The sequence below is a fragment of the Amblyomma americanum genome, chromosome 2 (genome assembly GCF_052857255.1).
Source record: "Amblyomma americanum isolate KBUSLIRL-KWMA chromosome 2, ASM5285725v1, whole genome shotgun sequence".
Taxonomy (NCBI): Eukaryota; Metazoa; Arthropoda; class Arachnida; order Ixodida; family Ixodidae; genus Amblyomma; species Amblyomma americanum.
The window spans coordinates 231288214-231432392 of record NC_135498.1 but is presented as its reverse complement, the minus strand read 5'-3'; the positions used below and the strand labels follow the sequence as shown (position 1 = coordinate 231432392).

The window sequence follows — 144179 nt, the reverse complement described above, 5'->3', positions numbered from 1 at the left end:
TAGGCCTGCAAAGGCAAATTTCAACGGCTCCAGCAAGCTCCAGGAATCCCCACCGGCCGGAGCTCTAAGGAGCCCCCAGCAACACGTCCTTCCCATTTGCCGGGCACCGTGGAAGGAGGCGCTTCCGGCGGCAAGGCTGGTGGCGCGGCTAACCATAGCACGCCGCCGTGCGGCGTCACCAAGAGCGCGCCAGCCAATTCGAAGACGCGACCTCCGCCCCTCAAGTCACCGAAGACGTTACCGAAGGCGTCACATGACCAGGGCGCTCCCGCTCTCCAGGCCGGGGACTTGCCGGAGGTCGGAGGCCGTTGCCCATCAACGGCTTTGCTGGGCTAGGGTCGCCTCCCTCGTGTCTCAGTCCCCTTCCTCCTTATCCCCCTAAATCGTAGAGATGCGCCGCGAAATCACGGTGCTTCGTGCGCCGGTAGCTCAGCTAGCTGCTGAAAAAAATTTTACGCTCTGCACGCGCAAATCCACCTTCACCGCCATCGTCGCCGACGGGCCCAGTGGTGCGTCCTGAGAAACCCCAGCCTATTTGCGAGGGTCCTAAGAAAAACACGATGGATAACCGCATAACGACTGTAGGAAACACCCTACCCGATTTTTAGGCCAGATTTCCAGCTTTGGTCAGACCCTGAAAGCACTCAGAACGTGACCATTGCGGTCACCAGTAACATTAAAATAGGGATGAAGGAGTATGGCCCACGCCTCGGCCGCAGGCCTAGTCCGCCAAACGACGTCAACCGTCCATCAAAATTTACACGAAATGCTGACCTGAGCGTAGTCGCCGATGATTCCGCGTGGCTCCTCCCACTTCAGGGCCTGGGAGCCGTAGCTTTGGAGTCTAGCCCAACTCAACTGAAAATTCAACATGGCGGTGGGAACTAGGCCGTTCAACCGCCCCGACCACCCCCCCCCCCCAAAAAAAAAAAAACATCAAGCTTTCTGTCTCATACAATGGAACTGCCCCGGTTTCAGAACGACAAAAAAAGAGCTAACTTGAGGTGATATCTCGACACTTCTCATCACCCGTCAGCATTTGTCGCACTCCAGGAACTTGGGGCTGCGTTGAGGCTGCCGGTTTTAACACTTTCCGACGGGACTCGTCTACCTGCCTTGTCCGCAAACGCTTTACTGCGCATGAGGTTAATCTCAAACTTAATCTATCCTCTTCGTACATCATGGTGACAGCCCTACCCTTGCATAGCGCTGACCCACCTGTACAGTTCTTAAATATATACTCCGCCCCCCTATACTTTTTTTTTATTCGAGAACTGTGCCATGAGGCATAAGTTGAAAAAAAAGGAAGGGGGCGGAGTATATATTTAAGAAGGGTACAGGTGGGTTAGTGCTATGCAGGGGTACTTGTGAACAGTATGTTCTCGGACATCTTTAGCAAGGCGCTAAACATAGCAGGTCGCGACCCCATTCTTATTGTGGGTGATTTCAAAGCCTCCACTCGGTTGTGGGGCTATCGCAAGAAAGAGTCGCGTAGCAGAAATCTTGCGGAACTAATCTCCACGCCGGGCATTACTCTTCATACTTACCCCGTCCATTCAACGCGTGTGGGTAACACGGTAACTCGGGATACCTGTTCCAGCCCTTAGCGAAAATTAATACGTTTGGAACATACTTCGGGATATTTGTAGTGTATATTAAACACAATTTGTATTCATGAATGCAATAAAAATATGCCGGAAGTAGGTTGGTGAAATTTTCTGCTTGGTATTCAAAAATTATGAATGCGGTTTCAGCATCTTGTCCATATATTAAACGTGTACTTTCGTAAATATTAAATTAATTCTTCTGTAGTATACGTCACGTAAAGCATGTTTCGAGTAGGTTTCAAACACGTAAAAAAATAAGTATGCGGTTTTGGCATCTTGTCAATGCATTAAAAGTGTACTTTCGTAAATAAGAAATTAGTTCGTCTCAAGTATGGTTCAATTTTAACAAATGGGCGGTCCTTGTAAACATATTTGAAGCACACTTTTAGCTGCCATAGATCATTATTGTGCTCGAAATCGCGTTTCAGCAAAAGGCCTTTGCATGTTGGCAATGTTTTGAACGTGGACGTCCGCAAATATGACATTAATTCGTAAAAAGTACACTTCAATTCTAGCGAATGGGCTGTCCGTGTAAACGTGTTTGCAGCACACCTCAAGTTGCCGTTGAACAGATAGTCCTCGAAATCACGTTTCGGGAAATGACATGTTGGCAATGCATTTAAAGTGTACTTTTGTAAATAAGACATTAATTCGTGCGTAGTACACTTCAATTGTCACAAATGGATAGTCCGCGTCAGCATATTTGCAGCACACTTCAAATTGCCGTGGAAGAACCTAGTGCTCGAAATCACGTTTCCGGGAACAGTGAAAACTCTCCTTTTTCTGTCGTCCTTTCATTTATGTTAACTTCTAGCAGGAAGGCAATCACCACTTAATTAAATTACCTATGGACAGCGTGATAGCGTTCTACCGGAAATGACGCCATGCGCGCCTCCGGGCCCGAACATGCCAACGAAAAGGACCCCGACTGGCAAGGCCCACCGGCTCCCATAGACGCCCATGTATTTGTTGGTTGACAGTTCGACTCTTTAGCGATGCCTCACGCAAGTTATGACTAACAAGTCGCTTCTAGGAAGACCGCAGATTCCAACGCGACCAGTTGGACGCTTGTGCGACAATTTGGGGGACCACAATATTTGCGCAAAAAGCGGCTCACCGGGCAAGATAATGTCTCCTCTAGGGGGGTGCATATAAGCCAAGTCAAGCATCACGCTTGTCGGAGCAGTTCCTGCTCTCGGACGTCACTTTCCGTCGGTATTTCCTGCGTGGCGACATCTTTCCCGTTAGGTCCCGTCACGTGACCTTGCATTGGCATAGACTTCTTGATGATAACGCGTTTTCTATTGGATCGTCTGTCTCCTGATGCTTATAACCGGTTCAGCCGTAACTTCTGCTGTTGACATCACTAATCAGTATTATCCGGTGAATCCGATTAGCACACTGTTTGCAAGCCGAGCCAGAGTGAGCAGCTTTTAAATGTGTTAATTGTATATTCTTAGTGTATTTTGAATGTAGTGTAATGTATTTAATGGACATTTTTAGTATACTTTTAATGTCTTTAATGCATATTTTTAGCGTATTTTCAATGTATTCATTGTATATTTTTAGTGTATTTCTAAAATATTTAATGGATATTTTAGTATATTTTTAACGTATAACAAATATACTAAGCGGACAGAAAATGCATTTTTGATGCATTTGAAAGAATGTGGAAAATAGTACTCCTAGCATGCATAGAAAGCATTCGTATGACAATATAATCATAGGAACCAAACATCAAAATTAATACTAAATTAATACAATGTCAATACCATTTGTTGGGCGAGTTGGTGCTTACGATGATTCATAACAACGCGACAGACGGGACAAAGAAGAGAGGACACAACACAGAGCGCTGTGTTGTGTCCTCTCTTCTCTGTCCCATCTGTCGCGCTGTTATGGATCATTGTAATAAAATGTATTCGAAATGCAGTTTTAGCACAGCCTTTTTGCGCTAATAAGATCTTACCCTCACCCGCAACATAAGACACGCAGTCGGGATCAACACCGAGGATGCCCTTGGTCGTGACCACTGCATAACCAACACTAACATTTACACTTGTCCCCCTACACCGCCCCATAGCGCAGACCCGCCTGCCAGAATGGGCGGTTTTCCGTGAATCTCTGCACCCTACAGACTGCTCGAAAACAACTATTCTTCCTGAGCACACACCATTCTCCAAACACTACACAAACATGACAAGCAAATACAACTCACAGATAAGGTGACGGATGTGGACAACTATCTCATTTGTCTTTGGGATGTGCGGCGCAGCCTAAGAGGTGAACCGTCAGAAATACAATTAGAAACTGCGCCTGCGGATACAGGACCCCGCCCAAAAGGCGGCTGAGTATGCGGCCCAGCTTACCGGCTCTAACTGGGTGGACCGCTGTAACTGGGCTGTTATAATGCCTAGTAGCAATACTTGGAGGCTATTCCGCAGCCGCATTGATCCAACTCATACCTCCACAGAAGCACAGTGTTGGAGATAGAGCTTTCAACCCAACCGGTGCCCCCTGAGTTGGAGACGGAGGGGCCCTTTAGTAGGCTTACTCGTTCAGCACCGCAGGTCCCAGCTCCGAAGGACGTTGTCGGACTCCTTTAAGAAGGAAATTGTAAAGTAGGTTAATTTACATTTTTACAAGCGTTAAGATCAGAAGGAAGGATCTATTCGAAGGTACTCGCTGTCGAGTTTTATAGTGTTCATCTTCCCTAGATTACCCAGGTTGAGGACGCCATCGCCAGGGTGGGAGCGGCCTGAAACTTTCACTTGTTCGCACATATGGACAAGCCCCCGTCACATGTTGAGCCTGGGAGAGAGTAGAATGCCGTCAGAGTAATCTCCTGTGGCCAGCTGAAGATTCCCACGCGTTGCCTACACCTGTTCTTCATGAGATGACAGCCGACGCGGAAGGCCGGAACGCAAGGTCGCGAAAAGGGGCCGAAAGCGTCCTTAGAGATGCTGGCGATGGTTAGGGACGATGACCGCCAGCCCAGCGCGGTGCTCGGCACGCCTAAAAGCCACCGGAAACGCTTCTCTGAAACCTGCGTCTATTCCACGTGGTCTTTGATGGCAGGCCTGGGAGCGATCACCATCGAGTTGCTCGGAGCCCGCCAGTAGGAACAGAAGCGTTGCCTGTCAACATGCGAGACTTGCTGTCGCCGTTCTTAACAATAGAAACATCTGCAACCAGCAATTCATAACTTCAAGGGTAATACGGACCAGCTTGCACAACCTCTACGGGATCAGTATCTGTGTCAAGTCCAAGGCCCCCGTGGACAGGAATATCTGTACACAGGCAGACAGTGATGCGAGAAACCTCTAAGCTTCCATAAAGGGTGTTGCAACGAAAACTTCATAAAAACTTAAACAGAGACTTTTAGAGAAAAAATAAATGTTCTAGCTGTGAGCTGTGGCTGACGTCAGTAATTATAAAAAGAGTAATAAGTATCTGGCTATGTAACTAAATGTTAGTATTTAAATTCGAATTAACGAAGTTTCCTGGTAACTCCAAACGACCAAGGAGACAAAGCCATATCAGTATTGCCTAGAAACACGGGGCGATACATATAAAACATATCTAGATACCGCTTTTTAAAAGGCTTCTAAAACGTGCTATATTATCATAACTTAATTAAATGCCACCTGCCCTAGTAGGACGTACCAGTTTTCAGCAGCTTCGCATACTAACAGTATCACGGGCGTATAAAATGAAGATAGCTGAAATAGTCAATACCATAATAAGATCTAACAATAATCCCCTGCCCCTTAGCTTATTTAGATGACCAATGGAACAAAAAAGAGCTTCAACTAACAATCCATTTAATTTAAACCTTGCCATAATGTGTAAGGCCAGAGACTTCTACAGTGTAACTGAGTTCATGTGTGGAATGAATTCTGAAATGAAGGAAAGGAAAAACTGACTTTTCGGCATCTTTAGAAGATGGTTTCCCAATTTCCATGGAAATGTAACAATGAACAAGTTTCTGTGGTTTAATTTAAAAAAAATTAATTAAAGTTCACTGTGTTGATCTAATCGCCTATACTAAATAGTTATTCTACAGCTCTCCAACTTTTTTGTTCACTGCTGAACTGTGCAAAGATTGCCTTGTCGTAATAAGGTCGGCCAGTATTAATGCGGTTGTTTAGCATTTGCACCCATTACTAGCCCTAAATCTATCGGTCCAATCAAATGGTGCAATCAACTGGTTTTGAAAAATAATCATAAAAATTCGAAGCAAAAGTCATTTACTAAACCCTGCAGCACGAGAAAATCTAGGGTTTTCTTGCCGCAGCAAGCCGAAACTCGGTGCATGAAGGGCTCTGGAAGACTAGTGTAAAGGCAAAGTCCACTAGGGACGACTTTCAATGACGACGGAAGTCAATTCGAAATTGATGTGCAACTTTCCCTGTCTAGCATGCCATGACGCTGAGCTTTGACAGCGGCCGGTGTTATTTTTTAATGAGAAATCTTTGCATGACTCATATCAGCAACGAAACCCGGCGTTGTCGTTGTTGAACACAACAGTAGCCACAAAAAATCTGAGGTATCAAAGAGGTAAACTATATGCCGCCGCGGTGGCTTAGTGGTTATGGCGATTGGCTGCCCATAAACCATAATGAACAAAGAACAATATAAATTATTCTGAAGGTGCGGGGAACTGAATCAATTACTTACGAGGCGAGCACGCAACCCATGGGCCACAAAACAGCGTTATTTGTCGGCGAGCAAAGGTGGACCTAGTGTATGCATTGCTTGAAGAATATGCTAATGGGCAGGCGGGTCATTACAAAGGAAGAGAAAAAACTCGGCGGACTCGTGAGGAAGCAGACGCATCTCATTTTCTGCAAGAGGTGGCAGCCAATAATCAGGAATTTTCGACCACAAGTTTACAGTAGTTACGAGTCGTGGAAAGCAATGGAAAAACAAAATTTGAATATTTCAATGTTTCGCAAGGTGTGTATCTGGGTGAGTTGTTTGAGCTACATTCTGAGAAAAACAGCGCTCGTTGACAATGGACGAGAACAACTGCGCAGTTGTGTCTTTCTTGTTCCTGCCATTGTCTGCGAGTGCTGTTTTTCTCAGAATGCTCATTGTTTCGCTTGGTTGCAGCCCGATTCGGGCACTGCCCCGCGAACACACAACAAAAAAAAATTTCATCATGCGCGGAAATTCCTTCTCTATTGCGATGCACAGAAGAAGGCCATCTTCGATGACGTCAAAGTTAGTAAAAGCATCTGTGTGGGAATGTTTTCAAGTGATATTCTCATCAGTTGCTTCGATCTTGGAGGCTGGCTGGTTGCTTGTCGAAGACCTCTATTTTAACATATCTCCAGAGGAAGATATCAAAAAAACGTCTTGCTGGACAAGTTGGTACATCTTTGGATTACAGGCGCGAAAACAGACAGACCACAAGGTAGATAAACGGTCTGTCTGTTCAGGAGGACACAGGGGCGCAACAAAAACACACGGACATAGAAGTAGACAGGGACGAGCGTTCGTCCCTGTCTACTTCTATGTCCGTGTGTTTTTGTTGCGCCCCTGTGTCCTCCTGAAAAGATATGAACCAACACGCCCAAATACAAGTACTTCGGGGCTGTCTGTTTTCGCGCCTGTAATCCGAAGATATCAAACGATGATAAATCGAACAACCTAGGAGGCCAGGCTGCGGTTCCCACCGCGCCCAGTCGATTTTTTTTTTGTGGAAAGAACTCGTTCCTGAATTTGCCAGCCGATAAACAAAAATGTGTGGGGGGGGGGGAGGAGGGGGAGGAAGGAGGGGGCTGCGTCGTGCTGGAACCGCACTTCTTTTCTACACAACCAGTGGCAAATGTGAGGCAAATTCAGAGAGTCGTCTTTTAGAACACAGTCTGTATACTTCTTTCCAGTAATGTTTCTGTTAATGAAGTAACGAACAACAATACGCCAGTTATAAACAACACATGTAAACTTTGCTATCTTACCTGGTGCGTATGCTCATGCAGCCAGTGTGGGTTCTGGTGACCCCAATTATGGGCGTTGCGCAAACTGACATTCGAATCTCTGCAAAATTAGGCCTCGTCATTTCAAAGCAGCCGGGAGTATTTCATCCGCGTCGCACTGAATCAGACACCAGTTGCACAAATCGAGCTGTTCCTGAAAGTCTCAGCTCATGGCGATGACACACATCATATGGGCGCTAGCTTGAAAGCGACCTCCAAACTGAAGCTAAGCTCGCTCCATATGCGGCGATAATTTTTCTGAACATTACTTCCTGCCTGACGAAGCTGTGCGCCAGGATACCGATGTCAAAATTATCGGCAGCACTGACTCGTCTCTTCCATTTATCAATAAATAATTGTAGTATTAAGTGGTTGATTAAAATAATAATAAAAAAGAAGGAAAAGATCTTTGCTAGCCCCCGCTACTGCCATGGACACTGAAGCACATGAGCTGGAGCAGCAAAAATAAAGGATAGCAGGCAGAATGGAGAATTGAACTGAAAGTGGTGAGGGGACAGGAAGAGAGGATAGGGGGAGAGGTAATATACATAAAAACTATTTACAAAATAATAAATATGTACAGGATGCGCGCGTGATTAGATCATAATGAAGCGTTATGAACAAGAACTCATACAGTAGTTTTAAATAGATTAAATAGCGAAACAAATGTGGAACGAGTCAGCACAGGACTGCCCGAATGTTGGACAGCATGCGGTCTTTAAGGGTTTTCTGGCGGGCCAGTTGGTGCTTCTCGTTCATGATTAAACTGCGCGAAAGAAAAAGGAACAAAGGCAAGGACAAACTGAGCTCTGTGTGTGTACGTGTTTTCTTGCCTTTGTCCCTGTTTCTTTCGCGCAGTTTAATCATGAATGCGATCCAGATGCGTCCATTTACGTGCTCAAATAGCGATCACAATGTGCAACTTATCGGCAAAAAGAGTATTGCAGCAGTGCTGGCGCGGCTATTCTCGCCATATTCGCATTGCGACTTTGTCGTTTTGGTGTTTGCATGGGCAAGGTGACAGACCGGGACACAGCAATGAACGCGTCGCCCGCGCACAATGAAAGCAAGCACCTCAAATACAAAGTACAATCGTTTTTCTGAAACTGGCGCTAAAAACCACAAGATAAACTGCCTATTGGCCTACAGCCACTGCCTAACAAACTCTACTTGCTTCGCGGATAAAACTTTTCTTTTTATGATGCACCCCCTAACACGCAGTGATAATGCACGAAGAGTTAGTAAACCTGTTGACTAAAGGAACAGATGATGCGCCCCACATCTATCCCGCCTGATCGTCACATTAAATGTGACAGCGGCAAAGAAACTGCAGGCTGCGCATATCAGGACTACCAAAATCAACGGCCGCTTGATTGACGATTAATAGACAATTTCTTTCGCCGAGCGACTAAGAAAAAGATAACTCCACCCGCACTGCAATTGATGTGTCACAATGTAATGGGATACACTTTGAGGCTTGAACGTTCCTTGTTTGATGCAAACGTACTGCTGTGTTTGCAATCTCACAAGGCTCAGTTCCTCTCAAGCAAATCAGATTGGGCTTCTTTGCACCATTTCGCACAGGGCGTTTGGAAGCGGATAAAAGTTGACGAAGATGACGATACGCGATCACAGTGGAAGAGGCACGCATGAAGGTTTCATGAAGGCATTGCGCCTTTTTTACACATCGTGCTTGCAAGCGGATGGAAGTTTCGATGCCGCCTTCGGCATCGAAACTTCCCGGGCTAATGTTCCAGTGAGGTTTGTATGCCAGTGCACAAAAACAGCCACATGTCACCGGTGGGATCCGAACCGGTCACCTCCACATGCGGTGCTCTACCAACCGAGCTATGACAGCGGCTGTCCAACATTCTACCTTCGGGCGGTTTCATCATCATCATCATCAGCCTTACTACACCCACTGCAGGGCAAAGGCCTCTCCCATGTCTCTCCAATTAACCCTATCCTTTGCCAGCTGCATCCACCCTTTGCCTGCAAACTTCTTAATCTCATCCGCCCACCTAACCTTCTGCCGCCCCCTGCTACGCTTACTTTCTCTTGGAACCCACTCCGTTACCCTTAAGGACCAGCGGTTATCTTGCCTTCACATTACATGCCCTGCCCAAGCCCATTTCTTTCTCTTGATTTCGACTAGGATGTCATTAACCCGTGTTTGTTCCCTCACCCACTCTGCCCGCTTCCGATCTCTTAACGTTACACCTATCATTTTTCTTTCCATGGCTCGCTGCGTTGTCCTTAACCTAAGCTGAACTCTTTTCGTTAGCCTCCCCGTTTCTGCCCCGTAGGTGAGTACCGGTAAGATTATGCTGTTGTACACTTTCCTCTTAAGGGAAATTGGTAAACTGCCACTCATGATCTGCGAGAATTTGCCATATGCGCTCCAGCCCATTCTTATCCTTCTAGTTATCTCCCTCTCATGATCTGGATCAGCTATCACTACCTGCCCTAAGTAGACGTATTCCGGCACAATTTCTAGGCTCTCGCTGCCAATTGTGAACTGTTGTTCCCTTGCTAGGCTGTTGAACATTACCTTGGTTTTCTGCATGTTAATTTTTAGACCCATCGATCTGCTCTGCCTGTCTAACTCGATGATCTAGGTTACATGCAACATAAACCGCCCGTCATCAACGGGCGGTTTATGTTGCATGTAACCTAGATTTTTTGTTATAGCGCTGGTGCTACATAGGATGCATCTAACCATGAAAGGGCGGCTGTGTATGCAACCTCTAATGCTTCCTATGGCCCGAGGACTGCCAGAACCGAGGGCCTTGCTGGCGAGATGCAGAGACAGTGTGTTCGGGTCCAACTGCGGCTTCTGGTTATTTGTTTTTACTTTATTTTGAATTACTTTCCAGATAGAAAATGGATACAGCAGTTAATTTCCGTTGATCAACACCACCAATATCAAAGGCAATGAAAGAATGGAAGCTTTCCTCTTAGATTTCTTCGATGACAGGCTTTTTCCTTATGTGTCTTCACGAGCCCCTCAATTCCCGATCACAGACACATACAAGGTGATATGTCTGCGGAATACAAATTATAAAGAAATGTTCTATTCTTTTCCGCTCCAGAGTTGCGGTGGGATCGCGGTTTTGTTGGAAAACCATGGATCACTACAGCTATTAAAGCTAAAAGCTTAGTTTAATCACGCCTCCACATAAAATTACTACTTACTACACAAACGGAGCCTCAAATTGGAAACTAACAGACGAATATGTGTAATCTGGCACGAGGTACTTATTTTGACGACAGCGCACCGACCCCTTGCAAAAAGTGGTCGAAAACCATCCCGTTTCCCTCGCACCCGACGTCGGACCTCCAAACTGCAGACCTATACACCACGCCGTTCTGCAGTACGGAGAACCGTCCTACAGCACCTGAGAAATTACCTACTCTCCCGGTTCACTATCTCGCATTCTTATGGCGACTCTGGTGTTTCAGAATTGGTGCATGACCGACCCTGCGGCACTGTACCAGCGCCATCCTTACCGTGCTCCGACGAATATGACAGGTTGTCCTCGGACGGTGCGGCTCATTTGAATTCAACTGATCTCATTCCAGCGTAAACACGGTAGGAACTGTTCGGAAAAAAGCTGCTCGAGGGAGCTTGATAGGGTCCAAGAGACTACATCAGTTGGCAGTTTCAATATGGGAACACCAGAGAAAAAATAAGTAGAGAAACTAAACTTGCTGGTTCATACAAGTGGATATATTATATAAAACGCGTACAGTCTTGGTCAAAAGTCTTAAGTCCGAAGCGTTCAGCTGGAGCGAAATGAATGATCCGCTACGTGGAGCATTCAATACAAAAGCAAATAACGAAGTTTCTCTACCAAAAGAAGAAACCTTCTGCTGGCATTTCAAGGTCATTCGGTTCTTAATAGTGCCTTAACGGCTCTGTTATGCGGCTGAAGCAAACAGCCTTTGGCCTTAATAGGTTTGACCAAGATTATACATTAATAAAGTATTAGGACTGCAGCAATGTAATCAGTAAGCATCATGGAATGGGTTGTTAAGTACACATTAGAAATCCATAAAAAATAGACACTCCATAGAAATATAATAGCTAGTAATGCACGTTCTAAAGTAGCATATCCATGAAAAATACTGCACGTATAACTGAAAGCTAAAAAAAGGGAGTATTTGAGGAGGAACTCACGCATCCCCGCGCCCAATGCTTGCGCTTTGAGCCAGGACAACACGCAACTCCCGCCTCACCGAAGAGTTCATGCCTTACATTCAGGATAATATTGGCTGCATCCTTTCAAGATACTTGCGGGGGAGGGTCCGCGATACTCGCTGCCATGAATTCTATCAGCGTCCACAAATTTATACTACTCTCACCAAATTATTTAAAGCACAGAATGCACAGGATTGGCCAAAAATCCTCAGGCCTGTGTCTTTCTTTATCTCTTTATCTCTATAGGGGCATTATAATACACCTAAAACCCTTCCCCCCCCCCCCCCCCCCGGTCAAAATAAAAGTCAGTGAATATTGAGGAGGAGTCTCATCTCGAGCTTGGTGGGCATTGGGTTCTCTGTGGGCGTTGTAAATACTTGAGTGCACCTCTCAAAAAGAGACTCGGCAGCCTGCGCACGGTTGACCATTGTTGCATATACGTTCCTGTTCGTACCATGCATTTACGAGATAGCGCTAACCCCAGAGAAATCTCGCTGCGTTGTCACGTTTATGCAGTCTTTTTCGTCACATATAGGTTGATTTGTGTGCCCAGCACGATAGATTAAACTGTTCGATCACAACTTTGTCGCAGAAAACGACTATGTTATGAAGCCACCGTACTCGGGCTAACCAGTGTCGAACGTTGATATTTCCGCAGTTCTTTGATAACATATTAGCCAGAAGCAGAAACGCCATGTCCACACTTGCCCTCGGCGGTTAACTCAAAGCAGAGTTAAAAATTCAAACTTCTTTAGGACCACAGGTATTGCCCTATATAACAGAGAAATAGATGCAACCACTGCACGTGTAAAAGTACTTTGCTCCGAATGCAATTGACTGGACACTTGGTTACTTTGGTAGGAACTCTTTATGAACCATCTGCGCGATGTTTTCTGTGAAATAAACATTGCACCTCCACTCGCACAGTTAGACGCCAGAGTAGCGCAGTGTGGTTTGTTTAGGGGTCACGCTGCCCGTGCTCACCTGAATCGAGGGCGGCGAACGTGCCCAGGAGCAGGAATATCAGCAGGACCAGCAGCACGGCGATGAGCGCATACCGTCGGGTCTTTCCTTACTCCTGGTTGCTATAGGAAAGACATGGCGTCATTCGGCCTACGCCAGAGGCTGGGCGCCCTTGCCGTATCACACAAGTGCCGTGCGAACTGCTTGGGTCCAGAGTACATACACTACGCCTGCACGCAAAATGAGGGACTTGCTGCTGCTGTAGATGCCGAGGCAAACATCGCGCGCAGCTCCCCAAATTTCGCACTCTCATAAGCGCCAACACTTGTTTAGCCAGCAGAGCCGCGCTGGTGAGCACTGAATCGGGCGGAAAGCCGTTTCACGATATAGGACGCCGATTAACAAGACATCAAGCAGCGGTACATCGCTGGCACGACCATTTGGATGCTGCCAGAATGTGGAGGCCACATTCGACGGAAAGCGCGAGAATTTTCGCTCGTTTAAATAGGAATTAAATAAATATGATCCGAGTTAATCAGACTGCGCTTAAGTTTATTTCTGTTCCTTCCAGACAATGATCTTAAACTGCACACTGTAAAAGGCTAGTTATTCACAAACCTTCACTTTTTTACAGAATCGTCTCTCAATATCGAGTCCGCAAAAAAAAGAAGTCCATTTTATGTCTGTCTGTAAGTGTTAGCTTTCGGCTTTTCCTGCCGAGGATGTTCGCGCGTCAGCCAGTTTGACTGCCGTTCCTGGACATGGGTTAGCGCTCAGACTTCGCAGTTTGTCGATGTACTGTAGTAAATAAAATATTATTAAACACAGTGCAACGAACAACGTCTACTCGCTTGTCCTTTGTTCGTTTCGCTGTTTAAGAAGTTGCACCAATTAGCCTAACTCTCCATGCTGCTGTAGTAAATAAAATAAAATCGAAATTTATTCATCTTGGATAGATGCATGAAATTTCTCGATGTACCACAATCTTAAACTGTACACTGAAAATGCCAAGTTATTCGCAAACCTTCACTATTTTAAACAATGGTCTCTCAATGTCGGGACAGCAAGAAAATGCGCGTTGGTGTGTTGGAGGTCCAGGTAGTGTGGTCAACCCCCAAATGCGTACAAAACGTAAAAAAATAAGCTGAAAAGACAAAGCAGATGACTCGTGACAAAAAAGAAGATGGCCCTGTGCTTCAGCCGTATTGCTATCGCCACAAATGCCTGTGCCGAACCTTCTGCCCTCGGACGGTTTTCGCCGCTGCTCCCGTCGTCCCAGCTCCTTTCAATAAACCCCCGCCTTACATTTGGTGGAGGTGCCGGGTGACAGCCCTGGAATTGCGCAACCGTACCCTCCTGCCACCTGCGATGCCTACGACGTTCAACATCAAGCCGTGCAAGTGGGCCCAGCTGTTACCTGCGCCGGCTCCCTTTGCCAACTGGACCCCGCCGTCTTCAGCGGAACACATGAGCAGGATTTCGGAGATTCGCTCAAGTATTACGAGAAGGTGCGCCTTTACAACAAATGGAACGATGCGACAAAACTTAATAACGCAATTTTTTATCTCGCCGGTGTGGCTAACCTGTGGTATCGGAACCACCAGGTGGATGTCCGAACTTGGTCTGCTTTCAAGACAACCTTCTCCGAAGCATTCGGTCGTCCTGCTGTCCGGAAACTTCGCGCCAAACAACGCTTGTGCGAACGGTCTCACCAGGTCGGCGAAAGCTTCCCCAGTTACATCGAAGATGTCTTTGACCTGTGCAAGCGTGTCAACCTCAACATGTTGGAAGCTGACGAAAATAAACAAATTTTGAAGGGTGTTGATGACGACGCTTTTCTGATGCTGTTACTCGCGACTTGCGCACCGTTGCTGAAGTCGTCACCTTCTGCCATAGCTTCAAGAAGCTGCGGAAGGAGAGGCTCCAGACTCGTCAGCACCCCCGACAGGCTGAGTCGCTTGCTGCTCTGACGCCAGCACCTCGCTGCTCTGACGCCAGCACCTCGCTGCTCTGACGCCAGCACCTCGCTGCTGCAACAAATCAGACTTTGTTCGGGAAAAGTGGCGCGTCAGCTCTCTCTTATGCCGAGCTCTACAGAGCAAGCAGCGTACATGGCTCCGGCTCTTCGACACGCCATCCAAGAGCAGTTTGCCGAGGCTCTTCCATCCGCCCATCCGCCACCACCTGTCGCCGCTCCGCTGACATACGCGGACGACGTTGCCAGGCCTCGATCGCCTACCTATCTTTTGCCTCCAATACCGGCGCGAGCGGTGGCTCCTCTTCGGCTGGCTCCGCGAGTGAGCAATCCCTGGCGCACCATCGACAACCGGTCAATCTGCTGCAATTGCATATCGGCTTGCCTGCCGATATGGCGCGGCTTTGCCGTCCCCGTCCCCCTGTCTACGCGCCACCTATTCAAGCTCCCGAGTACTGGCCTTCCACGAGTCCTTTTTCTTCTGACCGTTTGACCATTTCTGGACACTGTTCACCCTCGCTAACGCGCTACTCCGTTTCTCCTCTGCGACGTCGCCCCAATGCCACTCAGGACAAAAACTAAGTGCCGCCGTTCCTGAGGCGAGAACTGCGTCCTCGTAGAACTTTCCAATGCCTCGCATATCCCCTGCTAATCTGATCGAAGTTTCTGTAGAGGGCATATCTGTCTTAGCCCTTGTGGACACCGGTGCTGCGATTTCTGTTATGAACGAAAACCTTTGTAGTTCGTTAAAGAAGGTAAAGACGTGTACTAGGGGGCGGGGGGCGGGGGAGGGGGTACTGGTCTATAACTGCGTTCGGCCAGCGCTGTGCACATCAAGCAATCCGCAGATTGTACCGCTCGAGTTGTTTCAGGACGCCCTCTACCCGATAGAATTCGTCGTGGTGCCTTCCTGTTCCCATCCTGTTATCTTGGCTGGGATTTCCTTTGCCGCCATGAAGCCACCATCGACTGGGGTCGAGCGGAAGTCGGGTTGTCTTCTCTGCCCAAATTTTTGCTCGACGCTACTACTTCTGGGGCCGTATTCCGAGTTTGTGTCATAATAAGTGCCATAATCTGCCACAGCAGCCACACCTGCCTGGTCGAAACGCCGGAAGCGAATGTGGTGGTTGCGATGCAGCGAAAAGGGTCGACAAAACCGGACGGTCACGTCAAACACAGCGCACGCAGCAGATTCTCGACAGCCATCATGGCGGCGCGCTCTGATGTGGAGCCTCTCGCTTCGAAGTGAACTCGTCGATTTTACTGCGTTTTTCGGCCCGTGAACTAGCTATAAGCTTGGTACGGAACTTTCGCTTAATCTTGTCCTGCCTATAACAAATTGGGTGGACGATAAATTCGGCCTGTTTTTTATTTCGTTGAACGATTCGCTAGCTCCTTGGCCTAACAAGCACCGATTTGTTGCAGAAATTGTTCTCTTCATTCAAACTGGATGGCGCCACTATCGCCAAGTTATCTCGTCTGCTTATGTTAAATGATGTAACATAAAGCAGAATGACCCGCAAAATACTGGCGTTCACTGCGCGCAAACGTGCATTTCCTTTTCTAGAGCTCTCTATTACCTGTTGAAGCGTCATGTATCATGATCGTCTGTAACGTCTGCCAGCGCGGAACCGCTCACGTGCACGGATGGTCAGTCGCCAGTGACGTGCTGCTACACCGAAGCGTTTGACATGCCAGAGGCGGTTTTTTGGTGTCCCTTACGGTTCTCGATGGCCGCGGTAGTGTTGCTCTGCATCATCAAGCTCGTGAGTTAGCTTGCAAGTTAGTTTTAAGGCGTCAGTGGGCATGCATGCGCTTCGTACCATGGCGAACCTATGAAAACTTCGTCTGCGAAGTCTCCTAACGCATATGTCAAGAGAAACACTGAAGATTAAAGTAAGAAGATTTTTTAGATCATCCATTTTATCTATTTGCAGTGCCTTTATAAAACGAATGAAAAAACTTAAATTACCGTGTGCACAACCGTCCGATCACCGCGCCAAATTGCATTCAGCGATGTTGCAGACGGAAAGTCGTCTCGGCGTCATGGTTCAACACGGCACGGAGCGCGCATTGTGCAGCGAGTGAGTGCATGCTACAATTTTTTGCTCTCCGTTCCCTTTTCCCCAAGAGAAATGTAAAACGCCATGTTGTGCGAACAAGACAGCTGCCTTGTACGTACCATCGGCGATTGCCGGCTGTATAGAGGCCGACTTCTGCCACTGAAAAGCCATGCGTGGTTGCGTACAATATTTTCTTCTTTAAGTACACCTCCGGCATTTAGGGTGCAGAAAAAAGCGCCTGAACAATTCTTTTTATTTGTTGAAGCAGATTTGATATTACCCATTTACAGTGGAATAGATGCGGAACCACACTTGTGGCTGAATGTTTCTTCTGTCGCATTGGTCGCGTTCTTTTTCTCGGCAAAGAGCGAAAGCGCCGCTGGACGTTTCGCTGCGGAAACCGCAACGCACTGTCATGCTACCGCCGCTCGCAGTCTCAACAGAACGGATATCCGCTTCCGGTTTTTTTTTACCAATCAGGTGTGGGTGCTACGGCAGATTATGATGCTTTTTATCATGACACAAACTCGGAATACGGCCCCTGTTCCCTGCATTAAAGCCCTCGCCGCCAAAGACATCGACATTCCTCCCTGCTCTTTCTTCTTGTTCACATGCCTTGCGACTCTCTCGGTGACGACACTACCCTCTTTACTCGAGGCAATATTTTTCTGCATCGCAAGTGTCTCCCTCTGCCATGCCCCATACTACCATAAACCCCCCGCTTATGGTAGGTTTCTTGATAAATTTAAAGTGCTTTACACCGAACATTTTCAGTACAAGGCGCACGTAGCACCTCGAAAAGGCGCAAGGAGTGGATGACGTCACAATTGCTAAAAGAGGTACAATCTAAAAGAAAAATGTACCAAGATACAAAGTTTTCAGAAATAAGCTAAAAAGTTAAGGAGCTCTAGGGATTCGTATTGCTACGGAAAATTCTGATCATGCGACGGTGATTCCCGAATGGTATGGAACCAGATTAACAACCTTGTTTTACGTACCCCGCAGCCTAGCTGTCCTCAAGAAGTGCTTATTCAAGGACGAAGTGTAAAGGGGCAGGAACTAGCAGAGGCGTTCAATCAATATTTCGTTACCCGAGAATACCAAACTTCGTCAAACAAGTTATATTTTCACGGCTTGGTTGACGTAGAGGCCGGCGGCGAGCACAGGTGGTGATAGCAGGAGCACAAGAACACAGGAACAGGCAGGTCCGCCAGCAGCAGCGTCGTCGTCGGCACGCGGCAATCGTGCTTCAACATTCTCTTCGCTACACCACCTCCCCTTATAAAGGATCATCGTCCCGATGCTAACCCGAGAGCAAAAAACGCTTGGTGGAAAACCACACAGGGGAACACAAATCTTCCCGGCCGATGTAGAAGGCAGTGGCAAATGCAGGCGATTATTGCGCGTAATACGGCTTAAGCCGGACAACGTGCACAATTTCAGGGCGGTGGGAACCACAAGATGACGGTCGCATTCCTTCGGGCCGCACCTCGTAGTTCAGGTCACCGATGCGGCGAAGAACCGTATACGGGCCAAAGTAGCGCTTCATGAGTTTCTCGGAGACACCTCGACGCCGTACCGGCGTCCACACCCAGACCTTGTATCCAGGGTAAAAACGGACGTCACGTCGACGGAGATTGTACCGACGAGCGTCTGTATGCTGTTGGTGCTGCAGGCGGAGTCGAGCGAGTTGCCGAGCTTCCTCCGCGCGCTCGCAGACTAGACGGGCATCAGCGACAACGTCGACAGACGGCTCGTGTGGCAACATAGCGTCAAGCATCGTGGTGACCTGTCTGCCATGCACCAGTTGGAAAGGGGACATACCTGTAGTCTCCTGGACCGCGGTATTATACGCGAATTTACCGTAGGGCAGTACTTCGCCCGAACTGCGATGGGCGACGTCCACATAGCCGATTGATTTGCGGGTGGTACACCGTAGTTCGGCGGTGGCTGGTGCAACTGAGACGGAGGATCTCCTGTGTGAGTTGTGCCACAAACGCGGTGCTCTGGTCAGTGATCAAAAGGGCAGCGGCACCATGACGGAACGCATTACACTCAATAAAAAACTGAGCTGCCTAAGCAGCCATCGCTGACGGTAGTGCTCGGGACTCGGCGTATCTGGTTAGGTAGTCGGTGGCTATGATAATGTATCTGTTACCCGACTTCGACGTTGGAAATGGGCCGAGAAAATCCATTCCGATTGTGTGGAACGGAGCATGCGTTGGGTCGAGCGGCTGGCGAAGTCTAGCAGGTCGTGTAGAAGGCCTCTTCCGCCTTTGGCACTCTCGACAAGTTTTTACGTAGTTACGGTCGTACTTAGGAAGTTGCGGCCAATAATACTTTTCTCGAATACGTGCAAGTGTTCGGCTGTATCCAAGGTTGCCAGCTGTAGGATCATCGTGACAAGCTTCGGCCACCTCGGCGCGCAAGTCTTCTGGCACAACAAGGAGCCCTGACTTCTGGCTGCTGTCGAAGGACTGCTTGTACAATACGGCGTGCAGAATTCGGAACGTCGGCAGAATACGCAGGAAGACGCGGGGCGCCACGTCTTCGTGGCCTTCCAGGTGTGCCATCAGCTGACGAATCTGAGGATCATTGCGTTGCCGAGTAGCCATCTCTGTCGTGTCCAATGCCCCAAGGAAGCGTTCCTCGTCGTCATTATCGCCCCCTGGCGCCGGATTCACGGGGGCTCGAGACAGACAGCATCATGATGTTTGCGGCCGGATTTGTAGATGATGGGGACGTCGTACTCCTGTAGCCGCAGACTCCACCGAGCAAGGAGGCCTGCGGGATCCTTGAGATTGGCGAGCCAGCACAGCGAATGGTGGCCGGTAACGACGCGAAAAGGGCGACCGTACAGATAGGGCCGGAATTTGGTGATCGCCCAGATGACAGCGAGACACTCTTTTTCAGTTGTCGAGTAATTGCCCTCCGCCTTCGAAAGAGCTCGGCCGGCGTAGGCAATAACCCGATCGGCGCCGTCCTGGAATTTCACAAGCACTGCCCCTAGTCCTTGGTTGCTGGCGTCCGTGTGGAGTTCAGTGTGGGCGTTTTGATAGAAATGGCCTAGTACGGGAGGCGCTGCAAAGGCGTGCTTTATATGGCGGAATGCTGATTGCTGCTCCTCAGTCCTCTATCTTTCTTAAGGCGGGAAAGTGGCGCTGCGATCTGGGCGAAGTTGCGAACGAAACGTCTGAAGTACGCGCAGAGGCCGAGAAAGCTGCGGACTGTCTTCTTGTCGGATGGTGGAGGGAAGGACTCTACAGCAGCCGTTTTCTCTGGATCTGGCTTCACACCAATTTGGCTGACGACATGACATAGGAACTTCAGCTCACTGTATGCGAAGCGGAACTTCGAAGGCTTGAGCGTGAGTCCGGTGGTCAGAAGTACTTGAAGAACCGCTTCAAGGCGCACAAGATGGTCAGCAAAAGTGCTGGAGAAGGTGACAACGTCATCCAGATACACGAGACACGTCTGCCACTTCAGTGCGGCGAGCACAGTATCCATGACTCGTTGAAATGTCGCGGGTGCTGTACACAGGCCAAATGGCATGACCTTTTAACTCGTAGAGCCCATCCGGTGTTATAAATGCGGTCTTCTCGCGGTCGCGCTCATCCACTTCAATCTGTCAGTATCCACTCTTCGAGTCGATGGACGAAAAATAGCGGGCATGACGGAGACGGTCGAGAGTGTCGTCGATGCGAGGTAGTGGATACAAGTCCTTCTTAGTCACCTTATTGAGTCGCCTGTAGCCGACGCAAAATCAAAGGGTCCCATCTTTTTTCTTTGCCAGTACTACAGGGCGGCCCACGGACTGCTGAATGGCTGGATGACGTCGTCGTTAATCATTTCGCGCACTTTCTCTTGTATGGCTTCCCTCTCCTTCAAGGAAACCCGGTACGGTGGTTGGCGAATCGGGGGCGTCGCGGTATCGACAATAATTCTATGCTTGGCGATGGGCGTCTGGCGAACTCGGGATGTCGTCGCAAAACAGTTGTGGTACCGATGCAAAAGAGAGAGCAGTTCGCGTGTGTGGGTAGGCTCAAGCTCGGGATCGATGTCCAGGGACAACGTTTTAGGGTACCATGACCCGGGCGGGGCCTCCTCCTCAGGCAGCGCAATAGGTTCACGACCGTCGCTAAGTTCTTCCATTTGGGCTATAACTACCCCTTTCGTCAGGTGCTGCGGCTCGTTCCTGTAGTTGGTCACTAAAATTTTTGCGTGCCCACGTTCAACATTGGCGACCCCCGGGCTACACCAATGCCCCGTGTAAGCAGCATCTGGACACTTCCTTCGAGAACGCCTTCACCACATGCGGTTGTATCGGCTCGGACCGGAAGAAAAACTGTCGACAACGGCGGCAAGTGAATATGGTCGGCATCAACTTTCATTGCAGCGCGAGGGGCCCGAGGCGATATTGGCGATGAGGAATGCACGCGGAGGGTCAACTTGTTCCTCCCTACGTCGATTACAGCGCCATACTTATGGAGAAAGTCCTTGCCAAGAATAACATCTTTGGAGCAATTCTCCAAGATCACAAATGTGGCTGGGCACGTCTAACCGTGAATCTCAACGCGGGCAGTGCACTTGCCAACAGGGTTTACGAGGTGACCTTCCGCGATACGTATGGGCGGGCCGTCCCACTGAGTGGTAACCTTGCGAAGACACCAAGAAAAGTTGCCGCTGAAGACCGAGTAATCGGCACCGGTGTCGACAAGTGTCATTACTTCACGACCGTCGATTAAAACATGTACATTGCTAGAGGCCACAGAACAGCCTTCGCTTCCAAGGGTGCCATCAGTCGAGCGGGGACATTCCACCGCAGGCGGAGGTTTTTTACTGCGTGCAACACCAGCAAAGCCCCCTCCAGACGTCACCGTACTTCGTTTTCCCGAAGCGGTGAAAGGCTCTCACGACGAGATCCGCGAGAAGGGGGTGATGATCGGCGAGGCGGCGGCGACAGAGAGGTGCGATTTGGAGCTGACACTGGCGATGGAGAGCGTCGAAGGTAGTCCTGCATTTCGCGGGGCTGTTCACCGTGGCGGGGGCGCGGATCTGCTCGGTTGAAACCTCGAAGGCCGAGTTCATGGTACGGACAGTAGCGGTACATGTGGTCAGGCTCACCGCAGTGGAAACACAGCGGCCTCCGGTCTGCAGTCCTCCAGATGTCGGTTTTCCTGCGGCCCAGCGGTTCCAGACATGCATCAGGCTGGGGCACGAACTCGTGGCGTCGAGAGCCGGAATCGGCAGCGGTCTGGTACTGTCGATGTACGGGAGGTGGACGACGGACGGCGGCGGCGTAGCTCAGAGATGGTTGGTTGGCTGCAGCTACAATGGGTACGTCTTCGGACGCCAGCGCATGTCGCAGTTCGTCCCGAACAGCCGCCGCGATGGAGACAGATGCAGGCTGTTCAGGCACTGGGAACAGCCTTGTCAGCTCCTCTCGGACGACGTCACGGATAATTTCGCGAACATCGGCGAGGCCAACACCGCTCAGGCCAGACGAAGCAAGACTTGAAACGACAGGAAGGGCGCTCAGTCGCTGGAAGTGACTGGTTCTTGTCGCCAATGCGTGCTCGATGTTGGTAGCTCAAGCGACGAATTCGGGCACTGTAGTAGGAGGGTTTCGGATGAGGCCTCCAAAGATGTCATTCCTCCAAAGATGTCATTCCGGACACCCCTCATCAAGACCCGCACCTTCTCCTCAGTAGCCCGAGGGTCAGCGCGGGCACTCAGACGCAATACGTCTTCGATGAAACTTCTCACACTCTCGGTGGGAGCCTGGATACGAGCGTGGAGCAGATCTTCAGCATGCTCTCGCCGGTGTTGGTTTGCGAATGTGCGTATCATTTCGCTCTTGCACGTCTTCCATGATGTTAGCGAAGGCTCGTAATTCTTGAACCAGTATTTCGCTTTGGCATTTAAGGAGAAGTATAGGTTCTGTAGACATTGGTCGGGTGTCTACCCATTATGTCGAGCTACCCGTTCATAGCGCTGGACCCAGTCTTCAACATCATCAAGTCCATCGCCACGGAACGGGCGACAGATCTTGGGGTGACAGGCACGTAGACGATCCTCGGCGCAATCGCGGGGTCGGCTTGTTGTGACTGGGACGGCATGGTGGCGTTGGTCCTAGATGTCCTCGATCCCTGGGGCAACAGTCCGAATTCCGGCGCTTGGCCTTACTGGCGTCGGCTAGCGCTAGCGTGTTTCTCCCGAGGGCTCCAGGAAAACCCGACGGCCAGGACTTAGTACGGGCTCAAATTGGGAGGCGGGGTGCGTTGCATGAGATGCGTTACCCAGCACCTGCACCAAATGTCACGGCTTGCTTGACGTAGGCTATTATATTCAAACACAAAAAACATTATTCTACCATCCGATCTTAAGCTAGGTCTGGAAACGTTAGAAATTGTACACAATATTAAGATATTAGGGGTACATTTCAACAGCCAGCTAAGCTGGGATAATCATGTTAACGCTGTCATCAGTAAGCTTTCTCGTGCCACAGGTATCATTAACCGGCACCGTTACTTACTTCCATGCAAAGTTAAACTTCTCCTGTATAATTCGCTCTTTATGTCCCAAATAAACTATGCGAGCTTATTTTGGGGAACAACTAAAGGTACCAATAAAAATAATATTTACGTTTCACAGAAGAAAGCTCTACGTGCAATACTCAACGTCGGTGAAGATATAAACACATGCTACTTATTCCGCCAGTTCAATGGCGTAAAAATATCAGAATTGTATATTTTTAGGCTGGCTGAAAGATATAAGAAGGACCTAAGACAAAATATGAATTAGTTGCGTGACATGGCCCACCTTTCGCTAAATGTACAAGTTTACCCTAGCAGACACAGCGAACTGCGGCATATTCCAACATGCCGCACAATATATGGTACATATAGCCTAGCAAACATGCTGTCCCGTCTTTTAAATAAGTTTCATGCTGCAAAAGTTGATGTATCACGAGAATGCCGCAGAAATATGCAGGATATATGTGTTACTTTTTAGGTTTGACCATGCTTTCACTGCTTCCATATCTCTTGCGTTCCATAAAGTGTTGACCAATTTGAATTACTAATGACATGTTTTTGTGTGAAGTACATGTTTCTTTTGCTTGTTTTATCATTTTTTGTGTACGCTTCTTTTCCTCAATGTCTTTTCTAATTATTTTTGTGTATGTATGTTGCCTGCTGCCCAGCAATGTAGGGGCCGAGGGGCATGTCAAGCCACAATTTCTGGCTTTTTTCCCTCGACCCTCACCATGTATACATGGGAAATAAATTGAATTGAATTGATGTTTTAGCTGTAGGAAAACGTCCGGTGTGGAAAGCCCAGGACGAAATCCAAACATGCCAGTGGGAATGAGATTGTTGCCTTCTAGGTATTGGCAAAACCTTGTCTGGAGTATATGCTCCATGAGCTTGCCAACAGAAGATATGAGGGAGATTGGTCGGATGTTAGAGGTGAGCAGAGGTTTGCCAGGCTTAGGTATGAAGACGACTTTAACCTCTTTCCATTGCGGTGGGAGGGTGCCCATTTTCTATCACTCGTTAAAGTATTGGATAAGTGCTGAAATAGATTGTGCGTCGGGATTCCCGAGTGCCTTGTTATGTATTCCGTCTGGGCCCGGGACTGAGGACGTGTTAAGTCCCTGGAGTTCAGCCTGAACCTCTGCTTCTGTAATGGGTTGGTCAAGGTGGTCGTTCGGGAGGCCTTTATAGTCAGGGTGTGCTACAGGAGGATGCGGGGAAGTATTGGTTGCGAAGTTCTTGGAGGAGCTTCGGTGGATGTGCACCGCAAGTATGTATGAGTTGGGTGAGGTTGTGTCCTTGGGTAGTCTTACAGCGAGTGGAGTCTATTAGGTGCCTAAAGAGGTTCCAGATCTGGGGTATACTGATATTGCCATCTAGCTTGTTGCATAGTAATTCCCTGTTTTGGCGTGAAAGAGTCGCTGCGTGCGTCTCTATCTCTTTGTTAAGACGGGCGAGGCGGCGCTTAAGTGTCCGGTTCCAACGCTGCCTTTGCCAGCGTCGCTCTAGGTCTGCTTTAGCTCCCCATAAATGTAGGAGGCGGGAGCAAATTGTGTCGCTTGGGCATTCCTCTGGTAGGGGGCGAGTTACGGATCGGAGATCACTTCGTAGTTGCTTGGACCATTCGGTGATGTCCGTGATGGGGGCGAAAGTGCGGACTGCTCTACATGAGCGGAAAGAGTCCCACTTTGTGAAAGTGGTGCCTCTGGGAGGCCTGCGATGTAGTTGAATGTTTAAGAGAATCTCGATAATGCAGTGATCGGTACCTAGATTCTCTTGTGCGCTGCACCATGTGGCGTGAGGAAGGCGATGTGCGAACGTGAGGTCTGGTGTAGTGTCTTTACAGACACTGTTACCCGTGCGTGTACGAAAGGTAGGCTCAATGAGCAGGGAGAGACCGACTTGTTGCGTGGCTAACCAAACCCGACGTTCTTTCGGTGTGTCGTGCGTGTAACCCCTGGCCGTATGTGGGGCGTTAAAATCTCCTCCGACGAGTAAATGGCACTAATTGGCTATGCGCTTCGCAAGTGTAAAGAGGCGTTCGAAGTTACATTGTAGGCGCTTAGGGTGGCTGTATACATTTAGGATGAAGAGATTGTTCCCTCCAGCGTCTTGCGGCACAAGCTAAATTAAAAGGTGATAAATATATCCAATTATATGGAATTGGATATGGTGGTGATTGAGCGACGAACTAGAACTGCTACCCGAGAGGCTGTGGGGGATGTGGGCAGAACAGAAGTACAACCGGTTAAGGTAAGCGTGTTTGAGGGTTCCTGCAGGTCAAGGATGTCGAGTCCCGTAGTACAGGACAGCATTTGGTGGACCACGTGACGCTTCTGGCCAAAGCCCCGGCAGTTCCACTGCCAGAATGTAAGGTTACAGTTTGAAACTGCCATCATGAGAGTCTTTAGGGGAGGGAGATGTAACGAGGGCGGGGGGGTCCTGAGATATGGCAGGGATAGGGTTGTCCTGTCCTACCGGTGCTTTGGGCTTCATGCGTCTGTTTGGGGGGGGGGGGGGGCGGGTTTCGTAAGTGCTGAGCCGGGATTAAAGATTGTTATAGCGGTCAGAGAAACCTTAGTTTAGTACGTCTAATTGGTTGTTAATAATAGCATTATCTTGTGTTATGCTGGTTACGGCGTCTTTGAGGCGGAGCTCAGGCGCTTCAGGTCTCGATAGTAAATGACGCGGCTAGCCCTAATTTTTCTTTTCACTGCTATTTTAATAATAAATATCCACAACTATTGGCGAAGAGTTTTCAATCTGCTGGGGGGGGGGGGGGGGAGGCTTGGGCTTAGTTAGGACCCTCTCTTTTTCATTCGCGCCCTACGCCTCCTACGGGCATGGTCGTTGGCAAGAGATATTTATTTTACTCTCAGGATACAGAGTAAAATACAGAGGGGGAACAGCAGTTCACAACAATAAAGAAGATAAAAAAGGTAAGGGGCCAAGTACTGAACCTTGAGGAATCCTAGGACCAAGCGGTAAAGTGGAGGAATCAGTCAATAATGCCAACAAATTAAACACTAGAAGAAGGATATCCACGAATACAGTTAAAAACTTTAGCTAAGCCAAGAAATATGCAGTCAAATGAAAAAGCGGAGTCCAAATAGAAGTGCAAGTCATAAGTGGAGGTAAGTAGTTGAATGTCGCAAGAGAAAAACATACGGAAGCAATGCTCTTTTAGAGCGAAGAAATTCTCATCCCCCAGAAAATTAACAAGACGTGTACTTATATGTAGCATTTTTTTGCATCGGATAGATGTTAAAAATATGGGACAATAGATGGATTCTGTTTATGTTCGGCTTTATATACTAGTATGAGCACAGCATTCTTCAAATCTTCAGTAGTACACCGTGATGATACGATTGTGAGAATATGCTTTCCTTCATAAAAGAAGTATTCTCTTTAGCATTCCGCATAAATTTGCCTTTTATATAATCAATTTCACTAGATGTTAGTTTCCAACTGAAAATCGGTATGATGTCTTGCAAGTCGAACATGAAGGGATCCATCGCGAAACGATCGCACTGTTGGAGATCGGGGCGTTCGATAACATTGGATGAAGAAGGAGACGACTTAACGAAAGTATCATCAACGAAAGTATCATTTGAAGAAGTCTGTCCCGGCTAAGGTGGCTGCACATCGCTCTTCAGAAAAACCTCGCCATCTACGTAAATACGCGCCCTGTTTGAAGAGAAGTGCATCCTCGCCTTCTGAAGAAGCTCCAGACGGGTTTTGAGGCGGGCTAGTTGATGGATTTCGTTCATGATTGAACTGCGCGAAAGAAACGGGGACCAAGAAGAAACACGTACACACACACAGCGCACCTGCGCTGTGTGTGTGTACGGGTTTCTTCTTGGTCCCCGTTTCTTTCGCGCAGTTCAATCATGAACGAAGCTCCAGACGCCCTCTCACCGTCTGAGGCCTCCTGGGAACCATGCATGCTTGCAGCTGAGCTGGGCACTGACGCTAGGATTAGTGCCTACGCTGCCACGCTGGCGGCGGTAGCTCTGCGGGCATCTCTCGTGGCAGCACCTGCCGCGAAGTCGACACCTGATCCGCGGCGCCAGGTCCAGCTTTGTGCCCCCCGTTCATCAGCAGATGCACCCCTCCTGCCTTCCCGAAATGCCGAACTGCTCGTAAGTGGTCTGCCCCAGGGGGCCATCAACTCTACACTTCCGGATGGACCTCAAACCGCACAGCATGATGAACAGGGCATTCCAATGGACTTATCGGCACCTCTACCCGTGCAAACGTGTCCTCGTGCAACGCACAAGCGTCCCTCAAACGACAGCCAACCGATTCCATCTTCGGCAAGTGATGACTCCCAAGGCAAGCGCACTTTTCTTACGAACGAGAACTCGATGGAGCCTACACCTGGACTGTCTTCTTACAACGTGACCATTAAATCACTGGCCAACAAAAGCCTCACGGATATACCAAACAATATTTTACAAGCTAACTTAATCTCGTGCCTCGGACCCAAAGGTTTTCGGGGCTTCACAGCCAGGACAAAGTCCAAGACCACTGCAGTGTGGCTTCCGACTCTGACTGCCGTAGAACGGCTGCAAACGCTCACCAGTATTTCACTAACAAGCGAAATCTCAGTGCCAGAACAAGTGTATTTAGTTGAAGGCTCCGACTTGCAGCGCTGCGTCGTCTACAACGTCGATATCACTGAGGATCGAGGATCAAACTGCACTCCAGCGTGAGCTGTACTGTCCCACGCACCGTGTCATCCAGGCCCGACGCATGGGAAAGGCGCGCTCTTGCATACTGACCTTTAAAGGCCCTCTAACACTACCAGCGCGTCTGTACTATTATGGCTGTATTTTACGGCCTCGGCCATATAAACTGAGCGCGGTATATTGCTATAACTGCTTCCGTACTGGGCATATGCGCAAATCATGCCCCTTTGCTGCTGCCGGTGAAGGTGTCTCGGAAGGGAAAGTGGCTTATTGATGTGGCCTTTGCAAATCAGACGACCACGAGATAACATCTCCAAGCTGTCCGACAAAACAAAAGGTAACACAAAAGGTTCGACGCCGAATGACTAAGCATTGGCCAATACATGACAGTATAACTTCATTGCAGACATCCAATCGGTTCGTAGCTCTCCAGTGGGATGACGACGAGTGGCCGGATCTTCGTGAGCACACCTCGCTTGATGCTTCAGCTCAACAGCCTTCTAACGATACAGTGCGAAAAGAACGCCTCCGAAAACAGCCAACAAAGCATCGCAGTGTGCCTGAACTAGCGCAGGGCGATATGGCCGCAGTCGACGAACAAATCGCACGTCTCTTAGCGGAGGTCACCAAGCTCCGGCAACACCATGAACTGTTCGCTCGACGTAGACGGGCAGCAGAATCATCCGCCACATCTATCAATGGCACAGCTACATCGCCTTCCTACCGCCCACCACTGTCATTTCCTGCCGCTTCTTCCCAGATTACCGCCATGCCACTGGACAACTGTGCGCCTTCTTTACTCCGGTTTATGCTCAACCAGTTGTCCAACCTGACATCCGTGATAATACAGCGCTTGGGATAGTAAGTAGAAATGACAAGTTCCAGTAGTGCTGGCGTGCTGTAGTGGAACTGCAGAGGTATTTCCACGAAGGTGGGAGAGCTCGAGACCCGACTGCGAATTCACAATCTCCAGGTATGGGCCATGTTGCTACAGGAAACAAACGCCTTGCCATCGATTCCAGGCTTCAGTGCCTACATGTCTCCTTCAATGACAGACCGTCGTGTACAAACTGCCGCTCCCCCGGGAAAGGCAGCGCTGTATGTGGACTCACGTTTTCCGCATGTTCGCCTTGCTCTCCAAAACTGGCGCACGTCGTATCAAGAGGTAGTGGCAGTGGCTGCGAAATTTAAGAAGGAAACCGTTGTGGTCGTTTCATTTTACGTTAGGCCAGCCGGTGGCGCTTCCTCCCATATTAATCTGGGATGGTTAAGCGTCCGTCGGCAGTATCCCGGGTGTCTGATTTTAGTACGAAGCGACTTTAACGCCTATCACCAGGATTGGGAGTACCCCACTTCGAGCCATCGTGGCAGGCGTGTGCGGGGCGCCTTTACGGATGCCCAGTTTGTGCTGCTCAACCATCCCGGGACAGCAACACGGCCAGTGTGTCAAACTCGCAGTGCTTCTTATGCTCCAGACTTGACGTGGTGGTCGGTTCTGGGTACTCCCTGCTGGCACATGGAGCCAGACTGCTGGGGAAGTGATCATTACCATATCATCATCGGTCTTCACATCTCACATTTCCGACCGTTACGCTACAAATGTTCTGTGATCAACTGGGACAGTTTTCGCTCCTGTCTGGAAAATCTCTCTTCAGATTGTTCGCCAATCCTTGTTGAGCGCATACAAACAGCGCTCAACAGTGCAACAACTACCACCTGGACTGATGTTGGTCGACCGGCACCAGACCTTGGTCTTCTTAACTTGAAGGCGACACGCCGTCAAGCCGAGCTGGCTGCTACGCGAGACCCTCCTTCGTCGCAGCCACTTACGCGATTGCACTATCTTACAACTAAGACACGCAAATGTGAGCGCGACCTCTCTCGACGGCAGTGGTATGTGTGGTGCGAACAACTTTCAGCAAAATCTTCGCATGCTTCTCTCTGGTGAACATTCCGTACCATGGAACGCGGTCGCCGTTCGACTGACACAGCAGCAACCGCATGCTTTGCGGCTAACTTGTCGCCAGATGATTTTGCCAAAGAAGTAGCGCGAAAGTTTTTTCTAAAATACGATGCTGTGTCTTCTTCAGCCGCTAATTTAAATATGGAAGGCATCCCAGCGCATGTATATCAAATGCCGTCTTATGTCGACGCAGATGGAATTGCGTGTAGTCATCATCAACATCATCAACATCATTTTCATCATCATAATTTATTTTCCCTTAAAGACCCCAATTAGGCATTACATAATGGGGGGGGAGAACAAATGGTAATAACGGGTCGCAAAGAGGTAGAACAGAAATATAAATGCAAGCACAAATAAACACAGTAAACGCATTGAAATTTAAGAAGGCAATAAATAGGTAAATAAAAAGGTTTTTACAGGAATTGAGGAGAGAAATAAGCAATCTATAAGTTTTTAAATTTTACTAAGTTGGCTTCATTGACAATACTGGCAGGGGGTGCTACCATGAATACGCAGAACACTGTTGCAATTAAACAAAAGTCAGAAGGATCTCAAGGGGGCAGGATAAGGCTCTCACATAATTGCTAGAAATGATAATAAAGTTCGTGAAATAGACAGTCTTGCTGTCTTACGCCGTGATGATAGGGGAGTTAGACCAATGTAAGATTTGATATTCGTAACACTCAGCCGAGAATCATATTTAGATGTTATGAAACGAGCAGCTCGGTTTCGGATTGCCTCTAACATCTGGATTAGGTATTCTTGATGCGGGTTCCAAACAGTCCATGCATATTCAAGTTCGGTACGGATGAATGTTTCATATGCAATTAGTCTGACCGTGGGCGGAGAAAATGTGAGAGATCGTCTGATGAAACCTAGTGATTTGGAAACGCGTGCAGCAAGTGACTTGATGTGCTTTGACCAGTTCAGATTACTTGTTATTTCTACGCCAAGATACCTGTAAGATTCAACTTGCGACAGCGCGGTCGTGTTAAGCGGATATGAGTTGAGCTAGTTAGATCGTTTCCGGGACACGTGCATAAACTTAAATTTAGTCGCATTCAACTTCATGAGCCAGGTAGAGCACCAGATTTGAATTAAGTTTAAGTCGTCCTGCAGCAGAGACTGATCACTCTTATTACAAATACGACGGTAGAGAACAGAATCGTGTGGGAACAGACGAATGGATGACAAAATTTCCGCAGGAATGTTATTAATAAAGATTAAAAACAGAAGCGGGCCAAGAACTGATCCCTGAGGGACTCCAGAGATAACATTTGTTGCGGCGGAAGGATGACTATCAATGACGGTGTATTGCGAACGATTAGTACGAAAACAGTGAATCCATGATAATACTAGTGGGTCCAGAGACAGGCAGGAAAGTTTGGTCATGAGGCGTTGGTTGGAGAACGCTTAGAAAAATTGAGGTAAATTACGTCTGTTTGAAATGATGAGTCTGGGTTTGAGTGGCGGTCAGTCGTGAATTCGAAAAGCTGAGTTTCACATGAATAACCACAACAGAATCCGAGATCGTTTGAGAAGAAAAATGCATTATTATCTAGGTACGTTGCAAAGCGAGAGTAAATTATATGTTCGATGAGCTTGCATGCAATGCACGTTAGAGAGATAGGTCGATAATTGGACGGATCGGAGCGGTTACCTGCCTTAAAGGTGGGCACAACTCTACTTAACTTCCACTCGGACGGGATTTGGCCACTGGAGATAGACTGCGTGAAAATAATTTTTAGGATACGACTGGATACTAACTTCATACCTTTAAGAATTTTGGCAGATATGTTCTCGGGCTCAGGGGCACTGGATACCTTTAGGGTATCTATTAATTCACATATTCAGTCAACTGAGATATCAACTGGTGGAATGTGAGAGAAATTCAAGCTGGGCGCTATAGGAATGTTTGTAACCGGTTCCTGTTTGAAAACAGACGAGAAGTATTCGTTCATTACGTCTGAGCGGAGCTCCTTTAGAACGTGAGAGCCATCGGCATCTAATAAAGTGATATTATGCGATCCGCTACGGTTGGGAGTTTGTAAAAAAGACCAAACTTTTTGGTGTTATTTTCGAGGATGTCAAGTAGGTCCTTGTTGTAAAATTTATGTTCGGTGATCTTCAGCAACCTGGTGTTATTATGCAGACAGCTGAAGTACTTTTCCCATTTAAGACCTGAGTTAGAGTCCGTAGCTGCCCTGAGTAACCGTTTTTTCTTGTTACATAATTTTCGTATTGAATAGTTAAACCATGGTTGGCCGGCATAGCCACAAATTCAGACGAGGGGTGCATATGAATCAATTAGAGAGATAATTTTTTCTTTATACGAACGCCAGTTTTCATCAACAGACCTATTAGGAGCGGAATCTGCAAAGCGAAGAAGAAATTCAGCCAGTTCATCATTGATTTTGGAAAAATCGGCTTTGCTTGAATCACGAATGTATTTCACTGAACGTTGTCGTGGAGGGATTAGAATTGATAGGTTGAACAGCACTATGTTATGATCGCTAAGACCATCGGAGGATGACAATGACTGGATTAAATCTGGATTTGAGACAAGAGCAAGATCTAGGGCGTTACTACCACGAGTTGGAAAACTAACTGTTTGAGAGAGGTTAAACGAGAAAATAAGATCCAAAACATCTCTTGATTGGCGTGAATCTGCACTTAGGTTCACCCAGTCGAAGTCTGGGAAGCTAAAATCACCACAAACTGTAAGGTTTCCAGGGGGCAAAAAGGTTTTTCATCTGAAATAGAACGGTACCTAAGTCTTCAATGAAGGAGTGATCAGAATCATGAGCTCGGTAGCAGGCGATGATAATGTTAGTGCGATGAGCAAGTGAAATTTTCACACAAAGGGTTTCGTTATTGCTAGTGATTTCAACGGCAGAAGAAAGCAGGATACGCTTAACGAGGACCATCACGCCGCCTCCCCTGCGCCCATGTCTATCTCGCCGGAAAAAATCGAAAGATTGCTTATCTTGCAATAGCTCTTTATTCTCTATATCAGGCGCAAGCAATGTTTCGGTAAAGATCGCGATATCGATGCTGTTGTCATCCAATATAGCTTCAACGGCGTCTTTCTTTGGAAAGTAGCTTCGTATATTGGTTAGTAAAACTGATGCTGATTTATCTCTTGGGCTGCAATAGATGATGCGAAACGGGAAACAGCGCCTGGCGCGGACAGTATTCAGTACGAGGTGTACAAGAACCGTAGTAGGGCTGCACTCCCTCATCTGCTAGCCACCATAAACAAAGTATGGTTGGATGGCGCCGTCCCCGAGAGCTGGAAATCTGTGGTCGGGATTCCTATCCCGAAACCAGCAAAGCCTCCGACGGACGTTGAAAACTTACGACCTATCTCCTTAACTCCTACGCTGTTCAAGCTGGCGGAGAAAATACTACCGACACGATTGTCATGGTGACTAGAGCAGCATGGTTTTTATCACCCAGCACAAATCGGCTTTCGTCAATATATTGGTACAGACGACGGGTTGGCTGTATTGGCATCGGCAGTTTTGTCATCGACCTGCTGCCGCAATGTGCGTACCGTTTTAGCAATGGACGTTGAAAAGGCACATGACAACATCAGTCATGCAGCCATTCTGAACTCCATTGACATGCTTCATCTCCCTCTGATAGTGCGTAGTTTTGTCGAATCATTTTTGGAAGGCAGAAAATTTGCAATAGGCCTCAGCTGCGAAGCGGTCGGATCATTTGTTCTTCTCTGCGGCGTGCCCCAGGGATCAGTATTTTCACCGACGTTATTTAATATTGCATTCATCCCTCTGGCTTGGCGCTTACATGACACCCGTGACATAAAATATCTTCGGCACGCTGCTGACATCATGGTGTGGAGTACACACCAAGATATCCGTACTCAGGAGGCTGCCCTTCAATCTGCTCTGGATGTTACCTCTAATTACGCATCATCGATCGGACGTCAGCTATCCGTGCATAAAACAACATACACGTCGGTCGCCAACCGCTAGGGGCGCCGTAACCTTGCTGCAAGTCCAATCCGTCTTTGTCTATCAGGCACCCCACTACAGGAAAGTACGAGTGTAAAAATCCTTGACTTAATGATTCAACAATCAGGATCAGGGTCTGCATGGCTTTCTCAAGCATAAAGGCAAGCTATTCAGACTTTGGGATTGATTAGAAGAATTTCTCCTAAAACGGGTGGCGCAGGCTCGTTCATTGCACGGCAGTTGATGAGGGCAGTTCTGCAGCCACGTATTGCTTATCAAGCCCAGTTTCAACATCTTACAAGAGCCCAATGGATCGCCTTGAAGCTGTGAACCGAGAGGCTATGAGGCCCATTACGTGTCTTCCATGCATCACAATGGTCATAGCTTTACAAGATAATGCGCAGCTCAATACCATTGGTGAGCAGGTGCAGCAGCGCCGTGAAGCAAGCAGCCTTAAGGCCAGTATATCGCACTCCACTCATGCACTGAGGACTTATGCAACGTCACACTCCATTCTTCAGCTGCCAACGCCAGTTCTTCCGCCATGGAAGTTTGTGCAGCTCAGTGACAACAAGCCAACAGATAATCGCCGACTAACATCTGCTAATTCGGCATCGTTGCTTCGCCAGAAATTTGAGGAACAAGATGCTTGCCTGCCTGAAGGATCCATTGTTTACGTAGACGCAAGCATACAAGCCTGCGAAGCAACAACAGCAATATACTGCCCGTGCAGACCTGCCCTGAATCAAACCTCTTGGTTACAGCTTACGGACCCTCTTCGTTCTTTTGTGCTGAGCTCCTTGCAGTTCAAGAAGCACTCTGCTCCGTGGCCGCCATAACTATGGTCCATGCGGCCCGCGTTGTCCTCCGAACTTAGGCCCTTCAAGTTTTCCGGTTCCTATACTGCGTGGTAGCCGCTGTCAGGACATCCACCGGCTCGCGGCACGCATCCCGCAGCCAGTACGTATTGAGTGGGTCCCACGGGATCTGCCGACCCCACAAAGCCAGACAGATTTAGCTACCCGCCTTGCAAATCCAGACTCATCACTGCCTCAGCTTCTTCATTTCGACAACTTAACCCTCCTTTCAGCAAGAAAGGAACGCCTCTGGCGCCGCACACGTGCTCTCATCCCTCTGGGTGGGGTAACCCACCCCCGCGGTCTTACCCGTGCAGAGAAGGTTGCGCTTAGGAGGATCCGGGTAGGGGTTGCCCTCACGCCAGTCGTCACTCGGAAGTGGCCTCAGTGCCGATATTAGTTTCCTCGGCCAGTGTGTCCGATATGTAAACATGAGGACATTGAAGCCGACATTCATCACTTACTGTGGGACTGCCCAGCTCTCAAGACTACAAGGATCCGGCGCCGGAAGGTAGCGGGTCTTTCACCAAGCAACCCTGCTTAGTAGTTTGCCTGGACGCAGGGACCGTACCATCGTTTCTGCTGGACTTCTTTAAATCAGCTAGCCTTTTTTCATTCATTTAATCACTTCTACATCTTTCATCACACCTTCACCCATCATTGATGTTCTGCGGCAATAAATTTCGCCTAAAAAAGTATCATTTAGTACAGTAGCACAGAGGCGGTCGGAATTAAGTTCGCCGGTGGGCGCAATAACGACACGTTATTGTGTTTCTAGGTTTTGTTATATTCTTGAAGTCTTTTTAATTAGTATTCATAATTTTTACGTGGTCTACATTAAATAAGGTGGACCTAGTAGACCTCAGTGCTCGTTTATATCCTGAAGAAGCTGTCTTGTATGCTGTCCAATGGACAGGTTTTGTGAATACTTAGCAGTTCGAAAAAGTCCATTCTTGTTGTTCGAAAATCTTTCTGAATACCTGTTATACCATACAGCATGGCTCTTGGAGTACACACGCCAAAGAGGGATAAGGCGATGAATCAGTTAAGACAACTTTTTTCGGTACATGCACCAAATTCTTTCTGCTGAGCGCTCAATGCAACCTGGTAAGAAGGTATCTAAAGAGGAGCCCAGTTATTAAGAGCTACAAATTGAGCTTTTTTGTAGTCGCTAAAGGTGTTGGCGAGTTTTGACTATGGTGCATGCGATAAATAGAGCCTGAAATGTAAAATAACGGGATCGCTCAAGCCGGGCAGATGTCTTACGTGTGACATGCTTTCTTCAGATGATGTTAGTACAAGATGTAGACAGGTGGAGATGATGTATATTTCAGGCCCCGCCTTCTAAAGGACGGGTCCGCGAGCCATGGTCTCACCCGACGGGTGAGAAATCCTGTCTTTTGAAAACACCGGTTTATTTCGGATACATAAAAAGCACTTTGCAAGCACACAACATTGGACGACATCATTACAATTTCCATATGAACTATTTTAAACTCTTAGTGTCTAAGAAACAATGTACCATACAAACATTCTGACAAGCTCAAATTTAAAATTTGAAGAAAGAATGCGAAATCTTCATGCATATTTCAAAAATGAAAACGAGGGCACAAACAGCAGCAAGAGAGCAGAACTTGTAACGGCGAAGCGGCAACACAGGGAACGGAAGGCCGTTTTATGGCAGGGGCTAATTTGAGCTCATGGACACAGCCACATCGCTCTCGGCGACCCCGTAGCCCGAATGAATGTGCCAGTCCCCCATCGGTCAGACTCCGGGAGCGGGGGAGGGTTCAAACCCTACAACCCCCTGCCCCTCCTCGCAGTCAGCGCTTATATTAACACCAGCAACGGAGATGCACAACGGCCGATTCAGAGAGCAGCGTCACTGCGCCCAGTTCGTTGCCACTCCGAGCGGTGGATGTCCTGTTTTGAGAGGCCTCCTAGAGACTGGGCGATTTTCCCAACGGGCAAGACGTCGCGCCGAGCGGGCGATGGTGTTCCGTGGAATCCTTGGCAGCGATGCAACACGCTGTCGCGTTCCACGCTTGAAGGCGAAGCGTAAGGGTACTACCATTTTTCATCCAACTGCTTTTACGCCACCAAGTCTTCGATCCATGAGACAAGAAGCGCGGACAACAATACGACTGACGAAGACAGAATAAACAGCACTAGCGCTAACTTCCGACTAAAGGAAAAACACAGGACCGTGTCGACCGGGACCTGAGCCTAACGACTGAGCGCATGCGCCAAAGCTGGGAAGCCGAAGAAATGAAAGGAAAAAAAATAGGCATAAGAGAATAAAGGCGATTATTACCTAGGAATGTCAATTCTCGTTTCGACAAGAATATAGAAGGCTCGCTGACACTCATCTCACGCAAAGTAGCTATCTGCGTTGATTCAATGATTTCTCTTGTCAGTTTATCTCTGATTTTGGCAACGACAGAGCATTTATTCAGAAATGGCACACAGCCGCAATCCTTGCGATTCACGGCCAGATTGCTGCCCGTTAACGACTTCACACGATGCCCTCTGTGCATTTAACAAATCATTTCCGGTGGCAATGTTACACTGCGTATTTTGGGGACATTGTTCGGCGGGCAGCGTTCTTCTGCACATGGCGCTTAGTTTATCTGGGGCTGAAAAAAACACCTGAACATTTGCCTTCTTTCCTATGTTTCTTTGTTCCTGGTCAGGCAGAATAGTAATGGAGCCGAGACAATCGAAGGATCTGAACGAAAAACTCGCTGTCCCAATTCCCATCCCAAGTCCCATAACTCTTTTTTTCCTCCCATTCCGCTACTTCCCAGGGGAGATCAGGGGAGTCCCCCCGGGCCCGCTACCCCGGCTGTGGGTCGCTATGGTAGCATTCCCTTATTGATTTATTTCCACAATCGGGTGGCAAAATTATTATTGCCTTAGGGCCACATCTTTGGTATTATAATTGGGATTACACCCGTGATACAGTAGTGGTATGGGAGAGGCTACTATTTTTCATTCATTCTTATTGCCTCGATTCACTTCAAGTTCAAATGGTTCAGGTGGATGCCCACCTAGAGGAGTAACCTGCTGTTCAAATGCTTATCCTTTGTTAAATATTGCAAGGAATGGTGCGCACTCTGAATGATAAATAACGTCCCGTACAAGAATATGTGGCATTTCTCAACAGCCCAGACTATCGTCAAACACTTGCGTTCAATCGCTGAGTAGCGAGATTCTCGAGGCAACAACTGTCGACTCACACATGATACTCGGTGGAGAACGCCATCATGCTGCTGCAGGAGAACGGCGCCTATGCTGACCTCGGAAGTGTCTGTGCGAAGCATGAACTGCTTATTGAGAATTGGAGCTCTTAATACGGGCCTGGAAGTTAACGCGTAGTTGAGCTCGTCAAAAGCGGCTTGCCGCTGTGGTGTCCAAGAGACAAGGTCACCTCGAGAACCCCAGCTTGATTGCAGCAGTGGTTGCAGTCATCGAACTCACCGCTAAGCATCGTTACATGTTCACCCAGGTTGGTGCCTTTAATCTTTTGCAGTTTTGACTACCTTGACTGCAACCACTGCTGCTGCCAATTTTGCTTGCTTCGCAGTGCTAATTGTCTTCGCTTTTCTCATGATGTCGACTAATGTCGAGCTGGCTAAAAAAATTGGGAGTTTGGAGGCGATGTTTGAGGCCAAGATGAATGATTTAGTTAATCAACTTGTCACAAAAGTAACTATCAAGCTTCAAGAATCTGGTCTAGACGTAGGTGGACTGGCTAGGGAAGTGTCTGACATGGATGCTAGTCTAACGCTCTTGAATGACATAGTCGAAAAAGTTCAGAGTAGTCAAGCGGATCTCTTGGGCGCAAACAAAGCGCTTAAATTCGAGAATTAAATGCTAAAAATCAAATCGCCAATCAGGATCAATATTCCAGAATAAATAATGTTGAAATTAAAGGTGTTCCTTGCACACAGGGTGAGCACTGTGCTGCAATTGTGGCGTCGATTGGAGAGAAAATAAGCTGCCCTGTTGATACTGCCGACCTTGACATTGCTCATCGGGTGCCCGCTCATACAGGGCAGAAAATCACTGCTCGCTTCAATTCCCGCGCTAATGGAAACGACTTCTTGGATAAAGCTCCTAAGTCACGGCTTGACACCGGTACGTTGGGTTTCCCAAATGCAGCAAAGAAGCCAGTTTATTTAAATGACCACCGTACTGTGGAAAACAATTAACTTTTCAGTAAGGCACGAACACACAAGAAAGAAAAGGGGCGGCTGTTTCTCTGGATGAAAAACTGCCGAATTTTGGCACGTAAGACAGAGACCAGTCATGTTTTCCGCATTAAATCTGAATCCGACCTTTCCATTTTCACTTGAGATTCTGCATTTTTCTTCTAATCTCTTCCAGCAGTATGACCTAATACTTCACGCCTTCTAATCTAAAATCTTATCTTTCCCCTTCTTGCAGATTTTTTATTCATTTCAATGCGCGAAGTCTACGAAAACATTCGCTCGACTTTACTAACCTATTATCAGCCACTAATCAGCCGCCTATTATCAGCCACTATTATCAGCCGTAATCTGCGTGAGCGAAACTTGGTTGTCGGATGCCGAGAAGAACCTGTACACGTTGCCTTCATATAGCACTGAATACTGCCATCGTAGCGAAAGCGCGCACGGTGGCACAGCGATCTTTATTTCTTCTTGCTATCACTATCATCGCCGACTTGATCTATCGCTAAAAGTGGGAAGTTGTGAATCTGTATGGATCGAATTAGACGAATCTTCCTTTTCACTACATACAAAAAATATAGTCATTGGCTGCATATACCGATTGCCCTCGTCTCATGTTAAAGATTTCTGCTCAGCTCTGCACTCAGTCTTAGGGGCATTGTCAATGGAACGCAAAAATGTTATAATAATGGGTGACATCAATATTAACACATTATATTTCGACTGCTCCTCATGTGCAGATTATATGGAAGTTTTAAATATTCATGGCTTCGAAAATCTTATCAACATTCCCACACGCATTTCCGCTACTGGTTCAAGCTCCCTCATAGATCACGCTTTATCAAACCTAATGTCCGCCCCTGATGCAGGTGTCATAAAAGCCGATATAACAGATCACTATCGCATTTTCATACAGTTGGATAACGGTGTAATTATGTTAGGCATACTCCGTTTATTAAAAAAAAACATTGGACTGCATTATTCCTTGAACGGGTTGCTATTATTGACTGGTCGGTGGTCAAGGCTCTTGATGACGCCGATAGTGCATTCAATCAGTTTTCTTATTATCTCTAATACTATCGATGCGTGTTCTACTATATATAATTGCAATAAGAAGTTTTTAACTCCGAATAATCCCTGGATTACTTCTGGCCTTTTAAGCAGTTTGAGAAAGAAAGATAACCTATATAGAAAATGCAAAAAGTAACCATTCAACTTAAGGCTTTTAGCGCGTTATAAGAAATATTCTAATGAATTAGGTTTGCTCCTTAGAACAGCGAAGAGAAATTTATTTTATTTCCACAATACTGCAGACCCTCATTTGAGTCCAGGTAGGGAGGGCAGAAAAATAAATTCACACAACACAAAAACAGTTACATCGTAAAACACAGAGCAATAAAATTGTGTAATGTAGTACATATATTTAAAACAGCTCACAGAGGGCCTTGTCAAAATCAACAGCCGATATCACCTGTAGAGCCAGGCCGTTCCATTCGTCGATCGTTTGTGGACAAAAAGAAAATTTAAAAGTGTTAGTATGCGCGAAGTATGGTGCTAAGGTGTAATCATGATGACGACGAGTTCTACGCGTTTCTGAAAACTGCACATAGGGGACTGGAGAAATGCCTAGTTTTCCATGGATTAGCTGGTGAAGGAAGGATAGGCAGGCTATATTGCGTCTGATGTAGAGTGGTTTAATATAATTTGCTGCCATTAACGAAGATGGGTAATCAGTTCTCTTGTATCTATTAAATATGAAACGTACTGCGCGTCTGTATTTTTTCTAATTCTGCTATGTCTTTTTCTGCATGGTTGTTTGCATGGGGGTTTGCATTTTTGCAGAAATAAATCACGCTGGAAATAAAGTTCATAAGCAATGGAAAGTTATTAATTCCTTCGTAAACAGAAACAACTTGAAAGCTCCCATATCAACAATTACTTCCGGTAAGGTAACATTTACCAATCCCTCAGACATTGCTGAAGCCTTTAGTGATTCATTTGCTCTAGCCTCAGGAGTATTAAATACTGCCGCTAATCAAACATTACAACGATCTCCTCATAGCATTTTCCTTTTCCCTGTCTCCCCTGATGAAATCAGCAAAATAATACGCGACCTGAAAGACACCAGTCCAGGTCCCGATAATATTCAATCATCCCATATTAAGTTAATTGCGCATCTCATTTGCGATGTCTTCGCCCATATTGTCAATCTGGTCTTGAAATCGGGCACTTTCCCTACTGCATTGAAAAAGGCAAAGCTAATTCCAGTCTTCAAAAAGGGAGATAAACAAATCATTTCTAATTACCGCCCAATCACTATTTTATCGTTTTTTCAGTAAAATAATTGAAAAAAGCCATCGTTATCCTAATAAACAATTACTTAACAAAATTTGATATTCTCTCACTTAACCAGTTCGGTTTCAGAATGGGATTTTCCACCGAATTAGCTGTGATCGCTCTCACCGATAAAATTAAATCCTACATCGACGCAGGTAACTTTGCAGGTGCATTATTTTTTGACCTTTCCAAAGCTTTTGATTCCCTCAACCATGCTATTTTATTCAATAAGCTTGACGCTGGCGGCATAACTGGGCCTGCACTTTCGCTAATCAGAAGCTATTTATTCAATAGAAAACAAGCCGTGTTCATCTCGGGAACATACTCAAAATTCAAGACTACTAATGTTGGAGTTCCGCAAGGTTCCCTTCTTTGCCCTCTTCTATTTTATTATATATCAATGACCTCCATGGGTGGCTTTATAATTCCAACTGCTTTCTTTATGCTGACGACACAACAATCTTAACCTCAGATTCAGATATAAATAAAGTGGTCGATAAACTTAACATTGATGCGCAGAATGTATTCAATTGGTGCAGAAATAATATGCTGTTCATTAATGCATCCAAATCCAGCTTTATAGTTTTTAGGTCACCTCAAAAAATTCTTTGGGAAAACCCGTCTGTTAGCATAGGCTCAAACTCAATCCTTTCAGCTGATCACGTATCCTTTTTAGGCGTAGTACTGGACAAACATCTTAAATTTCAGACCCACATTTCATCTATTTCCCGAAAAATGGCGTATGGTATTATCGTAATAATTAAAGTTCGCCTGTATTTCCTTGTTTCCATTCTCATTTCCCTCTATCACTCGTTCATTCACTCCTATATTCAGTATTGCATTTCATCTTGGGGAAACACGTATCATTCGCACTTTTCTCTGCAAACTATTCAAAATCAAGCAAATCGAATTATCACTTATTGTCACAACTCTGCAAATGCCCCTCGTCTGCTCCTATCATACAATATTTTATCAGTGCCCAAGGTAATCGACTACAAACTATGTACCCTTATGTACAAATCTGTTAGAAATCTACTTCCTTTTTTGTTAACTAGCATTGGTTAAAATCCGCGTCGCAACGACACGCGTTTTGCTAACAACTAACTTTTTACTCCCTAAACCTAGCACTAATTATGGTAAGTAAACAGTTAGTTTCACTGCCACCACATTATGCAACTCATTACCAGTTAGCATTAAGCAATCACCTAATATCTGTGCCTTTAAATCCGCTCTCCGTCAGTTTTTACAATCCCCCTAATAGAGAGAGAGAGAAAGGGAATTTTAATGAAAGAAAGGCGGAGAGGTCGGCCGGTGGTAACAGGGCCCTGGCCTGCTACTCCACACAGGGGAAAGGGAAGAGGAGGAAAAGGAAAGTGTGAATGAAGGCTGATGATGGCATAATACAATGAGTTTCACGGGTGATGTCTATGCACACGCACACACACACACACACACACAACACTGGCTGGCGCTCGCATCGCGGTTACTGGACACACATAAAACTCAAAACTGGTGTCTGCAACACAACACCGACACATGTCATTAACCATGCAGGTTGTGCACAGGCGGTCACAAACGAGTATCCAGGCCTGTTTCACACAAAAAGTTGAGCAGGGCTTTTGTCACACGCCACCAATCAGAACGTCTCGTCCTTGCGCCCAGAAGAGTTTCCTCAGAGAGAGGGCGAGAGTCCAGGTTTTTCACGGTCGCCTCCAATATTGTTCTTTCAGAAGTATACTTCGGGCACACGCAAAGGAGGTGTCCAATAGTCTCTGGTGTGTTGCACTGTGCGCAATTTGGGTTACTTTCGCTAATAGTATTTTACTTGGTATATGGTACTAGTTTTGTCATTTATATTATTCAATGAGTTGTCTTTTGTATTGGTCTGTATGATATTAGGTGTGTAATCATTTTTCATTCAAAAAAGGGTTTGCATTATTTCTCGTATTTCACTCACTGCTCATTTATGATGCCAAAACCTTTAAATTTTTTTTTGCATCTGCTGTCTGTAATTCATTTTTACAATTGTTCTGACAGGAGGTCCCGTCCACAGTCTCTGACTTTGGGACCTCCTTCTGTATTCCAATGTTTTTCTCTAACCTTGTACCATAAACATGTAATAAAGGAACCTTGAACCTTGAAATCGTGGTAGTATCCTGCAAGCCGTAAGATGGAACGCGCTTGCTTCTTCGTCTTTGCAAGCGGTACGTTAACAAGCTTTTCCGCCACCCTTTCAAACGGTCGAATTTTTCGAATTTTTCCTTCTCCAAGCTGGTGTCCAAGAAAAGAGATGTTAGTGGCTCCGACTGCACTCTTCTGCGGCTTGATCGTTCGGACCGCCTCGAGCACACTGCTAAATAGCCGATCTAAAGTCCAAAGATGTTATTCCCAGGTAGAGGTCGCTACGAGAACATTGTCGATGTAATCAACGACATTGGCGATGCCTTGTAATAGAAAACGCATCAGGCGCGTAAAGAAAGCCGATGCTGCCTTAATGCCGAAGTGCATATCGACGAACTGATAGCGACCGGATTGGGTACAGAATAATAAAACGTCTTGCTGAGCAAGTTGGTAACTGTACATCTTTGGTTACAGGCGCGAAAAACAGACACAACACAAGACAGGAAGACGGGATGTAGCGCCACTCACATATCATAGCGAACGAGTTAACAACTTGTTCTCAGCCTTTTACAAAAATATGGACGTGTCACTACTTCACATGCTTCCTTCTTTTGGAATAAAAAAAGCTTCGATTAATTCTCTGGGTTTTGTGTCTGCTTTTCGATAGTATTTGCGCACCGGAAAAACGGCTCACAAGAGCCTGACGGGCAGGACCTTATATGGTAGGCATATTTGGGCCTTCCTAATCTTGCTCAACGTTTCTTTCATGTCCTCTGATTCGCTCAGTGAAGAGATTAGCTTCCCAAATCTCTGAACAACAATGGGTGTGCGGGTTAGACTAGCTGCTGAAGGAACGAAGCCCGAAGAATTGTGGGGGAGGTTTAGTGGTGGTGGGGGACATTCATCTGCCTGAGGAAAAGTCATCAGTTGTTCAGAACGGACATAAATATAGACTAGAACCACAAGTGCCACCGCAACAACTGATAGACATCAATCGCCGAATAGCCAGTACGGCCAATTCAGAGGACCATGAATAATGTCTACTTGAGGGCTTAGATTACCTTCTCAAATCCTGCCACCGGGTACCTGTTCGTCATAAGGGCGCTTCACCCCAAGCCACTGTGTCTTTCTTTAAGAAAAATAACCCAAGGCTTTTGCAAGCAGATAAGGAAGGCGGATTTGTAGTTTTATCCGAAAATTTCTCGGAAAGAGCAGCCCGGGCAATTTAAAGGAATTTTTCACCTACAGGTCAAAGTGAAAGCTACAAAAGTTAAAAACAGAGCTCTTGAAATGTGTGAGCGGCTAGGTTTAGTTCGTATTTAGTTTGCCAAATGAAAGAATAATGCAGTGAAAGTGTTCTTTTCAGTAAAAATGCACAAGCAAGGAATGCCCTTTAGAACTATACTTACTGAAAAGGGGTCATGGCAGGGACCGCCTAGCCGGTTCTTGTTGGAAAATTTGGGTAAGCTTGATGTAGAAAACCCACTTCTTGCCCAAAAATCTGACGAAGTTTGTGAATTCTTAGAATCTCATCGTGATGTTGGACGCGCCTTTTCAGTAGATGTTGAGGATTTATTTTATTCTGTTCCCAACGAAGCCTTGTTCACTGCACTCAGAGAGTGCATTGAAAGTTAAGACATTATCTATTCAAAATTCTGCGGGTGTATCCACCGAGGGTTTTTTAACCCTTTTAAAGTTTTATTTACAATCTACCTTCGTAACATTTGATGAGCAGTGTTTTCTGCAGAAAGCTGGCATATGTATAGGCTGCTGTGTTGCACTGTGTTGTGTATTATTTTTCTTTCGCAAGTGGATCAAGTTTTGCATCAGGTTCTACCAGCTAACAACGTTTTTAAAGTGTTCAGATATGTGGATGACTTTTAAGGTATTTTTACTAAGGACAGAAGGTTGAACGTCTAAGGAAGTGTGCGCGATGTTTTATCCTCATTTAGACAACATGGTAATGGCTTACGTTTTACTTGTGAAGTACCAGAATGTAAAGTTTTACAGTTTCTACATCTTAGCATAGAGTTTGGTGAGAAACAGGCTTGTTGGGCGTATGCTCCGCGCGCAAAAAAGGGGCATCTTCCATATGACTCTGCTCATTCCAAGCTAATCAAAAGGGGAATTGCTTCAGTTTGCCTCGAATCCGCGCTCAGAAAATCATGCTCTGACATTATGCAACTAAGTTTTCAAAACCAATTGACCAGGCAGTCTTCAGCTGGGTTGCCTGGTGCGCTCGTAACGACGGTCGCTGAACGCCTGCTACAGAAGATGAAGAGAAAGGCTGTGAGAGATGGGGAAGATGTCCCTCGAGAAGAGGTGGTGAGACCTGTGGTGGGGCACTACGTGCACAAGTTAGGCCACAACTTGAAGAAGGTCGCGAGCAGGCATGGTGTGCAGCCTGTTTTTTCAGCCCCAGATAATCTCGGAAGCCTTTACACTTGTATTGAAAGAGAACGAAGAGAAGAAAGAGGATGCGGCACCAAACATGGGCGATCGTTCATGAAGTGCGCCGAACATGTTGTCTAGCAAATTCCTCTCTCGTGCGGCCGCTCCTATATAGGGCAAACTGGGCGCTGCGTTAACGAGCGAATCAGGGAACATAAAAAAAACGTCGAGCAAGGTAACGAAGGACCAAATATGCCTAACCATATAAGGTCCTGCCCGTCACGCTCTTGTGAGCCATGTTTTTCTCGTGTCGCATTCTATCAAAAAGCAAAGATACAAAAGCCAGAGAATTAATCTAAGCTTTCTTTATTGCAAAGAAAGGAACCATGTGCATTAGCGACACGTCCATATCTTTGCATAAGGCTTAGAATAATTTTTTCACTCGTTCGCTATCATATCAATTTTGAAGAGGATAGCATTCCTTGATGGTAAGATGGTATATATTTGTCCCTGTTGCCTTCAAATGAATCAGTTGTGAGTGGCCCTCCGTCCCGTCTTTCCTCCTTGTGTTGTGTCTGTTTTTCGAGCCTGTAAAGAAAGATGGGTATGGAACGCTAGATTTCGGTCTCGAAGCTTCCATCAAGGGTAGTTACCAGTAGCGTTTAGGAATGTCAAATTTTGAAAACTACACCTTGGTTCCAAACTCGGTAAATATTACATCTCTCCTTGGAATGGGATCTGCATCACACACAAGAACATCATTGAGTCGCCGAAAGTCGATGCAAATCCGGGAGGTGTCTTTCTTTCTAATCAGAACGAGAGAGGAGTTGTATGGAGGTTTGGAACGCTCAATGACCCCTAATTTGATCATCTCGTCTATCTATTTCTCGACCACGCCCTCCATGGCAAAAGGCAACGGGTATTGCGGGGTGTTCAGAACTTCAGAAGTCGAGAGCCTGAGTTAACACTCCACTAGACTAGTCTTCCCGGGAATCCCAGAAAAGATGTCTCCATACGGGCCAAGTAAGCTCCGAATGTCCTGCTATTTGTCGTCATCGAGCTGCGTGGAGATCTGCACAGCTTCACTTCCTTTACCGTAGTCCGCGCTAAGGGTTGTCAGTTGTTCTATTGAGTCACCTTCTTCGATTACGAAAAAAGGTGACACCTGCACGGTCTCTTGGGACGCACGCTCTTCATACCTTTTGAGCATATTGACGTGGAAGAGCTTCTTAGTGTGGTCCAAGCCGATCCAATAATCCACCTCGTTCTTTTTGCCAAAACCACGAATGAACCTTTCAACTGCATCAGGACTTCATTGTGGCTACTCGGCAAAAGAATGAGGGCATGATCTCCAACCCTTAACTTCCGTTTATTGCTGTTCCAGTCAGAGCATCTCTTCTGAGACGGTTGGACACGCAGCAGAGTTTGATGTGCCGCTCTCACACTTTGCTCGAGACGTTCCCTTAGATCGAGAACGTAACCATATGTCCTCTACGTGTCTTCTCCCAGCCGTTTCCTCGTCCAAAGCTTTATGAGGACTACCAGTGGTCCTCGCACATGTCGACCAAATATCAGCTCAAACGGAGAAAACCCCAGACTTGCCTGCGGCACCTCTCTGTATGCGAACAGAAGCGGAGCGATATAATTATCCCAAGTTTTCGGCTGCTCCTGACTGAGCTTCGCCAGCATGTGCTTTAGTGTGCCGTTAAATTTCTCCACCATCCCATTGCACATTGGATGGTAAGGGTCCGTGCTAAAATGTTTCACTGCCAAAAGATCATTGAGCTCTCTCATCATTTCGGAAGTGAAACAGGAGCCCTGGTCACAAAAGACCTCCCTGGGAAAACCTATTCGTGATAATATCTCCACTAAAGCTTCTGCCATAGTTGCTGAATTCATCCTTGGCAGAGCTACGGCGTCATGATACTGCGCGGCAAAATCGACGAGAATGTGAATATGTCAATTCCCTTTCACCGCTGTGGGCAACAGCGCACCGACAATATCGACAGCGACCCTATCAAATAGACTGTCGATCAGGGGAATGCCTCCCAATAGAGCCCTCCTTACTTTGCCTTTCGGGCACGTCCTTTGGCAGGTGTCGCACTACCTGACACCTCGTATTCTCCTCACGCATTCACGGCTAGTAGAATTCGCCCAGAACTCGATCTGTAGACTTCTTAATGCCCTGATGCCCCGCCAAAGAGAGATCGTGGGCAAGGCTTAACAGCTGTGATCTACAAGACTTTGGAAGTACTACCTGTCGAACCTCTCTGCAGGGAGCAAGATAATAGAGGCGGTACAGCAAACCCTTTTCAACAAAATACGAGTGCGAAGTGCCGTGCTTGCATTAGAACACGTTTCCTACTTTCACCCAACACGCCTTCAATGACTCATCGTCTCGTTGCTCTGCTTCTAGCATTTCCTTGGTGAACCTAATGGGACCAATCCTTAAAGCAGTACCTTCCCTCTTTCGTCCAAAGAATTCGTTTTCCGCCAGCCCCATTTTTGGGCGCTCGCCCTCACCATTTTCACTGGTGCAATCGTCATTAAATATTTCAGGACATAATTTAGCAACGTCCTCCGATTTCTTACAATTATTATCTGGAATTGACGGCTCACGGGCCTCTGGTATATTTCCAATTGTGACATCGTACAAAGGTGTCTTCATCCATTTTACTACGGCCTTGCCAGTGAAATGAGGGAAAGCGATATACACTTCTGCCTCGAGAACTTCCACACTACTGCCATCAGCAAGTAACACCGTAGATCACAAACCGGTATGAGCTGAGTCAGGAACTAGCGCTCTCCGCACAACCACCGTATTGCTCCCCGTGTCCCATGCATTCGTGTGTCTCGTGTGATCAGCGCCTTCGTGTGTCTCGTCTCGTCCTCTGTGTGTGTTTTTTAGCGCTAGTTCTTAATGCTATGGATCGCAACCAACTCGCCCAATTTTCAGTTATTCTACCGTAAAACACGTACGGGTAGGCCCCTGAGCTCTCCTTTTAGTACAGGCATGTGTTGGGCGTCTAGAGCCTTTTTAAGCACAACTCCGACCACCATCTTATAATCAACTGGTTCAAGCCATTTTTCTGTTGTGGACACCGTGTTAGGCGCAACACACTCTGGCTGAACACAGCAGAACGATTGCTTCTACTTTTAATGCTTTCTTGAGCAGGAACTTATATCATGCCCTGTTTTCCGACAATAAACACAATAAAGCTGTTTTGGCTGAGAGCGACAGTCGGCAGCCTTATGTCCCGGTCGGTTACAAATGAGGCACCTTCCTGACTGTCTACTCGATGGTACATCCTTCTTTCTTGGAATGACCACCTCGAACGATTCTTTGAACGAAGACAAGTTTCTTTGCCGCTGGGCCTCTAGAAAGTTGTCTGCTGCCTCAGCCATTTTGTCCAGTGTCTTGCACCCTCTTTCTCGAAGAAAAATCGCCAGACGACTACGACAATTCCTCAAGAACTGTTCGGCCACCAAAAAGTCACGTAAATCATTGTACGTTGCGGCCGTTCCCGACATCTCGAACCATCGATGGAAAAGACTGAGCAAAAGTGCAGCGTATTGCTTGCCTGTTTTTTTAACGAGCGGCTTACTTTCGCGAAACCTTTCGCGATAACCTTCTGCCACAAACCGAAAATGTTGGAGCAAGGCTAGTTTAGTCTTATCATAATCCAACTGAATCTGCTGGGGAAAGTCGACCGAACACACGGAGAGCTTCCCCAGTCAAAGACATACTAAATGCCGTAGCCCATTTTTCCTTGGACCAGCTGTGCCCTTCCGCGATACGCTCAAAATGTTTGAGGTATGCATCGAAGTCATCCTTGCGATCGTCGAAAGGCGGGATCAATTTGTGTGGGCTAACCGCTTCTGAGGGTCCCGGTGCGGGCTCTCGATTACCCCCCCCCCCTCCCCCAGATTCCGCGCGCCTTAATTGGAGCTGCGGTCTACGCTCTTCAGCCTTTGAAAGCGTATTTGCATGCTCGTGTTCGGCTTCTGCTTTACGCTCTTCAGCCTCTGCCTGCGCCATTGCATGCTCGCGTTCGGATTCTGCGTGGGCATTGGCATGCTCGCGTTCGGCTGCACGTGCTCCGCGTTCTTTCTCTTGTTCGGCGGCAACCCACGAACGCATCTCGGCGTCTTTCAACCCCAACTCTACCTTTGGTCGAGTTGAGTGTACGAATGGGGCTGAGAGATGTCGAGCTTGGTTCATGGGTTGCCGCTGAGCAGGAGAAGGAACTAGTTGCACGTGCAGGTGAACGCGAGCACGCCAAGACGCTAGCAGAGGCTGAGGAGCGCAAAGCACAAGCCGAATGCGAGCATGGAAAGTCGTTAGCAGAAGCAGAACCCAAACATACAAACTGCTTAGCAGAAGCCGAAAGCAAGCATGCAATGTCGCTAGCAGATGCTGAAGAGCGTAGACTGCGTCTCCAATTAAGGCTCGCAGAAGCTTGTGGGTAATCGAGAACCCACGCCGGGGTCCTCAGTAGCGATAAGCCCACACAAATTGATCCCGCCTTTCGACGATAGGAGAATTGTCTTGGATGCATACCTCAAACGTTTTTAAGCTTATCGCAGAAGGGCACAGCTGGCCCGGTCTCTCCCACCCCTGCAGCCTCAGGCCATCAAGGCCCAGCAGCAGCAGCAACAGAAAAAGAAGGACCCCAACGGCGGCACGAAAGTGAGCTTGGAAGCCGGCCCTCCCAATTCCTTGTTTGCGCACTCGGGTAAAAATCAGAACAATAGAGAGAAACAGCTGGAAGAAAAAAACAGGGCACTCAGGCGAGAGCTAGAAATTAGCCGTAGAGCGCGCGATGAGCAGGATGCAAAAATAAAAACTTATGCAGTAAGTACAGGACCTCAGGTCGGACAGGCCTCCCGGATCGCCACCATCATCCCCGCAAAGCCAACCAACCGAAATGACTCAGGCTATCTTTGCCAAGTTTATGGCAGAAATGCAGCAAGCTGTGCAAATAATGGAACAACAGATAGCCGTGCAGGGAACAAAAATCCGCACCCTGCGAAAACAGAAAATTACCGAAGCCGTTAAAGACACTCAATCAGAGACGCCCGGCGTTAGAAAACTACAGTACGAGAGACGACTCCCAAATTTAAACATGAACAGTGCAACCAAAACAACAGAGAAAGAAGAAAAATTAGAAATATGGCCGTGGAACTGCAGAGGATATAGGAGAAAACAGGGACTACTACAACAGTACATCAACACACAATTAACTCCACCAGACGTAAGCGCTCTACAAGAAACAGGGATCACACTAACACTCCAGGGCTACACGTGCTACGAGAATCCGGAGGAAGGCAGCAGAACGGCAATCGTAGTCAGCAAAGCCCTCATCGCCATAAGCCATGGAAGGGTGGCCCACGCGGACGTGAAGCACGTAATAGTCGTGATCATAACAAAGAAGAAGAGGAAGGGAGGAAGCATATTCATCGTAAATATATACAGCCCCCTGAGACAAATCAGAGATAATTTCGACCCGCTGTTTAAAGGAGCAAACAAGCTAGCTAAAGAAAATGCACGAGTCATACTGGGAGATTTTAACGCCAAGAAAGAGAGCTGGGGATACACGAGAACGGATCTGAAGGGAAGAGCAGTAACCGAGGCAGCCGACACTATCGAATGTGAGCTTGTCACGGAAGCCGGTACCCCTAAGAGAATTGGGAACAGCGCGAACAAAGACACCTATCCCGATCTCACGTTCGTTAAAACAACAAAGCAAGTGGAGCGGGACTACCTAATGGAAAATCTAGGTAGTGATCATTATAACCTAAAGACGCAAATCACAACAGCGGATAAAATCAGACGTCAGATAGGGAAAGCAAACACAACGTACTGAAAAGCCTTCAGAGAAGCATGTGGCGATACGATAGGGAGCATCAAATCTAACAGATTGGGCGAACATGCTCAATGAAAAACAACGCAGATTCACTAAAGAAATTGAGCGACCGCAGCAAACGCCGGACGTGAACTCTAGACTTCTCAAGCTATGGGAAGCTAGAAGGGGGCTTACAAAGATGTGGAAAAGAAAGAAATACAACAGAAAGTTCAAGCTAAATATCACGAAAATCACGAGAAAGGCGGTAGAGTACGTAACGCTGCTAGCGCGGCAAAATTGGCAACAATATAGCGGCTCTCTAAACGGAACCCTGAGCACTGCAAAAATCTGGCGCATACTCAAGACACTCCTAGATCCGGCAAAAACAAAGACCGAAAACAACAAAGCCACACATCGACTGATGCACCAATACGAAGGAACAGATTCGGAATTATTGGACAAAAGTACGCGAAAAGTGGTACGGCGACGGCGACCCAGCAGCCTGCACAGAGCTCTACAAAGGAGAAGGAAACGAAAAGCTGGACAGCCCGATCACTCAGGAAGAGGTGTACGTGGGGATGGCGATAAGAATCGCAACAAAGAACATGGCCGCAGGCGCGGACAAGATCAGCAACGCGCTCATCCGCAACCTCGGCGACGAGCTAGTCGAAAAGCTAACTGACTACCTCAATAGGCACTGGCAAGCGGGAACTGTTCCTGAAGAATGCAAACCCGCGGAAGTCATCATGATCCTAAAACCAGGAAAGAAACTTCAAGTGGAAAACCTCAGACCAATTTCCCTTACAACGTGCCTAGGCAAGATCTATGAGAGAGTGGTTACGAGGAGGCTACAAAATGATATGAATGAAAACGAGCTGTACCCATACAGCATGTTTGGCTTCAGAGCCAGGCTTCCGACTCAAGATGTGCTCCTGCAAATTAGAGAAGAGGTGCTAAGCAATATCTCGCTCAACGTAGATCACACATGATGGCACTGGACGTCAAAGGCGTCTTTGACAACGTAAGTCACGAAACCATCATGACAGGGCCAGACAAAACTGCGCATGAAAATACACAGCTACGTCAAGACATTTTTGTCCAAGCGAACAGCGACAATCGGCCTGGGCCAGCTGAGATCCGAAAACTTCATCACACCGAACAAAGGCACACAGCAAGGATTGGTCATCTCACCCATCCTCTTCAATGTCGCTATGATCGGACTGGCGAAGCAAAGAACAAATCGACGGCATACGTCCCGCCATGTATGCCGACATCACTGTGCGGGTAGCCAAAGGCTCACTCGGGAAAAAGGAAGATAGATTGCAAGAAGCTGCGACATGCGTGGAATAATATGTGAAGGCAAGAGGTCTAGCCTGCTCGACGGAGAAATCCGAGCTCCTAAGAGTATGGCGGGACGTGAAGAATCGCACCATCCCCGAGGAAGAAAACCTGAAGTTGAACGTCTACCTCTAGGGAGAGCGAATCCCAGAGAAGACACTCGTCAGGATATTAGGAATGTTGATACACCCTAACACTACTTAAAACTGCAGCCAACCAAGAGGCCCGCATGATAACGCGGGCCTCGCGGAAAAGACACGGCATGAAAGAGACATACACGCTTACAATGATCAGGAGCCTGGTGGTCTGTAGAGTGACGTACAGCTTCCGGAGGAAAGCCCTCAAGACAGCGCTTCTCCTACCGCAGTCAACATCGACCAACAAACTCCGGGCCTTGGGACTACACAACAGTCTCGAAGAGCTCCATGAAGCGCATATAATTGCGCAAACTCAAAGACTACAACTATTGGCAACGGGCAGAAGACTCCTGAGCAGATACGGCAGTGAAGCTACCATAAAAGAGACACAAAGCACGGAGACGATACCGGAAGAATACAGAGACGCCATCAGGGTAGCTCCGCTACTCAAAAACATGGACCCGAATCTACACATGGCGCGCAGAGAAGCAAGAGCCGAATACGTGCAAATAACGTTGGCAACCTGAAACGACACTGCACGTGGACGCCGCTACGTACGAGGACGGAATAATTTGCAAGAAAAGCAAAGTGGCAACGGTGATCAACTCAGACCTAAAGGAAGTCAGCAGCGCGTCAATCCGGAATTCTACGGTAGTCGAGGCCGAAGAGGCAGCCGTGGCTCTAGCGGCAGGAGAGGGCTATTGATCCAACAGGTCTTTAACCATACTCACAGATTCACAAGCAGCACGCCGAAACTATCTAAATGGCAGAATCAGCCACAATGCGCTCTGCATCCTCCGCTCGTGTGGCAAATTCAGACACAACCAAGCCAAACACACGATAGTTTGGGTACCGGGTCATACCTACATTACAGCAAATCAGGAGGATAGAGCGAATGCCCGAGGTGGGGAGATAAACCAACCCTATACCATATCACATGGGCTTGTCGGAAGGTCGACGACCTAACTATAATAGAAAACCCGAGTGCGGAGCAGTGCGAGAGGATGCTTTGAAGCGACGTCCTGAAAGTCCAGCATGGACTAGTAAGGCGTGCTCGGAAGCTAACCTCAGCGGAGCCCTGGACTAGGGGAACCGACCGTGAGATGAAAATGGAAGACTCCATCTGAAACCGCAAAACTATTGTAAAATAAAGCAAAATAAACGTTTTTCATCATCATCATGGCCCAAGGAAAAATGGGCTACAGCACAGTATGTCTTTGACTGGTGAGTTTGACCGTGTGTTCGGTCGAATGTGTCCAACTGATTCAATGAATTACGATAAGGCAAAACTAGCCCTGCTAAAACATTTTCGGTTTACAGCAGCGTTATCGAGAAAGGTTTCGTGAAAGTAAGCCACTAGATAAACAGGCAAGCAATACGCAGCATGCTTGCTCAGTCTTTTCGATCGATGGGTCGATATGTCGAGAACGGCCACAACGTACATTGATTTACGTGACTTGGTGGTCGTCGAACAGTTCATGAGTAACTCTCATAGTCGCCTTGCGATTTTCCTTCGAGAAATAGAGTGCAAGACGCTGGACAAAATGGCTTAGGCAGCCGATAACTTTCTAGAGGCCCAGCGGCAAAGGAACTTGTCTTCGTTCAAAGCATCGTTCGAGGTGGGCACCTGTGAGGGTCACAATACATATGCGGGGATTTTTTAACGCAGTACGTACGCGATTTTCGACCGTGGCGGCGGACCAACGCGTTGGATCCCGAAAATTTTGGACTTGACAGGACCAGCAAGTCAGCCGGCACGCAGGGAGACCACTCCAAACCCGGTGGGCCGATTTGTTGACCTTTTTGAGCGTTTTTCCTCCCATCCACCATAGCGCCGCGACGCAGCTTCAAGGCTGAACGCCGGCGTTCGGCGGCGGGGAGGCCGCTCCAGGCCAACATGGCAAGCGCAAACCAGCAACGCGGCTACGACCCGGAAGGCATGGCATGGTCAACTGTGCCGCAGACCAGTCGGGACCAAGCCTGCAACGCTAATGTGATCCGGGCTTTTGAAAAAAGAGCCCAGAAACTCCAAGCCTGCGCGCAAGGGAAGGCGACGTCAGCCCACGGAGGCCACCATGCGCAACCCGACAAGGCATCCGATGAGCGCGCAGCCGGAGGCCCAAGGCAAGTCAAAGCTGCATGGAAACCCAAGTTTCTCTGCAGATTTAGACCAGACGATGCAGTGCTAATCATCAAACCATTGACGGCGACAAGCTTGAAGAACTTACAACACGGTGAGCTAGGCCTAGCCCTACGACAACGAGTCGGGGAGGCCGAAGCGGACAACTTTTACTTCACAATATCTCCGGACCAAAACCTGATCATCGTGGGCACGTCGAGCATCCACGCGGCAGACAAACTGGTCGGGGACTTTGCGATAAAAATCCAAGAAGGAGCACACCTCCACTTGCACGGGCACGTAAAACAGAGCGAAGACAACGTGGTTCACGGAGTCATCACAGTGGCCAATCTGGAAACCACCGAGTCCCTGCGAGGGAAGGTGAAAAGCTTTCACGGAGAAAGCACCATCCTGGCGATCCGAAAGTTCGGAACTTCGAACAAAGCCAGAATCACCTTCGAAGGCAAGTACAAGCCCAGAGCTGTATTGTACAACGCGCAAGTCATACCGGTAGCAACGTACCGCCGCACCATACCAGCGTGTAACTTGTGCGGCACGGTGGGACATAGGCCAGATACCTGCCCGACACCGAGACAAGAAAACTGTGGACTCTGCGGAACGCTAGCCCCGTTTGTGGAGGGGGTGCGGTCCCCTCACGTGTGCAAACCAAAATGTGCGGTGTGTGGCGGCGAACACGCCACGAACTCCAGAGACTGCACGGCGAAATTCCGCACGAACGCGCAGCAACAACCCAGCAATCAGGAGAAAAAGAGGAAGAAAAAGAAGAAAAAAAAACAAGAAGAAGGAGGGAGGAAGCGGGAATCTCCCGCCCCCTCCACCTAGCAGGGAGTCGACTTCTGATCAACCCAAGCAAAAGAGGACCTGGGCCAGGATAGTCCAGAACGGGAAGCGGCAGGTGAGTGGGACCGCCTCTCCTCCTCCTCCTCCCAAACCTTCCTCTCCACCCACACCCAACCCAGTAGAAACCGAGTTACGAAACCAGATAGCAGCCCTAAAAGCGCAGATCGCGATGCTAACGAGCAAACTAGAAAGTGCGCTAGCTAAACCCCAGCCACCTCAGCAAGAGGAGGCGATGGAAAGCGACACAGAACCTAGTCTTGAAAATAAACTAGAAGCTATGATGAGAAGGGTCCAGGAATCCATTCCCACCATAGTCTCACAACAGATAGCGAAAGCGATGACGGTTCGCAAATACGCTAACACGAGGAGACTCCAGAGTCCCCGAGCCTACAGAAAGCGTAGGGTGCTGAGCGAGGACGAGGAGGAAGACCACCAGGAGCAATTTCCCCTCCAGAATAACAACAATCTCCAGATACAACATGGCGAGAGAAACTAAAGAGAGTCCCATAACATTAACGCAGTGGAATAGTCGAGGATTGAAATCGAGGACTAAGAGAGCGGATCTTAGGATGCACCTATCTACGTACGAGCCTACTCCGGCAGTAGTGGCCGTACAGGAACCTGGCGGGAACGTGAGCCTCACAAACTACAAAACGTTCCAACTCGACCCCCTGACGTTCATCTTTGTGCACAAAAATTTCACTGCAAATTTGGTAGATCTGGAATTACAAACCAGCTTTTCGCACGTGATGGTGACTCTTCTGCCACTGAAAAAGGAGGATTCGCCGCTACACATCCTGAACGTGTACTGCCCACCTAAAGCAAAAAACGTAACCTTCTCCACACTCCTGAGCAGAGCTATCAGGGAAGCAGGACGAGACCCGCTACTAGTAATGGGAGATTTCAACGCGCAGAGTCCCTCTTGGGGCTATCATCGAGAAGACATACGAGGACGGAAGCTAGCGGAGGCGGCGTCCGCGTTAGGTCTAACCCTACACACTAACCCGGCGTGCCCCACGCGGATAGGGAACTCGGTGCAGAGGGACACGTGTCCCGACTTAACCTTCACGAAAAACGCGAGACGAGTGGAGTGGACGAATACGGAGGAAACTCTCGGTAGTGACCACTGCCTAATCACCATAACGATCCGTACGAAACCCCTTACCAGGCCTACGGGGCACACTATGCTGCCGGACTGGACGAAATTTAGAAAGGAATACGAGGTAAGCTCCATCCAGGAGCAGGGTTATCAAGCCTGGACAAAACAGCTGCTGATCAACCTGCGTTCGACGGAGACGCAGGTAAAGCTCTCAGAGGCGGTGACGGACGTGGACACCCACCTCCTCCACCTCTGGGCAGCCAGACGCAGCATGGTCAAAAGATGGCGTAGACAGAAGCATAACCGAAAGCTAAGAGCTCGGATCGCGGCAATCACTAAAGAAGCGGCGGAGTACGCGGCGTAACTCGCGGACGCGAACTGGGTAGATAGGTGCAACGCGGCCGCTAGGCAGATGTCTAGCAAAAACACGTGGCGCCTCTTCCGGGCGCTCATCGATCCCAACCAGACGCGCACCGAGACGCAGAAGCACCTGCAGAGAGCGGTACATGCATTTCAAGGAAATACGGCCCAGCTCGCACTGAAGCTTCGGGACCAGTACCTGAGCACGACCCAAGATCCAAGGGGAGAAGCTTACAAATACAGTGGAGCCCAAAATGCTGAGCTGGACGAACCTTTCAAAATATACGAACTCAAGGCCGCTCTAGCGAGGATGAAACGCGGGACCGCGCCAGGAAGGGACGGGATCTCGGTAAAACTCCTAGCCAATCTGCCGGACCGCGCATACGAATCCCTCCTAAAACACTTTAATTCGGTTTGGATGGGCGAAGCTCCACTTCCCACGGAGTGGAAGACGGCGCTGATAACTTTCATCCCGAAGGCGGGCAAGGCCATAGATACGGATAACCTAAGACCTATTTCTCTCACCTCGTGCGTGGGCAAACTGATGGAAGCTATGGTCAGAGATAGATTATCTGAGTACCTAGAAAACAAGCGAGTCTTCGCCGACTCGATGTACGGCTTCAGGCCAAATAAATCGGCTCAGGACATCCTGCTGCAGCTCAGCAGGGAGGTACTAAACCCGATCGAACATCCGAACGGGGATAAGATAGTGCTGGCCCTAGATCTGAAGGGAGCCTTCGATAATGTAACACACGAGGCGATCCTCACACACCTATCAGAGACGGGATGCGGAAGGAACGCTTTCGAGTACATAAAACGCTTCCACACGGACAGACAGGCCTACGTGAGGATCCAGAACGCGGAACACGGCCCCTTTCTATTAGGCACGAGAGGGACGCCACAGGGAGCGGTGCTATCCCCCTTGCTTTTCAACTTGGCAATGAAGAACCTGCCGGTCCACCTGGAGAAAGTCCCGGGTGTGCAGCACGCGCTGTATGCGGACGACATCTCCATTTGGGCCACGCAGGGCTCTCTCGGTGAAATGGAGGCCAGCCTGCAGGAGGCGGCCACCGCGGTGAACGAGTACGCGAAAAGATGTGGTCTTCATTGCTCCCCTCAAAAATCCGAATTCGTGCACATTCGCCCCAACAAAAATTGCACATACAAGATAGAATTGAGACTTGGATCGGAACCGATACCCGAAAGAAAAGAAATTAGAGTCCAAGGTCTTTTCATCCACCAGCGTCGGCTGGCGACGACCACGCTCGACAAACTAAAGAAGGTGGGGGATCAGGTGGCCCGAATGGTCCGCAGAGTCTCTAACAAGAAAGGGGGATTGCGAAGCAAAGACGCCTTGCGGCTGGCCAATGCCTTTGTAACAAGCAGAATCCTGTACTCGACCCCCTATCTCCGCCTCAACAAACACGACCAAAACATCATCGAGGTGATAATACGCAAAATGGCGAAGAAGGCCCTCGACCTCCCGATAACCACGTCTAATCCGAGACTCCAAGGTCTGGGTATGACGAACTCCTTCGATGAACTTAGAGAAGCCCACCTCACAGGTCAATACACGCGATTATCGCAGACGCCGTCAGGACGCCGCCTTTTAGCCCGTCTGCACATAGAACACACGACTCTAACCGAGGAGAGAGTAAGACTCTCTCAGGAGTGGCGTTACGCCCTGCACGTAAGACCACTCCCAATTAAGATGTCCAGGGACGACCACGAGGGTAGACGCAGGGCCAGGGCAGAGGCCTTAGCTCACCACTACGGAAGGAAACCCGGGGTATACTACGTGGACGCATCCGGCCCGCACCAAGGCGGGTGGTACACGGCGGCAGTGATACACGAGTCCAAAACGGTGAACGGGCTCACCTTCAAAGCCCGAAGCGTCACTCAAGCAGAGGAAGTCGCCATCGCATTAGCGGCAACACACTCCGATTCCAAGACAATCATAACCGACTCGCGAGGGGCGTGTCGGAACGTCCAACAGGGCTGGGTCCCGTACCTGGCCTACCGGCTACTGCAAAACAGCTCGTACGTAGGAGGTCCATCCCACCGCTTCATAGTCTGGGCTCCGGCCCACTTGGGGCTAGGAGGAAACGAGGCAGCAGATGCAGCCGCCCGCGCGCTCTCTAACCGGGCAACCTCGTCCCTCGCCTCCTCTGAAGAAGTAGCGGAAGCCACGCCGACCTACACTTACAAGGAAATAACGCAATTATACAAAGATAGACATAGACTGTACCCCCACCCGTGTAAAGGATTAACGAGAGCGGAGGAACGCCTGTTCCTCCGCCTTGTCACGAACACCATGATGTGCCCGGCCTCGCTAAAGCACTTTGACCCTGCCTACTCCGGGGAGTGCCCGCACTGTGGGGAGAGGTCCTCGGACCTCTACCACATGGTGTGGGCGTGCCCCTCCAACCCTGCTTTTACTCCAAACCCAAACCCCACCCGGGAGGACTGAGAGGCGACCCTACTCGCCTGTTGCGACCTGAAAGCCCAAAAGGCGATGGTCGAACGAGCTATGGCGGCAGCGGAAGCCACTGGGGTCCCGTACTAGGGACTCCACCTAGTGATTGTGAGGGGAAGGGCACTAAGCCTGACTCCAGAGCACCCTCCATGTAACTCCCTCTTTTCGGAGGAAATAAACGTTTTTACCACCACCACGCAGTACGTCGACAGTGGTGCGTCGGACAGCGGAGCGATCCACGTGCCAGCCTAGCGCTGTGCGTGTGCGCGTGCGAATGGAGTGTACGAGGCGACAGCGACAAAGAGCGTGGCGAGCACGAGGAGCGGAGAGAAGGCGTGCCAGAAAACCGAAGCGTGAAGGAAGACAGCGCAGCGGAGGTCGAGTCATTCAAGCGTGGAGGTGGCAGTCGTCGGACGTTGGGTCTGTGCTGCCGCGGACCTCCCTTGGATCACCGACGGAAGCCTTCTGCGTTCTTTGCAAGTGTGGAGGTGGGAGCCGATGGACAGAGGGTTCGTTTGCCGAAACAAACTCTTGTATAGCCGGCTTTAAGCCTCTGGCGTTTCGAGACGCAGTCGACGGGACCTGGCTACGTTTTTCCTGCGGCTGCCAAGTTCTTCGGGCTGGTGACGGGAGACCAGCGGCGTCTCTCCGTGTTCCTCTCCGCTCCTACTACCACCTGGCGCCCTTCCGCCGCTTCCTTCCACGAATAGCCAGCGACGCGTCGCACTTCATCGACCAGCGTTTGTCCTGTCTGCAAGGATCCCCGCTTCACCTGGGACGCTCAGTACCTGGTTAACTCTTTCCTTTTATTCTGTAGTGTTGTACGCTTGTTGAGTGTTTTTTTCTTTTCGTGCGCGTTTATTATTGGCCCCTTTCCTTTAAATTATAAACACGGCTTCGTTTTGTTTTGTTTCATCTCTGTTCTTTTTTTAGAACATGCACGCAATAGTGTTCCCCTTCGGAAAGTCGGGGACGCGTCACGAATTCGCGACAACTGGCGTCCATCCGACGGGATGAAGACGTGTTTTTTTCCCCTCTTTTGTGGGTCCGCAAAAAGAAGCGATGAGCACGCTAAAGGAGTTAATAATAATAGGTTTTTTGGAGGAAAGGAAATGGCGCAGTATCTGTCTCATATATTGTTGGACACCTGAACCGCGCCGTAAGGGAAAGGATAAAGGAGGGAGTGAAAGAAGGAAGAAAGAATGAGGTTCCGTAGTGGAGGGCTCCGGAATAATTTCGACCACCTGGGGATCTTTAACGTGCACTGACATCGCACAGCACACGGGCGCCTTAGCGTTTTTCCTCCATAAAAACGCAGCCGCCGCGGTCGGGTTCGAACCCGGGAACTCCGGATCAGCTGTCGAGCGCCCTAACCACTGAGCCACCGCGGCGGGGCAAAAGGAGTTAATTGAATTCTATTTACAGTTGGGGTTGAAAGACGCCGAGATGCGTTCGTGGGTTGCCGCCGAACAAGAGAAGGAACGCGGAGCACATGCAGCCGAACGCGAGCATGCCAAGGTCCACGCAGAAGCCAAACGCGAGCATGCAAAGGCGCAGGCAGAGCCTGAAGAGCGTAAAGCAGAAGCCGAACGGGAGCATGCAAAATCGCTTGCAAGGGCTAAATAATAATAATTGGTTTTTGGGTAAAGGAAATGGCGCCGTATCTGTCTCATATATCGTTGGACACCTGAACCGCGCCCTAAGGGAAGGAATAAGGGAGGCAGTGAAAGAAGAAAGGAATAAATGGGTGCCGTAGTGGAGGGCTCCGGAATAATTTCGACCACCTAGGGATCTTTAACGTGCACTGACATCGCAACCACACGGGCGCCTTAGCGTTTTTCCTCCATAAAAACGCAGCCGCCGAGGTCGGGTTCGAACCCGGGAACTCCGGATCAGTAGTCGAGCGCCCTAACCACTGAGCCACCGCGGCGGGTCTTGCAAGGGCTGAAGAGCGTAGACTGCAGCTCCAATTTAGGCGCGCGGAATCGGGGGGGGGGGGGGGGGGGGGTAATCGAGAGCCCGCACCGGGGCCCTCAGAAGCGGTTAGCCCACACAAATTGATCCCGCCTTTCGACGATCGCAAGGATGACTTTGATGCATACCTCAAACGTTTTGAGCGTATCGCGGAAGGGCACAGCGAAAAATGGGCTACGGCATTTAGTATGTCTTTGACTGGGGAAGCTCCCCGTGTGTTCGGTCGACTTTCCCCAGCAGATTCAGTTGGATTATGATAAGACAAAACTTGCCTTGCTCCAACATTTTCGGTTTGTGGCAGAAGGTTATCGCGAAAGCTTTCGGGAAAGTAAGCCGCTCGATGAAAAAGCAGTGAAGCAATACGCTGCACGTTTGCTGTCTTTTCCATCGATGGTTCGAGATGTCGGGAACAGCCGCAACGTACAATAATTTACGTGACTTTTTGGTGGCCGAACAGTTCATGAGGAACAGTCATAGTCGTCTGGCGATTTTTCTTCGAGAAAGAGTGTGCAAGACACTGGACAAAATGGCTGAGGCAGCAGACAACTTTCTAGAGGCCCAGCGGCAAAGAAACTTGTCTTCGTTCAAAGAATCGTTCGAGGTGGTCATTCCGAGAGAGAAGGATGAACCAGCGAGTAGACAGTCAGGAAGGTGCCTCATTTGTATCCGACCGGGACATAAGGCTGCCGACTGTCGCTCTCATCCAAAACAGCTTTATTGTGTTTATTGTCGGAAAACAGGGCATGATATAAGTTCCTGCTCAAGAAAGCATGAAAAGTAGAAGCAATCGTTCTGCTGTGTTCAGCCAGAGTGTGTTGCGCCTGACACGGTGTCCACAACAGAAAAATGGCTTGAACCAGTTGAGGATAAGGTGGTGGTCGAAGTAGTCCTTAAAATACCTCCAGACGCCCAACACGTGCCTGTACCAAGGGGAGAGCTCAGGGGCCTACCGGTAAGTGTTTTACGGTAGAAGAACTGAGGAATGGGCGAGTTGGTTGTGATCAATCGCATTATGAACCAGTGCTAAAAAACACACACAGAGGACGAGATGAGACACACGAAGGCGCTGATCACACGAGACACACGAAGGCACGGGAAACGGGGAGCAATACGGTGGTTGTGCGGAGAGCGCTAGTTCCTGACTCAGCTCATACCGGTTCGAGATCTACGGTGTTACTTGCTGATGGCAGTAGTGTGGAAGTTCTCGAGGCAGAAGTGTATATCGATTCCCCTTATTTCACTGGAAAGGCCGTGGCAAGATGGATGAAGACACCTTTGTACGATGTCATAATGGGAAATATACCAGAGGCCCGTGAGCCGTCAAATCCAGATAATAATTGGAAGAAATCGAAGGGCGTTGCTAAATTATGTCCTGAAATAATTAACGACGAGGTCGCCAGTGAAAATGGTGCGGGCGAGCGCCTAAATATGGGGTTGGCGGAAAAGGAATTCTCTGGACGAAGGAGGGAAGGTACTGGTTTAAGGGTTGGTCCCATGAGGTTCACCAAGGAAATGCTAGAAGCACAGCAACGAGACGATGAGTCATTGAATTCGTGTTGGGTGAAAGAAGGAAACGTGTTCCATGGCAAGCACGGCACTTCGCACTCGTATTCTGTTGAAAAGGGTTTGCTGCACCGCCTCTATTTTCTTGCACTCTGCAGAGAGGTTCGACAGGTAGTACTTCCAAAGTCTTGTAGATCACAGGTGTTAAGCCTTGCCCACGATAGCCCTTTGGCGGGGCAATAGGGCATTAAGAAGTCTACTGATCGAGTTCTTGACGAATTCTACTAGCCGTGTATGCGGGAGGAGAATAAGAGGTACGTCAGGTAGTGCGACACCTGCCAAAGGACGTGCCCGAAAGGCAAAGTAGGGAGGGCTCTATTGGGAGGTATTCCCCTTATCGATAGTCTATTTGACGAGGTCGCTGTCGATATGGTCGGTAAGCTGTTGCCCACATCGGTGAAAGGGAATTGACATATTCTCATTCTCGTCGATTTTCCTACGCGGTGTCCCGACGCCATGGCTCTGTCAAGAATGGATTCAGCAACCATGGTAGAAGATTAGGTGGAGATGTTATCGCGAATAGGTTTTCCTAAAAAGATCCTTTGTGACCAGGACTCCTGTTTCACTCCCGAAATGATGAGGGAGCTGAATGATCTCTTGGCGTTGAAACATCTTAGCATGACCCACTACCATTCAATGTGCAATGGGATGGTGGAGAAATTTAACGGAACACTCAAGATCACGCTGGCGAAGCTCATTCAGGAGCAGCCGAAAACATGGGATCATTGTATCGCTCCGCTTCTGTTCGCATACAGAGAGGTGCCGCAGGCAAGTCTGGGGTTTTCTCCGTTTGATCTGATATTTGGCCGACATGTGCGAGGACCATTGGTAGTCCTTATAAAGAATTGGACAAGGGAAGGGCTGTGGGAAGACATGAAGACGACATATGGTTACGTTCTCGATCTAAGGGAACGTCTCGAGCAAACTATGAAAGCGGCACATCAAACTCTGTTGCGTGCACAAATGTCTCAGAAGAGATAGTATGAGAGGAAAAGCAAGAAGCGGAAGTTAAGGGTTGGAGTTCGTGCCTTCATTCTCTTGCCGAGTAGCAACAATAAAGTCCTGATGCAGTGGAAAGGTTCATTTGTGGTGTTTGGTAAAAAGAACGAGGTGGATTATTGGATCGACATGGGCAACACTAAGAAACTATTCCACGTAAATATGCTCAAAGGTATGAAGAGCGTGCGTCCCAATAGACCGTGGAAGGTGTCACATTTTGTCATAATCGAAGAAGGTGACTCAGTAGAACAACTGACTACCCTTAGCGTGGACTACGGTAAAGGAAGTGAAGCCGTGCAGATCTCCACGAAGCTCGATGACGACAAATAGCAGGACATTCGCAGCATACATGGCACGTATGGAGACATCTTTTCTGGGATTCCCGGGAAGACTATTATAGTGGAGTGTCAACTCAGGCTCTCGACTTCTGAAGTTGTGGACACCCCACAATACCCGTTGCCTTTTGCCATGGAGGACGTGGTCGAAAAATAGACAGACGAGATGATCAAATTAGGGGTCATTGAGCGTTCCAAACCTCCATACAACTCCCCTCTCGTTCTGATTAAAAAGAAAGACAACACCTTCCGGATTTGCATCGACTTTCGGCGAATCAATGGTGTTCTTGTGTGTGATGCAGATCGCATTCTAAGGAGAGATTTAATATTTACCGAGTGGGAACCAAGGTGTAGTTTTCAAAATTTGACCTTCCTAAACGCTACTGGTTAGTACCCTTGAAGGAAGCTTCGAGACCGAAATCAGCGTTCCTTACCCATCTTTCTTTACAGGCGCGAAAAACAGACACAACACAAGGAGGAAAGACGGGACGGAGCGCCACTCACAACTGCTTAATTTAAAGGCAACACGGACAAATGTATACCATCTTACACGCAAAGAATGCTACTGTCTTCAAAGTTGATATGATAGCGAAGGAGTGAAAAAATTATTCTCAGCCTTATACAAAGATATGGGCGTGTCGCTAATGCACATGCTTCCTTTCTTTTCAATAAAAAAAGCTGCGATTAATTCTCGGGCTTTTGTATCTTTGCTTTTTTTTAGAATTCGCGCCAGAGAAAAACATGGCTCACAAGAGCGTTGCGGGCAGGACCTTATATGCTTAGGCATATTTGGTCCTTCGTTACCTTGCTCGACGTTTTTTTTATGTTCCCTGATTCGCTCGTTAACGCAGCGCCCAGTTTGCCCTATATAGGAGCGCCGCACGAGAGAGGAATTTGGTAGACAACACCTTCGGCGCACTTCATGAACGATCGTCCATGTTTGGTGGCGCATCCTCTTCTCTTCGTTCTCTTCCAATACAAGAGTAAGGCTTCCGAGATTATCTGGGACTGAAAAAACAGGCTGCACACCATGCCTGCTCGCGACCTTCTTCAAGTTGTGGCCTAACTTGTGCACGTAGTGCCCCACCACAGGTCTCACCACCTCTTCTCTAGGGACATCTTCCCCATCTCTCACAGCCTTTCTCTTCATCTTCTGTAGCAGGCGTTCAGCGACCGTCGTTACGAGCGCACCAGGCAACCCAGCTGAAGACAGCCTGGCCAATTGGTTTTGAAAACTTAGTTGCATCTTGTCAGAGCATGATTTTCTGAGGGCGCATTCGAGGCAAAGTGAAGCAATCCCCCTTTTGATTAGCTTGGAATGAGCAGAGTCATTTGGAAGATGCCCCTTTTTTGCGCGCGGAGCATACGCCCAACAAACCTGTTCCTCACCAAATTGAATGCTAAGATCTAGAAACTGTAACACTTTACCTTCTGGAACTTCACAAGTAAAACGTAAGCCATTACCATGTTGTCTAAATGAGGATAAAACATCGCGCACACTTCCTTAGACGTTCAACCTTCTGTCCTTAGTAAAAATACCTTAAAAGTCATCCACATATCTGAACACTTTAAAAACGTTGTTAGCTGGTAGAACCTGGTGCAAAACTTGATCCACTTGCGAAAGAAAAATAATACACAACACAGTGCAACACAGCAGCCTATACATATGCCAGCTTTCTGCAGAAAACACTGCTCATCAAATGTTACGAAGGTAGATTGTAAATAAAACTTTAAAAGGGTTAAAAAACCCTCGGTGGATACACCCGCAGAATTTTGAATAGATAATGTCTTAACTTTCAATGCACTCTCTGAGTGCAGTGAACAAGGCTTCGTTGGGAACAGAATAAAATAAATCCTCAACATCTACTGAAAAGGCTCGTCCAACATCACGATGAGATTCTAAGAATTCACAAACTTCATCAAATTTTTTGGTAAGAAAGGGGTTTTCTACATCAAGCTTACTCAAATTTTCCAACAAGAACCGGCTAAGCAGCCCCTGCTATGACCCCTTTTCAGTAACAATAGTTCTAAAGGGCATTCCTTGCTTGTGCGTTTTTACTGAAAAGAACCCTTTCACTGCATTATTCTTTCATTTGGCAAACAAAAGACGAACTAAACCTAGCCGCTCTGACATTTCAACCGCTCTATTCTTAAATTTGTAGCTCTCACTTTGGCCTGTAGGTGGAAAATTCCTCTTAATTGCCCGGACTGCTCTTTCCGGGAAATTATTTTCGAATAAAACTACAAATCCGCCTTTCTTATCTGCTTGTAAAAGCCTTGGGTTATTGTTCTTAAAGAAAGACACAGTGGCTTGGGGTGAAGCGCCCTTATGACGAACAGATACCCGGTGGCAGGATTTGAGAAGGTAATCTAAGCCCTCAAGTAGACACTTTTCATGGTCCTATGAATTGGCCGTACTGTCTATTCGGCGATTGATGGCTATCAGTTGTTGCGGCGGCACTTGTGGTTCTAGTCTATATTTGGGTCCGTTCTGAAGAACTGATGACATTTCCTCAGGCAGATGAATGTCCCTCACCGCCACTAAACCTCCCCCACAATTCTTCTTCGGGCTTCGTTCCTTCAGCAGCTAGTCTAACCCGCGCACCCATAGTTGTTCAGTGATTTGGGAACCTAATCTCTTCACTGAGCGAATCAGACAACATGAAAGAAACGTTGAGCAAGATAAAGAAGGCCCAAATATCCCTAAGCATATAAGGTCCTGCCCGTCACGCTCTTGTGAGCCATGTTTTTCCGGTGCGCGAATACTATCAAAAAGCAGACACAAAAGCCAGAGAATTAATAGAACCTTTTTTTATTGCAAAGAAAAGAAGCATGTGCATCAGCGACACGTCCATATCTTTGTATAAGGCTGAGAACAATTTGTTCACTCGTTCGCTATCATATCAAATTTGAGGACGATAGCATTCCTTGCGTGTAAGATGGTATATTTAATTTTAAAACTTTCGAAAGCGCTGCTACGGGGGACACCAAGAGAAAGAAGACGAAGGACAAGCGCTACTATCAACTGAAGTTTATTGGAAAAAACACATAAGGTTAAGCAGCTCACACAAGGCAGGCAGCAGCGCATGCGCCTACCCTCGGAATGACAAAACAAATCACTGTGTTGAATTAAGATACCGAATTTCACAATCGTGGATGGCAACAGATGGTGTGCTGACGCACATGTCGGAGTTTTGGTGAATATGAAATGCCTCAGATAATTCCCTTTTTAGCTGATCGGAATGCCTATACAGAATTTTTGTACTATTGAACAGAGGTACATATGCATTTTTTTCTAACGGGTTAGAATTGTTAAGTTCGCAGTCTCTGTAATGCAGGGCCAAATTAGAGGAAGGAGGCACCTTTAAAGACGAATTATGTTGGTCCTTTCTGCAGAGTTCGGAGAAGCCTTTGCTTAGTTTCCACTCAGGGCATTCCAAGCTTGCAAAGTGCGGCATAGCAGTGTCATGCTTAGGATCAGCAATTGCAAAGCCGTGTGTTCACGCTATGGATAACAGTTTCAAGCAACAGGTCCAGAGGCTGAAGTCAGCATGTTTCTCTAATGACGTCATCACACTAGCCTGCAAGAAACTCCTGAAAAAAGCTTAAGTCATTCGGTAAACCCGATTCACCAGAGCCTCCCAGTAACGAGAAAAGAAAGTGTGCAGTAATTCCGTATATTCACAGATTATCCCACCGATTATAACTCGTAGGCACTAGATATGGGGTAAGGGTACTGTTGTCAGCTCCCCAAAAACTTGAAAAATTTGCGCTATGGTCGATAGGAGAGCCAGATTAGAAAAACAAAAGTCAAAAGAACGTAAAAAACAGTGAAATATAAAATATGAGTTGCTGTTTTCACCTTGTGCCGAAGGAGTGGTATATGAAGTACCCTTCACATGCAGAAAGAGTTATATAGGCCAAACTGGTAAATGTATAAACACACGGCTACGCCAACATAATTCGTCTTTAAAGGTGGCTCCTTCCTCTAATTTGGCCCTGCATTACAGAGACTGCGAACTTAACCATTCTGACCCGTTAAAAAAAATTCATATGTACCTCTGTTCAATAGTACAAAAATTCTGTATAGGCATTCCAATCAGCTAAGAAGGGAATTATCTGAGGCATTTCATATTCACAAAAACTCCGACATGTGCGTCAGCACACCATCTGTTGCCATCCACGATTGTGAAATTCGGTATCTTAATTCAACACAGTGATTTGTTTTGTCATTGTGAGGGTAGGCGCATGCGCTGCTGGCTACCTTGTGCGAGCTACTTAGCCTTATGTGTTTTTTCCAATAAACTTCAGTTGATAGTAGCGCTTGTCATTCGTCTTCTTTCTCTAGGTGTCCCCCGTAGCAGCGCTTTCGAAAGTTTTAAAATGATGTACCAACTCGCTCAACTGTCCGTGTTACTCCAAGATGGTACATATTTGTCCGTGTTGCCTTATAATAAATCAATTGTGAGTGGCGCTACGTCCCGTCTTTCTGCCTTGTGTTGTGTCTGTTTTTTGCGGCTGTAACCAAAGATGTACAGTTACCAACTTGCCCAGCAAGACGTTCTATTATTCTGTACCCAATCCGGTCACTATCAGTTCGTCGATATGCACTTCGGCATCAAGGCAGCATCGGCTATCTTTACGCGCCTGATGCGTATTCTATTAAAAGGCATTGCCAATGTCGTTGATTACATCGACCATGTTCTCGTAGCGACCTCTACCTGGGAAGAACATCTTTGGACTTTAAATCGGCTATTTATCAGGGTGCTCGAGGCGGGCCTAACGATCAAGCCGCAGAAGAGTGCAATCGGAGCCACTAACATCTCTTTTCTTGGACACCAGCTTGGGTAAGGGAAAATCCGACCGTTGGAAACGGTGGCGGAAAAGCTTGTTAACGTACCGCTTGCAAAGACGAAGAAGCAAGTGCGTACCATATTAGGGCTAGCGGGATACTACCACGATTTCCTCCCTGGCTATATGCCGACAAAGTCCAGCCGCTGGTGGAGATGACACGCAGAAATGAACGCAACCTTGTCTCTTGGACACCACAGCGGCAAGCCGCTTTTGATGAGCTCAAGAACGCGTTAACTTCCGGGCTCGTATTAAGAGCTCCAATTCTCAGTAAGCAGTTCATGCTTCGAATAGACACTTCCGAGGTCAGCATAGGCGCCGTTCTCCTGCAGGAGCATGATAGGATCCTCCACCCGGTATCATGCAAATGCTAGTCGACATTTGTTACCTCGCGAATGTCGATACTCAGCGATTGAACGGGAGTGTTTGGCGATAGTCTGGGCCGTTGAGAAATGCCACATATTCTTGTACGGGATGTTCGTCATCAATCAGAGTGCGCGCCTACCCTTTCATTATTTAACAAAGGATAAGCATTTGAACAGCAGGGTACTGCGTTGGAGCTCAACATAAAGGGCTCCGAAAACGTAGGCGCCGATTGCATGAGTCATTGGTAAATTACTGGAGGGTTATTCCCAAGGTACAGTGCTACTTTTCGTTGTGTCTGCAATGGTGACCTGTGCAAACGCGTGGGGTAGTGCTTGTGGGTTGTTTATCTGCTTTCGTTCTCCGGTCATGTGTTGTTTAGTGTCTACATGTGCACTTTTATTGTACAGACGTGTTTATGTTTTGAGTCTAATGTTTTGTATGGTTTTATTTTTCCTTTTTCTCGATGTATAATGTTTGTCCTCATGTTTGCTCTGTGAGCGTTTCTATGTGCCTCCATGTGTCACTGTGTTAACTGCCGTCGGCGACTTCGGCAGCGTTTCACCTGTCGATTTACCACATGAACAGAAGTGTTGTGTGCACCAAGGGCAATTTTTTCTATGTGAAAAAACTGTTAGAAGAGGAGGGGGCATATGTGAGGTGCACAACACATCTGCGAGGATTTTTGAACGCGGTGCGTCGCACAGCGGAGCGATGCACGTGCCAGCCCAGCGCTGCGCGTGTGCGCGTGCGAGTGGTGTGTGCGAGGCGACGGCGACAAAGAGCGTGGCGAGCACGAGGAGCGGAGATCTGGCGTGTCAGAAAACCGAGGTGTGAAGGAAGACAGCGCACCGGAGGTCGGATCATTCAAGCGTGGAGGTGGCAGCCGTCGGACGTTGACTCCGTGCTGCCGTGGACCTCCCTTGGATCACCGACGCATTCCTCCTGCGTTCTCTGCAAGTGTTGAGGTGGCAGCCGATGAACTGAGGGTCCGTGCTGCCCAGACGAACTCTTGGATAGCCGGCTTTATGCCTCCGGTGTTTCGTGACGCTGTCGACGGGACCTGGCTACGTTTTCCTACGGCGGCCATGTTCTTCGGGCTGGTGACGGGAGACCAGCGGCGTCTCCCTGTGTTCTTCTCCGCTCCTACTACCACCTGGCTCCCTTCCGCCGCTTCCTTCGACGCATCGGCACGACGTGTCGCACTAAATCGACCCGCGTCCTTCCTGTCTGCAAGGCATCCCCGCTTCACCTGGGACGCTCAGTACCTGGCGAACCCTTTCCTTTTATTCTGTAGTGTTGTGCTCTTGCTCAGTGTTTTTTTTTTCTTGTTTTCGTGTGCGTTTATTTTTGGCCGCCTTTCCTTCAAATTATAAATTCGGCTTCGTTTAGTTTTGTTTGATCTCTTTGTTCTCTTGTTCGAACCTGCACGGCAAGAGTTCCCCTTCGGGAAGTCGGGGACGTGATAAGAATTCACGACAGCATCCCGAGAGAGAAGGACGTTCCATCAAGTACAGTAAGGAAGGCGCCTTTTTTGTCACCGACCATGACATAAGGCTGCCAAATGTCGCTCGAATCAGAAAAAGCTTTATTGCGTTTATTATCAAAAAACAGGGCATGATGCACGTTCCCTCTCAAGGTAGCACGAAAATCAGAAGCAATCGTCATGTTTTGTTCAGCTTGAGAATGTTGCACCTAAAAAAGTGTCCACAACAGCAGACAGGCTTGAACCAGCTAAGGATAAAGTGGTGGTTGGACTTGTCCGGAAAAAGCCGCGGACGCATAATACATGACTGTCCTGGAGGGAGAGCTCAAAGGCCTACCCGTACGTGTTTTGCGGGACACGGGGAGCAATACGGTGGTTGTATAGAGGGCTGTAGTTCCTGACTAATCTTTCACCGGTTCGAGGTCTACGGTGTTCCTTGTTGATGGCAGTAGTCTGGAAGTTCCCGAGGCAGAAGTCCATACAGCTTCCACTTATTTCACTGGCACGGCCCTGGTGAAATGCATGAACACCGTTGTACCATTACATAATTTGAAATATACGGGAGGTCCGAGAGCCGTCAAATCCAGATATTTATTAGAAGAAATCGAAGGGCGGTGCTAAATTATGTCCTAGCATGGACAATGACGAGGTTGTCAATGAAATTGGCGAAGGCGAGTGCCCAGAAATGGTGTTCGCTGGAAAAGAAGTTGCCGGACGATGTAAGGAAAGTACTGCTTTAAGGCTCGCTCCCATGCGGTTCAGCAAGGAAATGCCAGAAAAAGAGTAGAAAGAGGATGGGTCATTGAAGGCGTGTTGGGTGAAAGTAGGAAAGGCGTTCGGTGCTGCCGAGAGGCTCCCTTGTATAGCCTATATTAAGCTTACGGCTTTTTGGGACGCCGTCGACGGGTCCTAGCAACGCTTCTCCTGCTGCTGCTAAATTCTTCGGCTGTTAATGATGGGAGACCACCGGCGTTTTCCTGTGTTGCTCTCCGCTTCTACTACCCCCTCGCGCTCCCTTCCGCCGCTTCCTTCGTCGCATCGCCAGCGACGCGTCGCGCTGTTCCACCCGCGTCCGCCCTGTCTGCAGAGCATCCCCGCTTCACTTTGGGACGCAGAGGACCTGTCGGACACTCTCCTTTATTCTGTAGTGTTGTACGCGTCTTGAGTGTGGGGTTTTCTTCCGGTCAGTTAGTATTGGTTTTTCTGCTTTAAATTATAAACACGGCTTCGTTTTAAAGCGAAAGCTTTATTGGCCGCAAACTCACGATTTCGCAGTAGCGGTACTCCGTCGAGGCACGTGACCTCACAACGCGCACCTCGCTGCGGAAGGTTACTGTGCTTCGCGCGCTCGCCGCGCCATCTAGCATGACGTCACACCGCGCCGCTCGCCGCAGCGGAGGCACAATATATAATTAGCGATAGCAAGACTGCTATCCAAAATTATGCCCGAGGCAGAATAACTCAGGAAGCACTGCGAATCCTAGAGGGACGCAGAATAAATAGAAATATTAGTGTCGTTTGGACATCAGCCCACGAGGCAGTTCCAGGAAACGAGGCGGCAAACGCCCTTGCTCGAGATCTCTACTTCCGAGCCGCGGCAGGACCGCCCGATAGCAAGGAACTGGACGAGAGACTGATAAATTACACAGAAATAGTGGAAAATTACAAACTAAACAGGAGACTCTTTCCTCCCCCGGACAAAGAGATCACTAACACAGAGGCTACGGCTTGGAGGAATTGGCCACAACGGCAGTGCGCTGACATGCCAGCGTAAACAACTAGTTTGCAAGGTAGTGCGGAGACTACAGGCAAAAAATTTCATACACCCAGTGTGGGCATCACATGTCTTAAAAGATGAGGATATTGATGATAAGTGTAGGAAGTGTGGGGAGAGGGGGACCCTCGACCATGTGATTTGGGAATGTGCGGATTCTCCAGGCCTGGGAAACCCTACTGAAAAGCACGGACCCCGTCGTGCAGAAGAAAGCGGTCCATCTGGCGATAGCTGCCGCGAGGAGTCAGAAACTCCTTGCCTGTCTCTAGTCGCGGAGGTCCCGGCCCCTGCCCCTCGGCCTGCGTGCCGGAGGTAGGGAGTAGGGGTCCTCCATTCTGATGGCAAATAAAGGTTTATCATCATCATCATCATCATCATCATCATCATCATCATCATCATCATCATCGCCGCCGCAGCCGCCGTTTGGTAGGACGTGACGTTCCTCGTCGTTGCGCTCGCCTCCGATCGCTTCGATAGCTGCGTCGTATGCGTGATAGGATGTCACAGGATTGAAAAGGAGAGCTGGCGTGCGCCGCAACCACGGTTGAGGCGATAGTATGGACGGCGACAATTCTGATTAGCTGGAGAAGGCCTAGAATCGACAGCGGAACGAGTTGAAGATGAAAGGAATCGCCCAGGAAACAGACGAACAGCGCGCCGAATGAATGGCTAAACGCCGCCGTGAATATGCCGCCTTGAGACAGGCACGTTTAACGTCCGGTGTGTCGACCGCTAGCAGCAGCGACAGCAGCTGGAGGAGAGACCTGAGTCCTAAGCCGCGATTACGGATCGCTCTCATAAAGTGTCGGGAATTCGGAATAACCCGCCGGCAATTCTAAAAGGTTTGATGATACTTGCAAAGTTAAGCGCATCACATGCCATATATTCCTTTTCGAAGTCGGTCATTCCACGTACGACCGTCGAATGAACTCAACATCATCAGTCTGACTACATCCACCTCAGGGAAAAGGCCTCCCCCATGTCTCGCCAGTTAACCCTGTCCTTTGCCAGCTGCGGCCACCATATCCCCCCAAACTTCTTTATATCATCCGCCCACCTAACTTTCTGCCGCCCCTTGTTACGTTTGTCTTCTCTTGGAATTCACTCCATTACCCTTAAGGACCATCGGTTATCTTGGCTTCGCATTACATGCCCTGCCCAAGCCCAGTTCTTCCTCTTGAGATCGACTATGATGTTATTAGTACGTGGTTGTTCTCTCACCCTCTCGGCCCGATTTCGGTGTCTGAACGTTACACCTACTATCATTTTTTCGTAGCTCGCTACGTTGACCTCAGCTTAAGTTGAACCCCTTTCTTTAGCCTCCATGTGGTTTTCTGCATGTTAATTTTAAGACCTAACGTTCTACTGTGCTGTCTAATTCATTTATCATGCTTTGCAGCTCTTCTCCTGATCCACTCAGCAAGGCAATGTCATCAGCGAACCGAAAATTACTTAGGTATTCGCCATTAAATCTTATCCACAACTGTTCCCAATCCATGGCTCGGGACACCTCCTGTAAGCAAGCGGTGCATTGTATCGGTGAGGTCGTATCTTCCTGCCTTGACAGCCTTCCTCAATGAAATTTTATCGCTGACGTTGTGAAGGAGTATGGTAGGTGTGTAAAATTTATAGATCTTCCAGTATTTTCACATAAGACTCTTCTACACCCTGATTCCGCAACGTGTGCGTGACAGCCGAGGTTTCCACTCAGTCAAATGCTTTCTCATAATCAGAGAACGCTATATGTAGGGCTGGTTATATTCTGGGCTTTTTCCTATCTCCTGATTAATATTGTGAATATGGTCTATTGTCGAGTGTCCTTTACGAAACCCTGCCTGAGCATTTGGTTGACTGAAGTCTAAAGTTTTCATGATTCTTTTTGCGATTACCTTTGTAAATGCCTTGTAGGCAACGCACAATAAACTGGTTGTTATGTAATTTTTCAAGTCCTTGGCGTCTCCTTTCTTATGGATTAAAGTAATGTTAGTGTTCTTCCAAGCTTCTGGTAATTGGAATTACGATAGCTGCTAGCCTCTCGTTAATACTATGGAAATCATCTCTGTTGCCCGCTATATCCTGATTGATGAATAATATTCCACACTATAGTTCTCGTCTGTCTGCTCATCCACGATTGCACAGTATGTGCCCGCCCTTTAGTACTGTATACGCCTCATCTGTGCTCCTAACGTCACTAAGACATATGGCGTCAAATTTATTACCGGCTAGTTCGCCGAACAGCACTGCTAGGCTAGCCTCACTGGATAGCCTTCTAGCGTTAAACGTTACCAGGCTCAATTTCCAATGCATCGATGCATTGCAGCGAGTAGGATACAGCGATAGCGCAGGCGTGGAGCATCCGCCTGGCGTGCAAGAACGTGGTTCAAATAGAATGGAACCATCCGCATCAATTATTGCTTCCTAGTCTGACGACCGAAATTGAAGAGGTAATTCGCACTTTGAATAATCCAGTCTTCAAGAAATGAAGCCGTTCATCATCGAGTAACTATAGCTCGATTTCGAAAAAAAGCGTCTCTGGTAAAATAATGAAATATATTTTATACTGTCATATGGCTAAATTTCTAACAGCTGTACATTTTTTTTTCATTCAAGACAGCACGGTTTTCGCGAAATTTATTCTTGTGATACTCAACTTGCTTTTTTTCTGCAGGAATTACATTTAAACCAAGATAGCAAGACCTCCACGTACTCAATATTCGCATATTTCGAAAAAAGCATGTGATAAGGTTCACCATGGCCGTCTCTTACGAAAGTTATCACATCTTAACATGCATCCGTGTGTTCTAAGCTGGATTCGATGGTTTGCAACTAAGCGTCAACAGTTAGTATTTACCAACTCACGATCTACGTCCGTAACAAACACGTGCTTTCAGGCGCAGCACAATGTACCGTGCTTGCGCCTCTACTTTTCTTGATATACACTAATTACCTGCCTTATAACATTTCTTCCCATATCCGACTCTTTGCAGATGATTTTGTCTTTTATCGAGCAACGAGCCACACCTACCATTTCACGTGACAAAATGACCTTACTCGCATACAGGATTGGCGTAGCTTATGTCAGTAAATGTCTCTAACACTGTCTTCATGCTCATTCACCTTCTTCGTAAGCACGTTGTGCCAGATTATAACCTTAACAACAGCCAAACTGCAAAAACTGAATCCTTTGAATATCTCGGTGCGCAAATTCCGCGTGACTTCACATGGACATGCCACGTTAACCACGAACTCCGGCTAGCAGTTCTCTATGTTGCACCCGTAACTTTTCCCCTGCTTCTCCTGCTTCTCCTCTAATGAACAACCTGCTTTTTGAACGTTTGTGTGACCCAAGCTGGGGTCTGATATAGCTATTTTTGACCCACATCGCAGTAACCGTACTAAATTCCTCGAGTACTGTGCAATGCTATTTATTTTGCCGATTTATTGCTACGATTCGAGCATCTCCGCAACAAAAGCTCAAATAAACTTACCCATTCTGTAGGAAAGCGTATCTGAGCCCTTTTAATAATATTTTTCTTTCTTTGCCTGCTGATAACTAGTTCATAAAAAGAGCCCACCGCATTGCCCGCTCCAGCTACCCTAGTGCGATGTATCCCACACAAGCTCATACTGCAGCTTTTCAACAGTCATTCTTCCTGCGCACAGCACTAGACTAGAATGCCCTGCCGATCGAAGTTGCCGCGGTCGTACACCCACTGATATTCAAGTGGCTCATCGAATTTTTTCGTCTTGTCACGCCCACTTCTTAAAGTAATCTCTCAGCATGAGCCACTCGAGGAACGAAATAAAAAAATAAACAAACAAATAATGCTTAAGGTGCCACCCTCACATGCTCTTTTTTTTTTTCGATCTGGAGATGCGCCTGTTGTGGCGATTCATCACAGACAGGAAAATGTGTTTGCCGTGAATTGGTTTACTTTTTGTGAGAGACCTATTGCCACCATTGTATTTTCTTGTAACAATTCCTGGTGCAGTATCTGAAGCTTTTTCGCCGCGCTAAGTGGAACACTGTTCGTTTTTTTTTTTTTGTAGTCTTACATTGTGACAACCGAATTAATAATTACGGCCACCATTATGAAGCATCCTCGAGAGAGAGTCTTTAAAGGTATTTAAATAAATAAATATGAGAAAATTACGTTTATTACAACTGGTGCGTATGGAGTTCTACGGAGCAGTGCGGATGGACACTAGATTCATGTAGTAGCACTGTGCCGTACCTAATGATAACGCTACAAGCCGCTGTTTGCAATCTGTACGAAGGTAATCGATGCACCTGCCCGGAGCAAGTTCGAACATTCGGGGCCCTGTCTCTTGATTCTTTGTTTTCCTTCGTTAGGGCTGCCCTTCACTCGTAAGGCGCAAATCTGCATGCTTTTTTGGCGAGTGTCTGACATTTTCAAAAAGCACACTGCTGGGAAACTAAAATCACTCTGACGAGGCGCACACAGCCCCAAGGTGGCAAATATGTCATCGTTAGGCCAGATGTGGCATAAAGCCTAAGTTAACGAAACAGTGAGAACATTGTGCAGCGCCACTTGACATTTACAGTAACAGCGCCCGACCAAGTAAATTCTTCGCTAGCTGCCATGGGATCGTTGCTTCCACGTTTCAACACTGCTTCCACGAGCACGTACCATCGAAGTGGGAGCAAAGCATCGTGGTGGGCGCCGCCGATATGAGAGAAAGCTAAGCGTCTTGCTTCGAATGGCAGTCGTAGAACTACTTGAAGCTGCCCTGCACAGTCACTGCACGCAAACATGCAAACCACAACCTCTTCCGTGCTCTTTCCACACAGCCTCTACGGTGTGAAACCGTACGGTAGCGCCATCTGCTGATATTCTATTAAGGGTGATCGCAATGATAGGAAGTTTCAATTTGTCGTGTTGCTTTGTACGACAAAGTGACATAGATAATAGTTGGGGTCTCAAGAGCGAGAGCGACATCCACACTCCGACTTACAGCCTCTCCACTTACCTGCTAACTGTAGTAGTAGCCACTTCACAACAACTACTGACAGCCTGCCTTTATTATTTAGGTGAAAAGCTCTGCGTACGCACCTGGTCTTAAGAGCACGTGATTCTAACCTGTACAATCATGAAAGTGAAACGTACAGTATGACATACGGGCTTGCTACTCCACAGAGGTCTCGAGAAAGAGTTGGTAGAGGCAGAACTTGAAGGCTTAAGTGTTCAGCGTCAATTTGAAATCACAATTGCAAAAGTAAAGGTTCTCATCACAGTTTATCACATAAATAACTATACTTACCCCCGCGGACCTAAGGACAGTAAATAATGCGCCAAAGGAGTCGCCGTTAGACGGAGCTTTTTCGAGGCGTTGTTAATTAGCATTTCTGTGCTACAAATTGGTTCTTGTAAACAACGTTATTTGCCCTTAACTACAACGTCAAAATATATTGGAGGGAATTGCGTTCCTCGGGTTAGAAACCGACCGCGGCGGCTGAGTTTTTATGCAGGAAAAACGCTAAGGCGCCCATGCGCTGTGCGATGTCAGTGCACGTTAAAGATGCCCAGGTGGTCGAAATTAATTCGGAGCCCTCCACTACGGCACCTCTTCCTTTCTTCTTTCACTCCGTCCTTTATCCCTTCCCTTACGGCGCGGTTCAGGTGTCCAACGATATATGAGAGATACTGCACCATTTCCTTTCCCCCAAAACCAATTATTATTATTAATATTATTATTAATATTAATTGCGTTCGCCGTTTGCGACTCTGCCTGATAAAAATGTTTCTTCAGTTCAGAGAGTTTCACCTCCTCCTTGACTAATTTTGATATAATAAATGTCGACTTTTATTTCGGCCTCTATTACGGCTTTACACACCAATTTCCCAATATGCACAATGTCGAAGAACAGAAATGCGGTCTATGGGGTGGTTGCAAATTAACTTTCAAAAGTGAAAAAAGCAGGTCATTAACAGAAAAATTTCCTAAAAACCATTAATGATCTTGCAGAATCAAAGCTAGAAAAACTTGCGAAAAAAGAATTTCTCAATATTGCGAAGTGTATCAATCAGAGAGGCAATCTGCATGGTTAGCGTCGTTTTCAGCGAATGAAGTCTGAGGGGAACCTGTACGTTTTCGTGAATTCCTTGACACGTATGCTATCCTAATCAATTTGTATTTTATGGAGCTTAACCTCCCAAAGCGACTCAGGTTATCGGGGACGCCGTAGTGGAGAGCTGTGGGTAACTTCGACTACTTGAGGTTCTTTAACTGGGAATGATATCGCACAATACACAGTCCTCAAGCAATTCGCGACCATCAAAATGCGACCGCCACGGCCATGGGAGAACGCGCTAGGTTCGGGTCAGCAGCCGAGCACCATAACCAATGGCTCACCGATAAGGGAGAAGGTTTCTAATCGATATCCGTAAAAACAAAAACGTTTATATATTCGCTCAAGACAAATGCTTGTTGATTTCATATGTTTCACTTCGCGGAGAAAAAGAGTTTAAGTCAACGCTTTGTGATGCCTTCCTGTCCACCCTTGTTCATTTTTTGTGCGCTGTGGTGAAGAACATATTGTCACGTAGTGGTGACGGCAGTCGAAGCAGCGATGAAGACGGACGAAAGGGTCTTCTAAAAGAACTGTTTATTGGGCTGACTTGCACCCAAAATGGACTGAATCACTCGGCGGCGGCGAAGCGACAAGCGTGCTCGGCGGTCGTCGAACAGAATGCCGGCCGCTGTCGGCCGCGCTCAATTTAAAGCTGATAGCGAACTTTCGAGATAAAGAGCGCAAAGTTACTAGAACATTCCGGAACAACGTAGAATCAACTCTGCCTGGCTGCGATCAATCGAGATAAATCTAGTCGCGTTTTGCGTAGCAAACAAAGCGATAAAGTGATGTTGGCGGCAGATTTGAAAAATGAACACACTGCAAATATTCGCGGCATTACTCTGCTCTTAAAGAAGCATCGACCCAATGCATTAAAACAAATAATGCGATTGGTAAGGAAAAAAAAACGGATCTTTCGAAAATAGAGCATGGAAATGCAGCGGCCTTTAGCGCGCATAATACGGCTTCAGACGGACTACATGGACAACTTCTGGTCGTACGCTGCGTCGCTGGGATGCAGTCATTGCGTCAGGGACGACTTCATAATCCAGTTCACCCAGCCGACGAAGCACCTTGTACGGGCGCAAAAGCTTTTCACTCAATCCACGGCGGCGAATGGGCGTCCACACCAAGACTTGGTCTCCTGGCTTGTATTCAGCATTGCGTCTTCGTAGGTTGTAGCGTCTGGCGTCGGACCGCTGCTGATCTTTGATCCGTAATCGGGCAAGCTTTCGAGCTTCTTCTGCGCGTTGAAGGTAGGCGGCAACGTCGACGTTCTCTTCTTCTGTAACGTAGGGCAGCATGGCGTCTAGCGTGGTCGTGGCCTCCCTGCCATGGACGAGCCTAAAAGGCGTCATCTGGGTGGTCTCCTGCACGGCGGTGTTGTAGGCGAAGAGGACGTAAGGCAGGATGACATGCCAGGTTTTGTGTTCGGCATCGACATACATAGCGAGCATATCGGCGATGGATTTGTTCAGGTGCTCGGTCAGTCCGTTGGTCTGCGGATGGTATGCACTTGTCGTCCGGTGGCTGGTTTGGCTGTAGCGCAGGATGGCTTGCGTTAGTTCCGCCGTGAATGCTGTTCCTCTGTCCGTGATGAGCACTTCGGGGGCGCCGTGTCGAAGAAGAATGCACTCCACGAAAAATTTGGCGACTTCTGCTGCTTTTCCGTTAGGTAGGACTTTCGCCTCGGTGTAGTGGGTCAGGTAGTCGGTCGCTATGATGATCCATTTATTTCCAGATGTTGACGTTGGAAAAGGGCCAAGCAAGTCCATGCCAATCTGCTGAAGGGCCCTTGAGGGAGGTTCAATGGGGCTCAGAAATCCTGCTGGTCGTGTGGGAGGAGTCTTTCGTCGCTGACAATATCGGCAGGTTTTCACATAGTGTGCGACATCGGCAGACAGTCGGGGCCAGTAATACTTGTCTTGAATGCGGCGGAGGGTGCGAGTAAACCCGAGATGTCCAGCTGTCGGCTCGTCGTGTGAAGCCTGTAGAACTTCTTCGCGGAGACAAGTAGGTACAACAAGGAGGTAGGCTGTTTTGTTCGCTGTAATGTTCTTCTTCACAAGGACCTCATTCTGCACACAGAAGGAAGACAGTCCTCGCTTGAATGAAGCGGGGGGTGAGGAAACCTTGCCTTCCAGGTAGTCGATGAGGCCTTTTAGGTCGGGTTCCGAGCGTTGCTGCTGAGCAAAAGAGCTGGGGCTGATGGGTCCCAGGAAGGCGTCCTCATCGTCGTCCGGCGGCGGTGCATCTACACGGGCTCGTGAGAGGCAATCGGCGTCAGAGTGCTTGCGTCCGGACTTGTAAACGACGGTGACGTCAAACTCCTGGAGACGCAGACTCCATCGAGCGAGTCGGCCAGAGGGGCCTTCAAATTGGCAAGCCAGCAGAGCGCGTGGTGGTAACTGACCACCTTGAACGGTCGTCCGTAAAGGTAGGGGCGGAATTTCGACGTAGCCCTGCTGATGGCAAGGCACTCCTTCTCAGTTGTCGAATAGTTAGCCTCGGCCTTGGAGAGGGAACGGCTAGCGTATGCGATGACTTTCTCCAGCCTGTCACTTTTTTGAACGAGGACGGCGCCTAGTCCCACGCTGCTTGCGTCGGTGTCAACTTCAGTATCGGCGTTTTCATCAAAATGCGTAAGGATCGGTTTGGACTGTAAACGACGCTGAAGTTCCTTGACGGCTTCTACTTGCGGCGCTTCCCATTTAAACGGCGCGTCTGCCTTCGTCAGTTGGGTCAGGGGCTCGGCGATGCGCGAAAAGTTTTTCACAAAACGTCGGTAATATGCGCATAGTCCGAGAAATCTGCGCACTGCTTTCTTATCGGCCGGCGGTTGAAACTGTTCAATAGCAGCTGTTTTCTGCGTGTCTGGGCGTACTCCTTCCTTGCTAACGATGTGGCCTAGAAACAGCAGCTCTTCGTAGGCGAAGTGGCATTTCTCTGCTTTCAAGGTTAGGCCAGACGACTTGATTGCGTCTAGTACTGTTCGAAGACTTTTGAGGTGCTCTTCTATGTCTGTGTCTTTCTATGTCTGTGTCTTTGTTATATGCGCTAGTCTTTTAATTCATGAATTCATGAAGACAACGACGTCATCTAAATATACCAGACAAATTTGCCACTTCAGGCCTGCCAGCACTGTATCCATTACTCGCTGAAACGTCGCTGGTGCGGAACAGAGACCAAATGGCATCACCTTGAACTCAAACAGCCCATCCGGAGTGATGAATGCTGTCTTCTCGCGATCTCTTTCGTCGACCTCAATTTGCCAGTAGCCGCTCTTGAGGTCGATCGATGAGAAATATTTGGCGTTGCAGAGACGGTCCAGTGTGTCGTCGATGTGGGGGAATGGGTAGACGTCCTTCTTTGTTATGTTGTTCAAGCGGCGGTAATCCACACAGAATCGAAGTGCACCGTCTTTCTTTCTCACTAGAACAACCGGTGCCGCCCATGGGCTGTTTGAAGGCTGGATGACGTTGTCGCGAAGCATTTCTTCAACTTGGTCCCGGATGGCTTGTCGTTCTCGCGGTGACACATGGTAGGGGCTTTGACGGAGAGGTCGGACGTGTTGATCTGTTATAATGCGATGCTTGGCAATTGGCGTCTGTCGCACCTTCGGCGATGTCGAAAAACACTCACTGTAGCTTTGAAGCAGATTGCTGATCTGGTCTTGTCTGTTCCTGTGCAGGGCTGGGTTGATGTCGAAAGTGGGCGAGTTCTCTTGGTCAGGCGAATCTTTTGCGGAGGGGTCGGAGAGGGCGAAGGAGTCTCGTACGTCAGATATTTCGTCGAAGAAAGCAATCGTCGTTCCTCTGTTAATGTGCCGGTATTCTTCGCTGAAGTTAGTCAGCAGTACTTCGGCCTGGCCATTGCGCAAATATGCGATGTCTCTTGCGATGCTGCTTCCTCGGTCTAGGAGGAACTGCATGTTGCCCTCGATGATGGCTTCAGCGTTAATGGCTTTCGTGGCGCCTACGGTCAGGATAACGCTTGATTTATTTAGTTTCCAAGTAACTTTCTTTTAACGAAAGCTCATAAAACAAGCAAAAACTTGGCGAACTTTTTGTCAAGAAATGATACTCAAAGTCTCCAAGACAAGAGGCATATACGGCATCGGGCGCAAATGTTCTATTATCAACTTACCTTGTTTGTCCTCAATCTTAGATGCGGAAGAAAATGACGCTACGACTGATATCATTAAAATTAAATTGCTATAATAAACTCACTCATTGTGCTAGGCTAAGCGACCGCCATTGATGACCTCTGTTTCGTCCCCAAGGTCGCTTAAGTTGCTTTAAAATGCTTTGCAGCTGCTCTAGACAACATTTTACATTTATTGGCATCAACTGGAATGTTTTTTTTACTTTCTACAACATTGTTATTTATAGCAATGCATAGACAAAACAAAAATCTATTTTCCGCCTATAAACTATAAGGTGAGCTTTATTTGGAGGAGCTTCGAATGGGAGCAGGGCCAGCAGCAGTCCGAGATCAACCAGTCCAGCCATGAACGGGCACTAGGCGATGTCTATGCGGCTCGCGCGTATGCTCGTGTTCTTCTTTGGAATGGCCTCGGAGCAGAAGAGCCATCCTGGCGACTTAAGGGGCGGGGTCATAGTAGGGCTTCAGGCGCTGGATATGTACAGGCTCGCGGCCGAGGCGTCGGATATCAGGAGACGACTTTAGGGGCTCAGTATGATAGTTTACACCAGATGTTCGCTTCAAGGTGCTATAGGGTCCTTGATATTTAGTGAGAATTTTCCGCGAAAGGCCTGGAGTGCTTGGAGGTATCCACAGCCAGACAAGAGAGTCCGGCAGGGAATTCTTGTCAGGTTCATCTTCATCGTGGTGGGTTTTTAGAGGGATTGGGCAGCTGTCGTGAGCGACCGGACGATCTGGCGGCAATCTTCGCAGTGCCTTGCGGCTTGGGAAGCAGGGGAGCACTCAGTTGTGTCAGGGTGGTAGGGGAGGACATTCTTGATGAAAACGGACAGATGTCGGCCGTAAAGAAGGATGAAAGGAAAAAACCCTGTTGTAGGCATCGTAGCAGTATTTTACGCGAGCGTGATATAGGGAAGAATCAGGTCAAAGTTCCTGTGGTTCCAACCGACGTACTTAGCCAGCATGTCACCCAGAGTGCTTTTAGAGCGTTCAGTGAGGCCGTTTGTCTGAGAGTGGCAAGATGGATAATATTGGCCTCGCGGAGTAGAGCTTAGGTGACGTCATATAGGAAGACGTGGCCTCTGTCACTGAGTAGTTCATGAGGGGCACCTTGTCTAAGGGTAAACCGCCACAGAAGAAAGGATGCCACATTCTGAGCTGTAGCAGCAGGGAGCGCGGCGGTTTCAGCGTACCTGGTGAGGTGATAAAAGACAACAATAACCCATCGTTTCCGGGAAGCAGTATACGGTAGAGGCCCATATAAACCAATGCCAATTAACGCGGTCAAAAGGGCGAGGCGGACAGGTTAGCGCCCGCAACTCTCCAGCGGTGCGGTTAGTGGGTGTCTTGCGGCGTTCGCAGTCGAGGGACAAGCGTACGTAATTCAAAACGAAGTTGTACGTGCCGCACCAGTATTATGGGGCCAGAAGGACGTGTAAGTCTTGAAAAGGCCCGTAAGATCGCAATGTAAGTCAGCGTAAAAACGTGTGCAGATGAAAGACCGTAGGTGCTGAGGAATGATGAGGAGCCATTTCCGCCCATCTGTGTGATAATTACGGCAATAAATCAGGTTATCTCGGATCTTCAAACGTTAAGCTCGACAATGCAGGGCGCGTTATGGTGTCACCGTTGATGGGTCGGAGAAAAAAATTCGAGAAGAGCCCTAATCCAGGCGCTCTTGCGCTATTCAGAAGGCAGGTCACTGATGGCGGGAGACGGCGCCGGGGCCTCGATACTGTGGAGGCTGGCAGTTTCGGCAAGTAGTGCGAAGCGAGACAAGGCATCGCGTGCTGGTGCTTGCGGACCGACTGGTAAACGACGCGTAAGTCGCATTCTTGAAGACGCAGCGCACATTGTGCAAGGCGGGCGGAATTCCAACGAAGAAACAACAAAGGGCGCGATGATCCGTAAGGACTTTGAAAGGACAGCCGTACGCGTAAGAGCGAAACTTGCTTAGGGAACACACAATGGCGAGACACTGTTTTTCATTCAGAGAGTAGTTGGACCTAGTGTTGGTAAGTGTGCGGCTGGCAAATGCAACTAGATATGTATCGAATCCACATTTTCGCTGGGCGAGCACTGCATCGAGACCGTGCACCTATACTGCACACTGGCAACCGTGTGGACTTCAGCCCGGGCCACCAGGTCGAAATGGTGCAATATGGCTGATGCCGTGAGGAGACGGCGCAAGGTGTTGGAGGCGCCGTCGCATGCCGGTGGCCAAGCCGAAAAATCGACATTGTTGTCGAGCAGCTTAGACAAATGGCCAGCAATTGATGCATATTTGCGAATGAAACACCTAAAATAAGAGCAGAGCCCTGGAAAGCTGCGCAGTTTTTGAGCTGTTGAAGGTTTGGGAAACGCAGTCACAGCATAGAGTTTGGCGGGGTCAGCGCGTACACCGTCTTTCGACACAACGTGACCTAAAATTAATTTCAGGTGCAGCAAAAGTGCATTTTTTAAGGCTCAGCTGTAGGCGGTGCTTGGGAAGCAATTCAACACGCTTCAGGCGACATAGATGCGTCCCAAAGTCGGGCAAAATGATGACTATACCGCATAATTAGAACAGGTGCGTCTTCCACTTGAGGCCACGCAAAACTGTATCCATCATTCGCTCTGAATTGCCAGGAGTGCTACATAGGCCTAAAGGCATGACGCTAAACTCGTAAAGGCCGTTAGAGGTCACAAACGCGGTTTTTGCGCGATCTGCAGCCGCCGTTGGGACCTGCCAATAACCAGAGCACATATAAAGCGTAGAAACAAGCACCGCGAATTGCAGACACTCCAGAGCGTCACCAATATGGGGCAGAGAGTAGACACCATTACGTGTGGACTCTTTAATGCAGCAGTAATCGACGCAAAATCGAATGGAGCCATCATTCTTCGCGAGGACAACCGGGGATGCCGATGTTCTTTTGGCTGTCTGAACAACTCCGCTTTTAAGCATGGTGTACACCGCTCTTCAACAACTGTTCTTCAATAGGTCGGTCGACAATGGGGCCGGCGCAGGGGTAGGTTAGCTGAGGGCGTCCATGACGACCGGCGGCAATTCTGCGGTGGCAACGTGGTTGAGAAGAGAATCGAAGAGCTGCATGATGCCGAAGCATTCGCTGTGGCGCAGAGCGAAGGGGCTGGAAAGCGGGTTAGGGACCCACAATGCGTAAGGTCGGCGGATAAAGTCAGCAGGGCATAAGGTAGTGGCAGATAATGGTGGCTCAGAAAAGTATTGGGCCGCATCAAGACGACACTTGCATCGCGAAGAGAGTAACAGGAGAGAGGCACTATCACGGAAGAGCACGCAGGAATATCGGTATTGTCGGCGACAAGAGCTTTGGCAGAAACAGAGACATCTCAAAGTTCAGCCTCTGGCACGGGATTCGGTAGCGTAGAGAACGCTACTTGAGCCCGAGCACAGTCAGTGACTGCGTGGTGGAGTGATAGCAACTCTGCAGCCGAACGCAACCGCGCACCCCCAACAAATGCAAGGTGGCCTTTATTTGTAGAAGCTTCGTAACGGGAGCACGGCCAGCAGCAGTCCGTGATCAACCAGTTCAGCCAGGAGCGTTGTTATTGTTGTTGCTGTTAGCCTATCAAAAGATGGCACATACCCACACTGGGGGATGGGCCAATATTCGGGTGGCTATTCACCTGTGCGCAGTTAAGTAAAAATAAAGTACGCGGAAACGCAACACCGGCGGATTCTTCCTCACGAACAAAAAAGGGATGAGTTTTTATTTCAAGAAAGGAGCGTGCACTATGCTTTGGCAATGCGTCTCGCTCGCCCTTCTTCTTCTTTGCACAACAATTGCTAATAGAATATCTGCTCCTTCTTGAAAAAGTTATTCCATATCCTCGTTTTAGTTTAAGTGCACTCCTACCAAAAATGTGAGGTATTCATCGGTGTAGTGAAATTCATAGCTATAGCTGCAACGAATTTCACCATCCACCCAGATAATCGATTGTCACTGTTGTGCTAAAGAGGCAGTTTTAATCGCAATAAAGGGCATGAACTTTTGACATTTATTTGTCCTGTATGTCAGAAAATTTCCAATGCTTTCCAGTAATTAGTAATTCTTTATTTCGACGAGTATACACAAAGAAGTACATTCTACGAACTCTGAAATACCGTTATGCTTTATGAGAGTTTAACATTCCAAATCCACTCAGGCTATCAGGAACGCCATAGTGAACGGCTCCGAAAATTTCGACCACATGGGGATCTTCACCATGCACTGGCATCGCACAATACATGGGCATTTCGCCTCCATCAAAATTCGACCGCCGCGACCGGGATCGAAACCGCGTCTTTCGGGTCAGCAGCCGAGCTCCATAACCACTCATCTACCACGAATGTTAACATATTACTGTCAGAAATGTGCGTAAAAGTACAATAATTTTTACAAAATTTCAGTTACCATAGAGACAATATCAGTTGCACACACTTAACAGAAACCTGTTCACAAAAAAAAATGGTATTTTTCCTGCTCTTTGAGGTGTTACACCAGATATTCCGGTAATTTCGCCCTACGCTATAGAAATAAATCGTTTTAAACGGCATGCGACTCATCACAACTCAGTTTGCATATTTAAAAAGAAATGTGTATACAGGCAATATTTTTTCTGATGAATATCTTTGGCGTGCTCTGGATTTTGTTGTTTTCCTGCGGCTTTGCATTCTCCAAGACAGTGGCACTCGTACTTCATAAGCGTCCTCTGTTGATTTTACTGATCGGGATGTTTTCAAAGTAAGTAAGCTGTGCCGATTTCTCATGCTTGGCATATATAACGCCCTATATTTCGCTTTGCGATTGACTTGTTCGTTGCTGGTGCTACTATCCGATAGGAACGGTCGATCTTGCCGTTGTGAGCAGTATTTAGTGCATAATTTCACATGCCGGTGCCTGTGGTAGTCGTTATTCTTTTTAATTGGATATTTCAAGCAATATACACTAACGCACAGATGACACGGCTGATTTAGGAAACCCCAGTCGTGAGTACGATTGAGCTACACTCTTCACTCCCACCTTAATTGCTGTAGTTTGGTCTGGGTTGCAACATCACAACAAAACCTGCAAATGATTCAATGATAAAGAATTTCCACATCATTATTAAAAATACATCTAAATCGTTTCACATCAAGCAGCTCTTTATCAAATACAGAACTCTCCCGGCAACCAAAATATATGACCGTCGCTTATGTTGTGTGAAAAAACATGAATTTACAAACACAACATCTTTTTTTAGAAGAGCGAGCTGACAGGCTTCTTGATATTGCATGGTGAAGCAACAGCGCTAAGTAAGGCACAGGAGACAAAAATGGAAGCACAAACACGGGCGCTGACTATCAAATGAATCTTTATTTCGGAGCACAAACATATGTCAGGTGGCAGTAAGGGGTGCGGTACACTGAGGCATGCGCGGTCACGGGGAAACAGTGGATAGCCGCGTCAAATAAAAATATTAATAAAAACCTGAAGCTGGGAAAGACGGATCTGTGAAGGCGATAAAACCGATAAAAGCTTTTAGGGGAGAAACAGCGCAATGAAACACGGACCCACGAAGGACGGGCACACACGAGCGCTGACTCACAACTGAAATTTATTTTGAAGAAAAGAAGCTTAAATAGGAGACATGCGAGGGTGCTTAACAGGGCTGCTGCAGCGATAAGCATTGCGCTGTTTCTCCCCTAAATGCATTACCAACTAGCCCGGAACCTTGCTCTTCCGATAAAAGCTGCACGCTGTAGAGGGTGGTCACGCAAACTAAGAAGAAACAGATCAAGGATTAAACAGGATGCGAAAGTATGGCGCAAAAGGGCGTTTTGAGTATTTAAAACGGATAGAAACGACATTAAAAGGACGATAAAAATGTTTCAGTGTAGAGGGCCAAACGCATAAAAAGGAAAGGATATTCAAGAATCTGAAGCTTAAAAGTGACCAAAAGAGTTAAAAAGTCTGTTAAAACCAAAAACGAGGAAGGTTGGCTGCTAAAACACAGAAATACCAGGGCCGTTGCGGTGGCTGAGTGGTTATGGCGCTCGGCTGCTGGCCCGAAAAACGCGGGTTTGATCCTGGCCGCAGTGGTCGAATTTCGATGGAGGCGAAATTCTAGGGGCCCGTGTACTGTGCGATGTCAGTGCACGTTAAAGAACCGCAGGTGGTGAAAGTTTCCGGAGCCCTTCACTACGGCGTCTCTCATAACCGGAGTTGCTTAGGGACGTTCATCATCATCATCATCATCATCATCATCATCATCATCATCATCATCATCACCATCAGCCTTATTACACCCACTGCAGGGCAAAAGCCTCTCCCATGTCTCTCCAATTAACCGTATTTTGCCAGCGTCATCAACTCTTTGCCTGCAAACTTCTTAATCTCATCAGCCCACCTAACCTTCTGCCGCCCCATGCAACGCTTACTTTCCCTTGGAGTTCATTCTGTTACCCTTAAGGACCAGCAGTTATCTTGCCTTCGCATTACACGCCCTGCCCAAGCCCATTTCTTGCTCTTGATTTCGACTAGGATGTCATTAACCCGCGTTTCTTCCCTTACCCACTCTGCCCGCTTCCGGTCTCTTAACGTGACACCTATCATTTTTCCTTCCATGGCTCGCAGCGTTGTCCTTAATTTAAGCGGAACTCTTTTCGTTAGCCTCCACGTTTCTGCCCCATAGGTGAGTACCGGTAAGATACAGCTGTTGTACACTTTTCTCTTGAGGGCAATTGGTAAACTGCCATTCATGATCTGAAAGAACCTGTCATATGCGCTCCGCCCCATTCTTATCCTTCTAGTTATTTCCCTCTCATGATCCGGACCGGCTGTCACTACCTGCCCTAAGTAGACGTATTCCTTTTTCCATTTCCAAGCCCTCACTGTCAATTGTGAACTGCTGTTTCCTTGCTAGATTGTTAAACATTACTTCAATTTTCTGCATGGTAATTTTTAGACCCAGCATTCTGCTCTGCCTGTCTACCTAATTGATCATGATTTGCAGTTCACCTCATGAGTGACTCATCAAGGCAATGTCATCAGCGAATCGCAGTTTAGGTGCTCTCCATTTACTCTTATTCCCAACTGTTCCCAATTTAGGCCTTAGAATACCTCCTGTAAACAGGCGGTGAATAGCAATGGCGAGATCGTGTCTCCTTGCCTGACACCCTTTCTTATTGAAATTTTATTGCTGAATTTATGGAGGACTACGGTAGCTGTGCTGTTGCTATAGATATCTGCCAGTATTTTGCCATCAGGCTCTTCTACACCCTGATTGCGCAATGCCTATATGACTACTCACTCGAATGCTTTCTCGTAACCATTGAAGGCTATATATAGGGGTTGGTTATATTCTGCATATTTCTCTATCACTTGATTGAGAGTGTGATTATGATCTATTTTGGAATATCCTTTACGAAAGCCTGCCTGATCATTTGATTGATTAAATCTAAGGTTGCCCTAACTCTATTAGAGAATACCTTAGTAAATACCTTGTAAGCAACAGATAGTAAGCTGATCGGTCTATAATTTTTCATGTCCTTGGCGTCTCCCTTCTTATGAATTAAGATAATGTTAGCATTCTTCCAAGCTTCGGGTACGGTTGAGGTCATAAGGCATTGAGTTTACAGGGTGGCTAGTTTTTCTAGAATGATCCCCCTTCCATCCTTCAACAGATCTACTGTTACCTGATCCTCCCCAGCTGTTTTTCCCCTTTCTATTGCTCCTAAGGCTTTCTTTGCTTCTTCTTTCGTTACTGGCAGGATGAAAGATTGCTGTACGCTACTGTTTCTCTCATTAGCGCTATGATTACATTGGCTACTGTACAGATTTGCGTAGAGCTCTTCGGCTACTTTAACTACCTTATCCATATTGCTAATGACATTGCCCTCCTTGTCTCTTAGCGCATACATATGGTTTTTACCTATGCCTAGTTTCCTCTTCACCGCTTTTATTCTACCTCCGTTCTTCAGAGCATGCTCGATTATCTCCATATTAAGAATCCTTATGTCGGCTACCTTGGACTTATTTATTAACTTCGATAGCTCCGTCAGTTCTATTATGTCGCTAGGGTTAGACGCCCTCATGCTTTGGCGTTTCTTAATCAGATCTTTCGTCACCTGAGATAGCTTTCCGGTATCCTGTCGAGCTGTTCTACCGCCTACTTCTAGTGCGCACTCCGTTATGATGGCTGTCAGATTATCGTTCATTGCATGAACATCAAGATCGCCTTCCTCAGGTAAAGACAAATATCTGTATTGCAGTAATATCCTGAATTCCGGTGCTTTCCCTCTTACCGCTAACTCATTAATGGACTTCCTCTTCACTAGCTTCTTCCATTCCGTCTTCAAGTCTAAGCTAATTCGAGACCTTACCATTCTGTGGTCACTATAGCGCACCTTCCCGAGGACGGCCACATCCTGAGTAATGTCAGGTTGAGCGCATAGTATGACGTCGATTTCATTGTCTCACCGTAGGGGCTCTTCCAGGTGCACTTCCTGTTCTCTTGTTTGCGTAAGAAAGTATTCACGATCCGTAAATTATTTCTATCTGCGAATTATACTTGTAGCTCTCCCCTGCTATTTCTAGAGCCTCCCCCGTAGTCACCTACCGCATGGTCGCCAGCCTCCTTTCTGTCCACTTTCGCATCGAAGTCGCCCATCAGTACATTGTGGTGTGATTTTGCTTTATTCATTGCCGATTCCACGTCCTCATAGAAGCTTTCAACGGTCTCGTCATCATGGCTGGATGTAGGCGCGTAGGCCTACACCACTTTCAGCTTGTACCTCCTATTGAGCCTAATCACAATAGCTGCTGCCCTCTCGTTAATACTATAGAGCTCCTCTGCATCGCCAGCTATATCCTGACTGAGGAGGAGTCCCACACCTAGTTCTCGTCTATCCGCTAACCCTCGATAGCACAGTATGTGTCCGTCCTTTAGTGCTCACGTGCCCTCACCTGCCCTCCTAGCTTCACTAGGGCCGAACAACATCTCATGTAATTCCCGCTAGTTCCTCGAACTGCACTGCTAGGCTGGCCTCACTAGACGAAGTTCTAGCGTGAAACGTTGCCAGGCTCAGATTCCAATGGCGGCTTATCCGGAGCCAGAAATTCTTACCACCCTCCGCTGCGCCACACGTCTGACCGCCGCCGTGGTCAGTTGCTCCGCAGCCGCTAGGGACGGAGGGCCAAGGGTTAATTGGTTTGTTCATAGAAGGTTGTGGCCAAGTACTACACTAGGGTGGCCAAATCCTGTTCTGGTGAGGAAGTGCGTTGTCGGTTCTCGTCACCGAGGTCAGGTCGCATCCCAGGCCTGGTTATGCACTTCGGGATATTTTATTTTTTAAACACGGTGGAGAATTGTGCGGCACCAGGATTTGAACCTCGATCTTCTTGCACGCGAGGCGGATGCTCTGCCTCTACGCCATCGCTGCACTCTACGCCATCGCGACGTTAAACGTTCATAAACCAAACCAAAAGAAATACGAAGGGTCAAGCCACCGCTCAAAACGCATGGCCAGCTGCGTCATCAATTCAGGAACATGAATTCTTTCTCAGATAGGCAGATAGACAGTGATAACGAGAACAGAAAAATGGGCGAGTTGGAATGTATTCATCTTTAAGCAGCGCGAAACACAGGACAAGAGGAAGAAACATGAGACGACACGAGCGCTTTTCTAACAACTGAACTTTTATTCTAGAAAGGTTAGATATATAGGCACCAAAACAATAACCGAAAAAACACAAAAAACCCAGAACATAAACTCGCGATAGTCCGTAAACCGTACGTGCACGCAGTGGGAGGTTAATCGCCTCATTTTATCAAAGCACAACAGCAATATTAACACATTACATGCATTCAGCTATCACCCTGTCGCCACACATTCCCCAAGAGCGTGAATCTCTTTTTCCACCAGACTGATAGAAGGCGAAGTGACACAAGATTCAGACTCTTGCTTTATCAGAAATGCTTCAACTAACTCCCTGCAGGTGCGGTCTGGGTGACTAAACAAGATATTTGTCCTGTCCAAAAGGGGGAAACAGTCTTTACATTTTCGGCGGTGCACAGCAAGGTTCGACGAAACTGCCCCTTTTACTGACCTTCGATGTTAAAACAGCCGCTCGTTTATAGAGCGGCCTGTCTGGCTGATGTACATTTTGCCACAGGAAAGCGGGATAGAATAAACCACTCCAGTGTCGCAGTGGACGAGCGGTTTTTTATGTGTAACTGTGCATCTGATCTTCCCTCGGTCATCCCGGCCCTCAAGCTTCTTTCTTACTGCACTGCAGACTCTGCTCAGCTTATTCTTAGCTGTGAAAACTACAAAGTTTAGCTTTCACAAAATAAACGTCCCTAGCGGCTGCGGAGCAACTACTGACCACGGCAGCGGTCAGACCTGTGACGCAGCGGAGGGTGCTAAGAATTTCTGGCTCCGGATAAGCCGCCATTGGAATCTGAAAAAAAATCTTCAAAGTATTAGTTTTCACAGCTAAGAATAAGCTGAGCAGAGTCTGCAGTGCAGTAAGAAAGACTGCGACACTGGAGTGGTTCATTCTATCCAGCTTTCCTGTGTCAAGATGTACATCGGCCAGACAGGCCGCTGTATAAACGAGCGGCTGTTTGAACATCGAAGGTCAGTAAAAGGGGCAGTTTCATCGAGCCTTGCTGTGCACTGCCGAAAATGTAAAGACTGTTTCCGCCTTTTGCACAAGACAAATATCTTGTTTAGTCACCCAGACCGCACCTGCAGGGAGTTAGTTGAAGCATTTCTGATAAGGCAAGAGTCTGAATCTTGTGTCGCTTCGCCTTCTATCAATCTGGTGGAAAAAGAGATTCACTCTCTTGGGGAATGTGTGGCGACAGGGTGATAGCTGAATGCATGTCATGTGTTAAGATTGCTGTTGTGCTTTGATATAATGGGGCGATTAACCTCCCGCTGCGTGCTCGTACGGTTTACGGACTATCGCGATTTTATGTTCTGGGTTTTTTTGTGTTTTTTTTTGTTATTGTTTTGGTGCCTATATATCTAACCTTTCTAGAATAAAAGTTCAGTTGTTAGAAAAGAGCTCGTGTCGTCTCATATTTCTTCCTCTTGTCCTGTGTTTCGCGCTGCTTAAAAATGAACAGAGTGATAACACAGTAATCCTTGGCACGACGGATTTCAATGGCTTCAATTACCTCCCTAGATAAACGATCTCGTGCTTTGCCGATAATCGCGCATCCATCGTACACTGAGGTGCAGGTGTCGCTTTTACATTTCCTGCAGTGTTTGGCAAGGTTCCCCGAGATAGCAATACTGATCATGTTATTTTTGGGTTCTTGCCGCCTGATATTTATGCATCTCCCCGTTTGACCAATGTATTGCTTTCCGCAAGACAATGGGACTGAGTACAAGACACCTGTTGCGCAAGAAACGTGGGGTTTACCATGCGTCTGCCCACAACCACGATGAACTTCATTACTGTTGACTCTCTTGCAGAGTGAGGAGAGCTTATTGCGTGCCGAAAACACCTTCCACGCCTGCTCGTCTGGCAACTTTTTTCAGGCAAGGGCTAACGTTGTCCATGCTAATAAGGGCAGCTGGTCATACGTTTTGAGTGGAGGATTGACGCTTGCTATTTCTTTGTTTTCGCAGCCAACTTTTCTCGTTTTTGGTTTCAACAGAGTTTTAAACCTTTTTGGTCACTCTTAAGCTTCATATTTGTTGAATATCCTTGCCTTTTTATGCGTTTGGCCCTCTACATTGAAATATTTTTATCGTTCTTTTAATATCGTTTCCATCATTTTTAAACGCACAAAACCCCCTTTTGCACCATACTTTCGCATCCTGTTTAATCCTTGATCTGTTTCTTCTTAGTTTGCGTGACGGCTCTCTACAGCGTGCAGCTTTTATCGGTTTTATCGCCTTCACCCATCCGCCTTTCTCAGCTTCAGGTTTTTCTCAATTTTTTTTATTTGACGCGACTGTCCACTATTTCCCTGTGACAGCGCATGCCTTAATGTACCGCCGCCCCCCTCCTACTGCCAACTGATATATGTTTGTGCTCCGAAATAAAGATTCAGTGGATAGTCAGCGCCCGTCTTTGTGCTTCCATGTTTGTCTCCTGTCCCGTACTTAGCTCTGCTCCTTCACCACATCTTTCCTCTGGGATTTCTCTAGCATACCAAAGCACAAGCAAGTGTTCAACAGAAGGCGTATTGGCCAATGGTACGTTAAAGCATATAGAACTTACAATGGTTATCAATTACTGGACCACAAATTACCAAGATTGCTTAGTAACCTGTACGAAAGTTAATTTGTCCCTGAACTCACCAGGAATCATGAACTAATGCAGTATTTTTTTCTAATGACTAAATTTGGCTCTCGTTTTCTTTTTTTTTAAGAACTGTGAAACAATTAACACTCTTCTTTGCCAATTGTTTTGTTTTTATCTGCTACTGTATAAGTGTGCCTTAACGTGGTATAATTATCATTTTATCTGTATTCACGGTATTACCTCACGTTTTAAGCCACCCTCACCGTTCGATCACGTTCCTACGTGGCACCCGCGGTAGTACGTCCGCCGCTATGGAGGAGCGTGGCGCTAGGGAAAACTCTCAAGGTTCCATTACGCTACACACAAATACCCGAAAGCAGAAGACTGAATAGCCGTCACCGAAGCTCATTTGGTAGAGCACCAGACGCGAAATTCGGAAGTCGTGTGTTCCGATCCCAACGACCGCATTTTTCTTTTCTTCGTGTTTCTAATCAGTTGCCTCTAAAATAATTGCCCATTTAATCCTCAATTGATGAATATCATATATGCAAAAGAAAATCAGCAAGTCGGCGATTGTTGGCTTCTGTTTAGATGTCGTACCGACCCCCTCTTTCCTCTTGCACGTGTTGTTATTGCGTATTGTATGCGCATGCTCACTGTTCATCATCATTATCATCATTATCGTGATCAGCCTGACTACACCCACTGCAGGGCAAAGGCCTCTCCCATGTCTCTCCAATTAACCCAGTCCTTTGCCAGTTGCGCCCACCCTACCTCTACAAACTTCTTAATCTCATCCGCCCACCTAACCTTCGGCCGCCCCCTGCTACGCTTGCCTCCTCTTGGAATCTACTCCGTTGCCCTTATGAACCAGCAGTTACCTTGCCTTCGCATTACATGCCCTGCCCAAGCCCATTTCTTCCTCTTGATTTCGACTAGGACGTCATTAACCCGCGTTTGTTCCCTCACCCTCTCTGCCCGCTTCCGGTCTTCTACGTTACAGCTATAATTTTTCATTCCATGGCTCACTTCGTGGTCCTTAACTTAAGCTGAACCATTTTTGTTAGTCTCCAAGTTTCTGCCCCGTAGGTAAGTACCGGTAAGCTACAGCGGTTGTACACTTTTCTCTTGAGGGATATTGTTGGTAACCTGCTGTTCATTATCTGAGATAACCTGCTATATGCGCTCCACATCGTTCTTATTCTTCTAGTTATTTCCCTCTCAGGATTCGGATCAGCGGTCACTACGTGCCCTAAGTAGACGTATTTCTTTACCATTGCCAGTACCTCGCTGCCAATGTGAACTGCTGCCCGTGCTAGACGAATGTTACTTTGGTTTTCTGTATGTTAAATTTAAGACCCACTGTTCAGCTCTGCCTAGCTCATTGATCATGATTGCAGTTCGCCTCCTGAGTGACACAACAAGGCAATGATTATTTAGGTATTCTCCATAAACTCTTATCCCTAACTGTTGCCAATTCAGTCCTCGGAATGCCTCCTGTAAACAGGCTGTGAATAGCACTGGCTTCATCGTTTCTCCTTGCGTGACGCCCTTTCTGACTCGAATTTTATGGCTGTGTTTATGGAGGACTAGGGTAGCAGAGCAGTTACTATATATAACTTCCAGTATTTTGACACAGGGCTCTTCTACACCCTGATTCCGCAATGCCTGTATGACTGCTGAGATTTCCACTGGGTCAATTGCTTTCTCGTAATCAGTTAAGGCTATAATAAGGGTTGGTTATATTCTTCGCATTTCTCTGTCACCTGATTAATAGTGTGAATATGAACTTTTGTGGAATATTCTTTACGAAAGCCTGTCTGATTATTTGGTTAATTAAAGTCTATGGTTATCCTTACTCTTGAACTTGAACTTGATCTTTTTTACCAGAAAGGCTGGTGGGTCACCCGGGCTAAAAGCTGTAATCAAACAGCTTGACGAGGCAGAGGCAACCCTTTCAAGGCAGCATAGACGAGACCACTAAATAAGAATAACACTAATAATAACGATGAACAAAAGGTTAAGATGAAATATTCAGCTTTACAAAAAATAGGAAACGCTTTCCGGTAGGTCGACAGAAAATGTGTACAAAAAGACTGCATTTTTTGTTACAGATTGACACAAATCACATGAATAATGAGAAGGCATCTTCGTGAGCAATTGGAGGGAAACTGTAAAAGAATAACTAAGAAACACTGCAGAAAAAAAACCACATTACAAATTGGAAAAAAGCTGTAGCAGTTGAACAGGTGTCACACATTTGATGTGTTGATATTTGTTTAATACGGACGCAATTCGTGATTCCTATTCGTGATTACCTTAGAAAATACGTTGTAGGCAACAGTGAGCTGATTGATCTATACTTTTAAAATTGCTTGGCGTCTCCTTTCTTATAAATTAAGATAATGATTGCGTTCTTCCAAGCATCTGGTATGGTCGAGGTCATAAGGTAATGCGTATAAAGAGTGGCTAGTTTTTCTAGCCCAATCTTCCCTCCGTCCTTCAACACATCTTCTGTTACCTGATTCTCACCAGCGGCTGTTCCCCTTTGCAGTGCTCATAACGGTTTCTTTATTTTCTCTTTCGTTACTGGCGGGATGAAGCATTGCTCTGCGCTGCTGTATCTCTCATTATCTTTCTGATTACATTGGCTACTGTATATATTTGTTCAGAACTCTTCGACTTCTTTAAGTTTCTTTTCCATATTCCTGATGGCATTGCCCTCCTTGTCTCTTAACGCATACATCTGAAATTTGCATATGCCTAATTTCGTCTTCACCACTTTTAGGCTACCACCGTTCTTTAGAGTATGCTTGATTCTCTCCATATTGAACTCCTTATGACGGCTAACTTGCGACTATTTATTAACTTCGATCGCACTGCTAGTTCTATTCTGTCTTTAGGGTTAGACGACCTGATGCTTTGGCGTTTCTTAATTAGACCTTTCGTCTTCTGAGATAGCTTGCTGGTATCGTGCCGATCCGCCCTACCACCTAGTTCTACTGCGCCCTCCGTAATGATAGTTGTCAGGTTTTCATTCATTCTATGAACATTAATGTCGTCTTCCTCAATTGAAGCTGAGGAAGACGCTGCAGCCATATCCCGAATTCCTCTATTTTCCCTTAGCGCTAACTCGTCAATGAACTTCCTCTTGACTAGTTTTTTGCGTTCCCTCTTCAATTCCAAGATAATTCGAGACCTTACCATTCTGTGGTCGCTACAGCACACATTCCCGAGGACAGCCAAATCCTGAAGGATGCCAGGTTGAGCGCATAGTATGAAGTCGATTTCATTTTTAGTCTCACTATATATATTAGAGCTCTTCCAGGTCCACTTCCTTTTCTCTCGTTTGCGAAGAAGACATTGATGATCCGTAAATTATTTCTATCCGCAAACTCTTCTAATAACTCTCACCTGCTATTTTTAGAACCTATCCCACAGTCGCCTACGGCCTGGTCGCCAGCCTGCTTCTTGCCCACCTTCGAATTGAAGTCGCCCATCAGTAAAATGCACTGTGATTTTAGTTTGTTCATTGCGGATTCCACGTCTTCATATGTAGAGGCGTTCAACGGTCGGGTTATCATTGCTGAACGTAGGCGAGTAGGCCTGCACCACGTTGAGCTTTTTCCTCCTATTGCGCCTAATTACGATAGTTGCCACCTTCTGGTTAATACTATAGAACTCATCTACGTTACCAACTATATCCTGATTAACGAGGAACCCCACAGCTAGTTGTCGTCTATCCGCTCCTCTGTGATATCAGCGCATATGCCCGTCCTTTAGTGTTGTATGCGCCTCACCTGCGCTCCCTACTTCTCTAAGCCCTACAACATCCCATTTAATGCCCAAGATACTAATTAGCCGAGACGAAAGTCTGAAAAATAATAAAAAAACGAAAACTTAGAACAGAAATTTCGCACAATTTTTTAATGAAGACAGAAAATATGTGTTAAAAAGAAAACAGCCGAAAACAGAGAAAAAGAACGTTACCAAAAAATTCTGGCTGGCCAGCTGCCAGAAAATTTGCATTTTCCAACTAAAGGTATTTAGAGTAGAGAAGTTTAACATTTATTTCAATGCTAACAGAATGGATACAACGTTAGTGCACATTTTGAAGTTTCCTATCCATATTTTAGTGTACGTTCATGAAACCAGAGCTAAAGCAACACTGATAAGGCCAGCGTATCGTACGCCACCGCGGAAATATCTGCCATATGCACTGCATGAACACTCGCGGCTTCTTCTTTTGCTTCTTCCAAAAACAGCACAAAAGAAGCCGGCGAAAACTGCTGTGGCCACATATAGCGCTGACTTTCAACTAGGTTTATAACAGAAATTTGCATCTATACTGGGAGGTGGTTTTGCCGTTTAAAGATTTTTATTTTAAAAACTGAGAGGAGGAGCAAAAGGGAAAACTCTTATTATGAAACTATAGCATGCTTTTCTTCTTGAGTGGAGCCCTCTGTCCAGGGCTCCGTCGCGATCCTGCAGGCCCGTCAGGGCAGTTGTCGCTGGCCTTGCGGGTTCGTGCCGCTCAGAGCGGTCTCAAGAAAAAGGACTCTCAGTCTATGACACCGTTTGCCACCGCTATATTCTCAGCACGCTCGATGAGCCGGCGCTGGTTGGCGGTCGCCGTGCTTAACAGCTAGGGCATCTTCCCCAGGGGAAGAGGTGGGAAAGTTCTGGGCGGGACGCCGCCGGGTGGTATTGTGCAGGCCCAAACGGAATGTTAATGGTGCGGTCGGTGCAGATGGCTTCTACTGCAAGGCGGACATATTGTGCGTGATAGAGCGCAAAAATTACACGGTTAATCAACTATAACTAACTATAGTCGTATACAATGAAGAACACAGCGGCGGATGCCACTGAAGGGAGACCTTCCAACCAACGATGTCGACCGATTCCCATGGCGTCGTGGTTGAAAAGCAACAGAGGCTAGTCAGCAAAGGTTTGACTTGGTTTATAGGGTTTAACGTCGCAATGCGACTCGGGCTATGAGGGACGCCGTAGTGGAGGGCTCCGGAAATTTCGACCACCTGGGGTTCTTTAACGTGCACTGACATCGCGCAGCATACGGGCCTCTAGAATTTCGCCTCCATCGAAATTCGACCGTTGCGGCCGGGATCGAACCCGCGTCTTTCAGGCCAGCAGCCGAGCGCCATAACCACTGAGCCACCGCGGCGGCCCTCTAGCCAGGAAAGGCAAAGAGGCGATCCTGTGTCCCCGTGCCGCCTGGAGTGGGCTGTGCATTGTTCGGCCTATAGTTGCATACAACTCAAGAACGAGGTAGCAGGTCCACCTGAAAGGAGGCCCTATAGCCACTGGCGTCCACTTATTTTAATCACACAGTGCTTAATCCGATTAATCCACCGCTAGTCCCCATTCGTCTGCACCTCCCTGCTATTTCACGCTATCCGGCACAAGGGGCTGGGTAAAGGGGGAGAGTGGCTCGACGCCATTGGCGGGAGGGGCGCCTTTGAGGGCATTTTACGCTTGATATCCAAATATACAGGGGGGAGGCGGAGGGTTGAAGGTGGTAGTTGGGGACAGGGTGCAGGGTGTGCTGCAGAGCAACCGCCCCAAGGCGCGGGAACAATGAACCATCTCCCCTTCTTTGCTGCCTATAGCCTCTGCTGCGTTGCAACCACGACGCCATGTGAAGCCGGTCGACGGCATCGGCTGGAGGGCCTCCTTGGAGGGAGATTTGTCGCTGCAGTTTTTATTCACAGCCGACAATTAATTTTTCATTCGATACTTTAGGGGACAAATGTCATGCTGAGAAATTGAACGCCGTGAACGTCGCGGGTGAGCCCCGTTTTTTTTTTGCATTTTCTTCACCAGCCATGGGGCTCAAAACGTCAAACGCCAAAATTACGCATTTGAAAGCTCTTTGAGTTGGCTTTCCCACGTTGTATATTTAAAAAATGGTGTCGCTGCGCGCTGTATCGTCGCCGAAATCACGGCAACTGCTTCTACATCATAAAATACACAAACAGCGTCCGTATTTTATGCATAAAAAATGCGAGCGGCACCGTTTTATAAATACAGATTGTGGAGAAGCCTCTTCAGGAGCTGTCAAAGATCCATACTTGAAGTTCGATATTTCAAAGTACAATGCCAATGAGAAAAATTTAAAACTGGGCTCACCATCGGTGTTGAGGCCTCGAATTTTGCAATATAGTATTGCCCCCAAAATGAAAGTTAAAAAAAATAGTTTAGTTATTTATGGTAAAAAATACTGCAAATATGGAGCTCTCTTACGAGCATAATGTCCACCTTACTGCACATTCCACTTGCACACACCGGACGTACGTATCTCGCACAGTTCTTGAAACAAAAATCTGTACGCGTTAAAAAATCATCCGATTATACATGGCTTGATGCGCGACAGAAGGAAAAAGAGGTACAATGCGCAAGCAAGAAAATCTGGGGGACACTCAAGGTCCGCTTTCAAGGATATTACGCGATAGCGTTAATGGGTCCGTCAGCGACTTCACTTGATCTCATTGGCATAACCCGGTCACGTGGTCTACTAATGCTACCAGATCACATGACAATGCAGAGTAACGTGAAATAAGCATGCTGTCATTCGCGTACAGTCATTTCGGACATGTACTTCGTTACTCGCTCAATCACTATTCCTCTAATTAGTGCCTCTCTAATCAGACACACTCAAAAACATGGAGTCGTGTGAGAGTCGGCGCGGCATACACATAAAACCCAGCTTTGACCAGACTGTACGAACGTGCCTGCCTGGCCTAGCTTTGGTGCGATTCCTCCAATAAAACAGAGAGTTGAGCTAGTTGGTGCATACTGCTGGGAATAACAGCGCTGGGACGAGCGACAAAGAATGAAGAAGACAACAGGACCGGCACTGACTATCAACTGAAAGCTTATGTACCCCCATTTTAAATGAAACTAGGATCCTGTACAAACATAAAGATAAACTAACAAGAGAAATCAGTGAAGCGTTTCATATTCACAAAAAATTCACTCCTGCGTGAGCACCCTCTATGTAACAGTTCATGACTTTGAACTAATGTATCTTGATTCAAATGATTGATGTGTCACTATGGCGTTTGCTGTAGCGCACGCGCTTCTGGTTGTCAAAGGAGTATATTTCGCGTGTTTTTTAAAGAAACTTTCAGTTGATAGTCAGTGCCTGTCCTCTTGTCTTCTTCTTTCTTTGTCCCTCGTCTCTGCGCTGTTATTCCCTGCAGTACGATTCCTGAATAATGTTTATTTTCTTTTAATGCGATTTGTTTACTTCATACACCTGCAATTCACAATGATAGTCGAGTCATGCTGCCACTTTGTTATGCAATGCCTTACTCACTTCTGCAGATCCACGTGTGACGTCAATCCTTTGCGCCCAATCCGAAGTTTCGCGAGTTAACAACGCCGGACACGAACGGAACCGCGCCGCCTTTTCCGCCCAACAGGATCCTTGACATTGTTGCGTTAAAGACTGATGTTAAATGCTTGTATGTATGCAAGTTTCTTCCCTAATTTCCCTCAAGATACAGTCCTTGCTTCTTTTGTAGGTTCACGAATTATAGAATGGAGCTGTACTCCTTTTTGCGCTGCTTTTTTCCTTCTCAACAGCAAAGCGACAGGTTGCGATCTTTACCACCACCGGAACGTCCACGGAAAAGTATTGCTGTTTTACGCAGGTTAGTTGTAATGAACTGTTAATGCTGCGTGTCGAACTTATACCTTCCGCTGCTTCTGCCGCCAATTTACACTTTGGCGGCAGTAGCAGCGGAAGGTACAAGTTCGACACGCTGCATTAACACTTGGAGTTTGGCTATGATTTTTGCCTAGCGTGATAATGCCGCACCTTGCGTGTCCTACCTGCCTAAAAACCTGCTTTTTAGATGACTCATCTGTTTCGTGCAGCGAATGCACTAGTCTTTTATTCTGCAACGTGCTGCGACGTAACAGACCGAGCGCTTCGATCTAAAGCTTAGTCTGTTCGCAAAACCTGGAAGTGCGAATCATGTCGGCAAAAAAAAAAAACAGCCAGCAGTAAGGCTGAAAAACCGAAGCAAAGCTTTCCATCAGGCGACGTGGCATTCCTCTTACGGTGATAAATGAAAAACTTGAGCAACTTCTGCCATTGAAAGATACGGCTCTTGATATAGAAAGATCTTTGGAACACATGTCGCTAAACAAGACAGGGAAATACATTTACTTAAGGAAAGACTTGATAAGGTTGATATTGGGCGCGTCTTGGAAACCCAGAGACAGCTGCTGGAGGATGTAAATGAACTAGAGTGGCGCAGTAGCCGTCTTAATCTAGAATTTCATGCTGTTCCTATCACACCGGGCGAAGATTTGCTCCAGAAAGCTAACGACCTTGCACCTGTACTTGAGCTGCCCTCGTTGCAAACTTGGTGACGTCACGGCCATCGACCATCTACCTGCTAAACGAGAAAAAATCCTTACAATCATAGTAAGGTACACCCTAAATACGGAACGGAATCAGTGTCTTGAGAAACGAAAAAAGCTGGGGATGCGAATAATGATCCCTTGTTCCGAGAAAATCTGACAAAACACAACCGTGAGCTGCTGCGGAAAGCCAAAGATTGGACCACAGTTAAAAATTTCCGCTTTGCCTAACATGCGAATGGCAAAGTTCTCTTGAGTAAAGGCGTTAGGGATGCAGCGGTCGTCGTAAGGTCAGAAGTGACTCTTCAAGAACTCTAGGTGTAACCTATGTTATGCAATTTAATTTCAACATGCTTATTGTACCCTCGTTTTTTTCTCAGAGAAATCGAAAGCACATACTGCACCTTTGTGATGCGTACCGCCGCAGTGTTACCGGCTTGATAAGTGACGTCAGCAGTGACTTTACAAAAAGCGAGCACCTGCATGAGCGCAGCCAGAAAGCATCCGAACTGTCGCCCAATAAAGTACTACGCAGCCTTCTTATCACTTCTTCCCTGCCGGGATCCGCGGACACCACAACTGGCGACGAGGATGTCGGAAGCCAGGCAAAACGCAGGAAAGAAGCGCTGAAGCTGGCCAAACGAAGTACCGAGGCAACCGTCTGAAGAGCAAGGCTGGATTCAACCGCACCTACGACGACAGGACGTCCGAGATGGCAGCCTCCAGTCAGATTGGTGAAGCAGAAGCCTTCGGCGAAACATTGAGTGACTGGCTATATTACTAAGAACGTCTGATTTCCTTTTTCGCGGTGAGAAAAGTTCAGGACGACCTCAAGGTGCATGCTTTGCTAAGCGTTATCGGGCCGAAGTCGTACAGCCTCTTGAGATCTTTGACTGCACCAAATAAGACGTTCAAGGAACTAACTGAATTGCTTCTCAATCACTTCGCCCCGAGAGTGTCTATGAATTGAGAGCCAGCAAAATTTCACAGAAGATGTCAGCTGCAACATGAAAATATCGCACAGTACGTAGCCGAGCTCGGAAAACTCGCTCAGGCCTGTGAATTCGGCATCTTTTTGGGCGAATCGTTTCGTGACAGGTTTGTGTGCGGTTTATTCCGGACCGACATTCAGCGATACTTATTTGCAGAAGACAAAACGCTGACATTCCAAAAAGCTGTTGAGCGCGCATTTACTTTGGAAGGAGCAAAGAAAATTGTTCCGGAAGCGCACGCTAGAGAAACTGTCGACGAATTTCACAAAATGAGCGCTGAAGGCTCAGCCCCAAAGAAAGCATTCTTTCGAGTGTTATCGCTGCGGCTCCGGCAAGCGTTTTTCCTGCGCCTGTCCGCATATCGCAAATAGGTGCACGAACTGCGGCAAGAAAGGCCATGTTCAACGTGCCTACCGGGGTCCCAAGCAGAAGCGAACGAGTTCAAGGAAGTGCATACGCACTCTTGGAAGTGACGACACGGAAACGTACAGATGCTGTCTCAGAAAACCCGGCGTCCCATTACCGTCGACGTCGAAATACAAGGTGTACCCTTGCGTATGGAGTTAGACACAGGTGCTACGGTGTCTGTAATATCAAGGCAACAGTTCACGACACTTACACCGCCTTTAAAACTCCACCCGGCGGAACTACGACTGAAAACATACACAGAAGAAGTTGTCCAGCCCTGCGGCGTCTTCAAAGCAGCCGTAAGGTACAAGGATCAAGTCGATGACCTTCCGTTGTATGTCGTAGACTACGGCGCACCAGCTCTTCTAGGACGCGAGTGGCTGGAAACTTTGCACTTGGACTGGGACAAAATCTGCAGTTTGCACAAGTTATGAAACGGTTCGCACCTTGACGCAAACCAAGAGGGCTATGGCACACGACTGAAAGTGCCCCTAGACAAGTATAGCAGCATTTTTGACGACACCCTTGGCAAAATAGAAGGTGAGAAAGCTTCCTTATTTCTTAAGGAAAAACGTCCAAAGTTTCTCAAAGCTAGAGACGTGCCTTTTGCACTACGTTCAGCAGCAGTGCAAGAGCTGCGAAAGCTAGAGGAGATGGGCGTCATTACGCAAGTTTCTACTAGCGATCATTATGAAAAATCCAGGCGCTAACAAACAATGGCAAAGAGGGGACACAGCGCAGGGAAAGCACTGTGTCCCTTCTGTGTCGTTGTTTGTTAGCGCGTGGGTTTTAAAGCGAAAGCTTTATTGGCCGCAAGCTCACGATTTCGCCGTAGCGGTACACCATCGAGGCACGTGACGTCACAACGCGCGCTTCGCCGTGGAAGGTTACCGTGTTTCGCGCTCTCGCCGCGCCATCAGGCATGACGTCACACCGCGCCGCCGCTGCCATTTGGTAGGACGTGACACCGCGTTCCTCGTCGTTGCGCTCACCTCCGCTCGCTTCGATAGCTGCGTCGCATGAGTGATAAGATGTCGCAGGATTGAAAAAGAGAGCTGGCGTGCGCCGCAACCACAGTTCAGGCGACAGTATGGACGGCGACAATTCTGATAAGCTGGAGGAGGCCTGGAATTGACAGCGGAACGAGATGAAGAGGAGAGGAATCGCTCCGGAAACCGACGAACAGCGCGCCGAACTACTGGTTCAACGCCGCCGTGAATATGCCGCCGTGAGACAGGCACGTTTAACGTCCGGTGTCTCGACCACTAGCAGCAGCGACAGCAGCCGGAGGAGAGACCTGGAATATACCTTCACCGAAATCATCCCAAACAAACAACGGAAAGGCAGCCTGTTCATCGCCAGCATCTACAGTAACCCCAAGCACCAAACACAGAAATTCAAGACCCTACTACACACAGCCAGCACCCAAGCCAAAGACAACACGTTGCTGATCGGAGGGGACTTCAACGCCGCCCATCGAGCGTGGGGTTACGTGAAGGATACGGCCAAGGGACGGGACCTATTACAAGATATCCTGGACCACAACTGTGCCCTGATCACGGACCCCGCTCATCCCACCCGCATCGGCAACTCCGTAGCACGAGACACCACACCAGACCTTACGTTCATCAAGAACGACCACACGGGCAAAGTAACGTGGCACAACACCGGCGTCGACCTGGGCAGCGACCACTACATCCTCGAAATTACGATACCGAACCAATTCCGGGGCAACACCATTATGCACAAGTGGACGGACTGGGACGGCTTCCGTAAGGGACGTCCCACCACAGCACAAGACATCACAGACATCGAAACCTGGACGGAAGAGCTTTGCGATGCTGTGCACTCGGCCACCAAAACCATCCAAACGGACGAGGACGTCATCGCCATGGATAGCCGCCTGGCCCATCTGTTCGAGGCCAAACGTTCGATACAGGCGCGCTGGAAGCGGCAACGGTGGAATCGCAAATTGAGAAAGAAGGTAGCCGACTTAAACAGGGCCATTGAACACCACTGCAAGGTCCTGTGCCGTCAGCAATGGAACGAAATCTGCAACCGAGCTGACAGGCAACTGCATCGCGGTTGCACCTGGAATCTATTTCGGCACCTCCTAAACGAAACCAAGACCAAGTCACACCAGCGCGACCGCCTCGCCCGCCTCCTGCACACCACCACACAACAAGGAAAAGACGCCGTTATCAAGAGCCTGGAAGCCAAGTATCTGCCGGACACGCCAACGGAAATCCACCCGCCGTACGGGGGGCTGCCCAACGCGTGGCTCGACCGAGACATTACCGTGTCAGAGGTACGAGTAGCGCTGCACGAGCTCAACACCCGCTCAGCAGCCGGCCCCGATCTCGTTACCAACAAGATGCTACGAAACCTCGACAATGCATCGATCGAGGCACTAACCCGTTACTTCAACGAATGCTGGCGTTCGGGCAAGCTCCCCGGACAGTGGAAAACGGCAAGAACAATCCTGATCCCGAAACCGGGCAAACCACCGGACATCGGCAAACTGCGTCCCATCTCGCTTACATCCTGCGTGGGCAAGGTGCTGGAGCACGTGGTGGCCAACCGGTGGCAGGAATACCTGGAGAAGGAAGGCCTCTATCCGGACACGATGATCGGCTTCCAACACAGACTCAGCACACAAGACGCCATGCTACAACTAAAACAAGAAATCATCGACAACAAGACACAAGACAGCAAAGTAATTCTGGGGCTCGATCTACAAAGCGCATTCGACAAAGTCAAACACTCAGCCATATTAGCACAAGTATCACGACTCAACATGGGGGTAACGAGCTACAATTACATCCAAGACTTCTTGACCAACCGCACGGTGGAACTGCACGCCGGAGACCTCAGACTCCCCGAACGCAAGCTCGGTAGCACGGGTACCCCGCAGGGTTCGGTCATCTCGCCGTTGCTCTTCAACCTCGTTATGATCGGGGTAGCGAGGGCAGTAGCGGGGACCGGCGTCCGGCATACGATCTACGCCGACGACATTACCCTGTGGGCGGCTGGCGGCACCGACGCCAGCATCGAGCAACAGCTACAAGCCGCGGTTACCGCCATCGAGCAGCACCTTGACGGCACCGGCCTAGTGTGCTCGCCCGCCAAATCCGAGCTGTTCGTCCTCACACCATTACGACCGGGACGGAAACGCGCTCCCCCTCGGGAGTGCGATCACATCAAGATCATGACCGCATCGGGGCAACGCATCCCCGAAGTTCCCAAGATCAGAGTCCTGGGCCTGCTGCTAAACAAGAGCGGCCGCAACGACGAGACCATCAACAAACTTACCACTAAGGCAATGGACGCCATCCGGCTCATACACCGAGTCTCGATACGACGGGCCGGCATGCGTGAAGACAGTCTCGTGCGCCTCGTCCAGTCGTTCGTGATCAGTCACATCGCCTATGTTGCGGCCTACCTCAACTGGCAGGTCACTGACAGGAACAAGATCAACACGCTGATCAGACGGGCTTACAAGACGGCGCTGGGCTTAACGGAGACCACGAGTACGGCTCGGCTCCTGCAGCTCGGCGTCCATAACACCCTAGAAGAAATAGCCGAGGCGCAGCTCACCGCGCAAATGGCGCGCCTCTCTACCACCAAGACGGGGCGCAGTATACTGACATCTCTGGGTTACAACCCCCGAACCCCCAGCCGGCAACCATGCGAGATCAGCGAGGAGGCGCGGGCTCACATCAATGTGGACCCCATCCCGAAGAACGTGCACCCCGAATACAACCAAGAACGGCGGCAGGCACGGGCCCAGGCCCTCATCGAGAAACACGCCCAAGACCCGCACGCCCGGTACGTGGACGCAGCGGAATACAAACGAGAAGGCTTCGCGGCAGTGGTCGTTGCGGCGGCTACCGGCACCACGACAACGGCAGCGAGCGTGCGGTGCACGGACGCTACAGACGCCGAGGAGGTTGCCATCGCTCTGGCGATCTCCGAGGCCGAGTGTCACACCGTGCTCAGTGACTCGAGGAACGCCGTGCGCAACTTTGCCAAGGGGCGAGTGAGCGCTCCGGCGGCCGCCATCATCGGCAAGCTCCAGCCCCAAGACCGCCGCAGCACCATCCGTATCAAGTGGTTCCCGGCGCACGCGGGCGAGTGTGCATCCTCGCCGAACCACAACGAGACGGCCCATTCGGCGGCGCGAGCGCTTACCCTCCGCACCCCCGAGAGTGACCGTTCCGTGTGGTGGTTCGAAACCAAGGACCGCGTAACCAGTTATGGCGAAGTTACCATGTGTTACCGCCTAGCTCGACGGACAATGCCGCCTCCCCACCCGGCACTCAGTCGGGAGGAGGCCGTCATCCTAAGACAGATACAGACCGGGTCACTCCTTGCCCCGGCAGTGCTACACGTACTTCACCCAGAACTCTATCCGAGCGATGTGTGCAATGTTTGTGCAGCTGGTCCGGCGGACCAATGGCACATCATGTGGGACTGTGCCAGGTTCCCGACCGAGGCTACCTCCAGGATATACCCGCCCGAACTTCAAAGTGCAGTGCAGTCTGCAGACAAGGACATTCAACTATAGGCCGTCCAGCAGGCCCGGGGTGCGCTCGAAAAGCACAAACCTCACGACCCACCACAAACTGGCCGAACGGGGGTAGTGCAGAGGAGGGCATAACCCCGGGTCGACGCTTGGCCAACGTCACGACGCGTCAAACCGTCGGTTGCCGGCATTTTCAATAAAGTTTTTCCTACCTACCTACCTGAGTCCTGCTTCACTGAAGACGGCTGGTGATGAACGATGGAATGCGACCAAGAGACTTCAGCGGCGGGCTCAAGAAATCGAAGAACAACGTGCCGTTAGCCTAGCGAATAAGCGTAAGAGTGGCGCGACCCCTTCAATCCTTGGTGGCCTCGGTGCCGAAATCAAACATGGACCTACAGGTCATACTGGACCTGTATGCCTGTGTTTCATACATTGTGGAATATGTGAACAAGCCCTACCAGAGTGTTTCACAATTGGTTTTGCTACATATATTCTGGCAAAGCCGAGCTAGGCCACTGCGAATTTTCTTAATGAACGTATACCAACTAGCTCACTTTTCTGCCTTGTTCTACTAGCGAGTTTTCCACACCTATCGTGCCGGTTGTTAAAAAGAAGGGGACAATACATGTGTGCGGAGATTAAAAGACGGCTCTGAACCTTTTTTAGACACAGAGCAGTACCCTCTCTCTAGGCTTGATGAGATACTGTCTGCACTTGCTGCAGGGCGGTAATTTTCGAAGCTGGATCTAAACAGCCTACCAAAGAGAGCCAACATCGGAGGACTCTAAAAAACTTCTCACTTTGAATACGCATAACGGGCTGTTTGCTGTAAACAGGCTACTCTTCGGAGTCGCCTCAGCACCTGCGTTGTTTCAGCGTATTATGGATAACATTTTGAAAGGACTGCCAGGAGTAATAAGTTATCTTGACGACATTCTTGTGGCAGGAGCTACTGCCGAAGAGCACCTAAGAAATCTTGAAGCTGTGTTTTTTTTTATTCGAAAATGAAACTGAGCACAATTCAATATGTACAATAATAACTGGCCCCATAGCCAGGGGCTAGTTTCGGGTCCAACACAATACAATACAGCATATATGCGGCACGCGGAAACGAACATTTCTATTCCTAAAATGAAAATTAGAACGTTATAAGATTTGCGGAGAAAAATACAGGAATACAAACAAAACGCTCACAAAAAACATATTTCTCTTCGAAACAGAAAGTAAAAATTCATACCATATACTACACTATACAACACTAGCGCGAAAAGGTGTTCGAGTCAAGAGCCAAAAATGGTATTGTACTTAGAAACAGCTCGAAGAAACGCGGACGCTACGAAGAAACGACACACACGAGCGCTGAGTAACAACTGAGTTTTTATTTTGAAGGAAAGATGCTTAAATAGAAGACATGAGAGGGTGGTTAACAGGGCTGCTAGAGCGATAACCGGCAATCAGTGTGGTCGCGTCACAAAATTTCAAAAACAGGAACGAACGAAGTAAGCGATAAAAAAACGGTGTAAAGAGCCGCATAAAGGTGGTCAGGTGAGAGTAACAAAAACAAGACCGAAGAAAAATAATCCAAAAAGGAGGGGGGGGGGGGGTGAGAATAAGTTAAAACCATGAAGGACACAGATGGGAAAATACAAGTCAAACATAAAAATGAAAGACGTAAAAGCTTTTGAAAACGTGCCCAAAAAAGGGGGAGTGGTTAACAGCGTTTAAATCTTAAACGACGATGTGGAGGATAAACAACATAAAGGCACTACCAACAAGGGATCATTGAATCATTTAGCTTTAAGTGGCAGAAAAGAAACCTTAAGTGTTCACCAAGCCACCCAAAAAATTCAGCTCTTTTTCCGACAAGGAGAGGGATGCAGTGCTCACGCATTGTTCACCAGCATGACGAATTTGGAGTGCTTCGACGATTTCCCTCGTCAATCTATCTTGTCCTCGGCCTATTGTGGAGCAGCGATTAAACTCAGAGGTGCAGATTCTTTCAGAGTCATCTTCTGTGATTTTGCACTACTTACAGTGGTTAGCCGGGTGCCTAGAAATGGCTATACTTTTTGCGTTGTTTTGATGTTCTTGGAGACCGATATCGATGCACGTTCTCGTTTGACCGGTATACCTCTTCCCGCATGACACTGGGATGGAGTAAATTATTTCTGAATCACAGGGAACACACTGTTCAGAGTGTGTCTCCCTGCACCCTCAAGTTTCCGGCGGGTTATTAACTTTGGAACAGAGGGCGGAAAGCTTGTTGGGAGCCGTGAAGACGACATCCACGCCGGCGCGCTGTGCGACTTTCTTTAGACGATGGCTGATTGTGTGAAGGTAGGGCATTACCACATTTCTGCGCTTATCGTTTGAAGCAGCAAAACTCTTCTACAGATTGTTACAGAAGGACCTCTCCTGGTCCTGGGACCGAAAATGCGAGGACTCATTTCAAGCCATCAAAGCAGTGTTGTCATCAGTGGAAGTGCTTGAGCACTACGACCCGGCACTACCGCTGCAGCGGTCGTGCGATGCGTCTGCGTGCGGTCTCGGCGCCGTTTTTTCGCACATTATGAAAGTCAACACGGTAGGACCAATTGCTTGCGCTTCCAGGACTCTATCAACAGCAGAAGAGAATTATATCCAGATTGAAAAGGAGGTGCTTGTTCTAATTTTTGGCATCATGAAATTGCATATCTATATTTATGGTCAGCATTTTACGTTAATCACTGATTATAAGCAGCTACAAACAACTCTTGGCCCGAAGATCGACATCCCAGCGCTAGCTGCCGCAGGACAACGGTGGGCTGTAACGCTTTCAGCTTACAAGTATAACCTTGTCTACCGAAAGTCAGCCGACAACGTGGACGTGGATTCTTTTTCGTGACTTCCGTTAGGAACAACGGACGGTGAGGACAACACGAGTGAGATATTTTATGCGCTTCGCTTTGCATCTCTTCCTGTGACAAGCAACGAGATCGCACGCCACACAGCACACAGCACACAGCTCAGCCTAGTCTTGAACTTCACCAAGAAAGGGTGGCCTTCGCATGTTGATAAATTGCTGAAACCCTACTTTGACATACGCAGTGAACTGACTGTCCACGAAGGATGCCTGATGCGTGGAATGCGAATGGTCGTGCCACCAAACCTACAACATCCAGTTTTAAAGGAGCTACACCACGGACATCCAGGTATCGTACGAAGCAAGATACTCGCCCGACGCTACGTATGGTTACCATTCGTGGTCAAAGACCTCGAAAACCAAGTGAGACACTGCATGCCACGCCTGCAGCAGCGTAACATGCCACAAAAGGCGCCATTGCACCGTGGTCGTGGTCGTGGCATACGCGTTCATAGTCACGTGTCCATAGGGGCCTTGCGGGACCAATCCGTAATCCTATGCTGCTAGGGGCTATAGACGCGCATTCAAAATGGCCAGAGGTGTACGTCATGACATGTGCGTCCGCGCAAGAAACCATAGCAAGATTACGCGATTTGTTCGCTCGATACGGCGCGCCGGAGACAGTTCTAATTGACAACGGCGGACAGTTCGCATTGTCAGAGCTCACAGCGTTCATCAAAGAGCACGCCGTTCGGCAAGTTTTTACTTCTGCTTATTACCCGAGTAGCAATGCACTGGCTGAATGGTTTGTGCTGACGGTAAAAAGCGCCTTATGCGAAGGCCGGGCAAGAGAGCCTTGAAGAAACAATATCAGAATCTTGATTGCATATCGGAACACACAGCATGCGACCACACTTGACACACCGCCTTATCTTTTCCTTGGTCGACTGCTGCGCACTCGTTTGGACGCTTTAAAGCCCGTCCTCTCGCGTAGTCAGCGCAAGCCCGTTCCAGCAAACGACGCTGCGAAGTGCTGATCATACTGTGTTTAAAGTGGTTGAACAGGTTTTGGTGCACAATTTCAGGAACGGACCAAGATGTCTAAACGCAGCTATCTTGCAGCGCACCGGGCCAGTATCGTACGAGGTCAAGGTGCAGACACCCAACGGATCGTGCACGCGGAGGCGACACAAGTACCATTTGCTACGAGCCTCGTCTGCGCCGACGGCGTACCCATTTGCGGTGGGGGAAGAGACCGACTTCCGTTATCCAGAACTTTCAGAATGTCCGCCACCATCAACCACTGTCTCCGCAGCTAACCCTGCACCCGTGGTCGGACCGCAGTGCAGGAGACCACCCAGAGGACGTCCTTTAGGCTCGTCCATGGCAGGGAGGCCACGACCACACTACACGCCATATTGTCCAACGTTACCGAAGAAGAGAACGTCGACGTCTCCGCCTGCCTCAACACGCAGGAAAAGCTCGAAGACGCCCGATTACGGATCAAAGTCCAGCAGCGGACCGACACCATAGACGCTGCTACCTACGAAGACGGAGGCGAATACAATGCAGGAGGCCAAGTCTGGGTTTGTACGCCCTTTCGCCGCCATGGATTGAGTGAAAAGCTTTTGCACCACTATTTCGGTTCTTACAAGGTTCTTCGTCTGCTAGATGAACTGGATTATGAAGTCCTTCCTGACGGAGTGGCTGCATCCCAGAGACGCCGCGTACGACCAGAAGTTGTCCATGTCCATTTGAAGCCCTATTAGTCACGCTAAAGGACGCTGCATTTCCATACTCTGTGTTTATTTTCACACGATCGTCTTAGTTGTTGCTAGTCGCATTTTTTTGTTTTAATGCATCGGGTCGATGCTTCTTTGAGAAGGGAATAATGCTGCGAATCTTTGCAGTGTTTGTTCATTCTTCAAATCTGCCACCACGCCAATTTATCGAATTTTTGCGATGCAAGACGCGTGCAGATTTATCACGATTGATCGCATCCAGGCAGAGCTGACTCTACGTCGTTCCAGAATGTTCCAGCAACATTGCGCGCTTTATCTCGAAAGTTCGCTATCAGGTTTAAATTGAGCACGGCGGACAGCGGCGGGCATTCTGTTCGACGACCGCGGAGCACGCTCGTTGCTACGCCGCCGCCGAGTGATTCAGTCAATTGTGGGCGCAAGTCAGCCCAAATAAAGAGTTCTGCCTGAAAAAATGCCTGAATCTATTTGTGACAAATGTGACGTCCCCATAAAGGATAACGATGGTTACTTTGATGCGAATGCACAGGACATTTTCACGTCAGTTATACTTGCTCTGGTTTAACCAAGAAAAAAATTTCGGTCCATAGATGAAGATTCTCAGAAGTCGTGGCGCTGCCCCTCGTGCCAAAATGTAAAGCCTAGCTCCGGTATGCCCAAGGAACAGGATGCTTCATTCGCCGCTATGCTCCTTGACATCAGCAAAAAGCTGGATGAACTGCTTCCGCTTAAGCAAACTGTAGGCGAAATAGAGGCATCGGTCAAGCTGCTATCAGCCAATTATGACGATGTTCTCGCGAATCTCTCCAAGCATGGCAGTCAAATAAAGGCACTCACAGCCAAAGTGGCTAAAATTGAAGCTTCCTGCACTAGTTCCGACGTACAGGCTATCCGCGCCACACTTAATGATCTGGAGTGCCATAGCAGAAAGCTGAACCTTGAAGTTCATAGCATCAAGGAAGAAAAAGAGGAATCGCTCATAGACAAGCTTAATGACATCGAATCAAATTGAAACTTGCCCCTCTAATCGAACAAACTGTCTCCGCTATTCATAGACTTCCGTCAAGGAACAACAAAACACCAGGTACAATCATTCGTTTTAATAGCCAATGAACAAAGGAGAAATGGCTCGAAAAAAAGATGTTTTTCAGACATTCAGCCAGATGCTTTCATGTTGGAAAACCTTACTGCGCCGAACCGAATGTTGCTGAAGACTGCTAATGAATGGGCACGTGTCAATGATTTTCGCCTTGCATGGCACCGAAGTGGAAAAGTGTTTGTAAAGAAAGAAGAGAAGGCAAACGCATGTCTGATAAAGTGCATGGCCGACCATGATAAGTTAGTTGTATTAAGCTCAAAAAAAATTTAAAAACATATCTCATAATGTCATCTTTATCGCGTTAACCCTTTTTACTTCCTTCTGATTTGAAGACGTTTAATGAATCTGAGCACAATGGATCCATTCGGTGCATTCATGTAAACTGTCAGTCAGCTAGAAATAAGTCGGCCGAGCTTGGTGCGATGTTTAAGAGCTTAAACCCGGAATTTCATTTTATTATGCTATATGAAACTTGGTATGACCACAGCGCTCCTTCCTGGCGACCCCCAAATTATGACTGTTTTAGTCGAATCAGAAGTGTTTCACGTGGCGGCGGTGTCAGCATGCTAGTGCGAAACAATTTCAACGCGCAATGTCTCGAGGAATTTTCACGTGTTTCCGACGATTACGAGGTGTTATCTGTTTTCATGCCCGTACGGTTTACTGTGTTTTTTATCGTCCACCAAAAGGAAATTCAGATTGTTTTTTTCTCCTCCTACAAAGGCTTTTCGAATTCATCTCTAATTTTCAGTACAACATTATATGTGGTGGTGACTTCAAAATTGATTTCTGTGCTGATACTGCCGTGAGGCACCAATTCGAACTGCTGCTACGGTCTAATGGTTATTTTAATGTCATAAGTGGCCCTACCAGAGTTGCCTGTGACACTTCAATATCCCTTGATGTCTTCGTCACGAATTCTTTGAAGGCTGATATCAGGTCTGGTGTTCTTTCATATCGCATCAGCGACCGAATGAGAATTTTTTTTAGTTTAAATCGTAAAGTAAAAAATAAAGGTAAGCGTTCTCCTATATTTCATTCAATCACCCGTTAAAACATTGACCACTTTCGGGAGGAACTGCACAAAGTTGACTGGAGTACTGTTTATGCCTCTCAATGTGCGGATACCGCGTATGAACTCTTCATTGATATTTTTACCTCATGTTATAACAAACACTTTCCTCTGTGTTTGAGAAGGCCTAGATCTTCACGAATTCGGAAGCCGTGGATCACGACTAACCTATTTAAAAGAAATCAAACAAAGAAAAGCTTTTTATTACTTTTATTAGGTCTAAACATCCTGGCGATCTGGGGATAAAATATTAAGACTTTCCGTAACCGGCTTAGAAAAGAACTAGGTGAGGCAAGAGCCTCATATTTTGAAGCGAACTTTCTTGTATCCCAAAACGATAGCCGCACATTATGGCACAAGGCAAATGATTTAATGAATCGGGACTCGAGGGCAACACTCGAAATCGACATTGTCGTGAACGGCGTAGAGATTAGTGCTGACGCACTTCCCGGTTGTTTTAATGACCCTTTCAGCACTAATGGTCGCCAAATTGCTAGTGTGAATGCATGCCGTTATATTAATGCAGAATGCACAGAATCCATCATTCTTCACCCTACAAACGAAGGTGAATTAACAATGCTTTTCAAAGAACTGAGCAACGGTTCTTGCTGTGATGTCGATGACCTGCAGATCGGGCCCATGAGGTATATCCTTGGCCTAATTTCGCCCATTGTTGTTCATGTTTGCAGTATTTGTCATACATCAGGTCAATTTTCAAAAAGAATGCAGGTGGCAAAGGTGCTAACCCCTTTCAAAAAAGGTAACAAAGCTCAAATTGCTTACTATGGGCCCATCTCCATACTTCCAATTTTTTGCAAAGGACTTGAGAAGATCATTTTTTGTAGGCTATATAGATTTCTCTCATAAGCATAAATTAATAGCCCAGCATCAACACGCCTTCCGCAATGCATGTCGACCGAACTGGCACTCCTTAAACAGAAAGAGCTAATTCTAAAGAATTTTGAGGAGCGCTAATTAACCTTAGGCGTTTTTATCGACTTGTCCCAAGCCTTTGATTCCATTGACCATAAGCTTCTGCTTTGCAAATTGTGTTACTATGGCATTCTCGGCATCGCCGTCAGCTTAATTGAATCATACCTAAGTCATAGAAGGCAGTTTGTGCATGTAATGGCATATCATCTAACGTCCTTCCTGCAGTTGTAGGTGTCCCGCAATGAAGCATTTTGGGTCATCTATTGTTTAACATTTTCGTTAACGATCTCACTAACATTGATCCCAACACCACATTCATTACATATGCTGATGATACCACACTTCTCCAAATCTCCAGATGACCTAACCCTACATGCTAAGCGCGTGCTTTCTAAGTTAAATCTGTGGTGTATTGAAAACAGCCTGTTAATAAACACTGTTAAAACTAAAGCCTTACTCTTTCAACCGAAAAACAGGAACACTGCGTTACCTAGTGATATACTGCTAAATACTACATTCAAATGTTTGGGCGTGCACTTTGATCATATGTCCTGGCATTCTCATATAAATATTTCTCACTGGTAAACTGTCTCAGGTGCTGGGTCTAGTTCGTTCTGTCAGATGTCTTCCCTTTTCCGTAAACCTCTTAATATATAACGCACTTTTCCTCAGTAATCTTAATTACTACTGTCTTGTATGGGGGACAACAACTTGCACAAAAGTTCACAGACTGCTTGTCATCCAGAAAAAATTTCTCCGCGTCATATGCAATAAGCCTCACGGCTTTCATTCTGCTCCCCTTTTCCGTGATCTTAGAACCCTACCTTTTCCCGCCTTATTGAATCACCGCCTGGTTTTATCCTACCGTAAAGACACAAGGAATAGAATTGATAACCTTTGCTCTCTCGCTAATTTCACAAAACGCATTGCCCGCTACACTACTCGAGCTCTGGGGACTTGGTGTGTTCCTCATCCGCGAACTAATTATGGTCAACAAATGTTAAGCTACAGGTTGCCGAAGTTACTAAATGACCTTGCTCAAAGTAACATCGACGTGCTCACTTGTTCTTTAAGAAACCTGCTTGAAATATTTTTGTACGCGTGACTGTGTTTCTGTAATAAGCTGTGTATGGCGTTTGTTTTGTTTGTTTTATTTTTTATTTTACTGTTTAAATTGTATCTTTTTGGGTTTTTTGTTTTGCCTTTATTTTAAATCTGGTCTATAAATAATCCTTCTCTCCGTTCTGCTGCAGACACTGTAACGGTACATGGGGCCAATCAAGCTGCCCCAGAGCAGCTTTTTCCCCTTGTATCCCCCACAACCATTGTATTCCTTGTTTGTGGAAATAAACTCAAACTCAAGATATTTTACCAAACAAGACTACCATGTTTTTGTGTCCAACGGATGAAGACGAGGTCGCTTCCACAATAATGAATTAAATTAACAGCAACCTGTGCGACGCTGACAATTACAAATAAAGCCTATGAATTACGTGGTTGGAATTATAAAAGACCTATTACCGCATGTTTTCAACTTAGTCTTGTCAACCGATGTTTTTCCTAAGTCAATGCAAACTGCTAAAGTGACATTAGTCTTCAAAGGCGTGGATAGAAATAAGTAAGAACTGCCGGCCTTTCTCGATTTTGCCTATTTTTTTCAAGGCGTTGGAGAAGCTTATATACTCGACATTATCCAGCTACGTCACTAAACGTTCAGTGCTTCATAATTTCCAGCACGGGTTTCGCAAGTATCGCGCTATCGAAACAGAGTTAATGATGCAAAAGGAATTAATATTGTCACCGGCGAAAATACAGAGAACAAAGCTGTTCACTCGGGCGAGGTTTGCCAACACCGCCGCGCTCGTTCTGGACAAAGAAGACGTTCGGCCACGCGCTCGGGAACACAGTTAGACCTCCAGGTGGCGCCGGCAGAAAGTCAGCAGCGTGGCATTGCCCCTCCCATCTAAGAGGCATCGACTCGATGCCGCACGCGAGGGGAAGAAAAAAAAATAAGGCGAAAGGTAATGGCGGGGTTGGGTCCGGGGCTAACGGGAATAAAACGGCTTCATTCGCGCCACGTGGACGACCTCGGACGTCGGGTGTCGAGAGGACCGGGCAGTTCCTTGAGGGAGCACCTCGTAGGTCACCGCGCTGAGGCGGCGTAACACCTGGTACGGACCAAAGTAACGGCGAAGAAGCTTCTCGGAGCGCCCTCGCAAACGGATTGGGCTCCACACCCAGACTTGGTCACCGGGTGTGTAAATCACCTCCCGGCGGCGGAGGTTGTAACGCTCGGCGTCGCGTTGTTGTTGGCACCGGATTCGCTGTCGAGAAAATTGGCGAGCAACTTCGGCGTCACGGACAAATTGGTCGGCATCCACGACAGAAGAGGGAGTAGGATCCGGAAGAAGCATGGCGTCCAGCATGGTCAAGGCTTCGCGACCGTGCACCAAATGGAAAGGAGTGAAGCGCAGTGTTGTACGCGAACGTTATGTAAGGAAGTATCCGGTCCCAGTTCGCGTGGTCATCGTCGACATACATAGAAAGCATATCGGCAATTGTCTTGTTAAGCCGCTCAGTCAGTCCGTTGGTTTGCGGATGGTACGCTGTTGTCTTTCGATGACTGGTGCCACTGAGTCGAAGTACCTCGTTCGTAAGTGCCGACGTAAACGGGGTTCCCCTGTCAGTTAATACGACCGTTGGAGCTCCGTGACGAAGCACAATGTTATGAATGAAAAAACTTGCGACTTCGGCGGCGGTACCACGGGGAAGAGCCTTGGTCTCACAGTAGCGGCTGAGATAGTCAGTGGCAACAGCAATGTACCGGTTACCCATGGAAGACGCCGGAAACGGACCGAGTAAGTCCATGCCGACCTGTTGAAATGGGAGGCGCGGGGGATCGATAGGCTGCAGGAGCCCGGCTGGTTTAGTCGGTGGCGTCTTCCGGCGCTGACATTCTCGGCAGGTTCGGACGTAACGGCGGACAACCGCAGCAAGCTTGGGCCAGTAGTACTTGGTGCGTATGCGCGCCAACGTGCGGGAAAACCCGAGATGGCCCGAAGAAAGGTCGTCGTGGCACGCGCGCAGAACTTCGTCACGAAGCGCAGCTGGCACTGCAAGCAGATAGACAGTGTCCGTTGGGCCGTAGTTCTTTTTGTAGAGTACCCCATCGCGCAAGCAAAACGATGACAGTCCGCGCTTGAAGAGCCGAGGTGGAGATGGGGCGATTCCTTCAAGGTATTCTATGAGGGGCAGCAGGTCAGAATCGGCCCTTTGTTGTTGGGCAAGGGTGGACGTGGTGAGGGCACCAAGAAAAGCGGAATCGTCGTCGGACTCGTCAGTGGGGCACAGGATTGGGGCGCGGGATAGACAGTCAGCATCGCTGTGTTTCTGGCCAGACTTGTGCACGATGGTGACATCAAATTCTTGTAACCGAAGACTCCATCGAGCAAGCCGCCCCGAGGGATCCTTCAGGTTCGCTAACCAACAGGGTGAATGGTGGTCGCTCACGACCCGAAACGGGCGGCCATACAAGTACGGACGAAATTTCGTAACGGCCCACAGCACAGCTAGACATTCCTTTTCCGTTGTGGAATAATTGACTTCTGAACGGGACAAAGTGCGACTGGCGTAAGCAATCACGCGTTCTAGACCATCCTGCCGCTGAACAAGGACCGCGCCGAGGCCAACGTTACTAGCATCAGTGTGCAGTTCAGTGTCGGCCTCTTCGTCGAAGTGGCCAAGCACAGGCGTACACTGCAGACGGGACTTGAGTTCTGTGAAGGCGCTGTCCTGGTCTTGGCCCCAGATGAAGGGTTCAGAATCCTTCGTCAGGCGGGTCAAAGGCTCTGCTAGCCGGGAGAAATTGGGAACAAACCGGCGATAGTACGCGCAGAGGCCCAAGAAACGACGCAGGCTCCGTTTGTCTGTTGGCTTAGGGAAGGCAGCTACGGCGGCCGTCTTTTCGGGATCTGGACTAACACCTCGTGCGCTGACAATGTGACCAAGAAACTTCAGCTCTTGAAATGCAAAGTGACATTTCTCTGGCTTGAGAGAGAGACCAGCGGAACGTATGGCCTCGAAAACAGCACGCAAGCGTTTCAGGTGCTCATCAAACGTGTCAGAGAAGATCACGACATCGTCAAGATATACGTGGCATGTCTGCCACTTCAGACCGGACAGCACGGTGTCCATCAATCGTTGGAACGTGGCAGGGGCCGAGCACAAGCCAAAAGGGAGTACCTTAAACTCGTATAAACCGTCTGGCGTAATAAAGGCGGTCTTCTCTCGGTCGCGTTCGTCGACCTCTATTTGCCAATACGCACTGCGGAGGTCAAGGGATGAAAAGAAGGTGGCATGGCGCAGGCGGTCTAGGGAATCATCAATGCGGGGCAGAGGGTACACATCTTTTTTCGTGACGGTATTCAGGCGCCTGTAATCGACGCAGAACCTGAGGGTGCCATCTTTCTTCGTGACGAGAACAACAGGCGATGCCCAGGGGCTCGTGGAAGGTTGGATGACGTCGTCCTGGAGCATCTGTGTAACTTGGCGGCGGATGGCATCGCGTTCTTTGGAAGACACGCGATAAGGGCGCTGGCAAATTGGTCTTTGGTCGTCGGCAACGACAATTCGATGCTTGGTAAGCGGCGTCTGTCGGACCTTGGAAGTTTCCGCAAAACAGTCGCGGAAGGAATAGATTAGGCTTTGCACGCAGTTTTTCTGACTGGCCGAAAGGTGCGGGTTCACGTCAGTCGGAATGGCTGTAGCCGTCGCGTCGGCGAGGTCTGACGTGGTGGATAAAGAGCACTGCCTCGTACACTCTCCAAGCTCGTCAAAATAAGCGACGACTTCTGACTTCGTCAAATGTTGCGGTTCACGAGTAAAGTTCGTGACTAAGATTTCGGTACGACCATTGGCAAGGTCTACTAGGCCTCGGGCGACACAAACTTGCCGAGCGAGTAGCAGGGACATGTTCGCTTCAGCAATGCCAGGAGCGCCGGTGCTGTCAGTACACTCGACTGTGACGAACTTGCTGGCTCGCGGAGGGATTGTTATGTGGTTGTCACATATGCGCAACATTACTTTACAGGGCTCGGTGGTTGTGTTAACGGCTCGCTGGGCGGAAAAAGATACCATGAGTTCCTGAAGGTTTATGATCGCACCATACTCGTGAAGGAAATCCATGCCCAGTATGAGGTCCTTTGAACAGTCAGCTAACACGGCAAAGGAGCCGGTGAAAGTAAGACCACGGATTTGGATGCGGCAAGTGCAGACGCCGATTGGTGTCACGACATGGCCACCGGCAGTGCGGATCACGGGTCCACACCAAGGCGTCAGAACCTTACGGAGTGTCATGGCTAGCTCCCTGCTCATCAAAGAAAAATGAGCGCCGGTATCGACGAGTGCGGTCAGTTCATAACTGTCGACGGTTACTAAAATTTCAGCGGGAACTAATCGTTCGCAGCACGTCGGTGAGGTCGTCGGATCGGGTCGTTGACGCTCGGGCCGTCGCGTTTAATCGTCGGGTGGAGGCTGTTGACTTCGTGCAGCGGCGGCGGCCCTACCCCCGGAGGACGCCGTCTTCAGTTTTCCCGCCGAGGGGACGTGCCTCTGAACTGACCGGAGGTTGAGGGCCGACTGGGCGTAGCAAAGCGCCTCGGGGATGGCGATCGCGACTGTCGCCGCTGTGATGTCGGGGGCGGCACTTGAGAGTTCAGGTACTCCTCTATGTCCCGCGGTCTTTCACCATAGCGCGGTCGAGGCGCGTCCGGTGGGAATCCTCTTAGACCCATCCGCCGGTACGGGCAATTCCGCAGAACATGGCCGGGCTCCCCGCAGTGGTAGCAGAGCGTACGGTCGTTGGACGTTCGCCACACGTACGCTTTGCGGAATGGAGGGCACGGGTCCTGCTGCTGCTCGATGGGACGCACGTAACGATGGGGTGGTGGTTGTTCGGCAACGGGGCGGAACGCTTGCGGCGCCGAGGCAGGTCGGCGCAGGGCATCGCTGTAGGACATTACGTGCGGCTCCGAAAGGGGTGCTGGGGGTGGCTGCACCGCTCGCCGGATTTCGTCACGGAGAACATCGCCTGTCGAAGGTACGCTTTCTGACGGAGCACTCAAGTGGAGGTGTCGCAGTTCTTCGCGGACAATGCTCCGCACAAGCGCTCGCAGCGCCTCATCCCCGGGGCCTGGGAAGGACGTGCAATACTGAGCGGCCGCTACATTTGCCTGACGGCCGTATTGGGCACTCCGTTCCTGCAAGGAACGTTCTATGGTCGTCGCTTCCTTGGCAAAGGCGGCGACAGTTCTCGGAGGGTCGCGCATGAGGCCAGCGAACAGCTGCTCCTTTACCCCACGCATAAGGTGCCTCACCTTTGTAGCTTCGGGCATGGCTGGGTCGGCCCGATTGAAGAGGCGGGTCATGTCCTCAATAAACATGGCCACGCTCTCGTTGGACTGCTGTGACCTGGAGCGAAGGGCAAGTTCGGCATTCTCCTTTCGCTCGCTCGAACTGAACGTGGCGAGCACCTCGCGGCGAAAAGCTGCCCAGTTAGAGAAGGACGCCTCGTGGTTCTCGAACCACGTTTTCGCCGAGTCTTGCAGTGCGAAGTACACGTTCAGCAGCTTTCGCTCGTCGTCCCATTGGTTGAACGTGGCCACACGGTCAAAACCGGCCAACCAATCTTCTACATCCTCGAACCGGTCGCCGTGGAAGGATGGTGGCGACCGAGGTGCAAGAAAGACGAACGGCGGGGCACTGCCGAAGGACTGACCTGTCTGGCTGCCAGTGGCGGAAGTCATGGCCCGAGCAGGAATCGTGAGTGGCTCAAATTCGGGTTGCAGGCCTCGCAGGCGACGGCTCGCTTTGTGGACAGGTGTGGCGTCTGCTCGTCGGGGAGAAGCGTCAGGGCTATCGTCCCGGTCAGCGTACATGGGATGATACCCAGCACGGCTCCACCAAAAATGTCACCGGCGAAAATACAGAGAACAAAGCTGTTCACTCGGGCGAGGTTTGCCAGCACCGCCGCGCTCGTTCTGGACAAAGAAGACGTTCGGCCACGCGCTCGGGAACACAGTTCGACCTCCAGGTGGCGCCGGCAGAAAGTCAGCAGTGTGGCAATATTAAAAAGCTTTTGGAAAATGATTTAACACTTTGATTATACATAGAACTCTCTAAGGCTTTCGATTCCTTGCGGCATGAAAACCTCCTTCTTAAACTAATATCACACGGTGTCCGTGGTGTTTCGCATCAGTTACTAGCGTCTTAAGTCAACGTAAGCAGTTTGTATCAATTGGCAATTTTGTTTCACACATTAAGGACATAAAATAGTAGTTCCTAAGGCAAGTATTTTAGAGTCACTTTTATTCCACTTGTATGTCAATGATTTGCATTGCTTGTTTCCTAACCCACAGATTTCTTTGATCTGTTACGCTGATAACACAAGTTTATTAATCACAGGAAAAACAACTTGACATAGAAATAGTTAGTAATGAGACAATACGGGTGTTCGCAACATGGACGAATCAAAATTTGCTACCTGTAAACACAAAAAATACTAAGGCGGTCCTATTGCGGCCGAAAAGCAAATGTGTAAACTAGGCTTGGTAACAGTCCGATTAAAACTGTAGAGAGTATGAAGGTTCTGGGTGTTCATTCTTCCAGTAACCTTACTTGGATCAACATTTTGATGGTACATGCAAGAATGTTTCGCGAGCTATTGGCATAATAAACAACAGTAGGCATGTGAAGAAGATTAACTCAGAAGATTAAGCTAGTACTGTATATTTCGCTATTTCTCCCCAACTGACGTATGCTCTGTCAAGAAGAAGTAGGGCATCATCCTATATTTACTGAGGCAAAGAAGAAGTAGCCGCACTGCCATCGCTCAGACCGAGCGCCCGCTCAGACCGAGCGCCCGCGCCAAACAAATCGGCACGATTCGGCGCAAAAAGTTTTAGTCGAGATGAAGGCTGGTTTATGTAAGGGTTTCATACCGACAACCTTTGTTCCTCGAAACCGTAATGAAGGTGACCTTCAGACGGCCGCGGCGGGCGATCCCAGTGGTCGCAGAAAGATGCGTGTGGTACCAAACGAATCGTCGTTTCATAATGTACACGTTGGTATTCAAGTGTGTCCAAAGCATAGGTGAAAACGACTTAGCTAACGCTGTTCATTTGATTTCTCATTCGCGAATCATTCTTTACTTTTTTTATTCTTCCAAGTTCTTGAAAGCTGTGTCACTGAACAGCTCGTGCCATTTAAACGCAGGAGGTGGCCTCGTTCGCTGCCAAGCTGCCAAAAGTGACCGGGACGCTGTTCCTCGGCGTCCGGCTGAAGAAGAAGAGTGCGGACTTGGCCACCAAACCAAAGTTGGCCCCGGACGTCTTCCGAACGGTGAAGAGAATGCAGTAAGACCAGTTTGTCCCATCTGAGCAAGGCACAGCTCTGGGCAACGCGCTCAATTATGGCGCTGTGGTAAATCTTTTTGATGAACGAATCCCACAAGGTTCGGCAGAGATGAGGAGCAGCGTACCCTACTTCCGCTGTCTCAGGTTCGAATGAGTAGGATACATATGTCCCAGATGATCGGGGTAGCGCGGCGAATGGCGCGTTAACCGTCATAAGGAGCAGGCACAGAATAATATGACACACATGCGTGCTTACTGTCGGAGAGTTATTTCCAGACGAATGCCCGCAAGACAAGTTGGTGTGTTTCGACGCGCTAAGAGCTGGCAAACGGCACACAAAAGGGATTGAACAGGATTGTGGCTCTAAGCATGAGGCGCTTACAACACTGTCTTCGGGTATTAGCTTCCTGTATAGGAAAGAACACCTTCAGGAGCGGTCCATATATGCTTTCCTCGAAGGAACAGCGGGTGGTTTCCATAAATGTAGACACAGCTTCTCTACTCACATGTGTGCTATCCAACAATAATTGCAACGGTACCAAGGTCATAAACGGTCCGTTGGAAAGACAGCGGAACTACTGCTCCGCTCTCTGTCCAGCGTGATTTCTAGGTGAGCGCAGGCCACCAAGCTTCACGGGATTAAGTATCACTCGAGCCAAGGGCCCCGTCTAACCATCACCACATGAAGGCTGGACGCCCCAAAAGGAAATACCCCGACTACGCAAAGCAGAAGTTTATTTGTGTCGTCCTCCACCGACAAACGCACAGAGTCTCCACGTCCTGGGGACGCGCGAAAAGCAATGTTCCGCTGCGCGCAAAAGACGACGTGAGCAGTGGACACCCCTAGCTCATTATAGCAGGAGTACAGGTCTCCAGGGCAGTGTTGTGATCTTATCTCCTCTCGAGGCGACCACTGGGTTGGTTTGCTAGATAGAGTGAGCAGTCAATGCAAGGTCCGCCTTTCTAAGGTCACTGAGTCCGGCTGGCAGGGTGGAGCCGCAGGAGGTCACAGGGCGAACGAATTCCACAGGGTTCGGCAGACTTGATCTGTAACGTACCCTACATCCGCTGTGTCAGATGCGGATAAGTCGGATATATATGTCCCAGATGAGTATATCCTGTTCGGACGGTCTAGCGGCGATGCACTCTGTCGCCCGAGCCAGATCTGTAAATTCAGAAATCTGGCTGAGCGAGTCATGAAATCCGCCATGCCCCAGTGGGCAAAGACTCGTGCCGCCGAGCAGAGCTGCCAACAAATGGCAGTGATTAGTGATAGTACCACAACTACATCCACCTAGGCAGGGGAGAGGGAGAGAAGAGAACAGTGGAAGACGCTGGCAGTGGCCTCGCGGAAGCAGAGGCGGAGTGCTAGGATTCCCACAAATCTCAGGCTGTTACAAAATGAAGATTCACTGTATGACTGCAATCATTTGTTTGTACTACGTTGTCCAGCTTATTAAGCATGAAGTGCCTTTAGCTGCCGTTTTCCTCAAATATGAAGAACTCTAGTTTGGGCTGTTTGGTCTATGATTCACAACAAAAACGGTGCGAAATACGGGGACAAAAGAGAAACATACACGACTGGACTAGCGCCAACTTACAACTGAATTTTATTTCTCCTCAACCGTGCGTTGTTGTAAGCCAACACTTAGTAACATCAGTGAAGTCACGCATTCGCAAAGTCACTTAAGTCAATACCCACCGTACAACAGACCACTAAAAGAAATCTCATACATGAAGCACGAGAAGCCACCACATCACATAATTTATCATGATCATCCGAAAGAAAAACGAAAAAAACCAAACAACAACAATAAAACTATAACGAACAGCTCTACATCAGCATGAAAATCAAACGATCATGACCAAACGAACCCTTAACAATTGAAAGCGATACAACCGCATGAGGAGCGATAAGATGACCAACATGAAATGTGGAAAAAAAGGAGAATGAATATTTAAGCCCAAAGCCGCTTCAAAGTTACAAAAGACGAAAGGCGTGATGAGTGCAAAAAATTTAACAAATGGAACCGATCAACCAGCAACCATATGAATGATAACCGATGACCGACAAGAAACATGGACAAAAAGAGAAAAAAAAGAGAAAAACACGCTTAGACTAGTCTGCGTCTAAGGCAGAAAATGCCATTCTTTCTGACAGTGTGCCGTTGTTTGCGCGGAATTCTGTTGGCAGTTTCTGCCTTTGACGCAGACTTTGGTCCGAGCTGTTTCTCAATTTTTTAACTTTTTTCTCATGTTTCTTGTCGGTCATCAGATTTCATCCATATGGTAGCTGTTTGACCGGTTCCGGTTGTTAAAGGTTTTTGCACTCATCACGCCTTTCGCCTCTTGCAACTTTGACGCGGCTTTGGTCTTAAATCTTCATTGTTCACCTGTTTTCGACGTTTCTTGTTGGTCATTGTCACGGATCTCCACGGAGAATACTCAGACCGAAAGAATGGACTAGGCGACAGGGGTACCAACACAGACGCGCATTTAATACACCCTGCGTGACACACACACAAGAACACAAAACTAACAAAACTAACACAAAACACAAAGAATAAAACTACACACGACCCGGGAACACTGCTACCAGCGTCTACTATTAGTGTGCTATTGTTAGTGGTCGGCGTTCGTGCTCACGCTTGGTTCGATGCGGCTGCGGCGTTGTATAGATCCAGTAGCCGGCGTCGAGGCGGTGTTCGACGTGCTTGGGCTGGCATCGCTGGTGGCGTCGCAGGCTGCGTCGTAGAAGCTCCCGGTCCAAGCGCCCGTGGAGGTGATGCCGGTGTTGGCGTTGGGGGCACCACCCGGATGAGTGGTAACAGCGCTGGAGACACCCCTGGTCGTAGCTGGTGGTAGCGACAGTTAACTCCTCGGTATGGGCTCAGGAACGGCAGGAAGTCCACGATGCGAAGCCGTAGAACGCGAGCTCACCGGAGCAGTAGCCGGCGTTGCTCTCTTCCAGCCAAAGCTTCCCTGACCCGCCGGAGCCTCCACTTCTCTGTTCCTCCCCCCCCCCCCCCCCGTGCCTCGCTCTCCCTCGCCATTTTATAGCCTTGGCGTTAGTCCACGTAAGCCTTGTCGTTGTCTTCTCCTTCTGCTCTTCTCCACCAATCATCTCTTTCCACCTCACCAACTGCTTCTTCTTCTTTACTCTTCGGTTAATCCACGTCGTCTTCTTCACACCTCTTTTCTTCATAATTTTATTATAGACTCCTTATTATATGTGACAGTCATCTGGTATCGCTTCTGATGCGGTTGTATTGCTTTCGGTTCTTAAGGGTTTGCTTGGTCATTATCATTTCATTTTCATGCTGATCTAGAGCTCTTTCTAACATTTTCTTGATGTTGTTTAGTTTTTTTCTTCCAGATGGCCATGATAAATAAGTTATGTGATTACTTATCGGGCTTGATACATTAGATCTCTTTCTGTGATTTGTTGTACCGCGTGTGTTGACATCGTGACTGCTAATTCGTTATTTCGCGGATGTTACGGCGTGTTGCCTTACAAAAAGGCAGGTTTGGCGCGAAATAAAATTCAGTTGTAAGCTGACGTTCGTCCTGTCCTGTTTGTTTCTGTGTTGTCCCCATATTTCGCGCCGTTTTTTTCGAATCTGCAAATTTGGGCAGCCCCGCCGTGGTGGCTCAGTGGTTAGGGCGCTCGACTACTGATCCGGAGTTCCCGAGTTCGAACCCGACCGCGGCGGCTGCGTTTATATTGAGGAAAAACGCTAAGGCGCCCGTGTGCTGTGCGATGTCAGTGCACGTTAAAGATCCCCAGGTGGTCGAAATTATTCCGGAGCCCTCCACTACGGGAAATCATTCTTTCTTTCTTCTTTCACTCCCTCCTTTATCCCTTCCCTTACGGCGCGGTTCAGGTTTCCAACGATATATGAGACAGATACTGCGCCATTTCCTTTCCCCCCCCCCCCCCCCAAAACCAATTATTATTATTATTTGGGCGACCGTAGTCCGGCAACTCCAGCGAACAGACGGGAGTAGGGTATTCGCGAGACGTCATGTTGCCATTTTGCTGTCCAGCGCCTAGCTTCAGCAGTGCAGGCCGGAGAAGGAGGCTATACGCCTTTTAGACGTACGCGGCCTTTAACCGTGCTTCGCAGACAGCAAAACGTCGGCCACTGTGACGCCAGTGAATACTCACCATTTGACGCCTAATCGGATTGAGAGAATGAGCTTTAATATTAAGTTGATTATATGAAGCTTTCCATTCGCTCGTTAAAGAAACCGACGCGAAATGAGCACAAGAAGTGACGGAACACAGGCATACTGAAGCCAATATCTTTGGGAGAGAACCGCCTTAGGAGATGCCATGGCGTTCCTGAAATGCATTTCTTGTTTGCACGTTCTCTCAGGGGCAAGATAGGCTTCAATTATTGCCTCGTGGACTCCTTTAGTTTATGCATGCGCTAATACGCAGCTGTTATGTACAGGGGGTGTTTGTTTGAGTGCTGTGTAGTTTCACTTTCTTACAACACCAGGACTGAATCCATGATTTGGGCCAGCATGAACTTTGGGACAGAAACGAAGAGAGACACATAGAACACGGAACACACTGCTGTTTTTTTTTTTCTGTCCCAAAGTTTATGCTGGCCCAAATCATGGATTCATACCAACTGGCCCAGAAAAATGCCATTTTCCAGGACTGAGTCTGAAAGCGGAATGTACGAGTCACTTATTTTTGTGATGAACCTGTGCTCTTCCGAAAGGCGTTGTTTGCGGGAAATAGCTTATTGTCAATCACAAATCAAGTATCGAGACGCCCCAACCTCAGATATTTTTCAGCTCTTTTGGGCCTGACTCAGTGATAAAAATCCAGAAAAGAGTTACAGACACCAAACCGAAAAAATTTTGGGCACTCACTTTCGATGTGACTCATGCGGCAGAGTACGTGCTACAATTAGTGCTCCTTCTTGGACGGAGCAGCCACGGCCACTGACGAGTTAAAAGAATGTAATGGTGTGGCGTGACCAAGATCGTCAATTAACGTTCGACAGCCTCACGAAAAAGTCAACTTTTTATTTTCATTACCGACTGAATCTACTGTTTGGAAAGCAATTAAATATATCATGTCGTCAGTCTCACTATGCCCAGTGCAGGAGAAAGGTCTCCCCTATTTCTGTTTTCGGTTTCACTTTATTTTGTAGTTTCATTATTGTACACCTGTTAATACGTTAACCAATTGCCTTTGGTTTATAAGCCTTCCTGTCGAGCCACTGCCAAGCAAAAGTGGGCTGCGGCTTTGTCAAGCTGTATCTTACTGCTTTTTCTGCGCCTCCGTGCTCTGCACCTTTGAAAGGCAGAAACAAATTTGATTCTAATTTGAATATTGAAACGAAAGAGTGCACCGGTACCACCGCCGCTCCGAGATGTGGTCATGTGCTGACATACTTTACAGCTACTCTTGTAAAAAAGTGCCACTTTTTTAGGGTCGCAGCCTGCGGGTTCCGGCGAATTGGTTTTTGATGATGTTAATATATAACGTACGCTTTTTGATCTTCTTTAAAATGATCTGAGTGGCTGTGATATTATGTTCTTCAGGCTATGACTTTGCATAAGAATGCTGTACTGCTTCTTTAGGTTCGTCGAAACTTCTGGAGCAGATACAGAATGGGTCAATACAAGGTTGGTATGAAAGTGCTGAATTTTCGGTTCGTCATTGGCAAGTAGATTCATTCAGAGATCTGTATCGCCGAGCTTTATGACGTCGTCTACTATTTGCAGCGGGTAAATCTGCTTAGTCAGCGAGCTATGAAGCGTAGCGCAGTTGCGTTCCAAATCAGGGCGTTCCGAGCAAATTCGTTTGAAGCAAACCGCTTGACTCAAGGGGTTGCTGGTTTTAACATGTTTGACATGGCTAGTGGCAAAGGGTAGACCGGCCAGTCGCTTTACGGTAGAATGCTGTAGTTCAGCCGTCTTCGTGAAGTGAAACTGAGATGTCAAGAAAAAAGATTGTAGATCTAGTATACCTATGGGAAAATGATACGAACGGATGCACGCTGTTGAAATCGGAAATTAATAATGGGAGCTCGCCTTCGCCATGGGGCAAATACCGGCATCTGTGAACACCGTCAAGTGGACCAGTGCTACAAGATCTGGAGACATCGTAGGATACGATCACTTAGCAGCAGGGGAGCAGTAAATAACACCGCCTTATCGCGCCCGGTCTTGTCACCGCATATAAACCGGAAAGCCTTGCCGCCAACGGTTCTGCTGGACACGTGGACGCCGAAGAAGATTGGCAACACCCACCCGTCATCGATTAAACCGACATCTGTGGATAGCCGTCAGGTGGACCAGCGCTATAAGAACTGGGCACTTCATAGGATCCGTTCACTTGGAAGCAGCGGAGCAGCTAAGAACATAGTTGATTGTGCCTGATCTCCTCACCGCAGCTCAACTGCATAGCCTTGCCGCCAACCTTTCTGCTGCATGCATTCACGCACGAGAATATCGGCAACACCCACCTGTCACCGTCAGCACCGACATCTGCGGATATCAACTAGGTGAACCAGCGCTATAAGAACTGAACACAGCATAGGATCCGGTTGCCTGGAAGCAGCGGATCTGCAAGGAACACCGTCAATTTCGCCTGCTCTGGTAACCTCAGAAAACTCGCGTCACCTTGGCACCAACGCTTCTGCTGCACTCCCGGACGCACATGAACATCGACAATACCCACCTGTCGACGATAATAGCGCCATCTGTGGATCGCAGTCAGATGGACGAGCTGTATAAGAACTGACACTCCGTAGAATCCGGTCACTCTGCCGCAGGAGAGAAGCGAAGACCACTGTCTGATTGCGCCGGATCTTGCCACCGCAGATAAACTGGTTAGAATTGCCGCCAATGCTTCTGCTACACACGTGGACGCACGAGAAAATCGGCAACACCGACCTGTCATTGATAATACCGGGATTTGCAGATCGCTGACAAGCGTTCCAACGCTATAAGAACTGAACACATCGAAGAACCGGTCACTTGGAAGCAGCGGGACAGCACAAAACACCATCTGTTGCGCCGGCTTATGTAACCGCAAATAAACCTTATCGCCTTGCCATCAACGCTTCTGTTGCACGCCTGGACGCATGAGAAGTCCAGCAACACCCATCTTTCCTCGATAAGACTGGCATCTGTGGATCGGCGCCAAATAGACGAGCTCTCTAAGAACTCGACATACCATAGGATTCGGTCACTTGGCCGCAGCGCAGCAGGAAAGAACACCGTCTGACTGCGCCTGATCTTTTCACCGCAGATCAACCGGATAACCTTTCCGCCAACGCTTCTGCTGCGCACGTGGACGCTCGAGAATAGAGAGTTCTAGTTTCACGTACGTAGAGGCTTCACGTACGTAGAGCTCTTACGGGTGACCAGTGCGCATGCGCAGAACGCAAAGGGTATGCGCGAGTCTCACGTATGTACGTGAGATTAGGATTCTTACGTTGCGGTCTTTGCGTTGCTTGCGTACGTAGCGTTGACAAACATGGCGGCGCCCTGCTCGCCGCTTCACAACGATAACAGCTTCGTCGCTAATCCCTCGACGCAATATCGTGTTCTAAACTGTTGTATTCGCCTTCGCTTTGCCAATTATTACCCTCGCATAAGGTTTCAAGCGACAAATAGCTTTTGTTTTTCAGACAGAAGGGCGATTTTTCAGCTGTTAAGCCTCACGAAGTAGCGTTGGTCGTCGTCATAGCAACGGTCTCGCTATGAATGGCTTGGCTTAAAGTCTTGTCTTGGATGATTTAGGCTACAGCCAGAGTCTGTGTTTCTTAGTAGATGGCGCTAAGCGTAACGCGCGGCGTGCTTCGCGTACGTGTAACCATAAGGGTTTCAAACGACCTGCGTGCAGGCTACATACACTTCTCACGTTTGCGTACGTGAGCCCTCTACGTACGTGATACTAAAACTCTAATATCGGAAAAACTCACCTGTCCTCGATAATACCGGCATCTGCGGATCACCGTCAGGTGTACTAGCGCTATAAGAACTGAACACACCGTAGGATCTAGTTATTTTGCCAAAGCGCATCAGGAAAGAACACCGTCTGACTGAGCCTGATCTCTTCACCGCAGATCAACACGATAGCCTTCTCGTCAATGCTTATGCTGCACGCGTTGACGCGCGAGAAGACCGGTAGCACCCATCTGTCATCGAAAACACCAGAATCACGGGATCGCCGCCAGGTGGACCAGCGCTACACGAAGTAGAGACAGGAAATTGACCGGCCGCTTGGCCGCAGGAGCGGCAAAAACACTGTAGGATCGTGCCTGATCTTGTGAAAACAGATAAACCGGATTGCATTGTCGTTAATGCTTCTGGTGCACGAGTTGACGCGCGAGAAGGCCGCCAGAACCCGTGTCATCGATAACGCCTGCATCAAGGGATCGCCATCAGGTGGACCAGCTCTACACGAAGTAGAGACAGGATATGATCCCGTCGCTTGGCAGCAGCGGAGCATCAAAGAACACAGTCTGATCGTGCCTGATCTTGTCACCGCAGATCAACAAGATAGCCTTGTCGTCAATGCTTCTGCTGCACGCGTTGACGCGCAAGAAGACCGGTAGCACCCATGTGTCATCGATAACACCGGCATCAGGGTATCGCCGTCAGATCGACCAGCGCTACACGAAGTAGAGACAGGATACGATCCGGTCACTTGGCAGGAGCGGAGCAGCAAAAACACTGTAGGATCCTGCCTGATCTTGTCATCGCAGATCAACCGGATAGCCTTGTCGTCAATGCTTCTGCTGCACGCGTTGACGCGCGAGAAGACCGGCTGCACCCATCTGTCATCGATAACACCAGCATCAGGGCATCGCCGCCAGGTGGACCAGCGCTACACGAAGTAGAGACAGGATATGATCTTGTCGCTCGGCAGCCTCGGAGCAGCAAAACACACAGTAGGATTGTGCCTGATCTTGTCACCGCAGATCAACCAGATAGCCTTGTCGTCAATGCTTCTGCTGCACGATTTGACGCGAGAGAAGACCGGCAGCACCCATCTGTCATCGATAACACCGGCATCAGGGGATCGCCGCCAGGTGGACCAGCGCTATACGAAGTAGAGACGGTATATGATCCGGTCGCTTGGCAGCAGCGGATCAGCAATAATAATAATAATTGGCTTTTTGGGGAGAGGAAATGGCGCAGTATCTGTCTCATATATCGTTGGACACCTGAACCGTGCTGTAAATGAAGGGATAAAGAAGGGAGTGAAAGAAGAATGGAAGAAGAGGTGCCGTAGTGGAGGGCTCCGGAATAATGTCGACCACCTGGGAGCAGCAATGAACACAGTTTGATCGTGCCTGATCTTGTCACCGCAGATCAACCGAATAGCCTTGTCGTCAATCCTTCTGCTGCACGAGTTGACGCGCGAGAAGACCGGCAGCACCCATCTGTCACCGATAATATCAGCATCAGGGGATCGCCGCCAGGTGGACCAGCGCTACACTAAGTAGAGAAGGGATATGATACGGTCGCTTGGCAGCAGCGCAGCAGCAAAGAACACAGTCTGATCGTGCCTTATCTTGTCACCGCATATCAACCGAATAGCCTTGTCGTCAATGCTTCTGCTGCGCGAGTTGACGGGCGAGTGGACCGGCAGCACCCATCTGTCATCGATAAAACCAGCATCAGGGCATCGCCGCCAGGTGGACAAGCGCTTAATGAAGTAGAGACAGGATACGATCCGGTCGCTGGGCAGCAGCGGAGCAGCAAAGAACACAGTTTGATCGCGCCTGATCTTGTCACCGCAGATCAACCGGATAGCCATGTCGTCAATGCTTCTGCTGCGCGAGTTGACGCGCGAGAGGACCGGCAGCACCCATCTGTCATCGATAACACCAGCATCAGAGGATTGCTGCCAGGTGGACCAGCGCTACACGAAGTAGAAACAGGATATGATCCGGTCGCTTGGCAGCAGAGGAGCAGCAAAGAACACTGTCTGATCGTGCCAGATCTTGTCACCGCAGATCAACCGGATAGCCTGGTCGTCAATGCTTCTGCTGCGCGAGTTGACGCGCGAGAGGACCGGCAGCACCCATCTGTCATCGATAACACCAGCATCAGAGGATTGCTGCCAGGTGGACCAGCGCTACACGAAGTAGAAACAGGATACGATCCGGTCGCTTGGCAGCAGCGGAGCAGCAAAGAACACAGTTTGATCGTGCCTGATGTTGTCACCGCAGATCAGCCGGATAGCCTTGTCGTCAATGCTTCTGCTGCACGAGTTGACGCGCGAGAAGACCGGCAGCACCCATCTGTCATCGATAACACCGGCATCAGGGGATCGCCGCCAGATGCACGAGCGCTAGAGGAAGTAGAGACAGGATATGATCCGGTCGCTTGGCAGCAGCGAACTAGCAAATAACACAGTCTGATCGTGCCAGATCTTGTCACCGCAGATCAACCGGATAACCTTGTCGTCAATGCTTCTGCTGCACGAGTAGACGTGCGAGAAGACCGGAAGCACCGACCTGTCATCGATAACACCAGCATCTGTGGATCGCCGCCAGGGGAACCAGCGCTACACGAAGTAGAGACAGGATATGATCCGGTCGCTTGGCAGCAGCGGAGCGGCAAAAAACAGTCTGATCGTGCCTGATCTTGTCACCGCTCATCAACCGGTTAGCCTTGTCGTCAATTCTTCTGCTGCATGAGTTGACTCGCGAGAAGACCGGCAGCACCCATCTTCCATCGATAACACCGGCATCAGGGGATCGCCGCCTGGTGGATGAGCGCTACACGAAGTAGAGACAGGATATGATCCGGTCGCTTGGCAGCAGCGGAACAGCAGAGAACACTGTTTGATTGTGCCTGATCTTGTCACCTCAGATCAACCGCATAGCCTTGTCGTCAATGCTTCTGTTGCACGAGTTGACGCGCGAGAATACTGGCAGCACCCATTTGTCATCGATAACACCGGCATCAGAAGATCGCCGCCAGGTGGACCAGCGCTACACGAAGTAGAGACAGGATAGAATCCGGTCGCTTAGCAGCAGCGGAGCAGCAAAGAACACAGTTTGATCGCGCTTGATCTTGTCACCGCAGATCAGCCGGATAGCCTTGTCATCAATGCTTCTGCTGCACCCGTTGACGCGCGAGAAGTCCGGCAGCACCCACCTGTCATCGATAACACCGGCATCAGGGGATCGCCGCATGGTGGACCAGCGCTACACGAAGTAGAGACAGGATATGATTTGGTCGATTGGTAGCAGCGGACTAGAAAATAACTCAGTCTGATCGTGCCTGATCTTGTCACCGCAGGTCAACCGGATAGCCTTGTCATCAATGCTTTTGCTGCATGAGCTGACGCGCGAGAAGACCGGCAGCACCCATGTGTCATCGATAACACCAGCATCCGGGGATCACCGTCAGGTGGACCAGCGCTACACGAAGTAGAGACAGGATATGATCCGGTTGCTTGGCAGCAGCGGAGTATCAAAGAACACAGTTTGATCATGCCTGATCTTGTCACCGCAAATAAACCGGATAGCCTTGTCGTCAATGCTTCTGCTGCACGTGTTGACGCTCGAGAAGACCAGCAGCACCCATCTGTCATCGATAACACCGGCATCAGGGGATCGCCGCCAGGTGGACGAGCGCTAGAGGAAGTAGAGACAGGATATGATCCGGTCGCTTGGCAGCAGCGGAGCAGCAAAGAACTCAGTCTGATCGTGCCTGATCTTTTCACCGCAGATCAACCGGATAGCCATGTCGTCAACGCTTCTGCTGCGCGAGTTGACGCGCGAGAAGACCGGCAGCACCCATCTGTCATCGATAACGCCAGGATCGGGGAATCGCCGCCAGGTGGACCAGCGCTACACTAAGTAGAGACAGGATATGATCCGGTCGCCTGACAGCAGCGGAGCAGAAAAAAACACAGTCTGATCGTGCCTGATCTTGTCACCGCAGATCAACCGGATAGCCTTGTCGTCAATGCTTCTGCTGCGCGAGTTGACGGGCGAGAGGACCGGCAGCACCCACCTGTCATCGATAACACCAGCATCAGTGGATCGCCGCCAGGTGGACCCAGCGCTGCACGAAGTAGAGACAGGATATGATTTGGTCGCTTGGCAGCAGCGCAGCTGCAAAGAACACAGTCTGATCGTGCCTGATGTTGTCACCGCAGATCAACCGGATAGCCTTGTCGTCAATGCTTCTGCTGCGCGAGTCGACGGGCGAGAGGACCGGCAGCACCCATCTGTCATCGATAAAACCAGCATCAGGGGATAGCCGCCAGGTGCACCAGCGCTACACGAAGGAGAGACAGGATATGATCCAGTCGCTTGGCAGCAGCGGAGCAGCAAAGAACGCAGTCTGATCGTGCCTGATCTTGTCACCGCAGATCAACCGGATAGCCTTGTCGTCAATGCTTCTGCTGCGCGAGTTGACGCGCGAGAGGACCGGCAGCACCCATCTGTCATCGATAACACCAGCATCAGGGGATCGCCACAAGGCGGACCAGCGCTACACGAAGTATAGAAAGGTTATGATCCGCTCGCTTCGCAGCAGTGGAGCAGCAAAAAACACAGTTGGATCGTGCCTAATCTTGTCACCGCAGATCAAATGGATAGCCTTGTCATCAATAATTCTGCTGCAAGAGCTGACGCGCGAGAAGACCGGCAGCACCCATGTGTCATCGATAACACCGGCATCAGGGGATCGCCGTCAGGTGGACCAGCGCTACATGAAGTAGAGACAGGATATGATCCGGTCGCTTGGCAGCAGCGGAGTATCAAAGAACACAGTTTATTATGCCTGAACTTGGCACCGCAAATCAACCGGATAGCCTTGTCGTCAATGCTTCTGCTGCACGAGTTAACGCGCGAGAAGACCGGCAGCACTCATCTGTCATCGATAACACCAGCATCAGGGGATCACCGCCAGGTGGACCAGCATTACACAAAGCAGAGACAGGATATGAATCGGTCGCTTGGCAGCAGCGGAGCAGCAAAGAACACAGTCTGATCGTGCCTGCTCTTGTCACCGGAGATCAACCGGATAGCCTTGTTTTCAATGCTTCTGCTGCGCGAGTTGACGGGCGAGAGGACCGGCAGCACCCATCTGTCATCGATAAAACCAGCATCAGGGGATAGCCGCCAGGTGCACCAGCTCTACACGAAGTAGAGACAGGATATGATCCTGTCGCTTGGCAGCAGCGGAGCAGCAAAACACAAAGTAGGATCGTGCTTGATCTTGTTACCGCAGATCAACCGGATAACCATGTCATCAATGCTTCTGCTGCACGAGCTGACGCGCGAGAAGACCGGCAGCACCCATTTGTAATCGATAACACCGGCATCAGGGGATCGCCGTCAGGTGGACCAGCGCTACACGATGTAGAGACAGGATATGGTCTGGTCGCTTGGCAGCAGCGGAGCATCAAAGAACACAGTTTGATCATGCCTGATCTTGTCACCGCAAAACAACCGGATAGCCTTGTCGTCAATGCTTCTGCTGCACGAGTTGACGCGCGAGACGACCGGCAGCACCCATCTGTCATCGATAACACCGGCATGAGGGGATCGCAGCCAGGTGGACCAGCATTACACAAAGTAGAGACAGGATATGAATCAGTCGCTTGGCAGCAGCGGAGCAGCAAAGAACATAGTCTGATCGTGCCTGATCTTGTCAACGCAGATCAACCGGATAGCCTTGTCGTTAAGACTTCTGCTGCGCGACTTGACGCGCGAGAGGACCGGCAGCACCCATCTGTCATCGATTACACCAGGATGAGGGGATCGCCGCCAGGTGGACCAGCGCTAGAGGAAGTAGACAGGATATGATCCGGTCGCTTGGCATCAGCGGAGCAGCAAAGAACTCAGTCTGATCGTGCCTGATCTTGTCACCGCAGATCAACCGGATAGCCATGTCTTCAATGCTTCTGCTGCGCGAGTTGACGCGCGAGAAGACCGGCAGCACCCATCTGTCATCGATAGAACCAGCATCAGGGGATAGCCGCCAGGTGGACCAGCGCTACACGATGTAGAGACAGGATATGGTCCGGTCGCTTGGCAGCAGCGGAGCAGCAAAGAACTCAGTCTGATCGTGCCTGATCTTGTCACCGCAGATCAACCGGATAGCCTTGTCGTCAATGCTTCTGCTGCGCGAGTTGACGCGCGAGAAGACAGGCAGCACCCATCTATCATCGATAACACCGGCATCAGGGGATCGCCGTCAGGAGGACCAGCGCTACACGAAGTAGAGACAGGATATGATCCTGTCGCTTGGCAGCAGCGGAGCAGCAAAACACAAAGTAGGATCGTGCCTGACCTTGTCACCGATGATCAACAAGATAGCCTTGTCGTCAATGCTTCTGCTGCACGCGTTGACGCGCGAGAAGACCGGCTGCACCTATCTGTCAAAGGTAACACCAGCATCAGGAGATCGCCGCCAGGTGGACCACTGCTACACGAAGTAGAGACAGGATATGATCCCGTCGCTTGGCAGCAGCGGAGCGGAAAAAAACTCTGTAGGATCGGGATTGATTTTGCCAACGCAGATCAACCGGATAGACTTGTCGTTAATGCTTCTGCTGCTCGCGTTGACGCGCGAGAAGACCGGCAAAACTCAAATGTCCTCGATGATGCCGGCATATGTGGATCACCGTCAGGTTTACTAGCGCTTAAGAACTGAACACACCGTAGGATTCAGTTATTTTGCCAAACCGCAGCAGGAAAGAACACCGTCTGAGTGCGCCTGCTCCTGTCACCGCAGATCAACCGGATAGCCTAGTCGTCAATGCTTCTGCTGCACGAGTTGACGCGCGAGAAGACCGGCAGCACCCATCTGTCATCGATAACACCGGCATCAGGGGATCGCCGCCAGGTGGACGAGAGCTACACGAAGTAGAGACAGGATATGATCCGGTCGCTTGGCAGCAGCGGAGCAGCAAAGAACACAGTCTGATCGTGCCTGAACTTGTCACCGCAGATCAACCGGATAGCCATGTCGTCAATGATTCTGCTACATGAGTTGACGCGCGAGAAGACCGGCAGCACCCATCTGTCATCGATAACACCAGTATCAGGTGATCGCCGCCAGGTGGACCAGCGCTACACGAAGTAGAGACAGGATATGTTCGGTCGCTTGGCAGCAGAGGAGCGGCAAAAACACTGTAGGATCGTGCCTGATCTTGTCAACGCAGATCAACCGGAAAGCCTTGTCGTTAAGGCTTCTGCTGCGCGAGTTGACGCGCGAGAGGACCGGCAGCACCCCTCTGTCATCGATAAAATCAGCATCAGGGGATCGCCGCCAGGTGGACCAGCGCTACACAAAGTAGAGACAGGATATTATCCGTTCAATTGGAAGCAGCGGAGCAGAAAAGAACACAGTCTGATCGTGCCTGCTCTTGTCACCGCAAATCAACGGGGTAGCCTTGTCGTCAATGGTTTTGCTGCAAGAGTTTACGCGCGAGAAGTCCGGCAGCACCTATCTTTCATCGATAACACCAGCATCAGGGGATCGCCGCCAGGTGGACCAGCGCAACACGAAGGAGAGACATGATATGATCCAGTCGCTAGGCAGCAGCGGAGCTGCAAAGAACACAGTCTGATCGTGCCTGATCTTGTCACCGCAGATCAACCGGATAGCCTTGTCGTCAATGATTCTGCTTCATGAGTTGACGCGCGAGAAGACCGGCAGCACCCATCCGTCATCGATAACACCAGCATCAGGGGATCGCCGCCAAGTGGACCAGCGCTACACGAAGTAAAGACAGGATATGATCCGGTCACTTGGCAGCAGCAGAGCAGCAAAGAACACAGTCTGATCGTGCCTGATCTTGTCACCGCAGATCAACCGGATAGCCATGTCGTCAATGCTCCTGCTGCGCGAGTTGATGCGCGAGAAGACCGGCAGCACCCATCTGTCATCGATAACACCAAGATCGGGGGATCGCCGCCAGGTGGACCAGCGCTACACGAAGTAGAGACAGGATATGTTCCGGTCGCTTGGCAGCAGCGGAGCGGCAAAAAAAAACTGTGGGATCCTGCCTGATCTTGTCACCGCGGATCAACCGGATAGCCTTGTTGTCAATGATACTGCTACATGAGTTGACGCGCGAGAAGACCGGCAGCACCCATCTGTCATCGATAACACCAACATCAGGGGATCACCGCCGGGTGGACCAGCGCTACACGAATTAGAGACAGGATATGATCCGGTCGCTTGGCACTAGCGGAGCAGCAAAGAACACAGTCTGATCGTGCCTGATCTTGTCACCGCAGATCAACCGGATAGCCATGTCGTCAATGCTCCTGCTGCGCGAGTTGATGCGCGAGAAGACCGGTATCACCCATGTGTCATCGATAACACCGGCATCAGAAGATCGCCGTCAGGTGGACCAGTGCTACACGAAGTAGAGACAGGATATGATCCGGGCTCTTGGCCGCCGCGGAGCAATAAACACAGTCCGATCGTGCCTGATCTTGTCACCGCAGGTCAACAAGGCAGCCTTGTCGTCGATACTTCTGCTGCACGCGTTGACGCGCGAGAACCGGTAGCACCCAAGTGCCATCGACAACACCAGCATCAGGGGATCGCCGCCAGGTGGGCCAGCTCTACACGAAGTAGAGACAGGATATGATCCGGTCGCTTGGCAGCAGCGGAGCAGCAAGGAAGACATTTTGATCGAGCCTGATCTTGTCACCGCAGATCAACATTATAGCCTTGTCGTCAATGCTTCTGCTGCACGCGTTGACGCGCGAGAAGACCGGTAGCACCCACGTGTCATCGATAACACCAGCATTAGGGGATCGCCGCCAGAAGGACCAGCGCTGCACGAAGTAGAGACAGGATATGATCCGGTCACCTGGCAGCAGCGAAGCAGAAAAGACCTCAGTCTGATCGTGCCTGATCTTGTCACCGCAGATCAACCGGATAGCCTTGTCGTCAATGCTTCTGCTGCACGAGTTGACACCTGAGAAGACCGGCAGCACCCATCTGTCATCGACAACACCGGCATCAGGGGATCGCCGCCAGGTGGACGAGCGCTACACGAAGTAGAGACAGGATATGATACGGTCGCTTGGCAGCAGCGGAGCGGCAAAGAACACAGTGTCATCGTGCCTGATCTTGTCACGCGGATCAACCGGATAGCCTTGTCGTCAATGCTTCTGTACATGAGTTGACGCGCCAGAAGGCCGGCAGCACCCATCTGTCATCGATAACTCCAGCCTCAGGGGATCGCCGTCAGATGGACCAGCGCTACACGAAGTAGAGACAGGATATGATCCGGTCGCTTGGCAGCAGCGGAGCAGCAAAGAACACAGTTTGATCATGCCTGATCTTGTCACCGATAATCAACCGGATAGCCTTGTCGTCAATGCTTCTGCTGCACGAGTTGACGCGCGAGAAGACCGGCAGCACCCATCTGTCATCGATAACACCGGCATCAGGGGATTGCCGGCAGGTGGACGAGCGCTACAGGAAGTAGAGCAAGGATACGATCCGGTCGCTTGGCAGCAGCGGAGCAGCAAAGACCTCAGTCTGATCGTGCCTGATCTTGTCACCGCAGATCAACCGGATAGCCTTGTCGTCAATGCTTCTGCTGCGCGAGTTGACGCGCGAGAAGACCGGCAGCACCCATCTGTCATCGATAACACCGGCATCAGGGGATCGCCGTCAGGTGGACCAGCGCTACACGAAGTAGAGACAGGATATGATACGGTCGCTTGGCAGCAGCGGAGCGGCAAAAAACACAGTCTGATCGTGCCTTATCTTGTCACCGCATATCAACCGAATA

General features: G+C 48.6%; 1 pseudogene; it reads left to right on the top strand.

The window, feature by feature from the left end:
* Positions 1–50074: 50074 nt before the first annotated feature.
* LOC144120398 (uncharacterized) lies at positions 50075–126410 on the top strand (annotated as a pseudogene).
* The last annotated feature ends 17769 nt before the right edge of the window (positions 126411–144179 follow it).